Source organism: Lathamus discolor, chromosome Z (assembly GCF_037157495.1).
Source record: "Lathamus discolor isolate bLatDis1 chromosome Z, bLatDis1.hap1, whole genome shotgun sequence".
In the NCBI taxonomy this organism is placed as follows: domain Eukaryota; kingdom Metazoa; phylum Chordata; class Aves; order Psittaciformes; family Psittacidae; genus Lathamus; species Lathamus discolor.
The window spans coordinates 60,105,611-60,210,199 of record NC_088909.1 but is presented as its reverse complement, the minus strand read 5'-3'; the positions used below and the strand labels follow the sequence as shown (position 1 = coordinate 60,210,199).

General features: G+C 40.6%; 1 protein-coding gene and 1 long non-coding RNA gene across 4 annotated transcripts; one reads left to right on the top strand and one right to left on the bottom strand.

Moving 5' to 3' along the window:
• Positions 1–9,990: 9,990 nt before the first annotated feature.
• On the bottom strand, positions 9,991–77,121 carry SLC44A1 (solute carrier family 44 member 1). 3 transcript variants are annotated; one of them, XM_065661984.1, is made up of 16 exons: positions 76,868–77,121; positions 59,320–59,409; positions 56,749–56,891; positions 49,137–49,273; positions 39,046–39,139; positions 34,551–34,720; positions 32,612–32,701; positions 30,376–30,503; positions 29,307–29,493; positions 26,643–26,808; positions 23,457–23,613; positions 22,955–23,038; positions 21,784–21,921; positions 20,502–20,738; positions 18,791–18,871; positions 9,991–10,320 (listed from the first exon to the last, which is right to left on the bottom strand). In XM_065661984.1, the coding sequence occupies exons 1-16, from the start codon at positions 76,892–76,894 to the stop codon at positions 10,294–10,296; spliced, it is 1,956 nt and encodes a 651-aa protein (XP_065518056.1). In that variant the 5' UTR covers positions 76,895–77,121; the 3' UTR covers positions 9,991–10,293. The 3 variants fall into 3 exon arrangements, with proteins under 3 accessions (XP_065518056.1, XP_065518057.1, XP_065518055.1); XM_065661985.1 differs by lacking the exon at positions 9,991–10,320 and adding an exon at positions 14,047–16,604; XM_065661983.1 differs by lacking the exon at positions 9,991–10,320 and having other exon boundaries at positions 18,119–18,871.
• A 297-nt stretch (positions 77,122–77,418) lies between these two features.
• LOC136005830 (uncharacterized) lies at positions 77,419–94,701 on the top strand. The gene is made up of 4 exons (XR_010608934.1): positions 77,419–77,523; positions 79,618–79,710; positions 80,052–80,174; positions 94,457–94,701. It is a non-coding gene; the product is annotated as an uncharacterized LOC136005830 (long non-coding RNA).
• The last annotated feature ends 9,888 nt before the right edge of the window (positions 94,702–104,589 follow it).

Below are 104,589 nucleotides of genomic sequence, written 5' to 3'. Positions count from 1 at the left end.
GCTGGAGGAGCAGCTGGGAACAGCCCCACACCTTCCTCATAGGGACACCCATCTCCACCCCACCACCACCGGCGATCCCTGCAGGGCAAGCAATGCGCCCAGTTCCAACCTGTGGCCAAGCAGAGCTGTTTCTCTTCCCCAGGGTGCCTGCCTGCTCTCTGGGGCAGGATGAACCGTGCTGCAACCCAGCTGGAAACCTGTGCCCACCGTGACCTGCTGGCTCCCTGTGCAGGGTGGGATGGCCACCCAGATCAGTGCAGCTCCAGGCCGAAGCTGCACAATGTGCCCCTTTAGAAGGGTTGCCAGAGACCTGCAGTGGAAAGCAGGCTGCTGCTGTGCTTCAGAAAACAGCTATGCATTGTACACACCTTTCTTCACAGAAACAGCTGCCTGCTGCTGCTGACATTTCGGTGTGCGTGGCTTGAAAAGCCTGCCGTTTGCTGGCCAGCTGGACAAATGGGCAGCTTGGTGATCACTGACAGGCATTTACAGTTAATAGCGATTTTTACTGGATTCCGGAGGCATGTCCTCTTGTGAAGTGGCTGCAGTTCTGCTCAGGAAAATAGTTCAGTGCAGTGGTTGAGGACATCTGAAGAACTTCATAGAAGATTTGAAGAGCAAAGACAAGGCAGAGGGATGTGGGATAGGAATTTTCAAGCACTTCTGATGACTTTGCAGTGACTTGCATTAGCCGGGGCTTGTGCTGCAACCCCACAAGCACCCCCAGACCTGTGTATGGCAGCATCCATCCCTGCACTCCCTGTCCCATTCAGGCCCCCTCAGTCCCTGCTCCTGCAGGCACCTGCCAGCACACACCCGGGGGTGACAGAAGGCAGAAGAGGACACCACGAGACCGCTGCAGGTCTCCTGTCATTAGAAGAGCTTGCGTGTGTGTTGGTCTGTGTGCCCAACCAGACGGGTCTGCCAGCCGCCACTGTGGTCTCTCAGAGGAGAAGTGGGTAGCAACACATGGCATTGTGCTCTGCTAATGTCACCGACTGATGGAAGGTTGAACAAAAAGTACCAGGTACCAAAACCACTAGTCACTTCAGGGTGATCTTGGGTTGAAAAGTGCAGTGAAATGCTGCGAAAATCAGTGTGAGTCCCCCCATGCCACCTGAGCTGGAGCTGCAGTGCAGTGCCTAACTTCCTCCTGTCTTCTCAAAGGCAGCACTTCAGATAAATCATAGTGTTTAAATTTTAACTGGACCTAAGGCAAAATACTCCCTAAAGCAAAGCTTTAGGATTGTCTAGATCTGAGTCTAGGTTCTTCCTCTGAGTGAGATCGAAACAGGCTGCTGCTTGTATTTATGGTTGTGTTGCCATGCAGAGAATGCTGTGCCAATGAGGGATCATGCATCCGGCATTTTCACTTAAATGCTATTTGAAGAATGAAGTTGCGGATCACCACACATAAAGCTTTTGGGTCCTTGTTCAAATAATTTTAGGGTGAGGTGTTTCAAAGCATTTGAAAGTTCATTTCTATTCACTCTGCTTGTAGTGTGGTTAAGGGTGGGCAGAGCTAAGTGCAATTCAAATTCTATCAGTAACATTTTGTATTGTGGGACTCCTGCTTACCAAGCACTACACAATATAACCGCCCTACATGGAGACAGGAACCATGGCTTGGACATTGAATGAGGCAGCAACACATCTGTGTTCTCTGTTGCCAGAATTTAGCAATGAAGCGAGCACATCAAAGCTTAAAATAGCATCAGAACTGCATTGTCATCAACTGAGCCAGTAAAAGGCAGGGCAGAGATTTGAAGCTGTTGTCTATCTGCCTACCTCCGCTGAAGTTATCGGGGCAAACCAGAGTTGCAGAATGGAAACAACTTCCATTTTCTTTCCCCAAGGGGTATTTAAACTGTGAGAGAGGCAAATTTGATTTCTAGCTTGATGAAGGGCAGAGAGAGCAAGGGCAAGGTGAGCATCATTGTCCCAAATTGCAGGAGCAAGGGTCAGGGTGAGCAGCCATGGGTCTGAGCTGAAGACCAGAGAGGTGTCATGGAGGGAAGGTCTGGATGGGGAGTGGTGGGGAGGGATCATACACGGTGTTCAAGGCTGGGGCCGTGGGCTTGATCTGGGAAATCAGAGAGGACAGCAGGGAATCAAGAGGGAGGCACAACCAGGGCGATGCTTGGATGAGTGTGTGGGGAAAGAGGAGTATAAGGCAGACATGGAGAGGGAAAGCAGCTGTGCATGTGGACATTAGGAGCACAGACCGAGTTCTACCTGTGTCATTGAGATCTCCTGTCTGTTCAAAGAAATGAAAAAACAGGACTGCAGTGATTGAGATGAGGTAAAAAAGGCGATTCAGGGAATGTGAGCCTCAATGACAAGAACTAAAAGGGTCGAAAGTTACATTTCTGCACCTCTGTGAAGGCAGTGTTGTGTACGTTTGTGTTCTCCCCTAGGAGAGCAGCAGTGGATGATGGTTCTGACCCCTTAACTTCCCGTAGCTTGCAGGGAAGTCTGGCTGCACAGTAAAGAAGATTGGCAGCAGGAGAAAAACCCGGTTGGCCAAGAGAAGCCATAACTCTCGTTAAGCACAAGAAGCTGGGGAGCATTAAATGGGTGTTCTAACCCTGTCCTGCATTTACTGTAACTGAAACAGCAAGGGAGCAGATGACCTTTGCCCCCAAGGCCAGTTTTGTGCTGCCCCTTGGAGAGCAACTACCTCTGGTGCATCCATTGCCTGGGGTCATACGCTGATAACCTAGCTGGAGGAGGCAAGGACAGGATCCGGGGAGGTCAGGTGCCACCAGTGCCAGGGCTTTGTGTGCATCTCCTCACCCCGGGCTGGGCCAGTCCAGAGGCGAGCTCCTTATCTGGTCACGCTCCTCGCAGCGCTCATAGGCTGGTGCATCCAGCATGGCAATCACACCAGGTCCTTGGACCACAGCCTGTGCCGGCCAGACACTGGTGGGAGGAGGAGGGAGGTATGGGGGACATCCATTAGCATCTGTCAGTCATTGAGATGGCAATACCCCTTTAGCTAAGAGGGCAGCAAAGCAATCCTGGCACAGCAAGGAGCCCACCCTGGGGGCAGGCTTGGAAGGTAGCAGGTTGTTACAACAGGAAGGGTTGTTTGGAACCACGCAGCCCAGCTGCAGCACCGCAGCTCATCTCAGAGCAGGGCTGTCCAGAACTGGAGCTGGCCCAGGAGGTGCCACTGAAGACTGGGGCCTTTGTTGCACCAGGATTATCTTTGTGGTGAAAGATGGTGCCACAGGCTCTCAGGAGATGAACTGCCCTTTGCTGGTTTGCTAGAGGCCTAGAATGGATACTGAAGCAGTTTGACCTTATGGGAGAAACTAGGGAAAAAACCTGTGATTTCCTTTCAGAGAGCTGCACTCAGTCTCCAGCTGGGACAGTGGAAGCACCACTGCTGGGGAGCTTCCAAATGCTGGAAAGGGCATGCATCCATGCATACTGTGGGAAGCACTCCTACCTTGCCAGGGTATTAAATCAGATTCCCTGATGAGCTCTGAGTTGCTACTGAGCTCCGGCAACCCCAGCGATCTCCATTTTCTCGGAGCTTGATAAAACAGTCTGCAGTGCAACGGGCATGGCTGGCGTGGCTTCCTCATCTCCATGCACAGGGGAAAGGAGGCCTGTTGCGCCCCAGAGGGATATATACGGCTCCAGGCACGTCCAGCTGAGCTGAATGGAGTTATGGAGATGCTGTGTGCAGCTGGGTGGCCGCAGTGCCTCACCCAGCTGAGGTCCCTGAGAGGGAGATGCGGGCAGCCCAAACCTTCCCAGCTGGAATGTGTAACCACACGCTCCTGGCTGTGCCTGGGGGAAGCAGACCTGCTCCTCATCCCAGGTCTGAGCACAGCGCTCTGCAGAGACATTCCTGCCATGGCGATTGCTTGCTGGCTCCTTTGTGACGTACCTTAATTGAACACCACAGTGAGGCTCAGGGAATATGCATTTCCTGTTGTGCTATTTTGGTGCCCAAATTGCTCTATCAGCAGCACATTTAAAATGGGGTTATGATGAAGCAGCAGTCTTATTAGCTAATTGTGCTTGCTAGTCTGAGGTTGTGTATTTCACGACCAAATTACAATGGTTGGCTGATGGGCTCTGCAGACAGAGTACTTTTTAATTCCCCTCGGATTTCATTACTGTGACTGCAAAGGGAGAAACAGAATAGCAGATGAAGCTGTTGCTGTTCAGGCTCATGATGCTGCCTGTGCCTTGTACTGAGATCTGCCCTTAGGCTGAGCAAGTTGGCAGGACTCATCTGCGAGAGCGAAAAATGCAAATTTTATATTTGTCTGGGGGTTTTTATACAAAAATTCACCCTTTGGCTCAGGAGCAGCTGCTTTTTGTTGGGATTTTTTTTAGGAAGGGTAGACAACTTCAGTGTGAAGTGCTTATCATTTGTAATAGTTTCCACTAGGTTGCCTGCACAGGCCCACCATAGGTAGGTCTCTGTACGTATGGCATGCTCAGTACCGCTTGCCTGCTTTGTTACTGCTATCACAGCAAGATGCTGTGTGTCCTGGTCTGCAGTGGTGCATCATTTCTTACCAGATATTCTTAACAGGCAGCAAGGACAGCTTTGCCACCTTGTAAATGTAAGACTCTCAAGGGAGAGTCTCTCCTGAAGCTCTTTCTGCCACAAATCCAATGATCCTCAGGCTGCAGGGGCTCATCTGTCTTCGCACAGACTTCCCAGACACCTCCATGCTGTAAGCTAAAATGTTAAGTTGTAAATTAAAACAGCTCTGTTAATTGTAAGCTAAGGTTGTAAATTGGAACTGCTTTGTTGAGACCAAGATGGGCCAGTGTGGCCTTGGGTTATGTTTAAAACAAGGGTAGCCTTTGTAGATAAGGAAGGAATGACCAAGACAGATGGGGTTCTTTAAGATAAGGAACAAATCAGAGCAAACTGACCTAAAACATGGACAGAGTTGTTAAGTAATTCACAAGAGTCTTTTGCACACACGCAAGCATAGAGGTCAACCAGCAGATACAGTGAGGACTACTGGTGACCACCAGAGACCCCTTGAGACCACCACGCAGCCAGGAAGGTCATGTGTGATTAAAATGCAGATACTACAATTAGTTCCAGGAAATCTAGTGAATACGTAAAACATTTCCCAGAAAGGCTGTAAATATGCATAAGTTTGTGGGATGTATGGATGCTGCTCACCAGGAGTGCTCACCCTTGCGAAATGATCCACATGTGCGCCCGGTGCTGCAGTAAGGAATGCCTGCTTTCTGAAACTCCAAATCGAGTCTTTGAGAGTTTCTTCGACCGTCCTCTGCGGTACAATGCAAATGCTTATTTCTAGCCAAAGACGGCCTAACTCTGTTTAATTGCTAACAGCAGCAGTTGTGTAGCTGTAATTGGTAGAGGCAAGCATAAACACCTACCCTGCAAAGAAACACACTGCTGCCCTACCTCCAGTGTGCGAGGAACAGCCTATGCTCTTGGATTCCCTCTGAGCGATCCTGCAGCCCATTTCCGTGGACGGTATCTGCATTCTGGCATCTCATTTCCTGCTTATTGCCTTTCCCATATTTAATGGTTTTTCTATTGCCTTTTCCCTACTTACTGCTTTTCCAGCCTGATCCCTCCAGAAGGGTTAGCTGGAAAACACCTGCGAAAGCTCTGGGAGTGGGCACTGCTACGAGTTGCAAATCTAAGGCAGTCTGCAGCCTGGACACGGAGCAAGGCTTCGCCGTTGCTGGGACTTGCCCCAGTTGATGTCCTGGCTCTGGTCTGACAGGTCATTTCCTCCTTCCTCCCATTTTAGTCACTGTATTCGTGTCTGGGGCCCTGCTGGAGCCCAGCCACTGTTTGTGGCCACATATCAAATGCTCAGCTTGCTTCAAACATCAGTCACTTTCCTCTCATAGCTTAAAACCACGATGGGCACTTTTTGCTTGTTATATGCTATTTTTAAAGTAAGACCAGAATGTGATTATGAAGACGTGCTATTCTTAAAGTGAAACCAGACTGTGGGATCCCTTGCCCATGAACACATTTCTGTGAATATAAATGCCAGGTTTGTATACAGTTCTCCCACGTCCTTCACTCAAGATTTGCTTCCTTATTACTTCTTTCTGAAGCTTAATAGCTTTTCAAGCTGTGCATCTTCTGGGAAATCCAGACCTGCACACTCTTGAACTGGGTTTTTTAGGAAGCAAATTCTATTTTGATAAAGCTTTTAAGCTTCCTCTTCGTCATAAACAGCATGAACCTGAGTTGCTCTTCTCCTGGAAGGCTGCTCTCCTGCTGCGATGCAGTACAGGCCTTTCAGAGGTTTCTTGCTCCTGTGATGTCTCACAATGAATGGAAGCAACACTAGAGCTTTCAAAAGCAAGCTGCGGTGCTCCTTGCCTGGAGGCAGTAGGACTTCTGTGTCATGAGAAAGAGGCAGTCCTCCTACCAGGGCTTACGAAACAGGCAGCAAACTCATGCTTTGAAGTCCCTTTACTTTCTCTAGCAATGTTCCAGTGTTAGGTATGAAAGTCAAGTTTTGCTGTTGTCATTAGTGATAGAGCAATTCAGAGAGGTTTGGAAGGGTCCCAGCAGTGCCTTCCAAGTGAGTATTTCTGCTTGCAGAAAAAGCATGCTCCTGTTGGTGGTGTTCCTGGCCTGGGATTTGAGAGATCTTGCTCCACAGAGTGACAGGACTGGACTGAATCAAGCCAGTGCATGGTTTGCTTCCAGTTTCGGAGGCTTAAACAACAAAATAAACCCCTGAGTTCTCTCCAGGTGCTCTCCTGAGCACTCCCTCCCTGCTTCCCTGGGATTCACATTGTTACTGTTCTTGCCGCTCCATCTTTCTGTTGATGGGAAGTTGGGACAATGAATCCCAGCACAAAAAAAAAAAAACCCACATGGGATAAGCAGGAAAGCTTTCACTCAAACTAGAAGCATCAGAAACAAATCAGCAGATGATATGGCGAAAGGAAGTCAGGATGACTTCATGTACCCATTGAGCTACTAAGGCCCACTAAGGGACTGGAGCAGGTTTGATAGCGGAAGATTGAGTTTTTAGATATTTAAGCATCAGAAGACAGATGAGGCTCCGGTGTTCATGTCTATGTTATTTGCCTTCAACTTCTGCCCACTTCATTGCCTCTTGCAGCTGCAGAGAAGCATTTTTATATCCTAACTTCCCAAGGAGCCTTACTAGTCCCTATTTTGTTCATCTGTCCCTCCTCCTGCAGTACCTGAGTGCCTACTGATCTTTAACGTACTCACCTTCACCGCACCCGCAGTCAGGAGGGGTGGCCAGACACTGCCAATGAATGCTTTTCAGTCCCAAGGTTTGTATTCCTCCAGGACTTAATAGTTAAAACTACAACGCAGCTAAGAGCTGTCAGAAAGTAATTAAAATAAGCTTATCGCTACTGCTGGGACTGTGGCAGACTTACTCTGTTTTAATTTTCCTGTGGCAGGGCACGGGGTTGAGGCCTGTGATTCTTTCTTCAGAGCACTGCAGAGTGAAATACCTGCTCACCCGTGTATTTGTCTCCCACTTGGTTAGTCAGCTGAGGCAGCTAGATAAAACAATACAGGAGCTCCTGTCGCAGGCTTTATTTCTAGCTTTGACTGCTCTAGCAGGGGTCTCCAAAAATATACTCTGGCACTGAATTTTCTTCCACTTTATTTTTAGGGTATCTAAAGACTGAGCATTAGATAAAGATGATGGCAGTAGGTGTTAGAAAATCAGCTTTTTAAGGTGCTATGCGTGCGGGAGTGCAGGCTCCATCCATTTCACACATTCATAATTTAAATAGTAATTAGAAATTCTAAATAACCTCTCCCTGGGCAGTAGCTAATCTTCATTAAACATCTAAACACCAGCAACTAAAACTAGGTCAGCTCCTCAGTGGCCCACGATGGGAGGAAGGAGACATGCCTGGCTGCAGCAGTGCAGGATCTGGCTTCACTGGCTCTGGGAAGGAGCTGGTTTGCTGCATGCTGAGGGCTGCACACAGAGGGCCCCATCCTCCACACAGACGGGAATGCTCCTTCAGCAGCCACAGAGCTGTGCTGCCATGCAAGCAAGGAAGAGATGCTTCCCTGTGAGGGTGCTGAGGCACTGGCACAGGGTGCCCAGAGAAGCTGTGGCTGCCCCATCCCTGGCAGTGCTCATGGCCAGGCTGGAAGGGGGTTTGAGCAGCCTGGTCTAGTGGAAGGTGTCCCTGCCTGTGGCAGGGGTTGGAACTGGATGAGCTTTGAGGTCCCTTCCAACCCAAACCATTCAGTGATTCTGTAAGTCTATGATCCAGCGTGGTAGGAGAGCAGGGCAATGCAGGGCGCTGAGCAGGCATCTGTCCACGCTGTTCTGCAATTGCTGATGCAGGGAGCGGGTCTCGAGGCTGGGACTCAGAGGTACACGCTCACTGCAGGCAGTCTTGGCAGTGGGAACTGCTGTGTGGCTGAAGGACAAATCCTGCTTTTGCAGCTCCACTCCTCTGTCTCCGGGTCCCTGCTAATAGCTTCCTGGGTTTTCCTGCCCACTCCACCCCAGTGCCCTCAGGTTTTCCTTTCCTTAAGTCCCATGTCCCATTTTGTTTTCCCTGCATGTGCTTCTCACTAACCCTCACCAGCCCAACTCTAGCCCCTTCTTCCCCTCTCACTGAAAGCCACACAACTTTTGGTTCCGAGTTCAGGGAATCAGCACTGCTCTCCCCAGTCAGTGCTTCAGTCCCTTCACTGCTGGAGAGAGTGAGGAAAGCCAAAGAGATCCTGCTGTGCAGTTCTGACACAGGCAAAACCCGGTGGAAACCAGACGGGGATTGTATGAAAAGCCAAGGGCACTTCAGAGGAACTGCAAAGCCCCAAGATGAGCAGCCAAGCATTTGGGTCCACAGCAAGGGACCCTGCCTGTGTGCAGAGGTCCCACCTGGTGGGCTGGCTGGTCTTTTTCATCCTAATAACTCTATTTAGTGATTTGCCACAACAGCTTCAGCCTCGGGTTCAGAAGTGGCAGTGGTTCCCAGATCGAAGTAAACCATCTTATGCAAATACAGTGCTGAAACAGTTTGCAGTAAAGAGTATCACAAGCAAGAAAACACGGCTCATTTTGGCTGATTATTGTATTAAAAAATCTAGCTGTTAAAGGAAGCAGAAATTTGCTGTGCCTGTGGGAGGGAGAGGAGAAGAGAAGGAATCTTTGTGACTGCACACATGCCTCTGTTAGTAGCATTATACAGGTGCTGTTATTGCTTCTGTTCACCATCCATCTGCAGCTGTCTAAGCTTGTTCGAGCAGCTCTGCAGAACACGATCCTGCTTTGGGAGCAGGGAGTGTGTGTAGACCTTGCAGAACAAGGAGATGGCCTCACAAGGGGTGCACCACTGGGATGTGCAGTTTGCACAGCTCGTGATTTCTTTCATCCCTCCCTACTTTGCCTTGCTCCTTAGCGTGCCTCTGAGGCAAAGCATATGTTATTAGCCAGCCTGCTCCAGACAGATAGCATTAGCAGACCAGAGAGCGCTGCATCCCAGGTGAGAGCCAAGAACTCTGTGCAAGTGCATGATGGCAACCTCCATTTCCACAGTGAAGCCTTCAGCAACCTCTTCAGTGTGGGACTGACCTTTCAGCACACCCTGTAGCCTATGCATCAGGGAGGCCAAGGAACCTGGTGATGGGTGAGACTGCTGGCATACAGTTAAAGGGGCAGTTTCCTATCCCCAGGAGAGAAGCTGAGGAACAGAAGGTTAGAGGGGAGAACGACAGCGAAAAAACCCACCTTTGCTCTCCAAATCCCCATTCAACCCTCCCAGCTCAGCATAAGCATTAGCATCACAACACTTTCCTTGGCACCAGGACAACAAGAGAGCCAAGAGGGCATGCCCGGCACTACTGCATCTACTCAGCTAAAGGGCAGGCACAGAGCAAAGCTAATACTGAGCAAAGATTTGGATGGGCTCTGCTTACTTCCAGGGGCATGAGGCAGTATTCCTAAAAAAAACATGGCTTAGCACCCTGCAAGGAAGACAACAGAAATGTTTCTCTTACTTAAAAAGAAAAGCTTTATTTTGATACATTAAAAAATCTATACATTTCTTAGACTAAAATACAGTTTTGCATCAGTATCCTGGCACAATGTCAGTTTACACAGAAAATCTAAGATTAGATCAGCACTGTTAATTTCCTTTCTCTTCCTGCATTCACAGCTTGCAGTATAAAACATTTCAAATTCTCAAGACAACAATAAACAGTGTCACATTTACTTTTCCCATTCCCAAAGCAGGTGGCATTCCACTGGAAAAAGGAGCACCTGTGAGTTGATCTTGATTCAATGTAAATCACTAAGCCAGTCCAGGGGTTTGATTGCCCTGTTCAAAGTATGAGTGAAAGAGGATGAAAAATTTATTTGCAGATGAAGCTTTGATAGACAATGCAAGTACTGTCAAGCCTTTAAAATCTGTTCAGAAGACTTTCCATTTTCCTTAGGTATCTGCTATAATCAGCAACACCATCCGCCATATAGAAGTAACTCCTTTCTATGGGTATAGGATTCCATCTTCTTTCTTGCTCTGAAGAGCTCCAGAGCAAAATAAAAGCAGGGCACAGGGGATGTTGCTGTGAGATGTCTGTGAATCGAAATGTGATTTTTCCTAACTACTGTGAAGATCCTGTGGAACATTTTCTACCTGTGAAATCCTGCTCTCCATGGCCCTACCTAACCTCTGACAGCTGCTTTCTGGCCTACACTGGAAACAAACCCACCTTTCTCTTTTCTTCTCCCTCACTCCCCTGTGAGACACTACAACATAGTCAGCGGCACTCTTTCTCCCATGACAGGGATTCTCCCTTTTCAGTCAGAGCAGGGCAGGACCCAACCAGTACTGAGACTGGAGCACACACAGTATTGAGAAACTGTGCAGCGAGTGCCCAACTTCGGCTGGGTTTCATGACTGCCAGCTTCCTGATCTCACAAAACCTGTCTGAAATACTCCCTAGCTGCTCCTATTTCACTCAAATAAGAGGGAAGTGGTGGTTCACTTGAGGAATGGTAGCCACCTGTGCTGCCAGCGTCTTCCATCAAATACACAAAGAAGCCAGCTCTCTGTGTTACTGAAATTAGGCTAGTTCTTCTTTTGCTCTGAATTCTTGCAACTTTGGTTCTAAGGGGAGTCCCGTATTTGTTCTATAGAAAAGTACCAAATGCTTAAAAGACTCAACTCATCATACTCGTGTATGATGACTTGACTTCAGGGGAGTAGATGGTGTTTACCGGTTTTCCGTTAGTTCTGCTTTAACAGATCTGTCAAATGAATGCCAGATAGTTTAGCCTCCAAATGGGTATTTTTAGATGGACTCATGCTACCTATTGTCCCTAGAAATATTTTCATAATTCCAACATCTCTGAAGAGCTCTGGCTTGATTGCATTAGCTTGCAAACACTGCAAGACACATCACAGCGCCATCCCAGATCAGAAATTCTGCCTTTTACACATGACCCACATCACAAGAGACAAGTTTCATCTCATCCCTCATCTCTCCAAATATAAAAGAATAAAAATATCTTGAGAACAGTATTTGCTACAGAACACAAGAAATACAGTCTTACTAGTCTCCATTATATTTTGTTATGTGATGGAAGTAACGGCAGAGATGAAGTAGTTGAAAGAGCATTTGAAAATGAAATATTTAGAGTAAATTTCCATCATCCCAACAAGCAGAGTGCAAAAAATGCTTCCAATAAGCCTATTGGATTTTGTTTTGGGAAACACAAGGGGTTTTTTTTGCACAAAGAGGAAATAGGATTTCTGTGGTGATAATGTGTCACACAAGCTGTTCAAGAAACAACGGACTAGTGATGTTTAGATATAGTAAATAGTATCTGCACAGGCAAAGCCATGATTTAAAACAGGAATGTTGTTAGGTATCTACTTTTAAATCTTAAGATTGTTTCTTAGAATGACTGTGCCATGTTCAATACAGCATGTAAATATGCACTCAGAACCAAATGATCACTGGATGGTGATGATAAGTTATATGTCTGCTACATGCATTTTATTCTGACTCTATAACATACATTCATAGAATACATCGTAACCACTCAGAGCAAACCACTAAAGTGCATGCCCTGAGGGCATATTAAATATGTTGTCTCGAACACTGGCTGCTTAATTGCCAGAACACTGATACAGAAAGGGCTCATTTTTGCTTTATATCCCCATTTTGTGCTGAAAGAGTAAGAGCTAGCATCCCCTGCTCCCTCAGTGAAAGGGAGCACTGTGGAGCAGGCTACTCGCCTGCGGCAAAAAAAGCCCTTTCAGAAAGAAGTAACCACCCTGAGAAGGTGCTATACAGAAATGCAGGGAGCAAGTCTTGGATTAACTCTTGGGTAAGTGGACCTGTGTACTGGGTTGGGCTGGGATGGAGTTAATTTTCTTCACAGCAGTCTGCATGGTGCTGTGGTCTAGATTTTTGACCAAAACGGTGTTGACTAACACAACAGCGTTTTACCTGTTGCTGGGCAGTGCTTGCACAGGGTCAAGGCCTTCTGTTTCTCACTCTGCCACCCCAGCAGAGCAGGATGAGGTTGGGCAAGAGGGTGTGAGGGCACACAGCCAGGACAGCTGACCTGAACAGACTGAAGAAATATTCCATACCATATAATGTCATACTCAGCAATAAAACTGAAGTGTGTGTATGTGGCTCCAAGGTAGCTGTTGCTTGGGCACTGGTCTGCTGGTGAGAGGTGGTGAGTGACTGCCTTTGCATCACTTGGGATTCTTTTATTTGAACCATCTAGACACTTTTTGTCCTTCCAATCCTCTCTCCCATCCTGCTGGGGTACTGAGCAAGCAACCGAGTAGGGGCTTATCTGCCAGCCAGGGTCAACCCACTACAGTGAGTAACTGGGATTTTAAGTTCTCCCATCTGTCTAGGACATGCTTTCCTAACACAGAAAGTCCTTGGGTTACTATGCCAAGCTAAGGCCACATGTAAAAACCCATCCTGTTTTTGGCAGCTAGGAGTGTGAACACAAGCTACAGAAAAGCTGAATAAGCAATTCTAAGGTGACCATACCATATGTTTAAATCTAGAGCAGCACTGAAACTGTAAATGTGATGGGCTGCACTAACGCCAGCAAGCACAGTGATGGAGTGGTATTGTACAAAATAAAAACCCACCTCAGAACTTCAGGTCAGCACCTACCACCCCTCCCCATCAGTCCAGGAAATACCCTGAATCATTGCTTCAGGAAGGTGAGAAGGCATGTGCTAAGATCAGTGGAACGAAGGGGAGCTGACACTCGGCCACTTGGCACTCTTTTGCTGGAAGAGCAGTACAGAAATGAGACCTAAAAGAACATAGTTCTCTAGGGCTGGAAGAGCAATAAAGATGACACACTGTTGCTCAACTTCCAAATAAGAGAGCAAAATAATGTGGAAAAAGTGTAAACAATATAAAGAATGGTATGTTTTTTTCCTTTAAAACCTAGGCTACAAAGCAGACCATTTGGAGGAACCAAATGCTGGGAACCAGCAATCCCATTGGCTTAATTTTTAAACCCAAATTGTCTAAACTGAATCTCCAGTCCTCAAGCACTAAGTCCACAAGTTCAGTGGACTTCCTAAGGAGATGATTTCTCTGCCTCAGCTGTCTTACCTGCTTCTCCTGCAGTCTTATTCCCAGAGCAGCATCACTGTCTAATTAGTCTAGACTGCTTCCCACAAAACAGTCCATATACTGGCTTTAATAACCAGCTGGCAAAAACCAGTATTTAATCCATCACAACTGGCAGACCCCAGCACCTCTACTGCCAACTAGTGATTTACATGTCAAGTGTTCTCCCACTCCACTGTCCCTACTAGGGAAGGAAAGCAGAGTCTAAACATGTCCTGAAAAGTTGTCTCTTCAGATGTCAGTCTTCTGCTTGTCTCCTTGCACAAGACAGATCTGGAAGAGGGCAGTTTGTAGTCTGTTTGCAAATGAACCTCAAAGGATATTCAAAAAGCTTTAAAGGGCCACTGGAAAGCCTCCATGTGGATGGAATGCCTTTTTGGCATGACTGAAAAGCTCTGCATGCTGGATATACACTCAAGAATGGTGCACATGATTTTATTAAGAACTTGGTAATGATATAGATTTGCCACTTAAACATTACAACTACCCATAGAAAAGTGTTGCCTGTATCTTTTAAACACCATGTAAATAAAACAAATTTATTTTTAAAACAGGATAAGCTGCTATAAAAATGGTGCACAGTCAAGTAATACAAAAATACAAAATTTGATTCCAACTGCAGTTCTAGTTGCAATTACAGAGAAAAACCCCCACCCAGGACTTCCAGTGAGCAGAGAACACAAGCTTGTGGAACTGGTCATAGCAGAAATTTGTTGTCAAAATGAGCAAAATTCAAGGCTTCAATCAAAGCACCTTCAATAATTTCCAAACAAGATGGAAATTAGTTTCTCTGGAAGCAACTGGATATATGATAAATCTCTTGGCCTTGCAATTCAGTTTCTAAGGTTCATCTAAGCCAGCTTGTAAATTTCTGTTGCTAACCCCCATTGATAAACACAAACATCGGTATTCAGTGCCACTGCTGTCTTATACATTGGTGCAGCAAGAATGTCTCCTCTCCACGAACTTAAGGCTGCTGAAGTGCTTCTTCTAGATAGCCTGATCTCTAAGTTGACTGGCCTCTCCCATAGTCCAGTCTGAAACCCCAGGTTGAAGCCTATAGGCCAGTTAGCGCTTACATGGATGAGTTACTTACAACTTTCTCCTGATGTCAGTGGAGCTACCAATTTGGTTTACTTAACTAAGTGTCTAAGAGCTTGCAGGATTGGATAATTCTGTCTCCATGCCTCCCCAGCAGCTATCATTTCTAAATGTATTTTTACTTTCATGTAGTTTGGGTTCTGTGGTATGAAAAGAGTAAACCCTTTTAACTGGATTACCGAAAGGAAACTAAAGAAATTTATCAAATGATTCATAGAAGCAGGAGTAAAATATTTCACTGTTGCCAAAAGGTAAGAGCACTGGTTAGCTACATGATACCGTATATTTTTTTAAACCTTCGGCAGCAATTTAAAAGTCTGATCCTCTGAAAGGAAGCACAGATAACTGCTTACTTATTAAACTTTTTAAGACGAGTTGTGCACGTCTCTAGCTAGACATACCACTCCACTCTATTGCAAACCTTCTGTAGAAGGGCTTTTCTCTTCCAAAAGATTTTCTTGAATGGAGTGATCAAACCATCGAGGCATTATTCATTTGTACAGAGCTCGTATTTAGTGCAATAAGTTTAAAAATTCTGCTCTGAAATATTAATTTTACATTAACAAAAATAGTTTTCTTAAAAAAATTGTAACAAAAGGAGTTTACAGCATAGACAGAATCATGAATTCTTAGCAAATACACTTCTAAGCATTTACCATTACAGTATGCCAAACAATTTAATATTAACATTTGTATCTGGTGAGCTTCCAGACTGAAAAGAAATATAAGTATCTAATAATAATAAAAAAGCATGTTCTTTTGTTATTATTTGATAACTTTAGATAACTATCCTGGCAGTTACACTTCCAAAGAAATGTTTCTCTGCCCTTTCCTGTTTTAGCCACCCGCTACAGTACATACAAATATGGATGAAATGACAGGTAAGGAACAGTCCCTTCCTCCTCCCAGAGCTCTCCAGCATTGAATGAAATGAAGCATACAGTACTTTTTTGTACAGGTGTAAAGTACATTTCTCTTTCCATCCTCAGCATCTTTATCTCTAGTCATGAATTAATCATGAGTATGACTAAGACTGAGCTTTAACAATGTTATTTCAGTTGTTTCATATGGAGAATTCATACCCTTCAAAGGAGCACTGCTGAAGTGTGAAGAAGGCTACTGAACTCAAGGGGAGGATAGAGAGCAATGGGTATGAGGGGTAAGTAGAGTAAAACAGGAAGTTAATTGCATATAAAAATTATCTGTCCCCATTTTGTAGTTTCTGTTTAATAGGAGATGCAAGGGCTCCCACACACCTGAATACCTGAGGAGTTGGTTATTGTGATATCTGATACTGATAAAACAAAACTATGCCCAGCCAGGGCTGAAAAGTAAAATGACTGCTTGCAAACCTGCTCAAATTTAATGAACTCTCACAGAAACCACCTCCTGAAAAACTAAATTTGAGACTTTTCTTCATTTGAAGGTTTCCCTTGCATATAACTGTCCTGACTTTAATGCAGATTTAAACAAACTAAGCACGTAAAACTCTCACCACATTAGCAGTGTCATGGGAAATCTGTCTCTACACCAGTTATCATTCCAGATTATCTTTACAATGATACCTCCTCCAGATTGTAAAATATCAGGCAGATAAGAATCAACATTTCCATGACCACAATGAATAATTAAAAAAAATGGAACAATGATAAAGCTGCTTGTAAAAGCCACCCGTATGAAAAGAGTACATGTTTCACAAAAATAATTGTTAAAAAAAGTATTAAATCCCTGTTCCTTTTCTCTGCTTTTGGCTGTTTATTTTTATATATATATATATATATATATATGCATGTATATATGTATATATATACTGTTTTGGAATGTCAATGGGTTCCAATATGGCTGGCTAGTTTCAAGATGAACTTGCTCCAGAGGCCTAGAAAACAAAGTCATACAGTACAGTCTTAGACAAATGCCAAAGGACAAGGAGAAACTGAGTCAAAGGGGTCACTGGAAATGACAAAGAAAGAAAAGTGAAACGTTGTTTTTTTTCTTGTGCCTTGATACAAGAATAGAAAGTCCCAGTATTTAGGGCATTTCATTTTTAGAACTAATTGTCATGTCTAAGAAATATCTGCATTTCAAGGAGACTGAAGCAAAACAGAAAAGACTATTTCTAAAAAAAGAAGAAAAAAAAAAAAAAAAGAAGAAAAATAAATCTAATTTTCACATACCGAATTTGGGGACTACTAGCACAGAACAGAATTATGAGTGACCCTATCCCAGATGTAACTGAGGCCTTTCCCAATGACTTGGGGAAAGGTATAAGAAATGAAGGTAACTGTTGTGTCCTGTCCTTGTCAGAAAGTGAGATCCTAGTATTTCAGAAACTGATCAGCTGGAGCTGAATGCCCGAAAATGGAAGACCATTTGAGAGAACACGGCGCAATCAGTTCCAAATGAGACAATCACATGAGCAGCAAAACTGGGAGTAATTCAGCAGGTGACACTCAGGGTGAGCCCCAAGGGCTCAGCATCTTCGCCAGCAGTCCTTGCATGACTTCGGGACAGTGCCAGGCTCAAGCACCTAGAGTCATGTTCATAAAAGAACAAGACCATCTTTGACTTGCAAGTACTTGGTTTGCCCTTTTACAAGCAGGGGCACAGTGAATAGGCTTTAACATACAAGCTTTAGGCAGTCAAGTAAAAAGGGCTAAGTTGCAATCTGTGCTAGCACTGATAACAGCGTAAGTGTAAAACCACTTACGGTAAATCAGTTGTTTGAATTAGAACTTAACATAACAAACTTTTGGACTGAGATATTGTCTGCATGTGACTAGAGGGTTTGCACACCCAATCCTCAATTTGAATGGTGTCTTTACAGCATTTAGATCACTCTGAAAACACCAACATTAGTGTCTGTTTGAACAGCTAGAATTACTCCCAGAATAAAACAGTAAATGAGCATAGAATTAGTTTTTTTAGATGTATAAACACAGCAGCAATTAGGCATAAGCAAATCTAGAAATTGGTATAATGAAATAGCAACACACGCAAAGCTACACATCTATCCATTTTACACCAGGAACCCATTCCAGCTTGCTCGAAAAGTGCTCATGCGACATGGCTTCATGTACATCATTGAAAAAAACTCTACTGTTAGCATACACTTATTTAGATTCCCTTAGGTTAAAAAATTGTCCCATGGTAAGGAACTGAGTCAGGTCCCAAATACTCTGAGAAAGTATGATGGAACAAAATTTTATTTCACAAAGTAGTACTGCACGATGATAACTCATACCTTGCCCAGCCTGGCTCTCCATCATATGTTCTCACTTCTCCACCTTCCAAACTCATCCTCCTATCTGTTATCTGTACCATGTATAGCTGTTCCTTAGTCCAGGCTACTCAGACATGCAATGCCTTCCTAACAGGCACACCATAAGTAAAACAGGCTGCAGAAGCATAAATGATGCATTGTTCACTGTCTGTGTATCTGACAGTGTGAGATGGAAAAAGCACACAAGAGACAAGCAACGTAAGTAGTTGGCAATAAAAAACAAACAACTGGGAGAAATGTCATTTCAGCAGGTTGAAAGGAATCACTGTATCCAATTCCATGGCACTGTATAATATATAAAATAATTTGGTGAGAGCTTTAAATGCCTGGTCCTACTTTGCAACAATGGATGCACTCAGTAGTGTTCTTCAGGCTTTTATGGTGGACATAAGATGAACAAAAATTGTTCAGCTCATGGTTGAAAAGATGATTAAATTCAGAATAGCCCAATGAATTCCAGAGCCACCTTATTTTGAGAGTATTTAGCAACTGGGACTGTGTGTGCATGCCACAGAGCATGTGCTACTAATCCTAATGAAATGATGCATTTGTTTCAGAAGACACAGTTCCTTTCATCTTACTTTTACAGGAGATGGTCTCAGCTGTGACAAAAACTCTGCCATCCAGGTGATAGGCAAGCTCACAAACAGAAAAAGCAGAACATCTTGAGTGATACAGAGAACAAAAACTTCTCCTGAAGAAGTGCAGTCAGTAAAGACAAAGAGGGAGAAGAAGTAAAAGTGAAACTCTTGGAGGACCGCCACCTCCTCATCTGCACCTACCATTGGTTTTAGCTCTCTGCCCTCAGCTCCACCTCCCCGACCAGCTTCTTTCATAGATTTCCTACTATTCTCCACAAACTCCTGAAAAACAGTAATGAAGTGAAAACAGTTTTCTTAGAGCAGACTCCAAACATCAAATACCAAGACAAAACTTTAAGATGTAACTGCTCAAAATGTCAACACAACTTGTTCCTCCCATTTCTCTTGTTCAGACATAGTCCACAAAATATCAAAAAGCCTGCCAAATAACCACAAGGGTCTCCCTCATTTAATTCTGGAAGCCAGAGAGGTATATGCCTTGTGTGCTGATAGAACTTTCACATTTACCACAAAATGCTCTTCTTTATGGGGCAGGAAGATAAAGGGTGGTTGTCACAAAAAAAACAACCAACCAAACAAAAAAACCCCACACCCTCCCCCCCCCCCCCCCCCCCAAAAAAAAAGCCCACAGAAAAACCCAAAGATCCCAGTTACTACATCCCATCCTGTTAACTGTGTGTAACGTTAAAACTCCATTAACAGAGGTACTTGGAGACGATTACTTGCAAAGTTTTGTTGATTTCCCCAATTTCCCTCAATTCAAACACTTAAATTTTTCACTGGATCAAAATCACCTGTTCATGAAGATTAGCAAAGATTGTAATTCAATTTTAAGTCTTTTTTTTTTTTTTTTTTTTTTTCCTTAAGGGCAAGCACTCTGTAGCAAATTTCAGCAAACATTAGCTGCTGGTGTTTTGTGCTATCAACTGCTGACTAAAGAAACCCACAATGCTTTTATAAGTTATCTGTGTTATCTTCCAGGACAGCATGCTGCATTTTACTCTTATTCTGTGCTAAAAAGCAACTCATTAGCTACTATACACACTAGATTCTGTAGTGTTTTACCAAAAATTTAATATTAAATTCTTGGCATGGTTTTCTAACAAGTAAACAGAAAAAGAAATTATGCCTAGAATTCAAAAGAATCTTCCTCTGGCCAACACATGAGTGTACATTTTACAGTGACATATTCTATGGTTGACACAAAATACTGGTAGGAAAATTAACTACTCAATAACCAACTGAAAGGCTTGAAAGGCAGGATTTTTACATCTTGGTCTCTAGCTAGAGTGAACAGAGAATAAGATGGAACAAACAAATCAGAACTGAATTGTGCAAAAGGCCTTGATGTAGCAACTAGGCTCCAGGACAGACCATAGAACCTGTTTTTAATGTGTGTGACATACAGTCAAATTCTGATTGCTGTCTATCTGAAGAAGAAAAACTCCAGTGTGGTCACTATCCATGTGTAGGGTAGAATTCTCTCATATTTTTTCTTTTTCATAGCCCAAGAGAGGTCCTTTGCTTTTTGGGAAAGCATAAAACCCAAGCCTTTACCTTGTTTTGCTTCTTTCCATTCTGTACTGTATCATTTAACAAGAAATGATACCCAAGAGTGAGATTCTGTAAGATGACTACCCATCTAGCAGCTAGCGAATAGAAGCCAATACCAGTGATGCCAAGGGAAGGAAGCATTATTACTTACTTATTATTAATTACTTACTATCACACTGCTTGCTGATCAAGCCATGAACAAGACAGCAATGTAACCAGATTAAAAAAAAACCAACAAACAAAACATATTAAAGACAGCTAGTGAGTTCACTTCCCTGTCAAAATACCTATTTTATGGAACCATATCTGTAGATTTAGAGAACAAGGCAAAACTTACCATAAGAACTTTATCCATGTAGAATTCCCTCCCAGGGCTCCCATCATTGTATTTTGTATCGATGGCAAAACATAAGAAAAGGACATCAACAACCATTTCATAAATGGAAAGGAAGCAGTGAGCAACCAGGAATGCAAAGAGGCAGACAATGATGAGTGGCAGCACCCAGATGGTGTAATCTCGTTGGTAATTCAGCAACATGATCCCAGCCAAACCTGTACTGCAGACAATCAGGACCTGAAAAGGAAAACAGTAGACAAACCTAATGGTAGAAGACTTTTGACATTTTTAGTTTGCTTTGATACTGTTTGGTGTTTTTTTTTTTTTTTACCTGTGTGCTTATTGCTTTGCAAAGGATTGATTTTTCTTGATTTTCTCTGTCTCATCTGCATACAGGGGAAGGTAGATCAGAACTCACATGAGGCACTTCACGTAACAGTCTCCACAGAACTATATTGTGTGTGAGACCCTAACAGACTGCTATTTCACTGGGTACCAGCTTGGTCTTTGGGAATAATAAAAGGACTAATACAATTGTTGTGGTAACACAACATTTTGAACATTTCAGAACCTAGTATTATGAACTGTAGAACAGGTGAGCTTTACTGTATTATGAAAATACCAAGTTGAACTGGTAGAGAAGGAACATGATAGAAGAGACAGGCTGTCAGCCTAGCACTGTTTTAGCTGACACTAATTTTTATATGCTGCACTGTTCATTTTAACATTTCTGCTACCTGTGCATTTCTCTAATAATTTGAAAGACATCTTTTCATGAAGATGTTTTCTAACACCTTTCAGACCCCTCCATAAAACCATGTTATGTAATTTCATTACCTCCCAAGCACCTATGCCTTCATTATGTGTTTACTGCTTCTCACATCTTATTGGCTTAATTACTAGATTAAAAGATCAGACTACTGTACTCTGACTTAAAAAAGTAGAGGAACATAATAAGGAAGACAGCTGAGCCCAACCAGTGTCTGAATGCTTATGCATTTGAGTGGATTGGTATTAATTTTTTTCAGTAAATGACACAACATCATTCAAAGGATAGGAATAATTCACTGGATTAACTTCCATAAAGTATATCTCCAACAGCTGGAGACCCAAGAATGTGACTGACCAGAGCAATTATTCTAGTCTCCTTTTAATTCTCTGAGTACAGTGCATGCCAAAACCAGGAATTTTAATGCATGTTGCATTTGAGGCGCAAGCCATTGCTAAGGAAAGCTTACTAATATTTAGGTCTGTAACAACTCTATACAGCAGACATACATACCTTTCCTAGAAACAGCATAAAATCCCCAACTGTGTTTATGGCAGCCACTCGCAAAGCATTCTCCACTAGAATAACAAAGGCATCCTTTGCTGAGGTGCAGAAGTTGGTGCTATTGATAGCTGTGGCTGTATATGCATTCTGGGAAAAGGAGACTGAAGATTAGATTGAAGATTTACTCATGAAATGATCAGATATTTCAGATGGGAGGGTGGTGGGAGAAGATACGGCTTCTAAGTCACATAGGTTGTAAGAGGTTAATGAACAAAGATTCCCTTGACAGTTGTTGAACCAAACAGTATGTACCAGCTGACAGGAGACAAGGTAGAAGATTACTATACTTCTCCTCCCTTGCTCATCATTTATGCATTAACAAAGTTTATTCCAAAAAACTAATTAAACCGAATTTGCAATTTCTCTGCAGGAGGAGGTGAGCAGTGGCTTAACTACAGAAATTAAGTAGTTAGAAAAATTTTCTGGAAATACAAGAGTTTGGGAGTCATACAAGTCCACCAAGATAATTTCTAGATACTTCACTCGACAGCATTCAAGGTTAGCCAGGACAATTTTAAGTTTTTAAATACTTTCTTCTGATTTTATTTTTTATATTTCCACAAGCAAAAAAGTGAACAGTGGGAAAAGATATTAGATATATTTTTAGATATACTTCACAGAGGTGGAACCACAGGCCAGTAAAACCTCTTTTACAAAGGCGTCTGACCAGCCAGTGTGTTGCAACTTGTGACTCTTTCCACTTTGTAAATTATAATGACAATTTGATGTTACATACAGGTTTTCAATTCTGTGAGCCTTAAATATTACACCTAGAAAAGCTTCCTTCCCTTTCACAGCAAACGTATTTTTTGAAACTCTTATGTAGTTTGACAGGGCTGATATGAAGGGGAGCATCTCCAGCCACTAAACAAATTGCCACAAGGTTGAGATACTGTGTTCACAAAGCCGAATACTGCCTATTTTTCACCTTTGCAATGTAAACAAGGACTAATGGAGTGATTTGAAGTGTAATTTCAGTAATGGAGACAAGACTGAGCTACCATAAATCAAGTTCAGTTCCCTAGTACAGTACATTATGTTTTAGCCTCAAGACAGCATGCTCAGAATATATCTGTATACTAGTAGCCCTTAGATAAACTTTTAATACTAAAAAGCTTACCTGATTTAAGTAGGTCAGGCACTTTTCTAGACACCAAAGGCAGCAGATGCAGGCTTTAAGCATACAGCGAGCACAAGCATTTTCCTAGGAAGCACAAAATGTGGGAAAACAAGAAAACCAACAGACCTTAAGCAAACAATAATCCTTTGTGTTTCAGTAATTGATAGGTTGGCAATTTAAGCAGTCCCTCTCAGTTCCACAGTCCTTTAAAGACCAGATATTCACGGAATCATAGAATGCTTTGGGTTGGAAGGAACCTTAAAAGCTCATCTTGTTCTAACCCATCTGCCATGGGCCAGGTTGCTCCAAGCCCTATCCAACCTGGCCTTCAACACTACCAGGGATGGGGCAGCCACAACTTCACTGGGAAGCCTGTTCCACTGCCTCACCACACTCATAGTGAAAAATTTCTTCCCTTCCATCCTCCCACACAGATTAAGTAAATGTGCAAAAAACATCAGGCCTTGAGTTTCCATAAGAAAATGTAATCTATTTCTCTTACTTTTCCTTTGAGTTGTGTATGAATATACATAAGGATCATTCGTGGTATCTTCACTAGCGTGATAATGAAAGACCCCTTTGCTACTGTTCCTAGGTGGTAACAAACAAGGCGATTAACAGATGCCAGAATAGGAGTAAATGGCAGATTCCTTTTCTCCCTGTTGAGAAAACGAATAAAGTAGAATGATCAGTATGTATGCAACATCATCCAGAAGTGCTACAAATTCTCAGTAAGTAACATGTAAAACGAGTGTGTTATATTAGGTTTCAGGATATATTGTTCACTCCACACTGTCAGTCTGTGCTAAGTCACAGTTTTGGCTCTAATGCACTAACAGGAATAGGAAAAGGAATCAGTATGTCTTAAGGGCAGGCTTCCTAGCAGCTGGCTGCACTACTGCTATTGCCAACTAGCAGTTCCTATGAAACTACATTTGATGGCGTGCAATTCAAAATCTTCAAAAACCAGTGAGAAACAATGCTATTTTTTTTTTTCAGTGGGACTACTGATAAACTAGTCTTCCCCTTCTGTTCTGTTGGAGATCTCTGTGGAGACTTTGGAGATGATATTACTATCTTTATTTATTAGGTAAATCCTTCTCTCTGATGCTTTGCATTTCTGATTTAGCTATTATATCCTCGGGGACCCAAGTATTAAGCCTTAAAACAAGCTATTTTACTGCAGTGTGGCTAGAATATTTTTAAGCTGTCAGATGAATACTCACATTCACAGGTTTTAAGCAACTCCCTCTTAAAGTTTTTACTTATATTTCCTACCAAGGAAGCCACTTCCGTTTCTTTCAAAGAACAGCTCTATTCGACATTTAAAGAATGTGTCTTCTTTATTAGAAATACAAACATAATTACAAGCATATTAAAGGAACAAGTGCTAACATTTCTGTGTTTTCTTCCAATTAACTTTTAAAGCTTAGGTGGGAGAAACCAAATTCTATTTCCTCTTGGGCAAAATCACATAAATGGTCTGAGTCTCACACCCAGACAACCCAACTACTTCCTCCTTTTGAGGCAAATATAATTGAGGGAAGAGTCTGTAATGCAGAACATCTTGATGTTTGTTATTGTCTGAGTTGAGAGGAATCATCTAGCTAAGGTGAATGAAGAGATGACGTGTGAATTTTATATCACATTTTGTGAATTAACATCACATTTTATATGTGAATGACACCTATAAAACATTTCTCCATGGATAAATTAATCTCATTTGCTGTGGAAAGGTGCTAATATGCAAAATAATGGGGAGGTCCAAATTAATGCTCTTTCTTTTCTTACTAAGTCACTTTTCAGATCGGAATTATGTCTTAAAAAGCACCAAAGGATAACAGTAGGAAGAAATGGGTATTTACTAACTTAAAATAAAATTCCTCTTATGGAATGACAGGATACAGTTAAAAAGAATTCACACTCAGGTGACAGAAAACATGTAAACTTACCAAATAAGTGTATACACTGCTAAGCAATTTCAGATTCGATTCAGATTCTATTTCAGAATGAAATTATCCTCTCTTTTCTGTATTTTCCTAGTTCTTTACTCAATCTAGTTTAATTATTCATGAGATTACATCCCTGTAACATCTTGTAATAACTTCATAGAGGTATTTCATTGGTATACTGGAGGACTTCATCATTAATAAAATAACAGAATTTCTGTCAGCACAAAAAATTAATTCCTTGCCTTTGATATTGTTGTGAAGACTAGGGCAGATAAGGAGTCAAATGTAATTCATATAACAGCCACAATTAAAAGGACGAACCAATTAAACATTTGTTATAGGACTCATGCATTTGAAAAATATCTGTATGCATTATTTAAAACCCCATTATTTTAAATACCAGACGCTTAAAAGCAAATAGCATGAAATAAGAGGGTGGTTGCTGGGTATCATTAGAAATTTTTGCATACAATATTCTCCATACGAAAAGCTAAAAACATATATGAAAAACCACTAGCTAAACTACACGTGTATTTGGGCTACTAATGCATTCTTAGGGATAACATCTTGGTTTTCCTTAAGTAAACCACCATTGCTAACTATTTTGTCAACATACTCTACTCATGCTGCTCTTTATCCAGCGGATTTGTATTTATACTGTTTGGAAAAGACTTTGAGAATATAAAAAAACCCCAAAACTTATCTAGTTCCTAAACAATAATGGGGGGGGGGGGGGAGGGGGCAGGGTTTGGGCTTGGGTTGTTTTTCTTCTAAAGAAATGTAATATGAACTATGAATATCTAGGCTGACATGTGGAGAAGCTTCATTGAACCATACTTTTATAAAACAGGTATTAATGTACTTGCTTCTTTCTTGCCAAAAGTATTTCCATAATACTTCGTATCACTTAAGTACCATTTATTCTCATGAAATACTAACACAGCATCAGATACCACTTTTTTTCCTGAAAAAAATCAGTCCTAAATGACTCAAATCAGATCTTTTCATTTCTTTACAAGGGACTAAAACCCCAAAGCTAAATTTGCTATTCTAAAACCAGTTTTTTAACCTCTGTGAAGAAAAATTCTTGTGCATGAAGTCTGGTAAAACCATTGCTTAATAATTAGCATTGCCTTCTGAAACAGCTAGCAGATACATGCAGAACAGCCAGCATAAAGTATGCCTTGCTACACAATTTAGTACCCAAATACAGCAATAAAATGTAGAACTTTAATGCACGTTATTTTGTATCACTTTTTATTTGTACATGATCTTGTCAGAATCTACATGTAAATGATGACTATAATAAGACCTTAAGAAACCTTCTGTACGAAAGATTAATGAGGTACTGTAAATTTAAAAGGGCACTGGTTTGCAATTCAAATAATAATCAATTGCTTTCAATGTGTTTTTAATCTTTACTGAGCTTATCAGCAATAATTATTAGCATCACAGATGACCTTCCAGGTGCATCCTGCTTTGTAACCATCCATGTCCATACAATGTTCACATGTTACAAGGCAAACAAGACTTCAAGTCCAAAATATCAAGAATACCATCTCTAACCAACAAACCAAATTATTACGCAACTTGATATGATTTTAAAGAGTCAATAAAATTCAACTGCTCCCCACCTTTCAGGATGGAAACAAGTATTCTCCCCAAAAGCTCTATCCCTCATTCTTCCTGACAAATCAATTTCTAGGCTACTCACAGTAGACTTAAGTTGTCCTTACCTTGTAAAGTAATATGTTACAACAGCCCCTGCTACCGTCATCTGCTGACACGCTAGGATAAACTCGCTGATCCAGATGAGTCCCACTAAATGGTACCACCACATGTATTTCAAAGGACCTACCATTCTAAATTCAACAAATCCTTCTTCATTTGGGACAGGACTACCTAGAAATAAATGAGGGTAAAAAACAAAATGGTGCTTACATCAACAAAGAAGGAAGCATATGGCATTAGCAGTTCATAACTGGCTACAGCAGAACCCATTTAGCTTCTACTATTAGCTCTAAATGTCATGTTTAGGAGGACTGTTCATTAGAAAGGTACGGCTTTTGAGACAATCAATATAATGGCATTTGAAAAAGGCACTACAAAAATATTCTGAGCATACTCAAAATCCCACACTTTTTCTAATTTTAGCCACATGGTAAAAATTTCCAAAACTAACCACCCTTATGCAGCAAAAATTCTCTATAAACATAGTAAAAGCCTGCTTCAGTCATTCCTAATTTCAGTCTGCTGCTCTGTTGGTAATATTCATGCAGTAAGAATCAAAATTAAACTTCATAGCTCCTTACATCTACATGTCAAAATAAACAATCACTTTTTGTTTCCCTTATGGTCTTTGTTCATATATTTCAACAATATTTGTAGCTTTAAAGGTATTCGCAGACATAAGGAGCAGCTTTAGAGAGTCTAAATATATGATTTCATACACTGACTGAGAGCAGTCCTGGAGAGTAAGACAAAGGATTTTGGTTGGTGAGAAGTTCAACATGACCTGGCAGTGTGTGCTTGCAAGCCCAACCAACCGTATCCCAGGCTGCACCAAAAGAAGCGTGACCAGCAAGTCAAAGGAGGTGATTCCCTCCCTCTACTCCACTCTCATGAGACGCCCCCCTGCAGTACTGCATTACCTCTGGGGGCCCCAATGTAAGAAGGATGCGCACCTGTTGGAGCGAGTCCAGAGGAGGCCATGAAGATGCTTAGACAAGCACCTGTCCTACAGAGACAGGCTGAGAGGGTTGGGGTTGTTCAGCCTGGACTCTTTGTCTAATCTGAATAGCAGTATGATGCACTAGACTGACAGCACATATTAGAACCCTCCTAGCATAAGCTCTAGTTTAGTATGCTAACCCACATTGAAATGTTTCATCTTATACAACAGTTACGTGAACAGCTGATGAGGTTCAGAAAAATACTGGAAGTAACATCATGTTATGTCAACTGTAAAACACTTACCTTGAACACCATTGTTTTGACTTAGCATTGATAGCACCTTCTCCACCTTCTTAGCTATGCTTTTGCGCTTATATAAAAAAAATTGCATTTTCTTGTGAATAACTTGAACTATTGAAATAATGTTTGTTTTAATGAACAAGTTCTTCCTAAGTGTAGGCTTCTTTTTAAGTTTTCCTCGTTTGGATTGAAAAGATCTGTACCTACTTGCACAAAGATTTTGTTCAACTGGTATCAGTGAAGATCCTGAGTGCACATAAAGCTAAAGGCATACATTAGTCTTTGCAGAAACAAGGCAAATTAAAGAGTTCTGTCAGTAAAATACAATATCAGCTTAAATTCTGCTACAAATTTAGTCCCTGTGCAGTGGTCTTTAACTCACAGAGTGAAGCATGGAACTGAGACTTAACTCACTTTCAGAGGCAAACATTTTCTGCACATAGCACAGCATGTAACGAAAATTAAAAATTTCAACAGTAATGAGAATGAGAACAAGAACACATGAATTCTATTACCTCCATCCCTTGCTAAGTGGCTATGAAATAAAAAAAATACTTACCTTACATTACCCTGAAATAGTTCTGTGACTTGAAACACTGCTACTATTGTATTGGCAGTAAACAATAAACTTAAAAATTTTAAGTTTTTAGTAATGAATGATGGTATCTACTGCCGACAACTTATTGTAAAATAACATAGTCATCTCCCATTTTAAAAAGCAGCTGCTAGGTTTCTGTGCTGAAGTAACTAAGATTAGGACCTACAGAATCAATTTTAGAAGTTCTTGTCAGTCTCTGAACACAAAGCTCTCATGTTCTATGCTCTACACAGCAGGCAGAAATTGAGAGTATGGTGGCTGCTCTCAGAATACAAACAGCAGAAAATCTCCCTAATAGTCCTGGAAAATGCAGGAATAATACTGGACACCTAAGTTATGAACAACTGAAAACTACTTCTGGTATATTTACATTTTGGGAGACTGTGCAACAGCCCTTTCATTACTATGTCTTCATCTGTATGAGTAGTGACTACAATACAATAGCTTATGAAATCAGCTGCAAGATTAGGCTGGTTTTAACCTGATTATGTAAAATTAGAGGGAATTATTTTTAAAAAAATAATTGATATACCCTTCTTATTAATGGAGTTTTCCAGTTTGCAACATGCCAACTTGCGTCAAATCAAAAAGCCATCCTAAGGCACAAAGTGACATACTGGGAATGCAGACTCAAACACACAACTTTCTCAAAACAAGTCATTTTGATTTGAGAAGATTTTGAAGTCATCGAAACAGACAAAAACAGAAGCACAGTATGGGTTTTGGGATTGTTTTCCTAGAGATTCACACACACTTTTTAACCAACTCTGCCTGAAACCATACAAAAATGGAGTGGAATTTATTTAAAATAAGTCTGGTAGCTGCTTACCTGTAGTACCAAGGAAAAGCAGGACTGTGATCCAGTACGTCCAGAAGAGGATAAGCACAAAGAATGTCCAAAACGGCTGGAAGACTAGCAGCGGCAGGTGAATGAAGACCTTGCCAGCCACATGGAACAAGGCAATGGTGAGAGCTACTCGTTTACGCATAACTAACATTATCAAGAACAAGATAACCTAGAGGGAGAAGTTTCAAAATCACATTTTAGAGAACTGAAAAATAAGTAAGCTATCATTTCGCACAGCTAGGATATTCAAACGCAGCAAATTAACACATGCTCTATCTATAGAATCACAAGATGAAAATGTAAAATCTGTATCAGCTTCTTCTGGTGAGAAATTATTTTCCAACTTACACTTTTGCAGAATGCCAATCTCATAATTATGTATTTGGAATCATCATCAGACTCAAGCTGATTAGATTAGACCAGATTCCATCCTCAGTTCTTCTATAAACCAATGAACTCAGCAAGATGCAATGAATAATACAATTTAACATTTATATTTGAGCATGGTGTGGTGGTCTTGTCATATAAGTTAGTTAAACATTGTCGACTTTTAGTAGTAAAGTCAGTGACTCTGAAACAAAAAGCAAGGCCTAAAGAAGATAAATTGGTTCTATAACCAGTTTTTCAGCTCACAATGTTGTTTCTGTTAATGAAAAAAGTTTGGGAACAACCAATTTCAGAAGTAGGAATGGTTAAAGGACTTTAAAATAAACTGAAATGTCTAAGTACCCCTGAATGGGGAACCTAAGAGAAATCTTGTAAGTGAAATTGGATTGGGAGTCCAATATTGTAGCTATTCTTGGAAGTCCCTGTGGACATTTTGTGGTAGAGGAAAGTAGCTGCAGGGTTTGAAAATCTCTCCTGACTCAAAACCAGGTATTAAAGAACAATGCCTGGAAGTAAAAAGCAGACAAACAAACAAACCCACTGCAACAGAGCTTGGAGTAGAAATAAGCTCTTAAAAAATGTGTGCAACATAAGACTTTCACCTGAATAAAAAAGCAAGAGACCACCAGAACAATAAAATAATACAGTCATTAGCAAAACATACCGTGAAGACTGTAGCTGCAATGGCATAGATCAGGAGAGCCTGAAGATTGTCTTTGGCTATTTGAGTCTCAACTGCACTGGCAGATATTCGCTCCTTAGCATACAGCCACCACAGGACTCCTGTACCGCCTATGTTTTAGAGAAAAAAAATGACAGGGTAAATGAAAGATGCTCCTTTTGTGTGACACTGTCAAACTACCTAGCAGCAAACGAACTAAACAGTTTCTTCTTTTTAAGTCTAGTCTGGTAAAGAATGCAGGGGCACTGATGTTTAACCCAACAGGAACTTGGAAGGAAGGAGAACTGCTTATTCCTCCTCTGTTGCCCTCTTCTCAAGTGGATATACTCCTTTCCCAGTCTCACCTCACTACGACTACTTAAGAGACTTGCAGCTCTTTGAGTTTTAGGGTGAAGTGCATGAAAGAACTACTTCATGGGGAACCCTAACAAGGGAGATCACACCTTCCATCACACAGGCAACAGAGGAACAAAAATAAAAACAGAGAGTTATCTGGTAGGATATACGTTTATATGTGTATAATAAGATAGGGAGTAAGAATTTAGGAAGGGAAACACAGAGGGGCCTTTGGATTAGTGTGCAAAATAACAAAAGGAACAAAAGGCGTCTACAGCTCCTGGGAAGACTAATCAAGAAAAGAAGGAACAGCCCTGATGCTGAAAATGGCACCTTGGACTACTGACACGTAGCTACCTCTTTATCGGGCAGTGTCTTTTGGGCACTGGAACAAACATCAGTGAAAGGCACAGGAAGCCAGTACAACTTCCTCCTAATCCTGTTACAAAATCCTAAATCTTGTGGCCAGAATATCATTCTCCTATTCTAGCTACCTGTCCAAGATAGAACATTTCTTAAATAGAGGACTCCAGCCCCTCAGAAAGATGAGCTCTCCCCTCTCAGATATATATATATATTTTATTTTTTTTTTCCTCTTTTGAGTATTCTTCTCTGTTCTGTTGTTATTTCTGACTCAGCTGCATAAGCTTATCTAGACATCACAAGTCACTGCTGAAGGTACTCTGCTCAGGTCTGAAATGGAGGATGCTCTTTTGGCATCTCCTAAGCAAACAGTGAATACAAAACAAGCAGTATGTGTCACAATTGGCATGTTCTTATTCAGTTTGTGTAATGGGTGTGATATTTTAGAACAGAACAACAGATGGCAATAAGTTATTCAACTCTTTCACTCAAAGTTTCTAAAGAGAGTGAAAAAAAATCTTTTTTTATTTTTTTTTATTTTTTTTTCAGCTTTTCTGTGGTCACAGATCCTAAGACCAGTAAGCAGAAAAAAACCAAGTGACTCCAAAAAAACATAGATGGTCTGATTTTTTTTTTAGCATTCCTTGCAGTCACAATTGCAAGAATTAAATTGCTAGTGCTTCCTAATATGATTATTCTATTTTCATTCCTTCCCTACAATTATCTCCCCCTACATTTTGGCATAGCTACTGAGTATCAAGAATAGAAAGCTCTAGTTTTACAAGCGCAAAGTTAATGTGATAAAGTAAGGATATTTTCATGCAAGCTATATAATTTTGGATGAGTCAGTGTGTAGCCATTCCGAAGACAGCACAGCTGGTTGTGTTTCATACATGACCTAGATCATGCAGAACTTTCCAAGTCAAATGGAAATACAAGATTTCTATTAGAAATGCTAGAAAAGCATCTTTGCTTCCTCTCCTGAGGAACAGCTCTTAGATACACTTCAGATGACTGAAGGGACTGATCAACAAGACACGGGTGTGTGCACACATCTACATCCCAAGATTCCCTGAGGCTTCATAAATAATAAGTTGCTCTTTGATTCATGCATGCTTAAGTACGCCCAGAGGGTGGGTATGCCATCAGACACACCCAGACTAGCTGCATTGCTGACATGTTCAGAAGCCAGATTAAGATGCAGGAAATTCTTAGGTCTGTGCTACAAGTGCTGTGAGGAATATCCCATATTGCCTATGTAGGCTATAATGAGCTAGGCCAATAGGAAGCTTGCCAGCCAAGCATTGTGTGCACCAAGCCTCTAAGGAGCAGTGTGCTCTCTGGGATAGAACTGCAATTACAAAGGTGGCTTTCTTGCAGGACATATGCAAGCGACTCAATGGAAAGCTGAAGGTAAATGAATGGTCTAAGATCTCTGCAGCATTATAGCTGGCCTGAGGACATGGAGCACAAAGATCAGAACCGGGCACTCAGAAAATGGGAGACAAACAAGACTTACCAAGTGATCCCAGAATGACAAGAATTGTTAAAATCCAGACAAGTACTCTTGAAATGTACCTGATTATAACCATCAAAATCATGGACAACACTGCAAAAGAAGACACGTAAAATAAGCAGGGAAATTACGTCAAGTAGAAATTCCTAATTCTCCCACTGCACTAAGATAACCGCCTTCCATCAGGATTTCTAGACAGATTTTTGAGCCTTACAAACTCACTGCACAGACAGTTAAGTATTTTAGGCACCTCTACAACTTCTGCTTTTATACTGTTGATTAAAACAAAGAAAGCATAAATACATTTACAGGGTACATTAAATACAAGACAGAATGCATACATACAAAGATGTATTTAGACAATGACAAAACAGACAGCAAGATATGATAGTACTCCAAGTCTGGTATGTAAACACACCCCCTGAGGACCAGAGCAGAATCTGCACTCAGGTACACTTGTTAAACAAGTGCAGATAATGTGATGCTGCGTATTTCAAAATGTCATGCCAGTAAAATGTAAAAAAAATTACAACCTTATTTTCAACATTCAAAATAAGCTCATTAACAAGCTTTGTTCATATAGTTTCACTGCCATTCAGGAACTGCATGTTAAAAAGCCCTCTACAATCTCAGCCAACTAAGATTTAGTGAGTGGTGAATGTAAATGCACATACATATTCCTGCATATACATATTTGTGTACAGCAGTTACACTCGAACCTGGCTTTGTGAATCACACAATCTTACCCACTGTTTAAAAAGAAATAAATTCTGTAACCATGAAGGTATGAAAAAATATTTTCTAAGTTAACTGTATGTAAAAGTCTGTACTAACTTCTGACTCTACCCGAACAGTAGCATTGCTAATCAGCCGCTAGCTTTCAGATGCAGAATAGTCTTTCTATCGTTACTATCAATTACTGCTGCTGCCAGAATATAAGAATAAACAACTTTCCAATCATAGTTGACATGATACTCAATGGTCTTTAGTGTTTCTGGGGTGGTTTTTCTGGTTTTTGGTTGGTTGGTTGGTTATTTTTAAATGGGATCTAGCATCTATCTTTGGTGGGTTTTTTTTCATTTGTCTTTTTGTTACCGCAAAGGCAGACTGAAAACAAATAATTTCTTTATCTGGTACAGCTTCACAGTGCTTCTTTCTAAACCACACGCTGCTCATATACATGGCTAGTATCTGAAGCTTCCCATTTTAGGATTTCAAATTTTATACTTAATAGGAGCATAGAGTCATTAATACTTTATATGGGTGAGTAGCATTCCACCTTAATTCACAAGACTTAAAACAGCACTTTGGTGTAGTACAATGTGTCATTCTATAGGCCAGAGGCATCTCGCAACTGTAGAAACGAGTTAGCACCTCTACACTGCTGAGATTTTCAAATGCCTGAAGCTTTTAATTTTGGAAGAAGGAGGTAACATACAATAAAACAAATGAGCACTTAAGCTTTTTGTGTACCCCCAAAAAGTTCTCATGTCCCTGCATAAGTATGTTAAATGAAACAAACTAAAACCCCTACATTCTAGAATATAGTGCTATTGTGCATTTCTCACCCTGTCCTTTTTATTTGGAAATAGCTTATTTGGAGTTGGGTTGGCAGAAAATTAGTATTAGAAATGGGAATAATAAAAATTAGGATAATGGGGATGATCTGTTAACTGCACCAAAACTAATGTTGGCTAACCAATAGCCACACACTGCCTATCTCATAATCAGTGCAAGTGGAATAAAAACAGGAATGCATACATAGACTGCTTCTGAGTAAGTTACACAGCTGTCAAATAAAATTTTTAAAAAGCATTCTGAACAATTTTTTTAAAGGGCTTATTGCTATAATTCATGTTGCTTTCTCATATTGTGGGTAGAGGGTGTTAACAATCTCCTAATGCAGTACTAAGAAATAGCTAGTAATGAGAAAAACAATTACCTAGTGATAACAAGCAAAGTCCCATTATAATCTCTTTGCTGGTCATAACTCCACTAATCAGCCTGTGTAAGACACTACTGTCACTGACAAAGGTGATCAGGGCCTCTGCAAACTTGGCATAGCAGGAAATGTTCACAGGAGCACAGCGATGGAAGAATGGAATAGGTGCACTGGTGACACAAGAAAAAAAAAATCAGAAAAAAAAATTACTCCTACTTAATATAAATGCCACATCAACACACAAATGAAAGGTGAATAGATGCAACCACTCCACCCTCATAACATCATAACCAGAAACCATGTGTTGAATGCACAAGTGCTGCTGGAATGAGGATGATCATAATGAGAAGTGATGCAGTTCTTACAAGTGACCCTGAGAGGCTGGCGTGCACAGTCCAATAGGAAATTATTACCCTCCCACCCTTAAATGGCAAGGCTCAGAAAATACATGTTCCTATTTCCACTTAAACATCTCTCAATCGAGTGTCAGTTGGTGAACCAGCAGCTGAAACAATGCCTTTCACTCATGTTAGAATAGAATAGAATACGTATTTGCAGCAAAAGAAATCCCAGAATGACAATACTCTTCTTGCAAGCATACATTCTACGCTAAAATATATCAGCACTTCCAACTGCTGCCAAGCAAAACTTACCTATTTATTCTTAGTTTTTTCCATTCTGAACTTGCTCTTGTATTGAAAATTACAATCACAGGGTTTACAGGGTTATTAGCTTTGTAAAAATTATGCACTACATTCTTTGCAACACATGCAAAGATGCCTATATTGTTTCATTATTCCTGAAGTGTTTTGGAAGCATCCTCCTCAAAAATACCAATGCTGTGCATTAAACTTTGCAGAACGCTTAGCAGAACCTGTTATCAACTCCATCAGAGGAAGATACAACACAGCAAAAACTTCCCTGGAAAAGTGGGAAATTTTGTTTTCCAAATGTTTCCCATTAAGTAACTGCCTTTCTTGCTCATAAACTATGTCAGATCTCAAAGTGGCCTATTGCATCTTTTGATCAATCTTCCCGATTACACTTTAGACACAGTCCATGAACTACATGTTCCTTCCTGTAATCGGATCCAGTGAAAGAAATACCTCTTGTATTAAGTCAGACTTTTCTTCTAACCTCTGTATTTGTTTCACCTTACCCAATCATCCTAACTTAAAAGATTTCAGTGGACTGTAGCAGCAATGCACATAATCTTTTGCAGTTTCCCCATTCAGCAATGACCTATAAACCAGCAATTTTCTGTACTCAATAACTATTTGTTAAGCCCATGCCTTTCCAAAATTCTGTCATTCTAAGCATATAGTAAGTAAACCAGCTGCCCTAGATGCACCCTTTTTATGCATTGTTTTTTGTGGGCAAGTTAAAAAAACAAACAAAATACAAACAAACAAACAAAAAAACCCCAGCATGCTGAAAAGCATTAGTGTGTAATTATTCTGTCTAGAATTTGGGAGAACTTACGATGACCTGCCACAGCTAGGTAACTAGTAGATCCTACTTTTTGTCTGAAGTGACTGATGTTCCTACATGATATGGTTTTAAACTTACTGTGCTGAGTAGGTCAGTGCATTTGGAGATGCTCATATTGACAGTACACTTTTGGGTAGTAATGAGAACAGCAGTTAAGCACAGCAAAGTAACTGTGAATTAGTCACAGTTGTTAAAAACCAAATTAAATCCATAATGATGGCTGCCCTATTTAAAAGGTGGCCCGTGTATCCTCTCAGCCTCTTACAACATAGCCTATTTTGGAATATGTAGCATACTGCAGTTCATTATATGCAGTTATACTGGAAAAGACTGAAATTTGAGAGGTTTATTTGTTAACTGCTCCAACTTTGCACAAAGCCTAGACTATTTAGAAGTTGTCAATACCAGCAACAAATTTTAAGCTGGGAGTAGGCAAAGGACTGTCATTCCTACATTCAAATATGAAAATATCCATTTTAGAAAGGGTAAATAATGGGTTCAAAATACTGTTTCAAAATACATCCCAAAAGAAGAAACCATGCTTTTTGCATGGTTTATATTACCCATTTAACATCCCTTAAGTTATAGCAATTTCACTGTACATTTTAAATTACCTATTTCCATGTGCAGTAATTAATTTCTAACGTTGCTACAATTAGTTAAAAAAAATGAGGTTAGTCATTCCTACAATCTTTCCTGTATAAATGGGACTGCTGAGAATCCACCTTCTGCGATCTGCTGCTATTTCAGTAGTTCTGACTGAGTAGGTGAGGTAAGGTGTCTTGTTTAATAAAAAATATAGTAGACCTGCACTATTCTATATGGCCTTTTGATTATAACTTGGTATATTACATACTGAAAGGGAATGACAAGTTTCTGAGAATAACAACATGATGCTTGATCATGGACAAGAGTTAGTAAAGTTCAAGCCAGCAGATGATGGTGTTAAAAATTGTATTTTATGATGGTGTTAAAAATTGTATTTTTAAAGCAATATTCAAGTGATGTTAAGAGACCCATCTGATTGTTCAAGTACTAGATTTCAGAGGAGAGCTCTCTCCTCTCACTACTACACCTGGGCATCTACAGCAGCCTGTGTGTGGGGACTGTGTTAGAATGCCACCGCTAGCTACTCTTTGTAATTTCTTTATACAGGGCAGCCCCTTGGCATAGCTCAGCATAGCTGGCTGATAGAAAAACGCTGCAGGTAAAAGCTGGACACATTTTCCTTTAGGGTCTTCTAAAGAGTCATGCTTTACTGAGGCTGAGATGTAGTAGGCACAGTTCCTGTAACAAACATGTATGGCTGGCTGCTTTCCTAGACTGTGCTGCTGTGTTGAAGTTGGACATGATGCTTGAAGCTGGAGGATCAGACTCCACTGAAAGGTGGAGCCCCAAATGAAGGGTGTGAAGAAGCCTGGTCATGAAACAGAAATCATCAAGGAACAGTCCTCACGAAATACCCTACCTCCATCCCATGGCCCCAGTGGGAATCAGATGGTTCGTACCTCTGATAGATCAAATCTGAGGAGTGTTAGGCAAGCTCTTCCTGAATGCCTCAGCTTACCAAGAGTTGGGTTTTTGTTTGACTCCACAAGACTCAATTTCCCTTCCAAATTACACAAATTTAGTAAAATAATTTAACTATAAAAATCAGAAAAACAGTGTGGTTTACAGATACAATGTTGGCTTTTTTTGTCTGAAGGCATTAAGCTCAGACTTTTCAATCTCAAAAATATTAAAACATACTGTACATTTTATTCATACCAGATAAAAAAGGGGAAATATTCCACCTACACAGTGGCTTTTAAAAAATAACTCCTGAGGTAGCTTTTGTAAGGAATTTCCATAGTATCATTAGAGCTCCAACACACTGTTCTATCCTGTTTTCTTATTAAGCTATATTCATTCAGATTGAATAACATGGGAACACACAGTGAGAAAAGTCACTACAATTCTGGCAAAAATTAAGACTGACAAGCCTTTTCAGTATGCAAGCTGGCACTGAAGTTTTCATTTGGTTTTGTATTACAGCTCTAACAGCTGGTTAGCTGCATGGAATATTAATCTGCTATGGAGAAAAGTAAAAAAAAAAAAAAGTAATATTCCAGCTGCTACTTATTGTCACTACAATATAAAAACATTATTCACTACAGAGGCTAGAATGAATACAAGAGAGACTTAAAATCACTGGTTATAGAACTGACACAATTATAACATTAAAAATGTAGCAGAAAACTGCACAGGAAAAGACTCTGCAGTTACAACCCACTACTGATGTGCCTGAAAAGCTAAACTTTGAGAAAATGCATTATGGTTACTCTTGAGTGAGTGGAATTACTGTCAGAAGAATATGCACAACAGCAAACAGATCACTCCTTTTCTCATCAATGGTCATCTCCACAGCTCAAGCAGCACCGCTAGCAGAGTTTCTGGGCCTACAAACTTTTCACAAACACTTAATATAATATTTTAAACAAAAACGTCAATCTGTTTATAAAATACAATCCTCTTTTTTGGTACTTGGCCATCCTCGAATGAGTCATTTTGGGACTGAAAGAATTCAAAATGAAGAAATTTGCTAAATTTTATTGGCTGAGGTAAGGTATAAGAAATTAACACTACAGAGGGCTGCATGTCAACATATCCCTTTTCCTCCTAAAGATCCAAAGTGCACCATAATTGTTTCTGATCTGCATTGCTGACATTGCTTGCTATAGGGTGAAAGGCAGTAAAACAGCTAATACTCAGCACAGTAACTCTGTTTCATGAGATAAAAGAAAACTTGAAGATACCAGCTGAATACTCTCAGTAACGAATGGCTACTTTGGGTTCTCCTTTAAGAGCTGCCTTCATAACCTTTTAAAAACATATGGCAATAATACACTAAAATATCCACCTGTCAGACTGATTAAATCTGTGCTGCATATTTTCTGAAGAGCTATCACAAACAAAACAAATCTCTATTCCCTCCACCCCCAATCAGACAAGATGTTAATATTACCTCTCTGGAACAGGGTATTTAGGACATAACTTGGCGGCCGCTGGGTCTGTAGTGTATTCTGATGGCTGTAGTTCATAGCTACACAGAGTGGATCCTGTTGAGAGGGAAAAAAAAAAAAAAAGAAAAAGAATATATATACAGATGGGGAAAAAAAATCAAATATTCCTGCTTTTTGTAAATTGTATTACAACTGATACAGGTCCTGATTCTGCAGCTCCTCATGTTATTACCACAAAGTTATGCTACAGTTCCTCCTGTAATGGAACAGTGAATCAAACCCAACACAGGCTTCACTGTAACAGAATGACACTCTCCATCTAGCTTTGGTCTTCCAACATCTGTGTATTTGAGTAGAAAAGGCTAATTAACAAAGCAGTGTAAAAGAGAAGGACATAAAGCACTTAGAAGTCAGCCTCCTCTGCTACTCCACCACGCTTTTTTTTCTTGGTAATTTTTAGTGCATGAATATTGCACAAGACAATATTCATTACAGAAAGAACATTCAAGGGGTTTGAGGTATTTTTGGGGGGCTGGCTTTTTTTTTTATGTCTGTTTTCAGAAGACAACCGCTCTATAGATTTCAGGGAGAAGAACAAAGGAACCGAACTGCTGAAGTTAAAAAGTTGACTGAAAAATAACATAAGTTCTGCAGTAGATGTCCAGACTTTTTAATGAAGCTGAGTTTGTTCCATTGAACAAATTGATACAGTACAATAAAGACCAAGGTGCCCACAACAAAATTTAAACATAATTTAAGGTTTCCTTAGTACCTGACACTTGCCTAATAGAACTACATTATCTAGACAGATCTCTTTCCATTTGTCTATGATCAAGATACCGAGCATCTGAGACAATGCTTCTAGCAATATAGCAACCATCGAACCAGACTGGAGAAGCGGTCTCTCAGAAATTGAAGAGTGAAGAAAGCCTCCAATGGTATAAGCTGCCTATCCAAAGAAGAGTGTCTTCCCAGCTTGTTTGACAACAGATAGCTTACTCCCCAGTGCAAGGGGTCTGGATACACAGCCTTTAGTGTCTTTTTTTTGTTTTCCTATGCATTAAACTAAGGACATCTTGATAATCCCTATAAATATTGAATTATTTCCATCGTGAAAGTCTATTTTCTAGAAATTCTTTGTAGCAGAGATTTCTACAAACTGGCTGGATAATACACACACACTTTTACTCAAATTAAACCAAGACTTTTGACACGCAACCTTATTGTGGCCTGTGTGTCACCAACAGAAGTACTATGTGTAGAAACTGTAGAATATTACTTGCAGAAATCTTGTTTGTCATTGTCACACTGCTATCTCTATGAAGAGCTATCTTCTATTTACAGACCGAAAGAGAAGACACAGAGCAGCTGAGCAGGCTGCCTCATGCAAGCTATCACATGCAGTTTCTGGAACATTACTTAAATACCACTTCTATGAGTTAGTTTTTTGGGGGCAGGTCAAAACCACCAAATACTTCATTGAAGAAAATTAGATTTCCTGCAAAGAAGATATCAGGTAAAACATGTTAACTCCAATTTCAATTACACTTTTTATAGAAGTCCTTATGCTTATGGAAAAACAGGGCATCAGACAAACATCAGACAAAACTACCTTCCCTACAATGTAGTTGTAAATGTAGTATCTAAAAGTATTATTCTTTTCGGACCATAGGCTCTATACTGCTGCAAAAAAATTTAATCTATTTTTTGGTATGGAAACGTTCTGGATAAAGTTCATTTGCAAACAACTCCAACAGTGATGGAGGGGCAGCAGTAGAGAGAGAGACACATGGTTATCTCTAAAACAGAAGGAAAAAGAATATTGCAGATATTTAAATTTATTTTGCTTTGAACACAGGACAAAAGCTAAGTTACAAGGACCATCAACAGTCAACTAACAGGAGCCAGCTTGTGCCCAGGAGTGTAGTGACAGGACAACAGGTAATAGGTTTAAACATAAACAGAGGAAGTTCAGGTTAGATAGAAGAAAGAAGTTCTTCACTGTGAAGGTGGTGAGGCATGGGAACAGGTTGCCCAAAGAAGTGGTAAATGCTCCATCCCTGCTAGTGTTCAAGGCCAGGCTGGACGTAACTCTGGGAGACGTGGTCTAGTGTGAGGTGTCCCTGCCCACGGCAGGAGGGCTGGAACCAGATGATCTTAAAAGGTCCTTTCCAACCCAAACGATTCTATGATTCTAAGACAAAAAACGTAGAATTTGCTATCGCCACAGAAGAAGTTTCAGGCTCTTTGCAAGAATGTGTATCTTTAGGCCTTCTGTTTGGATCTTAAATCTAATTCAAGCAAAAGCAAATGCCAGATCTTGATCTACACACAGGTCACAAGCTATTCAAGCAGGACTTACAAACAAGGGTAACCCAACAAGCCCCTGGCTGTGCATGAAACTAGAGACACCTTCCCAGGTTCCTCTGGAACAAAATGGCATGTTTCCTCCTGTCATGAAATAGAACATTGGATGACTCTGGCTGTTGCTATCTTCTCTTGTCTGAGAACTGCTTTTGGGGCTCCTCTGGATCTTTTCCCTTCAGATGCCTACTTCATACAGTGAGCTTCTTCAGACTCCCAGCCAAGCAGAAAAATACTTTCATGGGGCTTGTTGGACAAAGAACATTATTTACTCTGCATCTATATAAACTATCAGCCCAATAGCTGAAATAATGCCCATGAGATTCAATTGTCCTTTTCTCCTACATAATTAGGTAAGATAATTTTTTACTATGCTCATAAATATTTATTTCTTTATATTCTGAAAACCTTCCAATGTCTCTAATACTTGTAGTAGAGTTTTATAAGCCAAATGAGTGCTTGAAAAATGGTTAAGACTTCCTAAGTCATCCACTAAAAGGACCAGCCCACAGAGGAAACCACTGACATTCATACTGTCTGAATGATAGCGGGTGGAAAGCACACCAGGGGCTTTGGATTCCATTCTGAGCTGCTCAGCAGTGCCTACCCATCTATTGGCACTCTTAGCAGAAACTAAACCAAGGACTTTCAGATCTAGAAACATGGTCTCATATTCAGAGTCAAGGATTTAAGCAGAAAAATACAGAACTATGAAGAGATACCTGGGACAGCTTCAAAACCAGTAGCACATTCTGCTTAAGTTAGGCATGGCTCCAAGCAGCTCCACATACCCCTTTTCAGAGGCATGTGGCAAAGGACAGCCTGAGAGAATAGAAACCACAGTTTGCCATAGAAATTGGTATGATTTTCCATTTTTGGTCTCACCGTTCTGAGTCTGACTGACAGAATGTATGTACTGTACATGTATGTGGAGTAACTGACTTCTAGAAGACCAGATGAAGCAGAGATTATGGTTAAAAAAAAATAAATCAGCATCTCAATTTTAAGCATTCTCTTTCCTTCTCAATCAACACCCTATTAGTCCATCAGTAACATGAATCCTCTGACACAGGAATCGAACTCCGGGTAATCACCGATACAGTAATGCGCAGAAATTCTAGCAAGAGTGAGCCTGTTTAAATCACAGCTTCTGGCCTCTCTGTTTTCACAGCCCAGTAGCAATTCCTCTGGGGTTCTAGGTGTTGTAGAAGTAAGTTTCACCAATTAAAACATAGCTAACATTGTGAATCCATGACTCACAGGTGATTATATGCTTGACTAACCCACGCAATGTATGGTGGGTTGAGGTACTGACTTCCGAACATTGACAGAGGTGGAGTTCACTGGCATTCAGGAAGGACAAGGCTCTCAGACTCTCAAAAGGATGAAATTCTTTCCTTTTCTCTACCTTTCTCACTGCAGAGCTTGCCTCAAATCTACCTGTCAAACTTTATCAGCTCAAAAAGTTTCATACAATGAGACAACTTGGTACACTACTAATAATTGCATATTATATTAGCATAATATGGACTAGCAATGTGACATAGAAATGTGTAAGCTTAACACACTGGTTCATGTATCTGTAAAGAATTATGCTGAAAATTCCAGCGCCAAAACCACTGAACAGGTAGGATGCCAAGCACTACTTGCACAGAATGACTTTGCAGCCAGGATTTCTTAGATTAATATGATATATTTGTTGTGACTGAAGAAAATAAGCTTCATTTTCTAGATCTATCCACTGGTGCCTTCAAGAAGCACAGTGTGCATTTTAAAGGAAAGAAAGGATTGAATATATCTAAACTTACAACTGTTGCAGACAGACAATCACTTCTTTTAAAGAGTGAGTACCACAGAGCAGGAAAAATTACAACTTGCATTTATAAATAAAAGTGAGACTGAAGTAAAAGTAAGTATTCTCCAGAGCCTGAAAGAATGTTTCAAGAAAGATCCAGCATGAAACCTCAGTACTTAGATCTTTAATTGACTCCTGAATTGAAGACCACAAAGAGAACCACTGAGACAGCTAAGCACACCTGCTGTTACAACTGACTATATGTAAAAAAGTCCTGGAGTCAGAATTCATATATATATGCATTTTGAGTTTTAATTAAAAAGACCAGACTATCTTCTCTCTATCCCACAATCTAACGAACAGTACAGAAAGCTGAAAACAAATACTAATTTACCCATAACTCCACTCATATCTCTTCCTCTGCTAAATAAAATCAGCTTTTCTGGAGTCAAATTTAAACTCCATCTTGTCCAGTAGCAGATGTTTCCCGTGTTGTATCCTTACCTCCCCATCACTTATAGATCAAGGATGTCTCTGAGTACTAACCTCCTACTAAACAGCCAAATACTACTATTCTATCCGTTTATCTTTTAGTATCCAAAATATCCTCATGCAAACAAGTTTCATAAATTAACCATAACTTGTGTGGAAAACAAAAATCTAGCTTTTGATGCCTAGTAGTTTCATTTTTTACCTCTGGTTTCAGATTACTCAGATTATGAGATCTAGGAATAGTGTTTTTTAAACTTCTCTAGGCTGTTCCTGCTTTTAATGACCTTACTCTTCCTGAGAAGAAGAATCTTGTCTTGTGATCATTCTTGTTTCCCTTCTCAGTATGTGTACACATACAGGGAATATACAGTGTATGTGTGTGCATGTCTATAAGCTTAAAAAGAAAACACTTTGCCAAGGAAGGACCACAACACAGCCTTTGTGATGCCAACAGAGCATAAGTTTACACAAAAATAAAGTCACTATTTTTTTATCCTCACAATTCATAAACATCATGCTTTCAGACAATGCTGTGCTTCTACTCAATCCTCTCGCTGTATCCTCAGTAGCGCCACAATCTGTTTCCCAAGCAGCAGTAAGCATTTTAAAGTAAAATACTAAATGCATAATAATAGTTGTTTCCCATACCTTCATTCTGGGGGCATTCCTTGCCAGTTGACATTTTATTCCACTGCAATTGATAACAGATTTTTTTCATGTAATTCTAAATAATTTAGAAGCTTGAGCAAGATTTATTACTTCACTGTTCCTCCCCTTTACAAATGGCTTATTAATGTAATCAATAATACAACACAATATTTCTGGAGGACTCCACATGCAGCCAATTTTAGTTGTAAAAACAACTTAATTCTGACTACAGGATCCATTTCCAACACAAGACCCTGACAGGCAATTCTGGTAACAAGGCAAAGTAGCAGTGGGTGACTCTGTATCTCAAAACCAGTTATAGTGTACTTCTACTACAGCTGTTCAAAAAATGACACTCAAAATTAACATCCCCAGGTGCCCAATGAACTAGCAGCACAAAATCTCATTCACCATAACGAAAGTCACAAGCAAAGGTGTAAGTTTTAACCAGCACAACTTCACTAAACACAAAGTATGTCGGGGGAATGAGATCATAAGAAAAACAACAGAAGCTGAGAGCAACCAATGTAACTGCTATATCTAAGGCGAGTACCAACAGTAACTGCAAAGACATACTCTGATTACTACACATGAAGAAGTCATTATCTTCAGGCAAAAGAAAAATCCTTTTTGTTTTCCCACGGTTCCTCCCCATAGCTCCCAGAGATGACCTGCTCTGACTTACCCAGACTGATTTCCTTTATTGATTTCTTTCAGGTCAGACTCTGTAGCAGACTTAATGTAGCTTTACTTCTGGCTCTAAATCCACCTGGACCTCAAATAGCCTGGCCCAGCTACAGAATTCTAACAACTGAGATGCCTGTCAACATGTTGTAAAATAGAAAATTCATTTTAGGTTCCTAAATCTGTATCCAGTCATCTACACAACAGATAGGAATATTAGTTCCCACAATGACCACTAACTATAGTTACCACTGAATCAAACACAGCAGAAGTTATGGCCACATATTTAATGTTTCTTTTTAATAAGGACATTTCATTATTCATTTGGCACAGTCATATATAAATTATATCTTCAAGGATATTTCAAAATGCCTTTGCAAGCCCTTGAAAACAGCAGCACAATATGTCATGGACACTAAATTTTGAAGCATCAGTCTGATTTCTAGAAAAAGCTTTCAGTTCACATTACTCAAATTACACATTTTTTTTAAGTGCCAAGACCAACAAAAACATTGAATCCCAATTACTTCCTGCTTCAGGTGTTCTGCTGCATGAGAAAATCCTGGGGAGACCAGCCAGAGCCAGTTCACAATATACAACGTTCTCAGTTGTGTCTAATGCATGGTTCTACAAAGTTAAGTATCAGCATGGCTGTGCGAGAACAGCATTAGAACATGATCTTAGCCAACACTGCTCCTTTCTGTTCCTTCCTCCAGAAGTTGCCAGAACATCCCTGTATTTTAGAACTTGCACTTTTGCACAGGCTGAAGATCTGAGCTGTCAACTGCACAACTTTTTCCTTCCCTTTTTCTTCCTTTTGTAGAAGGTTACAACTTGGTTTCCAGCTTTCTGGGTGCCAATTATTCTGAATAGGTTAAAGGGGCACGCTAAGATGCGTTCTTAAAACCAGCCAGGCTTTGTGAGGGATGGACTTCTCCTCCTCTTTAGACAGAAAGGTACCACAAATGCAGGACCTGACTGTGGGAGAGCAAGAGGGGTAGGAGTGGGAGTGAAGTTACTGTCCTGAAATGTCAGCTGTGTTATCCACCAAATTAGCTCCTTTCCCCAATTTTCAGCAGAATAGCAAGTACATCATTACTGATTCAGGAAGCCAAAATGATGCTTTGTCATGAAATGATCTTCACGCCTCAAGCAAGCATTTTCTCTGCCCTAAATGCTTATTTATAATCTTGCTTACAGAAAAATACAAGCTGTACTGCACAGTAAGAGCTCTGCCATAATTGCTCTGAACCTTAGGGGCCAACAGTTCTGACATGTTGTGTAGAGGCAATCAAGTGCCTGTCCCACTTTGGAAAATATACCATAAATACTAAGCTAGCTGTAAGATCATATCGGCTATTGATAAAATCATTAATCAATATAAGGATATTGTAGCTTATGTCATTATGTTACATCTTTTTGATAAAGATGTTTAGATTAAAAAAAAAAAACAAACAAACAAACAAACCAAAACAAACACCAGAAAAACATTTGAACTTACCATATCACCTCTTAACAGGATGAGGCACAAGAGATGATTTTTTTAGGATGGAAGGGTTCTTAAGCAGTAATTTACGAAAGAATTCCAAGATGCATGGACAAGTAAGGTGATTATAGGTATAACATGTGAGCCAGGTGAAAATGGCTGGTTCTTCAAATGCACATGCACGGGGCCCAGCTCCAGCACAACTGCTATTTTCAGGCTGCAGGAAGGGTTAAAGTTTTCAGAAAGGCTCAGCAGAGCAAAATTAAGAGTTGACCGTGTTCTCTACCCATGTATTTAAAATACGAAGGTGTTTTTCTTGTTGAGTGTTAGAAGCTGCAAGCCTGGAGAAATTCAGCATTATCACAAGAAAACAAATACGTATGTCTTGCCCTCCTCCTTCTTCAGAATTTGACATCTGATCTCTGAATTCCAGCCAGATATCATCAAAAACATTGAAATTGCAATTAAACTCTGTGCAGTCATGCTCAAAGTCCTGAGACTTCCTCATTATCCTTTTCACAGTGGAGTCTATGGTCGCTCGAAACAGACCGCCAAACATAATCCTAGTATTAATTAATTTAAACCCATTATCATAGTTACAAAGTGGATCTCAGAAAAATGATGGTGTTCACTGAGTACTATAGATTTGGTGCTAAAGTACAGTTCTTGTTCTGTTGCAAGACTGAATCATGCTTAAACATTTACTATGCATATGCAATATTTAAAATGATCAATACTTAAGCTGTTAACCTGCTGCAGACCATCACTTTTTTTGAATCTGCATAGCAGAAATATAGCCATGATGACAATATTTCTGTGTGATTTCAGTCTTACATACAGTTCATCTATAAAAGCAGAGTTCAATATGGTTTAGAACCTGTTTTGATAAGCCGAACATCATATAATGAAAATTAGGAATCGAACTCATCAACAATTCTGTTCTGCTGTAACACCTGGCTTTATACTTTTGACCAAACTTCTGTAACTGAAACAACTCTGATACTAATAAAAAAATATATATATCCTTCATTTTAAAACAAAGGAAGATACAGATAGGACAGATAATCGGGGGCATGTTTTAAGAAGAGTGGGTATGTTGTATTTTAAAAGACGGCTATAATGAATATATTTCAGGCACAGTTAGGAAGAGGCTTGACTTACAAACACAGAAACAATGTTTGTGGCAAAACAAGGCATGACTGCATTTCATTATTTCCAGGGGTACTTAAGAAACACCACTACTAATGACCTTGACTTCACACCAACAAATAACTGGTCTCATTAGTTAAGAAAAACACAGCATGCTCAGGTAAGGGGTAAAGAGACAAACTGTAGATATTGGCTAGTTTCACTGGGTGCTTATATTTGACAACAGCATACAGACCATGTGAGGAAGCTCCCATTCTCAGACCACCCACTGCACAGTGCCAGCACAGCTGTTTGTGAAGCTCCACTCATGCTGTGATGCCACATGATAGTTCAGCTCCGTGATTCAGGCTGTCAGACACCCAGGTGTGAGGGCACAACACAGTGGGAGAACAAGGGCACTAACAGTATCGTATGGCCACTTAACTCGCTCTGCTTTCAAATAAGAAGTACTCACATAACCTGTACCAGAACAGAAATCAACATTTCTTTTTTCCCTCTGCGTAAAGTAATCAGTTTCACTGCTTTGAACTTGGTCACCCAGACTGACTCATCATTAGGTAAGATGATGGGTGAGATGGTTTCTTGGGTGAGATGGTTTAGTGTGAGGTGTCCCTGCCCATGGCGGGGGGGTTGGAACTAGATTATCTTGAGGTCCTTTCCAACCCTAACTATTCTATGACTCTATGATTCTATGATCCTGAGTATCTTGCTATGAAATCTTACTGCAGCATTTTAAAAGATTAAGGAGGCAAGCTTAGGACAAAACACTCACTTAAATAGCTGATACCCCCTGAAATTTCCTCAAATTAAGTTATCTTTACTTTCTTTTGGAATGTCCGAAAGTTGGTTAACTGTCATGCATTTTATTCCATACAGTGTTAAAATTTAAAATGAGCTAGTAAGATCAGTATTATTACCACAGAGAAAAACTACTGGGTTTAGGGAGATAAGATATTTTACCTTATTTGTTAGTAACATTAGTTTCCTTTATGCTTCTTTGAAAAAGTGTAAGAAAACAAAACAAACTCCAGAAACTGCACCGTAGCACTGAATGAAAACAGGAATATTTTCATATACACAGCCATACTCTGTGCAGCAAGCGCCGTTCAATAGCAGCATTGCTCACTAACCCCATATACATGAGGGCATTTCAACAGCATTACTGTTAAGCAGCAATGTCAGAACACTTCAGTAGGTGTTGAAAACATACTGTATAGTCAGACATCTCATCAAATTCTTGTTACACACTGTACTCCTGTTTTAACAATGAGTTTTCAAAACTGCACAAGGCTTGACAGAACAGAAGCATATTTATACTGTAAGACTTAAAGTTTTACCTTAATAAAAATATCACATCATTTCTACTGATATTTCTTAATACATATTTCATTTTTAGTTCAGCTAATGCACAAGTCTTTTTTTAATCCTATGATAGTATCTCGTACAAAACCAAAAACGAATATGCTTTTGCATACCATTAGTTTCTGCAAATTTCTGAATATCAGCCAGAGTTTTCAGTTCTTTCCTTGGACAAGCAGACACACACAAAGCAAGAGACTTGATCTTCTGGTGTACTAGATCAATGTTGCATGGATCCAAGAAGAACACATACCTAGAGAAGAAAAAAAAAGTAACTTACTTACATTTTAATTAACAATTACACTGAACAAAATCAATTTCATTTAAAGCTAAAGGCTTCAGCCAAGACTAATCTTCAGTCTACCCAGAAACACAGGAAATTCAATGTCATAATTGTGTGGGTCAAAAGAATTCACATACTCTGCATATGCACCTCAAATATATGAATATTTATATGCTTCTGGATCACAAAGAAGGGATGTTTAACTCTATCAGATTCAAGTCCAATCACATGGTGCTGCTCATAAAACCAACAGCACTTCCCATGGCTCTTCACAGATACAAGTCCAAACACTCACAAAGCAAGCTCCATTCCAACCCTGAACTTCAAGATTTCCAACTTTATCCAGAAAGACTCAACAAATCCCGTAAGGTTATACTCACACTGCAAAAAGAATAAAGTTCATGGCTATTTTAATGAATACACATTTCACCAGTAATTAAGAACAGCTTTTTTGTTTGGATTTATTTTCCACACTACTGGACCACATGACTGAGCAGATTACTTAACACTTATTTTGAAAGAAAAATTGTTCAGATATTTTAAGTAGAACTATATAATGCTCATGTGCAATATTTTAAAGAGATTCTATTTGCTAACTTTTCATGATGAGGCACTGCCATTTAAAAACCCAGTACATGAAATAGGTGTGATAGCTTCCTAGCTAACATCTTCTTCTGGCTTTACACATTTTATCACAAATGCTAACCTTACAGTACTGTTCATTTACGGTATAAAACAGATGCAGAATGTTCTTCTATTCTGAAATTGAACAAGTTTTTCAAATTCCTACAAATATGGTGATGTATTATGCACTGAAATACTTTTTCTCATATTTTCTAGCATCATTATAGGAAAAAACACTAAATCACCACATAAAATGCCATTTCTATTCTTGCAGTCCAGATGATGGGAATTCATTCGGTAATGAGTAAAAATCCCTTCTGTTCCCAGAATGCATTTAGGTCATGCCTGAACACTTTCAGTCTATACACTAATTGCTGTGTAACTTTCCCACACAGAAAGACTCTTCTATTACCCAGTTCCAGTATACAAGAATTATTAGTACACAGGACAGTCTTACTTTTTGGAAGTCCATCAAACCCCATTTCATCTGCATCAAATACAATGTGGCAATAGACTACTTTCATTCCTAAAATATGTTTTTCCTTGTCCACACCTCTATGAAAACTATTCAGTGCTATTTGTGGGGTTTTTTTTATTTAATACACACTATACACCTCAGGACTCCATAAAAGTCTAAGGAAGCAAATGCAAACATGAAAATTTCTGTCCACAGACATAGCCAAAGTAACTGAATGTGAGCAATAAGCCACTAATTTCACAGTTCGCCTTTATATCAAGGAAAATACTAATACCAAGAAATACAATACTTACATTAACTAGACACTCCTGTTACAGCTTCCTCTTCATGTGGGCAAGTTCCTACAGTTGCTATTCCATACCATAAGGGTACATGGAAGGAGAGCATCTGCTCCTTTGAGGGTATCTGGTCAAAGGAGCTACAAATAAGAACCTACAGAATCAAACCTGACTGACATGTAGTAAGGGAGGTTGTGATGGGAATAAAGCTGGCCAGTAGAACTAACCGGCAAGGATACGTGGAGTGTGAGAATTCTTATCTTTGCATAAGAATAGCTGGTTAAGAACCATGCTGATAAAGAGGAGGGACATGCCTCTTGAAAACATAAACACCTCTTGACCATTTAGTGCTAATAAAAAATAAGGGGGGGGGGGAAAAACGCCAGTCCATCACAGTAATTGATGGGCTATCAAGAAACCCCAGGAAAGGACTTTGCAACTGACAAGGATACAAACCCAAGGATGGAGGAAACAAGATGGGTCAGTGGGACTGTACCAGCTGCTAAGGGAATGTGCATGGGACAGGATTCAGGCAGAAAGAAAGGGGATGGGGCAGACAGAAAGAGGTGTAAAAGAGGACAGTTGTGTGTCAGCTGATGTTGCTCAGTCTATTGGTCTGCCCTGTCTTTTTTAGTAAATCCTTTCTTAACGTTGTGTAATTCCAGTCACTAGCCCACGTGCACAGGTGCCGCAAGTACTGCAAGGACTAAGTCCCAGCTACTGGGGAACCAGCATAACAGATTTGGTGCCAGCGACTGAAGTCAGACCAGTGGTTTAGGTGTCCCAGACCTGTGGGGTCTGTTACCAAAGTGAATAGGGTCTCACTGCCAATGACTGGGGCAGGGAGTGGTCTTGGCCACCACCCACTGGGGAGCTAGCAGTGTGTGTCCCCAAAAAACAGCTACAGAGGAAAAGGACTCAGCACAGGTGGCTGGAGCAGGGCAATGGGTCACAGCCTGTGTGGTGCTAGCTATCGGCAGGGGCTGAGCATCCACACCTTCCCCAAAGCAGCGTGTTCATGTGTAACTCACCAGCCAACTCCAAGATGTACTAGCTGGTGAGCAGAAGGCTCTGGGTCCAGGCAGAGGGGTCAAGTGGGCAGAGGGGCTGTACTAGTATATCAGGATGCCTGTGGGATGAGAGTGTGTGTTTGCTAGTAACCACCAAGCTGGATCAGCTGCAAGTAGGGTGGACCCAGTGCGGGGAGTAAGGGAGCCTGAGATTCAGGCAGGGGTGCAGAGTGAGCAGAAGGGTAGTACTGGTACTTGGGGGATCCATAGATGTAGGTGTGCTTGTGAACCTGGAGAGTGTCATGTGTATGACCTTGTCTCTGCCAGCCCACAGGGAGGAGGGGACATGGCTGGCTGTGCTTGAAAGTTTTGTGGGTGCTGCTGAAGGCAGTGCTGTTTCAGTTGCTGTGGTTAGTAACCAGGCATACCAGTGTCCTATGTGTCTGCCCATCCACATTCCTCAAGCCCAGGCAGAAACCCTGGCTCCCAGAATGGGTCAGGCTGGGTTCCAGTGGCTGGTCAGAAGGCTTCTCCAAACATCCCTTAACACATATTAACTTAAAAAAACAAGTCAGGAATGTCAGCATTAACAAGCTAGAATTCACCCCAACTCTATTGCGATTCAGACTTAAGGGCTAAGGTATAATTTTATTGGCCAGAAGAACTTAAGAATATTTTGCAAAACAAACACTGCAGTTTTAAACCAAAGCTAGAAATTTAGGAATACAATGCAACTACAGTGTGATGCAGAGTTTTGTCAGAAGCATACTGTGTTGGCATACTCTTAAACAAATACACGTAATTCAAACACTGAATTACATGGTTCAGAGACAGGTCTGGCAGCAGTAAGGCAGCTGCAAAGCAAATTCAAGCTACCAAATCCACAGCTTCAATCCATGGCCTAGGAAGACAGAAGTAGTTTTTTTTTTTTTTCTAATTTCTAGCAGCTAAAACAAGAATCAAAATGATAGGCACCAGTATTACATGGGAAACGGTTATTTTGGTTTCGGTTTATAAAGCTTACTTGCTGAAAGTAAGTGATTTTACTGCGGAAAATTCTATACTGTGTCACCACCAAGCAGATTTTGTTTCCCACTAGAAGAATGTACTTCCATGCCTTGTGCTGCAATTTCAGTTATTTACAATTAACAACGGACTAATTTGTTGACAAGAAAGTAACCTGGATGAGCAATGCAAAGACTGAAGTAAATAAAGTAATCATACTGTTAGACATGTTCCCACACTGCAAACAAAAAATTGTTTGCTATAAGAAATTCAGTATATCAGATTTACAACCTAGGAATCATCTTTATGCATATTTATGATGTATCAGAGAAGATCTTTCTGAAGAGAAGATCCCTCTGCAGAGATCTTGGGGGTACTGGTGGATGAAAAGCTGGACATGACCCAGCAGTGTGCTTTCACAGCCCATAAAGCCAACCATATGCTGGGCTGCATCACCAGAAGTGTGATCAGGAAGTTGAGGAAAGTGAATTCTTCCCCTCTACTCCAATCTAAGCCCTCAATCGGTCTAAACCCTATACTCAATCTAAACCCTCCCGTGGCACAACTTGAGGCCATTTCCTTTCATCCTATCATCTGTTACCTGGGAGAATAATCTGACACCCACCTCACTACAACCTCCTTTTAGGTGGTTGGAGAGAGCAATAAAGTCCCCCGGAGCCTTCTCTTCTCCAAACAAAACAATCCGAGTTCCCTTAGCTGCCCTTAATAGGACCAGTTCTCTAGGAATTTCCTGGTTTCATTGCCCTTCTCTGGACCCACTCCCGCACCTCAATGTCTTTCATGTAGTGAGGGGCTCAAAACTGAATACAGGATTCGAGGTGCAGCCTCACCAGTGCTGAGTACAGGAGGACGATCACTTCAGAACAGATACAAGGAATAAATTCTTTATTATGAGGGTGGTGAAACACTGGACCAGGCTGCCCAGGGAATCTGTGGATGCCCCATCCCTGGCAAGTTCAAAGCCAAGTGGGACAGGGCCTTAAGCAACATGGTATAGCTGAAGATGTTCCTGTCCACAGCAGGGTGGTTAGGCTAGATAATCTTTAAAGGTGCCTTTGAATCTGAAACATTCTACAGTTCTGTAACTCTTTGATATTAAAAATTCACTTTTTTGAAAATTAAGGTTTGTTAAAAGAATCTCTGCAATAAAGGAACAGTAATTTTGAAATTAGCAAAGCCTGGAGTTTTTTTTTAATCAATCAATCAATAAATAAATAAATAAAATTAACAATTTTGGCTTCTGCCTGGTAGCTTACTAGACAAACATCCTATTACCTGTTCATGCTCATGAAAAATACAGCAGTCTCCTTTTTTCCTTGCAAAAACAGGAAGACAAATCATCATCATTTTGTACACTACCCCTTGATTCTGGAAGCACGATGGCAAATCATATGAACAAGCCTATCTCACCTTCAAGTACTTTGTGCACTTAACATTTGCCAGTGTCACTGATTTTCTGTCAGCCTTTGAGGCATCTCTTTATAGGCAAATGAGTACTTTACTGAATAAGCTTTGCTGTGATCTACAAGCATCTTATCACAATAATGGAGAAGTAAATTAAGTGATCACACCCACTTTAAACAAATTATGGGTAGGGCAAATAGTTTCACTCAAATTCTTTGTATGCATGATGCAAATGCTTCCTGGATTTTGCCAATACCTAAACCCCACAAATCCTCCTGACTCAAACGCATTTATTAAGACAGAATTCCACCTTAATGATTCCCTATAGCAGCACATGCACATCTTCTCACACTTGAGTGACCAGCATAAACTGAATTCTGTCCAAGCAGAAATGTATTGGTAATCAAAAACTCAGTTTGAACTTGCATTTCAGGGATTTATACTTGGCTGCTACGGTCATCATCTATTTGCAAATAAAAGGTCATTTTTAACCCCTGTATTACTGCCAGAATTTGAAAAGCAAGAAGCTTATTTGAAGCAAACAGGCTTAATGAGAATTCACTGCCAGAGTTAGACTATAATCCTGTGTCTCACTCTAGAGGACAGCCTACTAAAGCTGTACTGTGTTTTCTCTGTAAAAATAAAAAGATGCCTTAGACCAGGCTGTAAAATCCTCCTTTGCAACATCTCTTCTCACTGGTTTCAGCGTAACTGATGCACGCAGACCAAATGAAATCCGTGTGAGGACTCCGCTCTTCAACCTTACCACCCAGATTTCCATATCCACACAGACCACATCCATTTCACTTCCTCGTTACAGCGCCTGTGGGTTGCTGTTGTTTACAAGGAAGAAAATGTTATTTTTACAGATGATTTAGCTTTTCTGCCTTGGAAATGAAGACTAAATTACCTTGCAAGCAGAATGAAATAAGAATAACTTTATGCTTCCAGAACATGTAGAGCTTAAAGCCCTTTCTTTCTCTACACAAACTGAAATGCAGAGGCAAGAAGAAGAGTTTATTTTTACAGCCTGCCTCAAAAATACTTCGATAGAATAGCATTAAATACTCCCATGAACTGGACGTCAGACACTGCAGGAACTCCATCTGCTAGAGACAGATGCAAAGCAAATAAGTTTTTGCAGAGAAATTGCTGAGGAAGCAAAAAATACTATAGGGTGTGAGAGTGAGAAGGATCCCTTGTTTACATAAGAACTGGCCTCTTCCAAAGCAGGTATTCTGGACTGTACCAGGCACTTCACTGTGAACAGTTACATAATAATCTGCATTGGTAGAAAGTTTTCTCTCTCAATCAAACAGAGATGATTAAATCCCATATGGGTGTATTTATTTATTTGCTTAGGTCATGCCTCCAGCCATGATACCTTTATTAGAAAAACATAATCCTTTAGAACCTTATTAAGACTTTGATAAGCAACAGGCTCTATTAACTGTGTTTAAAATGGTCTCTATTTTCATTCGCTGTCTTTTTACCTTCTCTTTACAAGAAGAAATCACTTAGCAGTGGGAAATATTTCTCCTCATGATGGCCTGATTTCTGTCGCATGTAGGAGACACTATGAACTGTTATATTTCAATATGGCATCTGAGTTTCTCCACCTTCACACCTCAGACACCGTTTCTTTCTAAGTTTAAAATTTTAGATTTTTTTATGTTCTTTCACAACACAAGAATGACAATTTTATACTGACTCCACCTAATTTTAGGAAGTGCTATATTTTTTATATAAAAAGGTAGAAAAACTATCCTCTTGGAAGCTGGGATTAGATTAAGAAGCTATTCTTCTGACAGAAGAAATCTCTAAAAATTTTCAGGTTATTTTATTCTTATATTTATTCTTCTGGTAACACATCAGTTACTTACCCAGATACTCAGAAACCCTTATTATAGCAACTCAAAATAAGCAGATCTTAGGAAAGCATACTCCCAAAATAATTCATGCAAATAATAGATTTTCTGTTAATTTGAAAGTGAAGTGTGAAGCAAAAGGCTATCAGAGTCAGAAATCAAAGTTATTTTAGTTCATAATCACCAATAAGATAAACATCTTATACCTGTGCTGGTTCTGACCTGTATGTGTTTTAACATGACACTGCTTAGTAAGAGCACTGTGCTGCTTAAAGTTCTGTGCATTTTCTCCACAAGCCACTTATATATATATTTTGCTTACAGTTTAAACTCTCATTTTAATGTGTCAGAGTTATCCCATCTCCCCCTACACTTGATGACAAAAAATGAGTATACAACATAAAAAGCAACCATTTCTACATAGGTATCAAAGGCCTGTTCCCAAATCTGAAAAGACTCGTTGCGTCTAAAACTGAAACAAGATTCTTCAGTGGCCTGATACAGTCTCCTATATAAAGTGGATGCCAAGAAAGGGAAATTCTCTCAATACCTTAGCTGTACTTATATCACACATCTGTCAACATATACTCTCAAACTAGTACTGCTGGTTGTTACAAAAAACAGTTGTTCTCTAGCTGACAGAAGTGGAGAAGGACAAGCAGTAATGAGTTAGCATATCCCTTTTCCTGGTTTATTGAAAACTACTCTCAAAGGAAGACAGGTTTACAGAATGAAGCAACTGGAATCCCATACTCACTTCTTGTGTGTGAGGTCCAGACCACTGTTGACTATTCCCTCCACCTTTACATTTTTCTGCCCACAAATATTTCCATAACTGTCATATCCTGAAAGCAGTCTTGCAGCTGCTCCTGTAGCTATTGAAAAGCCACAGATAAAACCCTGGAGGAGAAAAAAAAAATAAATCAACAAAACAACATAGCTTAGTAATACTCGTGACATCTGGGAAAAGTCAGTTTAATCCATTTATTTCTAAGTGGAGTTTCTTTAAAAATTCCTTCAGTCTGAAAAAGGAAAGACTAGGAGACCCAGAGAATTGTTGTGCAATTATAAAATTGAATGCAGCTCAAAAGAGGATTGAGACATCTAATGCTGCATATTATCCAAGCATAGTTAAGAATCCTGTAGGTGATTGAGAGTCATATTGTCAGCAAGTGGTGCATGAAGCAGAATGGAGGAGGCCAAGGGCAGGCACTGGAGAGCTAGAAGCAGAGCTGGAGTTGTCAAGGATCAGTATGCATCTTGGAGGATTCCAGACAGTCCAGATTTTCCCACTTTAAGTTTTTCCTATTCTTTTCCTTCAAATTATGTACTTTTCAAAGATAACCTAGAATCTAGAAGTCTATCTGACTTAAGTTCCGTTTAAGGAAATCCTCCAAAGCAAGGCCACTGTGCTTCCAGCCACTATGCTGGGCTCAAATGCAGGAAAGAAACACCCAGAGCAAGGGAATGCAAAACAGCTCAGAGTAATGCTTCAGTATCAGGGAGGCCTTGCTGTGAACTCTCAGATGTATTTCACTAGCAAAATGAAGATGAAGGCAGTGATTATGCAGAGGACTGTCCCAAAAGAATCATTAGCTCTCTAGGAACACTGCTGACAGGGAGAAGTGAACCATCAGTTCACTCCACGACCATCAATGAACTGTTTTTATAGATGAAGCAAGCTAAGATTTCAGAAGGTGAAGCAGGGTAAACAGCTGAGACAAATGTGCGGAGCAACAGATGACAGCAACAGGATCAGATGAGATGGTGACAACAGATAATGAAGTTAGCATGGAACAGTTGAAGTATGGGTGGTTTTTAAAGGTCTGAAGATACAGGAGAGTGGCCTTCTCTGACAGACATGCTATCACTATAGAGAAACTCCAGACAGCAAGCTGGTCATTATCTTTCTCTTGCCAGTGCACTAATGCACTTACAGACTTAATATTTGAAGTGTAAATAAGGGCAAAGTGAGCGAAAGGTTATCATAAGTAATTAAAGTTATTTCCAGCACTCACTTTCAATTTCTCAGATCCCTTACTACTCTGTAAAGGACACATGAGCATGCACTTTACATACATTAGTACTCAGGTTCTTGGCTGGTTCAAAAATTTCTTCCCTGCACACAGGGCAAGGGAAATAATGCACCTACCTCCATCTAAGCTAATTTACAACAGTGCAGGGATGCCCGCCTCACCCATTATAGTACCTGACCTTTCAGATGAAGTCTCCTAGAACAGTAACTTACAGGATATTTGACCCAGTAGGAAAATTGCTCTGTATTATATACATACTGCTTAGACAGGAAAATCTGGAACACTCACACACAGCAGATTAACAAATAATTGGGGGAACAAGTACGTATAGACTGAGTAACCACAGAACATGAACAAAGGCAGGAAAAAAAAACACAAAAGAGCTGCTTGTTTCAGGAAGTACTGTGCTTTTTACAGTCTTAAGATGTTCACACTACAGTAAGAATAGAATTCATATGATTTAAACAAAACATTATGTTTTTACATTTGAAGCACAGAAAATGACAAACACTTTGGGAAAAGAAATCTTACAGTGGAATAATTCCAAAGACCAGACACCAAGGCACAGCAGAAAAGAAAGCTGACAGCACAGAAGTTCCAAACTCCTAAGGGCAACTGCTTGCAACACAGCAGTCTTATACAGTGACAAACATTCCCTGTTAAGGAAGGTCCATGAAACAAAAGAAGATTAAAAAAAAAATTGTATTTCTGATTTTCACTCCTCTGCAGCTTTTGAAGGTTGTTTTTCTTTTTAATGTAAGCGCACAGTGTTGTGAGGCTATGTTGAGAAATGTAGCAGTTTCATCACACAGGATGAAACTGGGATAACTTGGAAAGAAAGATCTTGCCATAAGTAATCTGGTTATTAATAGTATAACAACATCCAAGAAAAAACAAGGTGACTTTTTGATATTCACAATTTCTGTTTCTCAGAAAGAAGTTTACTGTGATGCACAGAACTGTTTACTAGACTCAAAGCTGGATACACACAGTCCCATAAGGAACATGAGTCAAGTGATACCTCACCACGTTGAAAATTACTTACAAGTCAAACTGGAGTTTCAGGGTAAGGAAAGCAGGAACAATAATTAACACAAATAATAGACTATGGATTCCTACCAAAGGCCTTTTATACATACATACTACCTGCTTCTGTTGTACATCTGATAGTTCACATGCCAGTATACCCCCAACTTACCCAGTGACTAAGTTACTGAAGGGTTTTAAAACTTCTAATAAATGCACAATCTTTAACTATATAATATTCACAGCATCCTTTGAGTTTTACTCACCATTCCTACACAGAAGAGGATAAATAAGAGTAGCCATGGTACATCTGTGCAGCTGTGGTCCTCGAGAGGCTTCCACTCTCGCTTAGAGCTCTTGAGTGAAGAAGAGAGAGGTGAGGTTAACAACATTTTATAAACTGTCTTCTATTCATAGCAGATACATCCAGAAAACAATTATCCAGGGCATTAACATATAGCAGGAGTTATCTTTAAACTCTGACCCAGCTGAAGCAGCTTTGTCAAAAAACTTAAAAAGGCAGGCTCACGAAAGACACTTCTAAAGAAGCACCTCCATGGGAAGCTAGATCAACAAAGAATTATTTATACAGAAAACAGGTAATTTTCCCAGGAATTTACAGGTATTTATCCATAAGCAAGGTTATTTCCCTTATTTTTTTATTAACAAAAGCTAATGGCATGGAATCAACAATATCTGCTCCTGCAGTCTTCCACAGCTACTTTCCAATAGTCTGCTTTCCAAGAAGGGTAAAAGGTTGAACCTCTCAGAAGCTCTTCAGTTTTAAAACACTATTTACAGGTTTAACAAGTTTTGCACACAGTGAATGTAGAAATGAGGTAATAAATTGCTGTTAAAGGAACAGTTCTCTGCCTGCCAAGAGGCAGCTGAGCTTAACATTTCAGAAAAAAAATCCCTACTCAGTATAGCCCAGGTGCCAGAAAAGAAAGTTGTGTACTTAAAGGTTGAAATATTCAGTGATGGAGATTCTATTGCAGAGTTAATGAAGGTGTTGTAAGCAATTCAAACAGTTTGCTGCTCCTGAGGTAAAATTTCTCAACTGTGTATACATTGCTAAGATAATTAAAGTCTGTTAAAAAACAGTCATTTTGGCATCTAGGGGAAATGGATTTAAGAAAACAATGTTGTTTTGGGTTTTGTTTGTTTTTTGTGGTTTTTTTTTTTTTAAAGGAGCATTGACTCTAGTATATAACTACCACCATGGGAAAATTTGTTTACTGTAACAAGAATATTGATTATAGTTACTTTTAAAGATAGTTACACATACAAGCTTTTTCTATTAGCTCCCAAATACTAACTCTTCACATACTTCTACTAAGAGCCAAAACCCACACAGATTGTTTTCATACTTGAGGAAGAAGAAAAGGAGATTGATATGGGGAGAGTCCATAACAGCTCTCTTCAGAGACAGAAGAAAAGAGGTAACCTATTCAATTTTTTTAATTCTTTCTTCTCTTAGGACTCAGAAGCATCTCCAAAACTTTGCTGACAAGGTAGCAAATGTCAGAACTGAATTAAAACAGAATGATTGGGTAAAATGTCAACAGTTTTTATCTCCAGTATGTATTTTTTCAGATTTTTCCCCAAAAAAGCAATAGCATATAACTCATGTGATATTAGCAGGGTAGGTTTTTTTTTTATTCATTACTTTAGTTTTTTGCTAAATCACAGGCACAAAGCAACCTCTTTAAATGCTAACATTAAAAAACTACAAACTGGGTATAATATAAATGAAATCCTGCATACACCATGCTTCAAAACACACAGTTTTCTAAGTAGTCTGGCTTTGCATTAGGGAATTCCATGTTACTTTTGCAATATTTTATTAAATAACTTCCACCTGAAGATATTATGTTTGTATGTTTAACTCAAACTGTGCAAATTCACTCTGAATTCTGAATAGTCAAACTTCTTTTATTCAATAATCAGTAGTGAGAGGTGCTAAAAGATCACACTATCAATTCTACTACATTCATTCAACAAAACTGTCTTCTGATCCTGGTAGTTCACACTTAAAACTAACACACTATTTAAACTTAACATTTACAAGAAGATTGTGACATTTATATTGTTATAATTAGCATAATCATAATTGCATAAAATATGTGAAGCTTGACACTTCTTATTCCTAAATCGACTCCAACTCTGGATTCTTTGGAGATTTACTTTCATGTACAAACAGCAAAGACCAATTTCATTTACAGCTGCACCTTATGAGCAAACTGCCCTTGACAAACAGGGGAGCAGTAAGATGCACTGCATAGTGTGGTTTGTTTGTTTTGTAAGGTTTTCATCCTCTGTACCATCTGCAAACGAAATCTTTTAATAGGATTTTTAAAAGCCACTGGACATCCTCTGAAATAGCTCTTGCAAAGATTTAGGTTGTCTGACTAGTAACACTTACCATAAGTAATCCATTTTATTTACCAAGTGGACTGCAATTTGTACATCAAAAAGAAAGCTGAAATGTCACAGCGTAGCACATTATTAGAAGGTTACGCAGAAGAATTCATTCTGTGGCCACAGCCTTTACTCTGCTCCAAAGCATAATTTAAGGAGGTGGGGGAAATTATTTTAAACAAAAAGCATTCTTGGAGGCAGCTCATGGAGCACCCAGCATACTAACACAGTACAAAATTATTACTTCCTTAGAAAAACACGTTTCTCCAATATCCTCTCCAATCTTCCTTCTCTCCAGACCTTGCTACAACCCAAGCTGGCTGCCATTATCTACTGTTTTCTTCTCAGTTGCTTCCTTGTATTCTGGATTCCCAATGCATTTTCTTCCACAGCTTCACACCTTTCATCCTCATCTTTCATGCTGGTGTCTGTATCTCTCAAGTGATTATTCCCTGTCCACTTTATACCCTTAGATGTTTACTTAGACCATGATATTCATGCTTAGGCAAGACAAATCACTAATCTATGGTCAACATAAGGTCTAACAGATGTTGTTTGTTTTGCAGCCTAGAAACTATGTTTTGCCTTCATTGTAACTGAACTACCATAAAATTTTAGCAGGCATGCCTTGCCTGCAATCCTAAATCAGCACTTCTCCTCATTTCAGCCTTTCCTCTAAAACCATTCAGTATTTGCTGATGCAAGAAAGCTAAAGAACCTAGAGGAAAATAAATTTTTTTGAAATTATTTTATTAATTTCAAGTTTTCTATTAAAACAGAGATTTCATAATTTATGCTATGCTCTCAATTGATATTTTTGTCATTAATAAAGCACAGGACTATCTGTGCACTGTTAATGACAGCACAGATTAACAGGAGCACTATCACTCAAAAGCGGAAGGCAGGCAAAAGAGCCTGTCTCTCCACGTTTCCAAACCTGCAAGTTTCCAAACTTGCAGGTTGGAAATACTTTTCCTGCCCATAATAGCTGTTCTGTGCTGATTTTAAGAGTTATTTACTCAAGAAGCCAAATTATTGTGTTCAGAAGCTTACACATGTCCATTTTACAGAAGACTTAGCAAACTCAATGCTTCCCAAAAACAAATCAAAACTGTTGGGTGTGGCACAATTTTACAATTATGTCTTAATACCACACCTAAAAAGTTGGGTGTCTGAAGTTAGGCTTTCTCCTGCAGAAGAGAAGCGTGAAGAATGCCACCACATTGGCTTTTCTAGTTGAACATGAAGCTACACAGTCTTAAGCAGCAAGTGGTTGTATGGAAGCACAAAAAGGGGCTATTTTCTTGGTAGTCGTTGTATCCAACCACTTCAAACCACAGAACTAGACCCCTCCAGATTTCGTTCTCCCTGCCACTTCCAAAAATATACCTCTGCAGCACCAAACAGCAGGTCTGAATTTTCATCTCTTCTGCATATTGTAGTATGCTTCTTCGCAGGTATCAGCAGAGCACAAAACCAATGGTTACCACTTTCACTGTTACTGGTAAGATCTGTACTGGATGCTACCATGTAAGCACTCACCTGCCCCAGCCAGAGTGCAACACACACATAAGAGCACAAAAAAGTGCAAAAATGCGGCATATGAGCAGGAGACTACAGATGCAAAGAGATACAGCAAATTTTTTTTTAAACACAAAATGTCTCATGCAATGTAAAAGTTGGGAGTGATGTGACTGAAGAAGGAGCCAAGTAAAAAATACCTGCAGTACTATATGTATGAATAATCAAACTGTGGGTAAGTAGCAAAGATGTGAATAAGATCAGGGTAAGATGGAATTTGTCATCAGCAGAGGATGTTGCAACATCATGAGAAAGGCAGCAGAAAGAAATCCTAAAATCTTGTGGTGATCATATGGTTTAGGAAGAAGAAAATGAAGCTGCTACTGAGACAGACGGGCTGAATTAAGGACAGCCCAGTGAACAACTGGTGTCAGTAACATCCACTGTATGAAAAGGAGAGGCAGGGAGAGGTTAGATGCTACCTTTACTTCATCTAATGAGTTTAAGCTAGCAATTGGAGAGTATGTGACTATTACAATTTCCGTATGAACACGGAGGTCATAAGAATACAGTCATAGCTTCATTCATTGGTTTAGTTTTCTTTTTCGTTCAATCTGGTTCTAATGCAAGACAAAGATAATGCAAAACATTCAGTTTTCCATTTGCAGACATTGAGAATAAGCTTTTGTACTTCCTGCCCTTAGAAATAGTCACTTTTTTGTTATTGGATACAAGACACGGCTTTGTTACTCACCCATCTAAATAATCAGGCCTAGATTTACAAAGTTTTCTCAGATCTTAGTGTACTTGGGCACTTCAGCATTTGACCCATTTCCCCCTTAGCAGCCCATACCATGCTTTAAGGATGTGACTTTTCAGACCATTTACAAATTCCGAAACTTCTGTTGGCTCAGCTGGTGGGTTACAGTACTGCCAGACACAGACCTAGTGTACAGAATCATCACCACTGCTTTCATCATTTACATTCATTCAATATTTGACCTTTCCTTAAAGACTGGATAAACTCACAAAATAAATCTAGTCATTACTCTCCCTCACCAAGTCACACCAAATTTTTAACCACTTCTAGCCCTCAGCCTCCCTTCTATATTACATCCACCTTCCAAGTTTTTAATATCTCAAACAGCAATTTGCCATCTACAAAATCTCCTCCCTAAGATCATGTACAAAATGTAAGAAAATTGTAAGTTGTATCTTCCTTTCACAGAACTATTGTGTTAGGCTGTCAGTTAAACACTGTTATGCATGAATATCTGAGCTCCCATTTACTCCTCAAAATGGTGTCTGTGACTAATGTTTTCAGTGGGATATAGGGTTGGGTTTTTTTTTGGTTTTAATCACAGAACCCAGCTAGAAAACAAATCAATAGTTCTAAATGCCATGGCACTAGTTAAGATTGATTTCCTTTGGTCTTTCTGCACAGTACAATCAGATTTCTCTGATCTAACAAAGAGAAAGTTCTGATCATAGTCCTTTATGCAGCAGAAATAATTCCCAATTTTTAACTTTTTTTTTCTCATCTCTCATTTAGTTTTTCTGGTATTTAAGAGTAACTCAGCTTTGTTACAGCCCCTTTCTCTGTGGCAACAATGTTTCAACTTCAATCTTTCACTAAGCTCACAGGAACACAACTGAATCTTTGAATCAGCTGTCACTGCTAAATTAGCTATCACTGCCAAGTTACCTAAGTTGGATCAATGATCTTTAAGAGTTATTGGGAGAGGAAAACAAGTAGTTTCTTGAAGGAGCAAAAAATAGACCTTCTTTTTTTTTTTTTTTAAATAAAAATGTAAATTACCAGCCGTTTAAATTACTACAAAAGGATTATGCAAGTTAACTTTTCAAATAGCTGTAATTAATTTAGGTGGGGTTTTTGTCTCTACAGAGTCATGGTAGAAAAACTTGGGATATTCCTTCTTCTAATTTCTAACCAGTTTCGATAATTATAAGATACTGAAAATCAGGGGTTGCAAGAATTTCAGGGTTTTATTCTTTTTATAAGATATTTTTTATTGTACTTTTATAAATCCTCAAGCATATTATTATTGATGTGTCACTTTAAGATAATTTTTTATAAGAATCCATGCTAAGAACCATATTCATCTAACTATATTCCCTTTCAATTTGTTTCCCTTTGTTTTATCACCTTCATGTAACATCTAGATTCAGAGTATATGTGACAGCAGCTCAATACTGCAGAGTAAACAGAAATGACTGCTGTTTGTATATGTAAATCAAGGAATTCAGAAATGACTGTGTAGCTACCTATCTACACAGGAGCTACAGTATGCACAAAGCATTAATAAACTGTCCTTAGAGACAAAAAAGAATACTCATCCTGACTGGATCTTTTGTGGGAAACTGTCACCAATTCTTGCAGAACCTACTTTTCCTAAAAGGAAGGCTGGTTATAAAAAAGTGCCAGAGATTCGACTGACTGCATAAACAGCATTCAGTTTATCCTAATAGCATAGTGAGTACATAATGCAGTCATTTTACACCTACAATGCAAGTTCAGTGCTTCAGAATTGGTGGATCCATTTGTCATACTGTGCACAACACAAAATTACATGTAAGGCACGGTCCACTCTTGAGTTCTCCCTGGGAAACAGGAAAGCAAGGTTAAAGAGGCTGTCACCAAGAAGTCGTTCAGTTTAGAAATCGCCTTTTACTCATTTTATGTATCCTTACAAGCTAAACAACACTCTCAATCACGTGCCAGCCTTTAGCATGAAGCATACCACCTATAAAAAAGAGGAACCGTAATTTAGTAGTTTACCAAAATGCTTCCATCATAAGAACATAATTCTACAGTTTATCAGACAGCATGGCATTTTTCTGTCCAAGACATGGCACACCTTTCCATACCACTCAGCTGTTTAAGAGAACCACTAGTATCAACTGTATACTGTCCTAATGAAACTTCTTCCACCTGTGAACAGATCTTAATTCCAGAGCCTAAAGAGGAAATTAATCTTGACCCTAAGCACTAACAGTTTAGGATATTTTTGGATCGCTCCAACCCAAAGCAAGACATAAAAACAAGACCTAAGTCCCCTATTCATAAGCAGCTGCAACTATACTGACATCAAATGAAGCTACTAGACGTTCCGCTCCTTTCACTATGGGTGTCAGACATCTGTAAGATGACTAATATATTGCATCCGAAATAAATTTTGATCACAGAGTGGTTAAAACATAAATGATACCCATTATAGGTATAGTTCAAGTGTGTCTCACTATAAACGTGAATCACTAACTTCATGAAAAACAGAGCATTTATCTGCATACACTGCCATCTTAGTAGGTAATAACTGAACAGTATGTAAAAGATCAGAATCTCCAATTAAAATCTAGCAAGTTGTTTCACATTTTCAAACAAAAGCAGTAGGGAACTTCTAATATGTTAAATGCCCTGCAGAAAAGTATTCATACTGAGAGGGAGGGAAAAATATATGGACATTTTCTAATACCTTCACAAATAAACAGTCCTAGAGTCCCTGACACTGCCAACGTGAACATCTCTGTTATTACCTCTAGGGAGAATGAAGTCTGTAATTATTCTAGAATTTTCTATTACTCTGAAGATTTGATGACACTGTTGCTAAAAATGCCCCCAAAACCCAAACATCCCTCAAAACCACACTCCCTTCCCCACACAAGTACACTTCTGAGAACAAAAGTTACAACGCAAACTAGCTCTCCATATAAAATCTTCATGAGGTGAGTGCACTCTAAGGGCACAAAGCAAAGTCTTCAAGTGTTAAAAATATGTTTAGTTAATTACTGCATCTGCTATCTTGCAATTCTTTATAGAAAACCCTTAGTCTGCAGCACTGTGAAGCCTAAGAGCACTGTATGAAGCTGCCCTAGTAAAAACGCTCATCATTACCTACAGATTTCCTGTGCATGACTTACAGGTGTGTTCAGACACAGCACCAAGCAGTAGCTTACTGCAGTTCATCATGAATTCAGACGATTCTCTCGGATTCACAATAAAACTGATTGTTATACAGCAAATTATTGGTATGCCTTCATTAGTAGAAGAGGAACGCACACCAGCAAACCCAGATTTTTACTTCACTCAACTATACCAGCTCCCTAAAAGGAGAAACTACACCATATCATTAAACTATCTCCACAAACACATAAAAAAATTTCTTAGAGTAGACTTACCCTGGATCTACCCCTAGGGAAGAGCAGTATTGCTCCTACCCCATGCAGCTTGCCAATTATAGCATTTTCCTGGGAGGCAGATGTTTGGATGCCCCCAGACTTACAGAACCAAAGCTATGTCTCCCACCTCCAGGGGCAAATGAACTTGTCACTTTAATACTATTAGAGCTACAAGTGGCAGTCTTTCTAGAAAGAAAGGAAAACCACACACTGTTCCCTGCAAGTACTCTCCATGATGACACTATCCTGTAGTTAACAAGCCCAAACAATGGGGCAATTCCAAGAGTACTGCCCCACAGAACATGCAAATCACAGTGGTGTCTAACACCCATTTTTGTGGAATTTCTGCTTCAATCTCATTCAAAACCACTTTATTTTTCAATTTACTGCAAAGCAGACATTAGTCATGCTTCTGGATTTTACTGAAAGCCACATGCCAGCACTTTACATCTAGGCACCCACATGCTTATTTGCCTAATAGCTCCACATCACCATTTCTCCAATCCCTTGTCCACTGAAAGGATGCAGCTATTCTTTGTAAGTATGAAACTCAGAGTTCCTGCTAAAAAAGTTTTCTGATGGTATAATGATGCTTTAAAGTTATCCACCAAAGGGCAATGGATCTATATTTTGCTTCTCAGACACTAAGTATACTACCAGTACATGTCCACACCTGCTACTTCAGTAATGTCCTCACACTCCACACACAATATTTATGAGTTTTCAACATAATGTCAACAAATTTGAGAGCACACAAGACAGCACTTAAAACATTACCGATGATGTAATATAAAGATGTTTACACTGAAAACTCATAGGTGGAGACTTACGAATCTGACATGTGTTGTATATCATCTTCCACACATCTTTTCAGTCAACTTAAACATTGCTTTTAAAACTCCTTTATTACATGCTTCCACCTCAGTCTACAACTTAAATATTTATCTTGAAACATAACGCAGCTGATTAAATAAAGAGCTGACATGATCAGCACACCTGCTGATGTTTTGAAGTTTAGAAATAAAGCCATCTGCACACAAAAGCCCAGGTTTTAACCCTCAAAGTATTTAGCTATTGTTTCTTTTCCTCATTACCCTTTGTTAAGTACATATCTGAAAGCAGCAGTAAATAAGGGCACTTTACAAATGGCACAGTAATATTATTCAGGGGATTAAAATACCCATTTCAATGCATGTTTGGAACTTCCTTGGTTCTTAGTCACTAGTAAAAAGCAGTCATGGGAGGGAAGGAGAAGGAAAGAAAAATGGGGGGGGGAGCAACCATACCAACCAACCAACCAAAAAATACCCAAACCATTTCCCTTGTAACGATATTCTGCACCTACCAAGTTACTTTATCATGCTGTATTTTCTAATTGTGTATCAACCTGTTAACAGATTCTCAGATTTTATTCTTACTAACAGACTGCAAGTCCCACATTACAAAGCATTTCAAAGCTCTGGACTGGTAAAATATTGTCCAAGCACAATACACACTTTGCTTCCAGATACACTAGCTTTTATCACAATATAACATTATCAGAAGAAAAAATAATATAACCCATTGATGGTCTCCCCTAAAGACATGGATGGTCCTCACAAAAGATAAGGGACATTCCATAGGAAACGCTGCACCTGTTCTTTGTACTCTCTTCATGTGAGATGAGTAATTTTCTCTAAAAGAACTTTTCACCCTTTTAGAGTGTCTAAAGCCACAATGCAAGAATAAAAACATCACAGCTCTCTAAGAGCTTGTGGCCTGCACAGTACTGCTGTGAAAAGTAACACTAGAGATATTCATTGCACCTTGCTAAATATTCTTTCATAACGCATCCTACATTCAAATGGGTTTGTCAATTGAAAATCTTAAAATCATGTCTTTTTCTAATGCATTTACAATCTTGCAGAAGAAGTTCCTACCTTATAAGGCAAAAGAAGGCTTACTTGGCGGAGGGTTCTGCAAGGTCTGATCCTCACATTTGCACATGTCTACACAAACATGGTCCTTATGGCACTACACCGAATGCTATGAACTAACTGTTGCATAGATTCTTCTGTACATTCTTCTGTATCGCTGTGTACAAAAGCCAAAAGAGCTGTGATAGAAATCGAGAAGCCAATTCTCGATATTCAGTTATTTTTAAAAGGATGTCAAGAACCCAACAAAAACTTCTCAGAACCCTTTCTCCCTGACTTGCTCTAACAATGATGAAAACTTTCAACATATATTCCGGGGGAAGGTTAGATCACTTCTTACCTATGAAATCCCAACTTACAGGTCAAAAATTCTGGCATAACAAGAAAAGAAAACCACTCAGGATTACAAAAAGAGGGCAGTGCTTGAGGACCCTGAAAGCGTATTAGATTAAGAGGAACTAAAGCTAAGAAGGCTTTGTCTGATTTATGAAAGAAAGGGTAGGAGGAGAATGGAAAGGGAAACGATGTGTCAAGCCCTTAGCTTATTACATAAGCATACTTTCTTACAAGTAGGCAATTGGACCTTAAGATTACCTAGCTCCACCCATGGCAGGGGGGTTGGAACTAGATGATCTTAAGGTTCTTTCCAACCCTAACTGTTCTATGATTTTGCAGTTTTTCACAGCAAGCGAGGGGGAGTCTGACAAAGCATTCCCAGGAGATGCCTATTATGACCTTAAACATAATATGTTAATGGATTTCCTGTTTTGTTTCTACAGATCTGTACATGATATTCAGAGGTCTCTTCCCCAGTCAAATAATGTATCTGGGGATACATTAGGCCAGAGTTTATTTCTGCTGTAAACGGCTGCTTAACTACATTACATCTATTATTACACGACATCCAGGCACAAGTCCCCATGTTCTGCTTGCCATAACCCTCCACCATATTCTAGCATCGCTGGTTCAAATAGCGACAGCTAGAAACTAGCATGTAAAAATGCAGTATGGAATCTCAGCTTGCCTATATACTGCAATCATCCCCTATTCTTGCAGTGCATCACGCACTGGGTGTTGAAATCATATTAAAGCAGAATCCCAGTTTCTGTCAAGTTGGTTTGCAAATTTTGATTTTCACAAAAGAAACCACTGAAGTAAGTTCAAAGGAACAAAAATTATAGTCAGCCCAAAGGAGAAAAAGGCATACATAATTAGCAAAAGCTTGTCTTTAGAGTAAACAGCATAAAGACAGTTGACAACTTCACTGCATAACAACCATTGTAATTTCAAAATGAAAATCAGTTGACTGATACTGAATATACCCTCACAATTACTAACCTAAGAGTCTGATGGCTGACAGCATTCTAGCTGCTAATAGTTACAGTAATATAATATATACTAATATAGTAACAATAGCATAAGCTTCGGATTTAGTATTCACTATTAGCAATGAAAGATAACCTTTTCTAAAACTGTGCACACTTTATCAAAAGCAAGTCCCATGTCGGTTCTTAATCCAAACTATCACTTCTGGAAGTGCTTAACAAACAAAAAAAAAAAAGAAAAAAAACAGTCAATCTTTGAGTTACCTGACAAAGTAAAGGAAATAATGTGCTACTTAAAACCTTTTAAGATGTGCCACAACTGAAAAACAGCCTGAACTTCAGAAGGAGCTAGTCCTCAGTGGGAAAAGCTCAAAGTGTTTGAAAGAGTACTTACAAGCATCTACGTAGTTGAAACATTTCTTTCTACGTTAAGATCAAAAGGAATTATTTGCACAGGTTGTGCAGTTGCTTGCGACAGCATTTGTAAAAAGGACACCTCATGCTCCACAGGAAGGGAATAACGCTCACAGACCAGAAATACAAAAAGTACTCAACAACTTCATGATTTGCCTGAATCATTAGCACTGTTCTTGGATCCTGCTTATACTCTTCATCCTTCACACTCTATCTGCTTGCCAGAGGCTAGAACGGAAGCTTCGTCTACTGTCAGTGTATTGAAAGGGAAATCAAGCTTCCTAGCTCCTGGAAGTAGAATTCCTAACTCATTCTGTTTCTGCCCATCAGCACTGTTACTCAGCTGGTCTTCGTATATGATCATACCCACACCCACAATGAAACAGCCATATTTTGATTCCCCTTATATTAATTTGGCTGCAGGAACCTCTGACAGCTGAAGATATACGGCTGAAATACAATTAATGGTCTTCATTGTCCACAGCAGTTCAGAAGCGACATTTAATCACAACCATGAATTTATTTTTAAGTTAGGAATTCTAGATTTATTCTGTGTTGCTTTGACAGCAGACACTCAAGGGAAAGTTAATGGATGATCTGTCTTCATCTCCTCTTATAATGGGAAGTCCTTTTAGTTTTGTAAAAACCGAGGTCACCTGTAAAACCACAAAGAACATGTGCTTTGTTTATCCCAGTCATGCCTCCAATTTTCATCAAGATTTCAAGCTTCTCATACATATCTTAGATTAAGCCACTAACATACAAAGCTGTAAAGATAAAACAAAGATGCACAGTATTTCCCTGTCCCAACACAAAGACATCACAAAGTCTTGCTTCCTGTAACATCTTGATAAAGCAAATGCCTTTTACCTAGAATCAGCCACTTTAATTCAACTGCGTAAGAGCAGAAAGAAAGGATGGATTCTGTCTAACAACTACTTCAAGAGAAAGCAATTTAAGGTCCACTTCTCCTGATAGTTTGTTCCTTTTCATGAACTATGAAATTCTGTCCTCTTACATAAAGTAATGTGAAATTTATGGAGTGGTGCTATAAACTCAATCAGTGGAGCAATCTGAGTTACACTGAAAGGTAAGTTTGCTTGCTTAAAAAACAAACAAACAAACAGATGAAAACCAACAAACTCCCCAAACCCTACATGAATTACTTCAATCCAACGGATTTATAGCATAGCCTGATACTTATGGTGACATGGGAGTGTTTAACTCCAACAATTATCTCCCGCAAAGCCAGTTTTATAATGGACTAAGACTGTGATAGCAGAAAATACCACTGATGGAGAAGAATGAAAAGAAATGGAAGAGAGTATTGCCACTCAACTACAGATTCCATTTTTCTTCATTAATGAAACTAAAGATTTGAAAGAAATGTGATTATTCTATCACTCTGGAGCTACAGCACCATTCACTCAAAAGATACCAACACTCAGGAAGTGAAGATCTTTCCAAAACAGTGGAACAAAAAAACCCCACCTGTATCAAAACTGGGTAGAAATTTTTTAAGCTTTGTTGCATAGCAGATCCATGATGAACAATTTGAACCTAGACAGAAGCACCCATCTTGAGAAGCTCATGATAAAGACATGGCAAGGGCGGACAGCTGACTGAAACCACATGAAGGTATTGATAACCAACAGCACTGCAAGATAGGAGATGCAGAGAGGTGTCTGGAGTTTGGTTTTTGGTTGGTTTGGGTTGGGGTTTTTTCCTCCTGTCCTTTACAAGGTTTTAATCTCATATAGGTCAGCACGCTTTGGCCCAACTACAGTTCAAAGAAGTTTTAGAACGATCTGGCCATGGTAATTAATGAAGAGTATATACACTGCTCTAAGACAACAACTGCAATATGAAGCCAAAATTGCACACCATTTTCTCAACCAGCTCAAGGTTCAAGATGGTGAGGGTCAAGAGACACAGAAAGATACAGCTAAGTCCACCTAAGTAAGCAGAGAACCGCAAAAGCCCCTAAAGAAACAAAGAAGATGACACAGTTGTTAAAATCAAAAAGTAACAACAGGTAAAAAAGAATTCTAGTTGTGACAACAAAGAACAAGTGCAAATCCCAGAAGATACTACACCAGGAAAAGTGAAAGTACTTCACGTGAATGTGGAATAAGCCTGAAACGGAAAAAAGAAATACACTGGAAAGAAGTATTCCAGACTGAAACACCTCAACAAGTGAAAAAGCAGAATAACAGGAAAGAATGTGCACATCTGGGAGAAAGTCCATTATAGTTGTATTAAGTTAAAACCACTCTTAACAGTTCAAGTCGAATAATCTGGTAATAAAAGGATTTAAGTTAACAAAAGGGAGGGAAGAGTGGAAGTACAAGCACAGACAGCAGTAGAGGAAAAGAAATAATAATCTGAGTAGAAGGCAGTGAAAAACAAGAGGACAATATTACAGAAGTCCAGGAAGAATAAGAAATCAAATGGCCGAGAATTACAGATGGTATTGAAAGCAGTATAGATCAAGGAGTTTAAGAAAGGAAGGGAATCTCTGTAACTTGGCCAGAAGGAGCCTGTACAGATCTTAATGAAGGCAATTTCAGCAGCACATGGAACCTGGACTGGAACAATACAATGAAAGAGGAGAGAATGTATGACCACAAATGTAAATTCTCCTGTTTGGAAGTTTGGAAAAGAAGGGAAGCAGACTATAGTTCACTGTCAGCTTTAAGGATGGAGGATAGTAACTCAGAATAAAATTATGAAGGGAGCAAGATGGCAGCCAAGAGGTAAAACCCAGAAATTTGGAATTAAAACAGAAAAATTGAATGAATGGGGCTTTGGGGTCAGACTAAACTGCTAAAGGAAATAAAAGCAGAGAGCAAACACGAGGATCCATCACTGTAAGTAGCAGGTAAGAGTGCTGAGCAAAGGTAAACATGCCGATTCTAATCGGTTTTTCTCTGGAAACCTTTAGATTCTGCAGGGGAAGAAGAAATATAGGAAAAAGCTTAAGGGAGATTTCTGGGCAGCCTGCAAAGCAAAGGAACTAGGAAATGCATGCAGGTAGAAAGTAAAAAAAAAAATCAAGACGATAATTGAGTATGAAATACAAGTTAGGAAGAAGACGTCAAAGAAATACGCCATGTTCAACAACCAGTCATAGTTACTGCATCATTATAAATGAGATGAGGAGGTGGCAGTCATGAGAAAGGGATTTGGAGATGCAGCAATCAGATAAGACGGCTGGCAAAATCAAAACAGAAGTAATAATTTCTCTCAGAAACAGAAATGGGTATTAGCAGATGAAGCTCAAATAGGCTAGAGAGCCAAAGAATAAACATAATGAGAAATCAACATGAAAAACAGTCATAAGGAATGAGGACGAGGTGTCCATGATAAGAGGAGAGACTGTATGGCAAAGACTAAAATGAAGGTATGCGGGGAGAAGCAAGAAGTAAGGCAGCATGGAGGAACATCTGATGGATCCCTGCTCAAGGAAAGCTTAAGAAGAAGTAACAGAGGGGAAGGTATAAAGACAATGGTAGATGAAGAACACATTTATTCTTAACGATAAAAGGAAGGAGAAGACAGACATTAGGCTCTAACATAATGCTGTACTCTTGGTAGCAATGTTTCTGCAATCAATATACCTGACAAAACTGTTGCTGATAAAATATTCAGCAACCACCCTTTGATTTGAATTTCCTGAGAAGACACGCAATTGCTTATGGCTAGGGGATTAAATAAACAGCCATTTTTTATACTCCAGTTACATATATGGGATACAAACCTCACAGTACCATATCTTGCCACACACAAGGAAAACAAATGAAAGATGTTCAGTAGTGTACTATTAACATCACACGCCCTGACAGGGGAACACAAAATTTCACTAAACAACAAAATCTATGAAGAAGAAACCTATGAACAAGCCAGATATTTAAACCATCCAATCCCCTATTTCTTCTGCTTTTGATCTAATGCTACCCACAAATGTGCCCGAATTTTCATTTAAGAAAAAGAATGCAACAGTGAACAGCAATTTAAATTCATAAAGGAGAGCTGGAAAGGACCTGCCAAACAGTTATGAAAAGCAATGTGGATAGGAATCACAGAAAATAAGGTTGGAAAAGACTTCAAAACATCAACTTCACTCTCAGTGCTCCAAGTCTGTCTCAGCTTTCCTTAAGCCACTCCTGATAGATACCTATCTAACATTTATATATATATATAATATATATATAATATATATATTTAGCAAGCCTCAAGCAATACAGGCTCCACAATCTCCCCAACAGTGTACTGCAGTGACCGAACAATTTTTAAATCTTCCCCTAGCATCCAGTATACATGTCCTTCTCTAAAATTCAAACCATTTCTTCATGCACCATAAAGCTGATTGCTTTCCTCTTTGCAGCAGATTTGCTGTAAAGGATGTTCTCTATTGCAACTGGACAGCTCTGCAGTGTTTTGCATTGGAAGGACAGAGCCCTTATATAAAAAAGAAAAAAAAAAAAAAAAAAAAAGGTCTGCCTGAACGGATGAGCTACAAAAACTCATCTCTATGATGAGTCATCTGGGACAGCAGAGACGGACTTTCCCACATAAGCAGCCTGCTGGAAGCTGGATACAGCCACCGCAAGTGACACAGCCAAAAGAAACTAACATTTACACGCACGCAAAGCATAGCCACAGCGTTAGTCACGATCGTTCATCCTACAGCCTTCAGAAAAGAGCCAAAACAGAATAGCCCTGGTCGTGTCGTTCAAAGGGAAAGTTAAAATAGGAAGTAGAGTCGCAAACTGGAGCGCTGGGTGGAGCTCCCAATTGTGCCTTGCTTGGCAGCACCGCTCTGGGGGAAAAAAGAGGAGTCAGTAAGGGCAAAGCAGTGCAGTGGGGGAGGGGGAAGACAGAAAACCCGAGCTCGGAAATAAGAGATGTGCACGGGGCAGGTCACACACAGGGAAAAGGTTGCAGGGAGGTACCCGAGCCCTTGGCGCCCTGGATGTGCCAAGTTTCCTCCCATGAGATGGCCCCTCTCTCTAGGGGCCCCAAAGGAAAAGCTGCAAGGAACGGGTGGGGGGGGGGGGGGGGGGGTGCGGGGGGTGTGTGGGGGGAGAGGAGGAGGAGAGAAACTGCAGAGATATATAAGGGGTGCATAGAGGCCTTTGCTCCCCACTCCCTGCAGCAGGGAGCATAGGACAGGGTAGTAAGGCAGTATGAGGATAGCAGGGGAGAACTAGAGGTTTGTAGCTGCTGCAGCTACGGCAGGGGAGTGGAGCAGGGTATGGCAAAGATTGCAAAGCCATAGCAGGGCTGGGGGAAGAAGGGGCAAAACGATGCAGATCCACAGGGAAAGCAGAGCACAGAGCAGTGTGTAGAGCAATGCAGAGGGTGGAAGTGCGTAGCATGGTGGGAGCAAGGCTATATGAGCTGAACCTGGGGGTGCACAACCATAACATGGAAGAGCAGAGCTTTAGAGGGGAGCAAAACGCTGCAGAGTTACATGCACCAAGGCTTGGGGATGCGGTGTAAAGGGGCTCACAGCCAACCATGAGAAGCCAGACTACAGGAGAAGAGAGCAACGGGTCCACAGCCAAGGGAGAGCGGAGCTGTCGGCGGGGCGTTATGGGGGAAGGGAAAGCAAAGGGTTCAGAGTATGGTTATAAGGGATGCATACGAGTGCGCAGCCATAGGAGAGTGGTGCTACAGGTGTAGCAAGGGGATGCACAGCTATAGGAGACATACGGTAGGGGCTACCGTAGTGGGAGAGAGCAAACTGGTGCACAGCCGTGGCAGAGCGGGGCTACGAGGGGCAAAGGGGATGCACGGCCACCAGACAGCACCGCGGTAGAGGCAGGAGCGGGTGCACAGCAATGGGACAGCATGAGCGGCAGTTCTGGGGACGGGGGACGAGTGGACAGACGTGGGGGACAGCAGGCCCGCGGGTGTAACAGGGCCCGGCAGCGGGGAACAGCAGAGCCAGGAGACGGAAGGGGAAGGGACGGGAGAAGGGGAGCAGGGTCCGGCGGCGGGCGCGGGCCGCTCACCTGCGCGGCGGAGCTGCAGCAGCCCATGGCGTCCGCGGGTCTCTGCCCTGGCGGTGCCCACTAGGCGCCAGGCAGCGGCGGCAGCAGGCAGGCGCTGGGCATCCACTCCAAGCGACGGCCCGCCCCGGGCGGCAGCGCGGCGCGGACGGCAGAGGGGAACGGTCGGGAACGCTCCGCCGAGGATCGCGGCTGCGGCACCAGCCCCGCCGCGGCGCCCCCTCACCCTCCCCCCGCGGCGGCGGCGGCCGCGGCTGAGGGGAAGGGGCGGGGCTTGCGGGGGGGGGCGGGGCCAGCGTACTGCAGCGCGGGGGGTACCTGCCCGGGCGGGCGGCCACGCCCCCCACATCGCCCCGCCCCGGCCCGCGCGCCTTGGGGCGCTTCCGGGGCCGGAAGCACTCTCGGGTGGTTGCTGGGCCTGTTCGGTCGCGTCCCAGCGCAGCTGCGGGGCCCTGGCTCTTGCCTTTCAGAGCCAGAAGCTCGCAGGCGCTCGTCCTTCTTGCTCCTATGGGCCCCCGCAGGGGGAGCACTGCCCAGTGTGCGGGACAGCTGTGTGGGGAAGCCGGCCTCCCGTCAGGGTGGCTTCCGAGCGGGTGATGCTTTCTGCGAGGGAGAAGGGCGCCACTTGCCTGGCGCTTTTGTAGTACCTGTACTTGCAGGTACAAAAGGTGCTTTAATTACTGGTGGGAGATGCTTGAGAAAGAGTCGAGCAGGCCTGTGTCTTATGGGTGCTCAGGCATTGGAACAGGCTTCCCAGGGAGGTGATGGAATCTCTGTCCCTCAAGCGTTCAAAATTCATGTAGGTGAGGCCCTTAGGGGCATAGTTTAGTGGTGGTCTTGGCAGTCCTGTGATCTGATATTCTTAAAGGTCAAATCCTGGTTGGATTTGATAGTCTTAAAGGTCTTTTCCCATCTAGTTGATTCCGTGCTTCTATTATACTGCCTTTATTGTGGTTTATCCTGTTTTCTAGTCTAACTCTTACTATTGATGCAACATGCAGAGTATCCAGTCATCTGTAGTGGTATTCTGGTGAAATGAACAATGAAATTAAATCTGTCCCTTGGGTTCAAGCTGATTGCTATATTTTTGCATCTGGCTTCGGCAAGCTTTGTAGAGAAAAAAATGCAGGTGTCATTCTTTTGAGGTGTATGCCTCAGTAACTACTAAAACCTGGTTTCATGAACTACATCAGGATGATGCTTGCTGCATAGTTAACTGGTACAAGTTCAGTCTCAGAACTGTAGGCTGGACCATGTTCCTAAGCCATGCAGGTAGCAACAGATGCCTCAGAGCTGAACCAGTTGGGTCACTATATGGCTGCATCTTGTAGCCATTCATTGCAACAGATGATTTTGCAACAGCTGTTCTCAGAATGAGAAAGTTATCTTTGGAAACTGGCAGTTCCTCTGAAGGTAAGTTTACTGGCCCAGCAGTTGCGTTTGAACGTGGCCTGAACATATTAGGCAATAGTCTTAAGTTAAAATACTGGTTTTGCTGAATCTTAACTCTGTAGGTTTAATTCTGTCAATATAGTAGAATAGCTATGATTAGAAATAACAGTACAATCACTTAAGTTTAAAATGATCTTTTGAGAGGTAAAATGAGGCAAAGAGGCCTTGTGACTAGAGAAGGAGTCTTGTTAGTCTTCCAAAATAGAACAAAAACTGGCATGTGGGTGAACTGTGAATCATACTTTTTTTTTTAGCTCTTCTCAGTTTAAGGGCAAGTAACATCACTTCTCACAATTTTCATATTTTCTAACACCTCATCAAAATAACCTTTTACTGCTTACATGTACATTGCCATTATTTCTCATTGTTCCACCTTGTTCTATCCAAATATTTCTGTCGTATTCAAAGGTGTGACCATCAAAGGACTGTTTTGCGGGAACACTCTGTAGGAGGCATGTTTCTTTTGTGATTGACACAAGAATAGATAACAAGAAATCTATACTCTATTCTTGTGTAACTTTCCACATGTCACTTCTTTCAATTTTTCTGTTTCTTAGTTTTGCCATTTATAAAATTGACTTTTGACCCAGTGTTTGTCTTTTTCACTTGCTTGCGTAACAAAAGCATGATGTCTGTGCCATAGATGCAATTTAGTCAGTCTGTTGAATACACCATTTTTTTTTTTTTTTTTTTTAATTTTTAATAGTCCTTTCATTTAGGACTTTTAATACTTTCATTTAGGACCTTAAAGTGTTGTCATGGCAATTAAATACTGCCTTCTATTTTTCACATGTAGACTAAGCACGTTCAGTATGATTATCAGAAGATAGTAATGGAATAAATGCAAGTCCTTCATTGGCTGGGGGAGCCTTTATAGAAAAGTTCGTAAAGACATACCAGCTGTAGCATAGGTAACTGGGTGTAAGTATGTGACAACTGTAAAAAGTATTTTGATGAATCTGAGCATTAGAAATAATCACCAGAGTAATTACCCTTATCTCTGCTTCTGGCCTGAGGAAATTAGTTGAGTTTTTGACAGGGTCGCTGTAATAAAAGCAGAGGTAGATGTCTGGCTTTATTGGTTTAACTCTGCTTTGTTTGGCCAGTCACACAAAGGAGAGGAAAAGTTGAAAGGTTCTTGCTTATTCGTGATTGTACTTGCTTTTGTATTTATTCATATTAGTATTTCATGAAGAAACTGAAAGGGATTGAAATGGTAAGTGCTGAATCTTAATTCAGTAATAGAGAAGTTGAACATTAAGCGTATGCCTAAGAACATTTTTTTGAATTACACTTTTCAGATTCCTTTCTGAAGCCGATCGTAATCTTCTCTAAGGCATGGGTACATCACAAGCTGCTCAAGTGCAAATCTGACTGCCCAGATTTAGTGTTGGGTAAGAACCTAGCTTTTTCTCTGTGACAGATTTGAGTGTGCCCTTCTCTCATCAGCCAAGAAGGGTGAGCTTTATATACATTTTCATTTCATTGCAAAGATCAGAACGATGCGTTAGAGTTTTTGAAGTATTGTCTGAGCATAAGAAAGGGAGAGAGGAGCATAACGAAGGCCCTGAAATGACAAGAACGCCTTGAGTGCTTAAGTTGCCTAAATTGTAGGTTGTACACAGGCTTCTTCCACTTGGAAAGTGTGGGGAGGGAATAAATAAATAAATAAAAAATATAAGGAAACATTCCAGAAAGCATAAATTGTGTGATAATGTTTACCTTTTCCCACCAGGTGTAGGATCCTGACCCATATTTATGCACCTGTATTTAAATACTGAAGAATTTTCCAACATACAAAACAATTTGTAGCTTTTGTTCCGTATCTATGAGAGAAATACCTTTAAAATAGCAGTAGGTAAGTGCACACCATTTGGATATGCTCTTATGTATAAGGTTTGGGATGGAGTTTTCAAAGAGGCTCAGTACTGGACTAACTGTTCTATCAAGAGGCAGCCCAAACCTGGCCTTGATGTTAATGAAAGGGAAGAGTTGCATCATGCAGACTAAAAATTGAATATTGCACCAGCAAGGCGTTTTCACAGTCCGTGTGTTTGCCTCCCTCTTCTAATAGACAAACTCAGCTCATTATCATTCTGCTGACTTTTTCCACCTACCAATAAGCCCACACCTATGAATGCTTGGCAACCACTCTGCATTTTTAAAATCCTATCCTGTGTACTTAGACTCAATATTTCTGTTTGGTTTTATTGTTTTGTTGCTGGTTGGTTGGTTGGTTTGTTTGTTGTAAATCTATTTAAATACAGAATCACACATACTCCCTCCATAATGTGTCCAATGAACAAACTGTTAGCTTTCATATATGTATCGTGCAGGATTGGGACTGATTCTGCTGATACCAGTAGAATACTGATGAAAATACAACACAAGAAGAAATTCCAGAAAACATGTGTCAACTAGTATGTCAGCCCATTTCTATTAGCAGTGTGGGGGTAAAGCACACCTCCCCATTAGAGCACTGTGGCCATGTTATCTTGGGGGCCATATATATCTCAGAAAACACCTGAAACTGATTGTCTTTCTGAGATGTTCAGCCATGCTATTGCACTTTTTTGCTGCTGGGGAACTACAGCATGGATGCCTGTGTCAATTCACAATGGACACCAGTCACAAAGCAGAGAACTGACTCTCTATCTTACAAACTCCAGCTTGTACATCAAAGATCCTGTCAGTTATGAATTTTAGCCAGGCATGACAAAAGCATCCCAGTGATCCTGCTTTGCAATTAGAATGGCAGGATTCTTGCAGGCTTTCTCATCTCTGACTAAGAAAAGCTGCATATTGCTCAGTAAGTCTGAGCTCTTAGAAGTTAAAGCTAAGATTTTCTTCTTGCTGCGTGTCTGACCACACAGGAACAGGTCAATTCAGGGAACTTACTAGGAAAGTCAGAAAACCTGCTGTGATTCTACCTTGTACTGCAGTCCCATATATAGGTCACGTTAGGTCCGTTTCAATTTAAGAACTGCAGACTTCAAGGAAAGAGAAAGCAGCAGAGAGCTTTTTGAATTGATCAGGAGGGTGAAATCTGCTTTCCACAATTCTGAATCAAAATTTTGGTCCATTGTACTCTTAGAGATGTAACTTTCTGATGAGACGACATAGGTGTACAGTGGAGGGGCTGTCCATAGGTAGTTATCATAAATGTTCAAGACTTACTGAAAGAATAATATTATGTTGTTTTGGCAAAATGGCTTTCTAAGCCTATACTTTGTACCTATGGTAGTCCATTCGTGCCATATTGAAAGTAAAATAGATATCTTTTCTGTATTTAAATATGTTGCTTTGCACTATTTAATACCTGTTGGGCTTCATTCTAATATTGGACACCTATTCATGAAGTGTAAAAATAGATCACTGTCACACATTTACATTGTTTTTAGCCTAAGTGAGAGAATCATGCTAGCAGTTTGCATCTGAAACGTTCTATATCCAGTATCCAAATCCCCAAAAACTCCACTTTTCAGAAAATGTTCTTTAAAATACGTGGGTCAGTACCATTGTTTGTGGAAGGGGTGAGGTGTCTAACTAGTGTCACAGCAGCAACCACAAAAATGTAATTTGTTTCAGCTTTATAAGAAACTTCTGCGTTACCCCAAGGAGAAATGCAAAGCCAAGTACAATCCTTCCAGTATAATCATAATACATGATTAGCCATTATGATCCCCTGTCATTTTACTTCAGGAGAATTATGGCTCTTGCACTGAGGATGTAAGACTACAGATGGAGGACTGCCTGCTACAAATCTCTTGTAAGGCTGCTGCAGTAAATCTCTTAGAGAAAAGTCATTGCCAAAAAAGCACTATGCTAAAGGAACCTGACATTTGTTTTCTTAAGGAAGATGGGAGATGGGCTGTGGAGGGAGGTACTGTTCATTCTACTCTCCTTAATGTTATGCAAGGAAGCATTCATCAAGGAAGATTCAGCTTTTTCTCAGAGTAAGATGAGACAATGGCAATATTCAGTGTCTCGAGTTGCTCTGGCTTTCTGTATAGGATTTTGTATGCAAGAGAGAAAGAGTAGAGACATCACTCTCCAGAGGCTGACTTAGGCTGTTTTGTATTATATAGCTTAGTTACAATAATGGCCAGCTAGAGGTTGCTAGATTGACACAGGCCTGGGCCATTGGCTGTGGAGAACATCAACAGTGAGCTCAGAATTGGCATTCAACTCAGGTGCAGGCTTAAGACAAATAGTGCTTTATCATGAACACCACCCCTAATTCATATGCTTAGTGTAGCTGAATAATCGCCAGTGGAACTCCAGGTATGTGTTGTGCATGAGTTCTTAAAAGTACTCTTTTGAAACTTTGAGGGTGAGTTAAACCAGCAAGGTGGATAGAGAGGTGGCACTGTCACCAGGCCCAGCATAATTCAGCTTCATACTGCAGCTAGCAGTACACATAACAACCAATGCACCCAGCAGTGAGGGCTAACAGAAGAAGATATGAGTGACTTCACACTGAGTTTCATTGGATGTGGTGGGCTTTAAAGGTCCCATCCTCACTGTTTGGTTGTTCTTTGAGTCACTCATGTTCATCTTTAAAAGGAGGTATTAAAAATTTGAAAAGCAATTTCATCCTATACAATGCCCACCACTCCACTTACAAAAATAAGTGCACGTACACATATATATAAACAGGCCGCAAGATTTATTTGAAATCGAGGATCTCAATTTGCATGTTTCTCATATATATAGGCATGCTTAACTTCAAACTTATAGTAAGTGCTTTGTTTAGTGAAAGCCTGTCAGCAATCGCAAGAATGTTTGAAAATCTGGTGCTATGTTAATTTTTCTGGCTTGCAGAAAAGACTGAGACTTTCAGAAGTTCTGTGCATTCATCAGCTCCTGCTGGATGGTGCTGCGAGCAATGCATGTGCTCCAGTAGAGGCAGATTGCATCTGCTCAGCAGTACCAGATACCAAGATGCTTGTGACACTTGAACCAAGCTTGTCCTGGCTAGCACAGGCTCAGACTAACAACTATGGGGTCTAAGGCCACAAAAAGCCTGCGTGGAGAAAAAAGTAACCCTTGCACATCTGCAACATTCACTGTGGTATGAGCGTCAAAGAAAAACATTGGCTGACAGTACTCTTGAGAAGAGCAAGTCATACTGATTTCTTCAAGCATTTTTTCATGTCGGCACTCTGTGATTACCAAGTCTTTGACTACCTAGAAGCTATGGCTCACTTGCAGAATTTGCAGAGATAAAGTTGCTTCTGATTGTTCATCCAAACTCAGAAGTATTTACACTAACACGATCAGTCAGTGGGGTTCTTTAGGTTTGTTTTGTTCTGGCTACATCTGTTTCATTTGGCAAAGTACTCCCCTAAATACTAGAATAATATTCACCTAGTGAGTTGTTTTACAATGTGTAGAAAGCCAGGATTTGTCTGTGGGAATTTTGTTTCTCTGCTTTTCCCATAACCATTAATTTAACAATACTGTAGAATGTTCTGGTTGCACTTTGCTCCTTCCTGTCACCATTCTAACTCCAGCCTCTAATCACTTGCATCAGTTTTTCCTCCTATTAATGCTTCTGTCAACAGTTCCCAGGTAGGAGAATACTTTCAAAATAAAAGCAGAAACACTTTGCCTGCAGATAATAGGCTGACATGCCAAGCATGTTGCTTCACTGGAAGATACCTCACCATCGAGCAGGTGTCACTGAGGAAAAGCCCTGTTGCTGTGATATCCTCACAGTTGTGGCAGACCAGCAGAAGTGTTTAACTTCTGTTGCAGGACTAATGAGTATACATGAATAATGAGCATGTGATTAATGACACAAAACTGAGATACTGGGGTGAAGATACTCTGGCAGCAGACCAAGGTCAAGGGGGGAAGGTGGGATGGGTAGTAATAATTGACTGAAGTGGTTTTCTTTATTCCAGTACAATCCCTGTTACCTTGCTGATTAGATACCAGAAACGTGACCAAGGCAGGTAGCTAGGCATTGGCCACAGATCCTGGGTACAAACAGTGCAGCTTTATTGTCTTCCGTAGCACAATGGAAAAAAACCCAGGGCAGGATGTATAGTATGGTAGGGATTCTCTTGTAGCAATTTCTGGTAGGGGGGATTGGGGAAGAGTGAAAAGTGTGTCACTTTGGAATTTGAAAGTCTTGGTGAGACAGTTTTCAAGCTGAAAGATGGAAAAAAATTAAAGAAGAAGAGGTGGGGAGTTAACAGTGCTGTGGGAATGTTGTATACTTTTAAGAGGTGAAGTCTATCCACCACGCCTATGTTGTATACTTTTAAGAGGTGAAGTCTATCCACTAAGCCTATCCAAGGTCGATGCTTGTGACAGCTCATTACCACTAAGCCTCTTGCAAGTTTTATAAGTAGGTGAGGAAACTTCTTCCTTCTTGCTTCAGATCGTTATGTAGGGCCCAGAGCACATCCACCTTCTAGGAGTTTAGCTGGCTAAGTTTAGGAGTCTGAGCTCCTTCACCAGTAAGAGCTGTTGTAGGGAAGAGGACCTGCTTTTCCCTCCCTTGGGAGCTGATCTTATGTTGAGGTTTTACTGCTGTGCCACGTCACAGCTGTGTAAGCAGATGTGTCTTCACCTCAACCCAGACCCACTGGCTGGGCTGCCTGGCTTGACATCAGACTGCTTTGCCTCTGGTCTGTCTGACACACATCACTGTCTCTGTCTCTGATCCTGACCCACACTTGCCGTTCTGCATTTCAGCTCCTTGTCGCTGAGGTTGTGGCTCACAGAAGCCATAACAGGACTCCCAGCTACAAGCTCACATCTCAGTGGAGCAGCTGCCAGCCTCACTGCTTCCTGATGCACTGTGCATTTGAGATACTGAGAGTGTGGCAAGTCTGTGTTTGCAAAATAGGAGCAATTAATGAATGAAAGCAGTGAATGACTCTGAGTAGATAGAGAAAACATAGGTTCTTTGACTCTCAGATAAGTTACGTTAGACATTGGACTTTACACAATAAAACCTCCTTATCAGTGGTAAATGGTGACCATCCCACAAAACCAGATTTCAGTAGGTGTTTGTTCTGCAGTATGAAAAAAAGGATTCAACACCACATTTTTTCTTTTTTAAAAATTAAAAAGCTGCTTTTTGAGTTGATGAGCTAATTACACAGATACTGGAGATGCTGTTCTAAGTATTGTGCCGCTATTCTCTCATTTTTCAAATTAATGACTCACTCCTTGAACAGTTGATTGTGCTTGAGTTAATGACCAAGGGCAGACTCTTAGTGTAGATCAGACATTGTACTTCAGGTATCAAAATTAATTTCTGACAGATTTAGGGCAAGATTTATGCATTGCTACAAGATGTTTCAGTTTCAAAGAATTTGCAGTTTTCACTGATAAGCTGCATACTCAAAATATTTCTTAAAACAACAAGAGAACTGAATTTTAATAAAAGTGATGGTAAAGTAAAAGACTCAAAAGTTATGATCAAGAGACCTGCCCTCCATTTCCACTTTTATTTCATCATGTTTGCCAAACAGCTTAACCTCAGAGACTTTCCTAGAATAAATGTCATCCTAGTGCGAAGCTTTTCTCTGATCACAGCCACCAATTCTACATTATCTCCGAAGTATCCTGCTGCTTAGCACTGGTGGCTGGGTATGGGAAGAAAGGACTTCTTCCACCCCTCTGAGCGGATTTACCTTTTTCGGTGGGGGAGGCTACTCTATGAAGGAGCTGGAAGAGCTGACTGCATTTGGTCCTTCTTCAGAACAACTCTTCTGTGGTAATGGATTGCCATGGAGTATTTTCCTGTTACATTTCTACAACTCCTCAGGCTTGAAGAAATAAATAACTTCCACCTGAGCTACTGAGTTTGCAGGAGGGACCACGCTTATTTTATAGTGCTGATTCATTCTGTTGTGAGGAGGGTTGGTTCTGTGAGTCATCATGGAAGTCGCTAAGCTGCTGTCAAACTGTGTGTGTGATAGGTAGTGAGCTACCTTCATCTAAGTAGTGAGGATTGTGGCTTCTACTGTTCTTGTGGGGTTGGGTTTTTTTTCCTGGGTCAGTCTGAAAGCCCCTTGCAGCAGTTGTTCCTCTCTCTAAGTTTCTAAGGGCATGAAGTATCAGTCACTTGTTTGTTAGGGTAATACTTGTTTTGTATTGTCACCGTTTCAGTGATACGTTATGCAAAGCTGTCTATGACACCTGCAAAGGAGTATTTTGGCCCCTTTCTGTCTGCCGAAATAAAAAAGAGAATTCTGGGAGGAAATCATTTTTTTGCTCCATGTGTGTGTCAGTCTGTGCTAGCATGCCTCACTGCTATGGAGTAAGAAAGTTGTACCCAGTCCTGAGCTGTGGCCCAGTGATTCTTGTGACATGAGAAGAACTACAGAAGCTTTAACTGTGGTACTGATGCACTGTGAGCATCAAGCTGACTATCTGTGTACAAGACTTTTCACTGCATTCTTTCTAGAGGTGCCTGTGCTTTGGTTCACATCTGTTTAAAATGGTCAGTGACCACCACCACCACCACCACCATGCACACATATGCAAGATGTAGTTTCAGCTCTGAAAATCATATCTCTTAATGGCACCTCAGGATGGAGAATCAAACTCATGAGTCATTTAGGGATCAACTGCAGTATAGATGTAGGAATATTCATCCAGTCTAGCTGTAGAATTTTTGATCCTTCAGTTGGACATGTATAAAACCAAAGCTGTGTACGCATTCATATCGGGAAACAGTAGGGACATATAGTAGGACATCTTACCCAAGCTGAACCTTTTAAATAGACCACTTAAGGATCTCTGTGTACACCATTCAGTTCTTTAGAAGGTAAAGCATTTTCTGGATCTCCCCTGTATTCAGGTAACTTTCCACTTTTCCCCCATTATTTTCCGAATCCAATTTGTTATTGAAACAAACACTGCCGTAGTGATTCTGCTTTCAAATAGTAGCTAGAATTTCCTATTCCCTGAACAAAACAGAACAGGCAGAGAAACCAGATGGAGCTGGAGGGTAAAATATGTATACAGTGGAACAAGAATCTGGCATCCTACTCTCTCCTACCAGAATTTCACTGTATTTAGTTGTTCTAATACATGGTTTAATCACGAAGAATGTGGCATTTTTATTTTGTCTAACAGTATGGAGAAGAAAAAAATGAAGTGGCTGTTGATTTACATATATATTTTACAGTATCGCTGTGATAATCCCAGGTGCCTTTGACTCCATGTAGTAAATACATGCTGCACAAAATGAAGGAACGCCTTCCAAAGATTTTAGGAATAACCACATGACACAAAGTCTGTCACTGCTCAGAGTGTGTAAATACTTACTGTTTTACTTTACTTCTTTTTCCAGCTCACAGTTGAAAAAGCTCTGCTTAAATGCTATAGCTTCAACCAGGAAACTAGTCAACACTAAATGTATACTGAAGTGCAATAGAAATACCTACCTGAATAGCAAAATAATTTTGCTGGACAAGGCTGGATAGCTGTATGAGATATGGGATTATGGAAACACTGGACTGGACTCTCCTCTCAGCTTGTTTAGTTCCATGGATTCTAATTAAATTTTCTGAGTTACAAATGTGTAAGCAGCAACAAACCAGATGCCTGAAACCCAGACCATGTAGCTAGCTTTACTGCCAGTAGCCAGTTTTTATAGCAGCGTTACTAAGGATGTAAAACAGATGCACAACTACCTACGGACAAAGGATTTTCAAATCATCACAGCAAGGAAGTTGGAGATGGCAAGCCTGGATTCTATTTGCAGCTCTGGCCTTGCCAGGTTTTTAATCATTAATTGCAGACTTTATTAATTAGTAATACAGGCCTGTAAGCAGCTCAGCTTTTTGCATCTTTAGTCTTTCAACTGTAATTTTCTATCCCTTTGCCATCTGCTTTGCAAAAGTTTGAAGAGTGTTTTGCTATAGGTAACCACTGAGAAATGCAGCAGGTAGCAACAAGTTTAGACCTGTATAGCCTAGGAATGCTTCCAAAGCAGATGTGTAGAAGGCAGTTGTTTTAACGCACATGATTTTGCTCTGAAAACATGTTTCTGAACATCTGATTTGTTTCCCTCCAAAACAGCAGGCATAGCAACCTTTCCACCTAAATGCTTTATCTCCATTTAGAACCTGTGCCAATGGCACAAGACAATGAAAATAGGTCATAAGTGCCTGGGCAGAAAAGAACATGTACATTTCCACTGAATGCAGGTGATGTCTTTTTCATGCATAGCTCAGGTCAGAGGGCTCCATCTGTCATTTAGGAAATTGTACTGAATTACTCATTGAATGCTGGAGATTTGGGGTCAAAATAAGGCTCACTGTCCAGTAAGCCAAAGGACTGGGAAAGAACCTCAGTGTCTGCTGCCTTCCGCTCTACCAGTGTTGTGCTTCTGTGCAGACAATAGCTGAACCTACTTACTGAGCTCCCTAAAGACAAATTCTAGCGTCGTCAGCAGTTCCAGTGTATGCTGATGAACTTGGAGACAGGTGTTCTGCATAATGGCTTGGTCGTCCGTTTCACGCAGTGCTAAGCAGCAGACACTCACGGCATTTTACGCTGTGAGCATGGAGTCAGACTGCCTGGGTGAACTACGGGCACCCATGGTGTTAACGGCAGTGCCCATCCGCTAGCTTACGGCGCAGTTACAAGCTGCCGGTGCCGATCCGCCCTTGCCCCATTCATAAACTGTAGGTTAATTTTTCTTGGTCACTAGGTGGCAGAATTGGCGTTATTAAATCGTCCACGATTTTTTTCCCTCAATGCTTGCAAACTACTTCAGCTCTGTCCCTGTAATTGAATTGCTAAGGCCTGGTAGAGGGAGCTGTGTGAAAGGAATAAACAGGACTCTGTCTCAAGGATATGATCTGCCCTGCAGCTGATGGGCCTCTTGCACTGTGCTGGATTCAAGACATGGGCAAATATGTCAGATTCTACTGTTAATGTAATCTTTCAGGCTTTCTGGTGTCAACAGAGGTTCAACCCTGATTCTGGGAGGACTTTTCTATTTGCTAAACAGTATTTGCCCTTCTCATCAAGAGGAATCTGTCTCTGAGACACATCCTGTAGTGCTTTTGGCTAACAGTAGTGGAAATCCAAGCTCACATCACATCACAAGGGATCATAGGGGATATATTTTTTGCGCTAAGTTAAAGCACTGGAAAAATTCAGGTTTGGAAAGCTCTTTTATTTTAATTTCTTTCTGCCAAAGTGTTCTAGGTTGGTGCGAATCTTTGGGCCACACAAAATAGAAAGGACATTTAAATAATGTTTTTAATTCCAAGCACCTTTCTCATAATTGGAGAATGTCCAGGAAACATGTATAACAGGAATGTGATTTTACAGAAAGATCTTAAAACTTACAAAATCTAGACATGCTGCAGAAAAATGTAAACATAATGATGCATGAAAGAGCTCTAAATCAAATCATTTTCTAGTTTGATAAATTAATCCTGAAGTTTCTGCATCTTCTGTGCTTGGCCATAATAAGTCTTTGTTCAAAAGCAGCAGCAAATGGGGAGAACAAGATCTTCCGGGAATAAGACTGTTGTTTCCTATCCTGGTAGATTTGGCAATACCTAGGTGGCTGAAGAATGGCATAGAGAATTGCTCTGCACCAGGGCTATCATGCAGCATAAAGAAGCACTCTTGCCATCTTCCTTAATCCTGTAATTAGCGTATTTTGCTGTCTATACTTTGGAGAGAATGATTCTTCAATAACTCACCCAGAAAAATGGAGGAGGAAGGAGTACAACTTGCCCATTCAATTAAGTTTCTGGCTGTCCACAAGGAATCAGGATATTTCAGTATATGAATTGATGAAGGAATATCTGTTTCTCCTTGCATATCATTCCAAATACGCAGTTGTCAAACTAGTAGCAGCATTTGAGGAGAGCTTGCTAGTATGAAAACTCCTTTCAAGTGTTCAGGGAGGTTGAGTGAGATTTCAAGATTTTGAACCAAAATCTTTGGACCTTGGGGAAAATTCAATTGCAGTAAAAAGTTATGGCCTTTCCTAGCTCCAGTTTTGCATTTCACAGGCTTCATAATCTTCTGAACTGTGTTGCCAGATCTCAGTGTCTTCAGACATGAAACCCAATTCCAACTCTATGCCTTGAGCCCGCTGGGTATTATTCTGCATGCACAATTCAATACTCTTAACCTTCACCAGCAGTATTCCCCCTGGCTAGAAGTATTGAAGGCTCTGAAGGAAATTGTTTTGCCGTGGCGATTCAACTAATTTTATGTTTTCTTTTTGCTTCCTTTGGGTCTTGATACTCAAATGTGTTGTTGCTATTCTTCTCTAGTGAGGCTTTTTTTCTTATTTTTCTTAGGAAAAAGAAAAGGGATTTATTATATGTGAAGGTACAGTACTTAGGTACTTAATGCCTTTATTGTCTCAGTCGTTAATAGTAAGACCAGCTGTTGTTAGGGTACCCAGCCTTCTGAGCTGGAAGACAGAAATGGGGAGCAGAATGAAGCCTCTGTAATCCAAGGGGAAATGATCAACGACCTGTCACTCTACTTAGATACTCATGTGTCTATGGGATCCACCCATAGGTACTGAGGGAGCTGGTGGAATTGCTTACTGAGCCACTTCCCACCGTTTATCAGCAGTCCTGGCTACCACGATGGTCCCAGTGACTGGAGGTTAGCAAATGTGACATCCATCTACCAGAAGGGCCAGAAGGAGGATCAGGGGAACTGCAGGCCTCTCAGTCTGACCTTGGTGCTAAGGAAGGTTATGGAACACATCATCAGCATGTACAGGACAACCAGGTGATCAGCCCAGTCAGCATGGGTTTATGAAAGGCAGGTCCTGCTTGACCAACCTGATCTACTTCTATGACACGGTGACTTGTTTAGTCTATGAGCAAAAGGCTGTGGATATTGTTTACCTAGTCTTTTGTAAAGCCTCTGACACCATTGCCCACAGCATTCTCATGGCTTGAATGGGTGTACCATTCACTGGATAAAAACCAGCTGGATGGCCGGTCCCAAAGAGTGGCAGTGAATGCGGTTAAATCCAGTTGGCAGATGGTCACAAGTGGTGTTCCCCAGGACTCAGTACTGGGGCCAGTTCTGTTTGGTGTCTTTATCAATGATCTGGACAAGAGGATCAAGTGCACCCTCAGTCAGCTTGCAGACAACACCAAGCTGGGTGGGAGCATTGATCTGCTGGAGGGTAGGAAGGCTCTCCAGAGGGATCTGGACAGGCTGGATCCATGGGCTGTAGCCAGTAGTATGAGGTTCAACAAGGCAAAGTGCCAGGTCCTACGCTTGGGCCACGACAACTCCGTGCAATGCTCCAGGCTTGGGGAAGAGTGGTTGGAAAGCTGCTTGATGGAAAAGGATCTGGGGGTGCTCATTGATGGAGCTGAACATGAGCAGCTTGTGCCCAGGCAGCCAAGAAGGCCAGCGGCATCCTGGCCTGTATCAGCAATAGTGTGGCCAGGAGGGCGAAGGCAGTGATCATCCCCCTGTACACAGCGCTGGTGAGGCTGCATCTCGAACCCTGTGTTCAGTTTTGGGCTCTTTACTACAGAAAGGACATTGAGGTGCTGGAGAGGGTCCAGAGAAGGGCAACAAAGCCAGTGAGACTGTAGAGAACATTTCTGTGAGGAGCAGCTGATGGAACTGGGGTTGTTTAGCCTGGAGAAAAGGCGGCTCAGGGGGGATCTTACTGATCTCTACAACTGCCTGGAAGGAGGTTGTAGAGAGGCAGGCGCCAGTCTCTTCTACCAGTTGTCAAGTAATAAGACAAGAAGAACTGGCCTTAAGTTGCTCCGGGGGGGCAGGGCGGGGAGGTAGGATACATTGGATATCAGGAAAAATTTTTTCAGCAAAAAGATTGTCAGGCATTGGAACAGGATGCCCAGAGCAGTGGTGGGGTCACCACCCCTGGAGATATTTAAAAGATGTGTAGGTGTGGCATTTAAGAGATATGGTTTAGTGGTTTACTTGGCAGCGTTACCTTTATGGTTGGACTTTATGATCTTAAGAGTCTTTTCCAACCTAAACGATTCTATGATTCTACAAAAGTGGCATCTTTGACATACATTACATTTGAAATGGGAGCAAAGGTTATTTTTAATTCTGACATATATGGGAGCTGCTGAAGACGTTTGGCTGAAATTGGGGGATCCAGTTGTTCCATTTCTGTTGTCTATGGAAATAAGTGCATTTCATAAGTATTGTTGCTTTACACAAGAAAATATTCTAAGATTCATTTCACTATTCAAACGTTGCAATACTTTATTTGCAAGCAGATGGAAGGATCCCTCACAATACTGTGGTCAAGGTTTGGAAGGCAGACACAGGGACTGTGAGAATGAAAACCCTAGGCCCACTGTAGGAGAGAATCTGGTTCAAGACCATCTTAAGAACCTGAACATACACAAGTCCATGGAACCTGATGAAATCCATCCGCAGGTCCTGAAGAAGCAAAAATCTTGGCAAAATCTTGGAGCAGATTCTCCTGGAAGGCATGCTAAGGCACATGAAAAACAACAAGGTGCTTGGTGACAGCCAGCATGACTTCACTAAGGGGAAATCCTGCCTGACCAATTTAGTGGCCTTCTATGATGGGGCTACAGAACTGATGGACAGGGGGTAGAGCAGTTGATGTCATCTACCTGGACTTGTGCAAAGCGTTCAACACTGTCCCACACGACATCCTTGTCTCTAAATTGGAGAGACATCAATTTGGTGGATGGACCACTCGGTGGATAAAGAACTGGCTGGCTGGCCGCACACAAAGAGTTGTGGTCAATGGCTCAATGTCCAGCTGGAAACCGGCAACAAGTGGTGTCCCTCAGGGACTGGTATTGGGACCAGTCTTGTTCAACATCTTTGTCAGTGACATGGACAGTGGGATTGAGTGCGCCCTCAGCAAGCTTGCCGATGACACCAAGGTGTGTGGTTCAGTTGATACGCTGGAGGGAAGGAATGCCATCCAGAGGGACCTTAACAGCTTGTGAGGTGGGCTGATGCCAACCTTATGAAGTTCAACCATGACAAGTGCAAGGTCCTACACCTGGGTCGGAGCAATCCCAGGCACAGCTACAGGTTGGGCAGAGAAGAGATTCAGAGCAGCCCTGAAGAGAAGGACTTGGGGGTGCTGGTCAATGAGAAAATGAACATGAGCCGGCTTCAGTGTGTGCTCGCAGCCCAGAAAGCCAACCGTATCCTGGGCTGCATCAAAAGGAGCGTGACCAGCAGGTCGAAGGAGGTGATCCTGCCCCTCTCCTCTGCTCTCGTGAGACCTCACCTGGAGTATTGTGTGCAGTTCTGGTGTCCTCAGCATAAAAAGGACATGGAACTGCTGGAACAAGTCCAGAGGAGGGCCATGAGGATGATCAGGGGACTGGAGCACCTCCCATATGAAGATAGGCTGAGAAAGTTGGGGCTGTTCAGCCTGGAGAAGAGAAGTCTGCGTGGAGACCTCATAGCAGCCTTCCAGTATCTGAAGGGGGCCTATAGGGATGCTGGGGAGGGACTCATCATTAGGGACTGTAGTGTCAGGACAAGGGGTAATGGGTTAAAACTTAAACAGGGGAGGTTTAGATTGGATATAAGGAAGAAATTCTTTACTGTGAGGGTGGTGAGGCACTGGAATGGGTTGCCCAGGGAGGTTGTGAGTGCTCCATCCCCGGCAGTGTTCAAGGCCAGGTTGGACAGAGTCTTGGGTGACAAGGTTTAGTGTGAGGTGTCCGTGCCCATGGCAGGAGGGTTGGAACTAGAGGACCTTGAGGTCCTTTCCAACCCTAACTATTCTATGATTCTATAAGGTATTTGTACAGTTTTTAAAAGTACTACGTATCCTCGTGCAAAATTTACAGTGGGCTGGCCATCTTGCCATTTTATATGTTCAAAGACCTGATTTGCCATATAGCTGCAGTAACTGCATATTTAATTGAGAATAAAAGAGTAAGCTCACAGTCTTGGGATTCTGCTTCTTTTCAGTGTTTACCCTTAGAAATCAGGCTTGTTGAGTGCTCAAGGAAGACAGCAGCTATTTTCTTTATGCATACCAAAGTTCTGCACTAGAATGAAAGTATTTTTAGCATCCATCTTTTCGATGTCAGCAAAAATGTTGTTACTTACTGTATTAAAAATAGTTTTACAATGACAAAGTTTTCATATCCCAATAATTTTCTCTTCTTGCAGGGCATGGAGTTTTCCGGTTTACGATTTAGTAACACAAGACTTGGGGTTTTTTTGATTGCTGGGCTTCTGAAAAAAGAAGATGCTTCAGAACTTCTGATGGCAACTTTTCAGAGATGATTGCTGCCAAAAAACAATGCCCACAGGCTTCTGTTGTGTTTTTTGGTTTGGTTGTTCATTATTTTGGGTTCTTATATGCATTTTTTTTTCTTGTGTGTGTGTGTGTGTGTATGGGTTTTTGTTTTGTTTGGCTTGGTTTGTTGTTTGGGTTTTTTTTTTTTTCTTTCCACAGGTGGTGGAAAGACTTTAATATGGAATAAAATAACTTCAGGAGAAAGGCTTCCCACTATACCTTCCTGCAGGCCTGCCTGGCATCTTAGTAGGAGAACTCAATGTCATATTGTGGTGGATGTAAGGATCTGGTCTACCAAAGCACTTTACACAGCTGGTTTTAATCATGTGTTTATGTGCTTGGCTGAATGATGATGAACTTCAAGCATATGTGTAATGCTGTGTGCTTGGTATACAGGAGTCAGGAAGGCTGACCTGGTGCTTCAAGGACCTCAAGCTCTCAGCTCAGGCTTCTGGGCCCAATGTGTTTTGAGTTGGAGCAGCTTGTCAAACAGATCTCAGAATGCATGAGTAGACTTGATACCACTCTGAAAAAATGGTATTAACCTTGTAATGACAGTGAAAGAGACAACTCAAGGCTGCCTTCCTTGAGGAGGGAATTTGTGTTGATTTGTGCTTGGAAGGACCCTATGGCAGATGGCCACTGAACTCTTTGTCAGGACTCCTGCTTCCTGCTGGTGGCCATTATTTTATCTGAAGATAATGCTGATTGATTAACATGACAGGAGTGGAAGATGGGCAGTTCAGTGAGAGCAGTCTTACTGCATTGTAAGGATCCAGTTGCCACAACTGTTAGCTTTACACATGTGTAACTGTCACAGATAGGACTGATGGCTTTCCTTCTCTGTCCAGTCAGAAAAATAATGTTGTCTTTCCCCTCCTTCCTGCATTTTGCAATGCTTTTCATCTCAGCACACAGAAACCATTAGCATGTGTTTGGTTAAGTGGAGCAGTGCTGGAAGGGCGAGGAGCTGACATACTGTTAGCAATGAAGAGACTTTTCTCTCCAAAGCAGTCTCTTTATCTGCAGTGGTGGCATTGCTGAGCTACTGACCAAACCATGTAAATAGATCACGGTATGCTAAAGGAAGCAGACATGTCTCCAAGGCATTATGAAAGAAGATACTCCTGTATGAATGCACAACTATGTGCAAGAGGGCCCGAAAGTGTGTATTGTAAACCAGTGACTTGTAAACCAGTGACTTGTCTGCCATTTCACAAAGATGGACCACAGCATTTCTTTCCTTCCTGCTCTACTATATAAGACTGTAAGAAGAGACATATTTTGTCAGAACCTAGGTTTATGTTTCCAACATAAGCCAAAACACAGAGTTTAGGGAGAAGTTTTTAGAATAGAGCAAGGATGCAGTAATATTTTTTAATACTCCCCCAAATCCTACTGAGGACTCAGCAGAGAGGAGAAAAAGCAGAAGTTTCAAGAAACCTTGCTTTCCTGAAACCTGTGTTTCCAGGAAAGCAAGGAGGCTGCTCCTGTTGTGACTCAAAAACCTCTCTGAATTGGGATGTGGTCCCTGTAAGTGTTGAGAAAATTACTTTTTGAAGTGAATGCCTTTGTTTAGAATGTAAAAATCCTTCTGGCCTTAATGTGAGAAAAAGAAAATACCTACAAACTTAAAACCACAAAGGAGAAGAATAGAACCAACATTTTAGAAGAGTCTTTGACTCAAGTTCATTTTTGTGTATTTAGAATTGGAAATACTGAGTATTTATGAAGTCTTCTATTATCAATACCATAAATATACCTATGCAGAGCATAATGGAGAAACAGTAACCTCCTTGCCTTTAAACTTGAAACCCACTTCCATTAGTAAGCTCTATGTTTTTGTCTGGAAGTGTAATTTGGCATGGAAATTGTTACATTTGAAAGCAAATGTGAATATGTTCAAAAAGTCTGAAGAATATTCAAGAAGTAAAAGCTGGGGAGATTTAAAAGGTCATATTTCAAAGGCAAATCAATCTTTCATGGTACGTTTGCTGAATTTTGCCATTTTTACAGCCATAGTTTTGAAGTATTTTAGGATACCAGATTATATACTACCCATAAAAAATGGGCCAAATTGTTGGCTATATACAACACACTGTGACAAAGCAGGTTGTCTGTACACAACAGACTCTCATTGTCTTTGTTTTTGAAGTGGCAAGAGTCACTCTGGAAGTGACCTGGCCCAATTGATGTCAGTAGCTAACTGTGTGAAGAACTTGCAGACATTTTTTAGGCCCAGTTCTCCTGTTTCACAGTAGATGTAGCATTTACATTGTCCAGAAATGGTGAGAGGTATTGAGGGTAGACTGTGTGAAAAAGAGAAGCACTGAAGACACCTTGGCTTTCCATTATTTCCTTCTGTGGGGGATGCTGTGGGCAGTGTGTACTCTTCTGAAAGTGTCATTGCTTCTCTGCAGACCAGAAGTGCGGTCTTGTGGTGCTCCTGTAGGCTATGACCACAGTTCACTGAGACAGAAGCTTGGGGGGAATTCCTCTCCTCTCTCACTTAGCCGCCAGTTGTTCAGATCTTTCCTAGTGTGTTCAGCTGTGATACAGCCCGTATGCCTGTGACAGTGTTTGTGATAACTCTCAGCTCTGAAGTATTATTGGAAGGATTCCAAAAGAGGGAAAAGGTTCCCCATCTCTTTGGTTAGCCACTGGCTGTGAGCCTGTCTTGCAACTTCTCAGAGGGCAACTTACAATCCATCAGTATGTGACTGGTCTTTCTCAGTATAGAGGAAATTAGCCAGCAAAACACTGCATTTAGATTCTGATTTGGGGAGTTTGTTTTGTGATCAGGACGCAGGGATCATTTGCTTAGAATGCTCAAACTGAAATTGTCTAAGCTGACCCAATTATAACAGCTTTCATTGTGTTTTCACTCAGTTTATTAGATGCCATTATTTCTGGCAGGCTGTGTCAGAGATTATTTCATCAGAGAAAGCTGAGGACTGGGGATGTGTTTCTTTCAGGCAACACTGTGGCTTTTCGTGTAGTGTTAGTTTGGACTGAAGATGATCTGTTACCAGATTTTCTGTCTTCTGATAAATCTGATTGTAATCACACAACAATCCACAAAGACAGTACTGCCTAGTGGCTGTGAAAAAAATTGGGAGTTCAGAAATGTAATACTCCTAATCTTTTCTTTTCCGTGATTTTGACTGGTAACTCTACAGTAAAGGAAGCGTTTCTACATAATGGTTGGCACTGAGGGGTTCAGACAGGGTCTCCAGAGGCAGTTGCAGCAGAAAGATATATATTTCAGCAGCTCTGACTTTGAGATTTTTTGCATACTTTAATCTCTTGTTTCCACTGCTGACAGCTAAGGTTAAACTCAGTGGGTCAGGTTTGCCTTTGTTATTACTACACTGATTTCAAAAACTTGTAATTCTGTTTGACTCACTAAAGAGGTGAAGAGGTGACTGTGTGGAGTTAAGAGAGAGCTTCACACTTAGTTGTTTTCTTACCAGTAATGTGGTATTTCAGTTCATGATAGATGTTTTCACTTTCTCTGAACAATTTTCCTTGAGAGCTTTGCTTAATATTTTATGCTGCTTGTTTCAGCTGAATAAGCATTAATTATTATTAAATAATCCATCTTTATTTCCCCTGTTTTTGTAGCCCCTTCTTATTCTTCTGTCCACGTGCACCCAAACTCATTTGTACAGTAGGATAAAGATCTTACCAGCTTGCCTTCCTGTCACTGAAATGTTGCTTACATAATATTCACCTGAGATTAAATCTGTTATTCCTTAAAGATTTGCTCAGTACCAGACAATGGCTTTAGCTGTAAAATATATCTCTGATCAAATCAAAGACTTGCCTTACAGATCACTCGATATACAGTCTTCATTGCTCACTGGTGAACTAAGAAGCCAACAAAATACTAAGAAGGAGAAGCAATTTTGCAATAGACAGTGGAGAGCTCCAGTGAGAACAAAATAGCAGTGTCTCAGATTGTCATGCTGGCTGTTCTGTGATTCACACTTGTTTTTTTGACGGTGGTATTTTTATAGCTAGGCTATTCTAACTAGCTGTCAGCATATTATTAAAACAATTGAAAAGTTATCTATTACCCACAACAGTTGACTGCTGAGGATTCAGTGGGCTCATTGAGTATCTTGAAGTATCATGAGAAACCCTTTTAAATTGTGGATGACTTCTGCAACTCATTAACATGTTGTCAATACTTCTCCTGACCTTTTGCAAAGTGTTTTGCAGGCCCTGGGTGAACTAGATCCCAGAAGTGTCAATAGCACTTTTTTATTAGTGTGAGCATGAGAACAAATGAAGCAGAATCTTGAGTGCCAGATGACAGTGCCACTCAGGACCTCGACAGACCAGTATGTGAGCTTCGCCCCTGTTGGCAGGCCTTTTTAATCTGAACAGCACAAGTAACTACTCCTCTTGCTCTGAAGCAGTATGAAACTTCAAAGAACATCAAAGCTGTAAGGATCCAGTGCCAAGCATCATAATATTTACTTTCCCCCATTTGAATGACTTAATGCATCAGTGCCATGAAAATAATGCTAGAAACATCCCCTGCCCTGCTTAAGATTCAAGTTCTTGAAGAGAAGACTGCAACAAAGGATCTGAATGCAACAGCCTACTTCTAACTTTACTGTCTCTGGGTGTTTGGCTTATTGTTTGTTTCCCTAGTTCAATTTGCTGGCACTTAGACCAAGACTAAATGTTCACTTTATTAAAAAGGAAGCATAACCTGCTCACTACATACTTTCAAAAACAATGAGACAAGAAGGCAAGTAAAGTCTTTTACTGAAAAGGCTGACGTGCAGACCTGAAAAAAAGGAAAATATAAAGAGCTAGTCGTAACACTGTGAAGAAAGAACTGCAAACCATTCCCAAAGAGACAGTAGAGAGGCATGGGATTGGGATTGCAATACTAAAACTATAATCAGCTGTGCTTTTGAGTATATAGTTCTGGCTTTTTATCTGCAACAGGTCGGTAGCATATTAATTACTTATGCACCCTGAAGTCAAGGAATGAGTTTGAGCAACATCTGGGTTTGACTGGCCGATATCAGATGAACAGACTGAAGAAAATATGAATTGTTACAGAGCTGTTTTCAGCTCTGTGGGTTCAGACAGCAGAAAGAGAAGTACCACAAAAAGGAAAAAAAGATATTTCCCTGCCCCTCCTTGAGTCATGCTTGGTTACTTTGCTCTTCGTGGTCATAACTCTCTGCATATATTAGTGTGGCATAACACAGCTAAAGGCCTTCTGTTTCCTTCCCAGTGCCTTCATGAAAGTGAATAAACAAGGCGTACAAAAGTTTCCATTAGACATTGGGTGTCTGGGAGCAGAATGCAGCCACTAACACCTGTGTGGGAGATGGATTAGAGCAACCATCTAGGCATTTCATTTTTGGAAGCATCCCCTTCCAGTTGCTTTCCCAGTCTTTTGCAAAGCCATATATACCTGTCATTGACCAGTTGTCTGATGGAGGCTAGATAGATAGTGGGAGAGCAACATTTTTTCCAGATGGCCAAAGGGGAAACGTCCATGCCTGTGATGGCTGTTTCCATGTTTCCTTTTTCTATCTGCTTCTACTTATTTCTACATGTTCTTCCACAGTCTTTGGCTGTACCAAGTATTGTCATTATGAATTTAGTAGTTGTATCTACAAGGCATATCCTTAAAAATAGTGAATCTTGTTCTGCCTTATGAAGCTCAAACGTCAAGATTTGAATGTAAGAGCACCTCTCTGTAACCTCTTCTATAACCTGAAAATGCCAGTTATTACATCTTTTCATTTGTGCCCAGTCTTGGCTGTAGACATAAAACTCTACTTCAGAATTAACTTTGATGAGCACTTGTAAGCTTCTGCTACTACCAAATATGTCCACTTGCTTGCTCAGTCAACAAGCTCTTGCAATGCACAGCTTCTCTTTTGTAGTCTTCAGAGGAGCAATCCAGCCATTGAAGTGTTGGCTGCTCCGAATCCCATTTTCTCTGTGCTGCTTGATGGTAACATTGTTCAGAAAGACAGCTTTGGATTTCCAGCTGTAGACTCACATGGAAAGCAGGCACAGCAGGTGGTCGTTCTCAGGAGGTGGCCCTGTTCAAATGAACCTAACGACATACATATGTTATTTTAGCAGCACTTGCCAGTTTATCCTGAAAATATGTGTCTCCCACTGAATGTTTCACAATTTGTCCAGTATTATTTGCCAGTCCCAGTTCAGGCAGTGTGAATGCTCACTTGACTTATGCATCCGCCCTCCCATGTACATGTCCATGGGATTCTGCCAACCGTACTTGTCAGTAGTTAGTCTAATGTTACTGTATGCATAATATCTGTTTGTTAGGGTTTTTTTTTCTCATTCCACCACATTAGAGATGAATGTGAACTTGTATTCTTTATGTCCTAAACTTTGAGATTTCATTAAATACTTGGATAAAGCAAGCAATTCAGTACATGAAGTACTCTTAAAAACTGTACAAATACCTTATAGAATCATAAAATAGTTAGGGTTGGAAAGGACCTTAAGGTCCTCTAGTTCCAACCCTCCTGCCATGGGCAGGGACACCTCACACTAAACCATCCCACCCAAGGCTCTGTCCAACCTGGCCTTGAACACCGCCAGGGGTGGAGCATTCACAACCTCCCTGGGCAACCCATTCCAGTGCCTCGCCACCCTCACAGTAAAGAATTTCTTCCTTACAACAATTCTTCCTTAGAATTTCTTCCTTGTGTGACACCTCACAAGCGTGTCAAGGTCCCTCTGGATGGCATCCCTTCCCTCCAGTGTATCAACCAAACCACACAGCTTGGTGTCTTCGGCAAACTTGCTGAGGGCGCACTCAATCCCACTGTCCATGTCACGGACAAAGATGTTGAACAGGTTTGGTCCCAACACCGATCCGTGAGGGACATCATTCTACACCATCAGTCTTTTAGAAACATCCGAACAGAGTACAAATTAGCTCTATGTTCAGGACCAGAGCACCAATTTATAACAGAGCATAGCAGCAGCAACAACTGTTGCCTCTTGCTATAGCAAACATATAGCAGAGAGGGTGGAATGGGGACTGTCTCCTCTGTGAAGAAGAGAATTGAAAGGCACCAGGTGTTACATCTCACTGCTTTTGTTTAGGTCACTGATCTGAGGTGTAACAGAAGTTTTGTCTCAAGCTGAGACTCAGTTGATGGTCTTGTCCCTGCATTTCTCATACGACTATAATGTTTTCTAATAGCACCATGTTAAGAGTCTCCACTCATTTCCCCAAAATAATTCTATTCAAAACAATATGCATTAACTCAAGAAGACAGCAGAGGAAACTTTTTTGAGACCCTACGTATATATAAAAAAATTGTCTTAGACCTACCGGCATTTGTATCCTTAAGGAAGAGCAAATTTGTGAATCTGGGTGGGAAGTCTTTACAAAATAAATTCTTAGACTACAGTGAGGAATGCCATTGAGAAACAGCAGTTTTATCTGCAATGGGGCCTTTGTACACTGAGCAACATTTACCTGATGAAGTTTATACACACAACACTGGCTGGCAGGTGCAGCACCAACTTCACAGTTTTACTATTTGTTGCCTTTGAGTAAGTATAAGCAGATGCAGTTAAAGGTCCAAAGCAAAAGGACTTGCAGCTGGAGAACAACTTGTTTTGGGGAGCCGCAAGCTATGGAACAAACTGCAATGCCATTAATCCAGGTCACCCAGAGAATGATCAATATCCAGCATCAGAGAGCTGCAGCTAAACTGACAACTAGCCAATCAACTTTTTGTTATGTTATTATCACACTGGGGAATTGTTAATCTCATTTATCCTTTTCCTTGCTCCCAGAACACCATTACAATGAAATTTCATTAGATAAGGGATTTTCACAGGAAAGTGTTTCACAGAACACGAGCATCTGTCAAGTTGAATCTAGATCTATAGTTGTGTACAGGCAACAACTATACAGTGTTACTTGAAAGTTAGGCTAAAATTGATATTTTATTTTATTTTATTTTTTTAATTTTATTTTTTCTCATTGTGATATTTCTTTTTCTATTCTCTATTGGATTTGTCTAGACACTCCCCTTAACTGTATGGGGCAAATCCAGACTGGATCCGTGGCAAAACAGTAAGCACCTTTGGTCTTCAGTCTGTCTGTGTTTTGACTCTTAATTTTGCTGTCTTTTCCTGTTCCACATTCCATCCATTTTTCTAAGAAAGTTTAGATGCAGAATAAGTTGACACTGATAAAAATGCTATGTGTGATAAGTGCAGAATGAGTAATAAGATCTTTGTTGACCATTAGAGAGAGAGATTACTCAACTAGTCCATTACACTGTTTCTGAGTTGTGTGACCTTCTGCTCTGATCCTGTGAGTATGGCTTGAGAGTGGAGGGACTTACGCCAGTTTCTCAGAAACAGCTGAGGAAGTGTGAGAAAGGATCATCCAAAGCATGAAAGTGCTGCAAGTGATTTTAAAACTTAAAAATGCCTGTGTACCAGGAAAATCCTCAAGTTCCACAACCCATGCTCACCTCCTAAGCAGTGGCATGGACACTTGCTGTGGGAACAAAAAGAAGCAGGTGCCTTCTAGACTACTGGATTGAAGATTTTTTTCAGCCATTGCTCGAGGAGCTTCTTGTCTTGGCTGAGATGGGAAGTGCCATTTTGTGCTTTTGCAGTTGGCTCCTCTAGCCCTACAAAAAAGTTCATGGACAGAATGGAGTTCTCTTTGTGTATGTTCTGCAGAACCATTCCTACTCATTTCAGTCACATGCTTTGGCTTTGAGTCCAGTCTGTTTGGTTTGCTGCAGATGAGGTCAAAAGTTGACAGGTGTCTGTGGAAAAGTTCATTGAGAGTAAGCTGAGGGGCATTTGAGAGACACTTGAGGGACACAAGATATGCAGAGCATGGAGGGTGCTGAGAATAAACAATCTGTACCCCTGATTCACTTGAATGGAACAAGAAACATTCTCTTGAAGAGTACTGGCAAATTCTCAGCCTGCAGCCTCATGACCCTGCCTCAGGCTGAGGTTTAGGAAATCAGTGTCAGAGAATGAATTCCAAGTTTGCTGTGTGGATAAGCATAAGATGAAGTCATTAATTTCTGGCAAATTATGTTGCTTTACCCGTTTGAGTGAAATGACATTTGAACACACTAAAGTTGTTATTATAGGAAATTGGTTTGCAAGTGAAAATGAGTAATAATCTCAGAGTTGCTAGCCATTTACAACAGAAATTGGGAGCATGGTTCTTTGCTCTTCCTGTTCCCTTAGAATTCACATCCATGCAGTTTTATCCCAGTTCATCTAGAGCTCTGGGGAACTATTTACAACTGAGGCCTAAGTCAGACACCTTTTTTTTTTTTGAGCACAATTCGTTGTTTCCTGCCTCTACTTGAATTTTTGGTCTTTATAGGATTTCAGTAGGCTTCATACATTAATAGGAGGAATTTCAGTGAAATGTACATATTCAGATTTGTCTCTGGTTATCTCACAGCAACAGTGAGGCTATTTCACATGAGAATCTTTTTGGCACGTATGTCACTGTTTTTTTCTAGCTACTGAACAGCTGTCTTGCATATATCCATTTTCTATGTCATTGTCAGTTTCTGTCTTTTAGAAAGCTGGAAGTAAAATTCACATGTTGCTGGGTGCTGCAGGAACACTAAGCATTTGTATCAGTGGCAAATCTTTCACCAGTAGAAATTGTCTTGATTACTTTAATCTCTATTCAGCAAAGCAATTATGCATGTGCTTCACTTTAGGCACGTAAGTAATCTTTTATTACTTCAGCTGGATTATATGTATACTTGAAACTGGATTTCAAGTTTGCTCAAACTCTCTAGTTTTCTGAATAGGAGCCTCAGAATATAAAACAGTGCAACACAGTCAGCTAAATACATTCCAGATGAGTTAGAGGGGAGGGATGAGACTTTAAAGCCGTAAGTCCTAGCTTTAGGCCTAGTCTGTACTCTCCTTCAAGCAGTGTTAGTTTTATTATTTCCACAGCTTGCTTCTTCAA

Excerpts from the sequence above, each read along its gene's own strand:
- SLC44A1 (XM_065661983.1), bottom strand. The coding sequence starts at position 76,894 with ATGGGCTGCTGCAGCTCCGCCGCGCAG. Across the intron at positions 49,274-56,748 it reads CTGGACCTCACACACAAGAA|GTATGTGTTCTTCTTGGATC; the intron begins GTGAGTATGGGA and ends TTTCTTCTCTAG. Across the intron at positions 26,809-29,306 it reads GCTTTTCCTTGGTACTACAG|GTAGTCCTGTCCCAAATGAA; the intron begins GTAAGCAGCTAC and ends ATTTATTTCTAG.